The sequence below is a fragment of the Lynx canadensis genome, chromosome D2, assembly GCF_007474595.2.
Source record: "Lynx canadensis isolate LIC74 chromosome D2, mLynCan4.pri.v2, whole genome shotgun sequence".
Taxonomy (NCBI): Eukaryota; Metazoa; Chordata; class Mammalia; order Carnivora; family Felidae; genus Lynx; species Lynx canadensis.
Window position 1 is genome coordinate 13,667,765 of NC_044313.2, and position 142,732 is coordinate 13,810,496.

The 142,732-nt window shown below is 45.5% G+C and overlaps 2 protein-coding genes across 2 annotated transcripts; one reads left to right on the forward strand and one right to left on the reverse strand.

Annotated features, from left to right (window-relative positions):
* Positions 1–5,763: 5,763 nt before the first annotated feature.
* On the forward strand, positions 5,764–78,591 carry PDZD8 (PDZ domain containing 8). Its single transcript, XM_030333995.1, has 5 exons — positions 5,764–6,849; positions 30,539–30,664; positions 44,487–44,589; positions 70,020–70,182; positions 74,022–78,591. Exons 1-5 carry the CDS (start codon positions 5,981–5,983, stop codon positions 76,214–76,216), a joined length of 3,456 nt encoding a protein of 1,151 aa, XP_030189855.1. The 5' UTR covers positions 5,764–5,980; the 3' UTR covers positions 76,217–78,591.
* Positions 78,592–79,196: 605 nt separating this feature from the next.
* Positions 79,197–118,497, reverse strand: SLC18A2 (solute carrier family 18 member A2). The gene is given in 17 exon segments (XM_032595290.1): positions 79,197–81,476; positions 87,903–88,036; positions 88,178–88,297; positions 90,020–90,083; positions 91,010–91,061; positions 91,303–91,381; positions 101,963–102,026; positions 102,028–102,068; positions 104,641–104,701; positions 104,774–104,817; positions 104,935–105,024; positions 105,820–105,912; positions 106,240–106,323; positions 106,612–106,670; positions 115,903–116,254; positions 117,893–118,028; positions 118,454–118,497. Coding segments are annotated over 16 exon segments (1,563 nt in total). The 5' UTR covers positions 118,014–118,028; positions 118,454–118,497; the 3' UTR covers positions 79,197–81,371.
* Between the last annotated feature and the right edge of the window lie 24,235 nt (positions 118,498–142,732).

Here is a 142,732-nt window from a genome sequence, read left to right on the forward strand (position 1 = left end):
AAGGCTTCCCGTTTACAATGCTCTTGATGTATGAGAGACATTATTATAAATATGGCTATGGGGAGCCATTGAAGAAATTTTAGCAATGAAGTGACAGGATCGGATTTGCACCGGAAAAGATCACTCTAGCAACAGTGTGAAGAATGGATATAGGAGGCAAGACAGGCAAAGTGACTAGGGAGGAGGTAACTGAAGAAGTAAAGTCATTTCAAGTGCAAGAGGGTCTGAAATAGACTCTGGTGATAGGGAGAGAGAAGTGGGGACACATTCGAGATACAGCAAGGAGTACAAAGAATGTGGGGGAGCGAGGGGGGCGAGCAAAGTTTGGATAGGTGGGTAGGGAACACAAAGGAAGAGCTGGCTTGAGAAGACTGGTTGTAAGGTGAAACAATTAGGATCAGACTCAACTAAATATAACAGAAAATCCAGGCTGCTATGGTAGCTCCAAGAAGCCATCAAGGACGCAGGCATGTATCTGCTTTGTCATCTTTAGCATATGGCTTCCATCATCAAGGTTACCTCAAGGTCCAAAATAACTGCTGGAGCTCCAAAAACTCTTGACAGCTGGAAGAAGGAACAAGAGGGGAGAGCAAAATAGTGTAGCTTACAGCTGAATCAATTCCCTTTGAGAGACTTTGGGAAGGTCCTACACAATCGTTCATACAGATCAGACACCAGTCATGTGGACGCATCTAATTCAAGGGAGATAAGAGTCTTTTATTTAGGTGCATTGCCATTTGTGATAAAATGGGAGTTCTTTTGTTGAGGAAGAAGGGGAGAATGGACAGTGGACAGGCCACCAGCAGTGTCTACCAGAAGGGGGACGTTCAGTTTTGGTCAAGCTTAGTTGAAGATGTCTTGAGACATCTTGAGAATAGGCAGGAGAGAAGTGTAGCTACAGAGGTGTGAGTTGAAGGCTTTGGATCAAGGTCATCATCCAAGTAAAGGATGTGGAATAAAAAAAGAAGAGGGCCAACTAGAGAATTGTGGAATCAGAATTGTATGGGCGAGTGGAGGAGCCATAAAAACCAAATCCGAACAAACAGAGAAAGGGATACACAAGAAGTCATTTTAGTACTGTTGAGTTACTTGGGGTCCAGCATGATGTAGAGATTTTTAGAGGTCAACCAGTAACACTCCTCTTCCCTACCTGAGTTCTGAATCGACAAAGAATGAGCATTGGTAACAAGTAGATACCGGCGAGGGTGATGGAGAAAAATGCCCAGTTGCTTTGAGGGCCCAAACGAGAACAAAGACCATGAATTTATAGACGCGGAGGGGAGGAAGTAGATAGCTGAACTGGCTTGGGTTTTGCAGGTAGAGATAATGGAAGGAAAGGGGAAGTGGTCTTGGCTTAAAAACCTTTGGAGACTTTACACACTGCAAAACAGAATCTAAACTTGCCTTGACATTCAAACCCTCCCTAATTCAGCTCAAGCCCACTTTACCATCTTATCTCCATTTCTCCTCCGGCCTCCTCGAGCCAAAGCTATTTATATCACCCTCCAGCCATCCTGGTCTCAACTTCCCTAAATGGTTGGATTTCCAACTTCTGAGCTTTGGCCTCCTTCTCATTGAATGCCCTTCTAATCATCAAAATCCAACAAAAATTCCATTTTCCCCAAGAAGTTCCTCACCTTCCTCAGCCAACATTAAGTTTTCGTCCCCTATTGGATTAGAATCATCCATCTACGCTCATTCTCAACCCTTTCCCCCATCCTTGGCCAAGTTGCTCCATACATCAGCAACCAGAAGAAGCAAGCTCCTTGGGCATAAATGATTAGGTTAGTGGAGCCCATCCTTGGTTTCTCTCCCGGCAATTGAAATTGAAATCGTGGGTCACATTAGGCATCAGGAACATAGGACCCTCTGGACTTGTGTGCAGAGTTGGTGCCTTCCAAAGCTGCCCATGGCCTCAGCTGAACGTCTTGCAGCTGAGTCCCTGGAGATGACCCAGTATCTTTAACATGAATCTAATTTCGGTTCAGTTAGCTTGAAGCAGTTTCTGTTCCTTGTGATTTACCGTCCCTACCCCTGAGCCAGTAAAGCTCTCTTCCGATAGTACGTCGGGTACTATCTCGTAACACCAGTTATGTAGGTGTGTGTCTGCCTCGCCCGGGCCTGGCAGCCCTGAGGGCAGGAACTCTGTCCTATTCCTGCCTGCAACGCACTGGATGCTGAACAAGTCATTGAACTTGAATTCTGACAGTTCACAAAATCCTGTGATGTATTATCTGCTGGACGATCATTCTAAATTCCTTCATGCTTTCCCCCCTTTTGTGATCCTTGTGTCATTTTAGACCATTTTTATCAAACTGGTTTTCATGCCACTCACAACTCTCCATATTCGCATGCTTTGCTTTTCTCATCCCATTTAGTGGTCACCAGAAAGGATTCAGACTTTAACAGCAAAAGTGGCCCATGCCTCTCTCTAGTTGGGGAGAACGCTGGTCTTATCAGCACCCCACCTTGCCGCAATCCACTGCCTTTACCCACGAAATGGATACTTCCCTTAAAGGCTGTTGGGGCAGTTTAATTACAATGATGTCATTTGAAACTCATTAAAAGGTCAGCAGGCAGGCTAAATGCAACTTCTTCCTTTGAAAATCATAGGTTTTCAGAGCTGGGGCCAAAGGTTCTCAGACTTTTTGAGTTTCTATGAACTAGGATTGATTTTTTTTTTAAGGTTGCTGCATTTACATTCTTCTAAGGAATGCCATTACAAATAATAAGCTTCTATTAACACAACATCACCTCCTGCAAAGCAGGTACCTTAACATAGAACCTTCTAGCTTCAAATGGCAATAGTGCAGAGGTTAAGAAACCCTGTGTTGGCTGAATGACTTAGTGAAAGGAAAAAGGAACAAAGGTCCCAAGTTGGTGAACATTTGCAGGTTGCAACATGGAGTGGGGTGGCCAGGTGGGTTGTAATGGGGTCCACCAGTCAGGGGTTGGACACATTACCCCACAGGCCTGGATGGTATGGAGGGACAGAGCCTACACTTACAGACAGTTTGATTTTTTTTAACTAACAAATTGTTTTAGAGAGAAAGAGAGTGTGGGTGTGGGAGAGGGGCAAAGGGAGGGAGAATCTCAAGCAGGTTCCATGCTCAGTGTGGAGCTCTACCCGGGGCTTGATCCTACCACCCTGGGATCATGACCTAAGTCAAAATCAAAAGTCAGATGCTCAACCGACTGAGTCACCCAGGTGCCCCGGACATTTTTATTATTTTTTTTATATTAAATATAATTTATTGTCAAATTGGTTTCCATACAACACCCAGTGCTCATCCCAACAGGTGTCCTCCTCAATGCCCAGACATTTTGATTTTTAAATGGAATAAGGCACATAAGATGTTTAACACTGTGCCTGGCACAGTCAGTTGTCTAAAAATATTATTTATGATAATATAATGATGAAAAATTATTATGTGTTCAATAAATGTTAGCCATATTTATTCGTTTGTTTATTTTTGAGAGAGAGAGAGAGAGCACAAGGGCCAGAGAAAGGGAGAGAGAGAAAATCCCACAGGAGGCAGGGAGAGTGTGGAGCCTGAAGCGGTTCAAGCTCACCCTACGTGGGGCTCGAACTCATAAACCATGAGATCATGACCTGGGCCAAAGTCAGATGCTTCCCCCGCCGAGCCACCCAGGTGCCCCAAATGTTAGCCATTTTTAAAGGGGAAAAGCTTATCTCCCCAAAAGATGTGCTGAGCTCACTCCTTCGTGGGTTTGGAGCGTACCCCTCAGGGGACAAGTTTTGCTGGGGAACCCAGTGACTCTGTAATGGATTGAGAAGGTTCAGGATTCCCAGAGGTAATCTAAGGAGCGAGGAGGAGGTAGGAGGAGGGGAGAAGAGGGAGGAGCTGGTGCGATGGAGTGCGACACTGTGGACTAAGTCACTCCTAGAAGGATCACCAACTTTTCTTGGTGGGGGCGGCCAAGGAATACTTTAAGATGCAGAATGGGTCACGACACAGTTGGAGGATTCTGGATCTCAGTTAACGTATATGAGCTACTCCTTTGCTCCAACCCCACCGCCAGCTTCTGTGACATTCTTACAATAATAGGGCATGGGTTCTGAGTAAGGTTTTTAGTTGAAACTGAGGAAGGGCCCACGCTTGCCATTTGAGTTGAAACCATGTAGAACTGAGACGGCAGTGCAGAAGCAGAGGCCAGGAGTCAAAGGTGACCACGAGAAAAAAAGTCGCCCGAGTTCCCAGAAATCCTGGCAGGGCTTTGGACTTCCATAGGATGTGGAATACGGGGTTTAAGCCTGGCTTAAACCAGCAGCACCTGTCTTCCATTCTCCCAGTAAAAGAGCCCTGCTGGTCTCACACCTGGGCATGACTAAGTAAGCTAGGCCTGGAGTTCGGTAGCTGCTCCAGCTGGGTCAAGATGGGGTGGAACTCTGGTTTTGTTCTAGAATCACCCAGATCCAAGACAGTCACTAGGCTGGAGATCTTCCAGGGCTAGAGAGAGGCTGTGCCCTGGCCCTTAGGGCCACCCAGAGTCTTCCTGACTTTCAGGTATGGCATATCTGACCCCTGTAGGACTAGGGGGTAGAACTGTTGGGGTATCCATGTGGCTGGAGCCACATAAGCATTTAGGATGTAAGGACCAAGCAGCCAGAGGACATATGGAGTGATACTGTCCCGGGTAACCTGGCTTCATTAACTCTATGGCTTGGGTCAAGATGCTACCTTGTGCAAAATTCCAAGTCTTTCCTGCCCCTCCTCCCCACCTCCCCCTTTCTGTGCAGCAGGTAACCAGTAAACCCCCTTACAACTCTAGTAGCAATTTGGTGGTCACGGTGACCGGGGGGGGGTTAGGAATTAATTTTAGGCAAACCAGCCTCTACTGCGTGACCCTAGGCAACTTTCTTTGCCTCTCTGTGCCAGTGTTTGCGTCTGTAAAATGGATGGGGGCTAACAATAACTTCCTCTTGGAAGGGCTAAATGCGCTAAAACGCACTAGGGCTCAACACACTGCAAGAGTTTGACAGTGAGCCACTATTCGTCTTCCGATCATCCGGCAAACTCCTCTCACTCATCATCCCTGCTCGTCCCGGCTCTTTTACTTCGTTCTCATTTGAATCTCGAACGTCCACCTTGCCGGTAAAGTTAGTTTGCATCTTACGCCGTTTTTTCTCCGTCCCTCCTTCCCAGGCCCACCCTTCGCAGACGCAGAGCGTCCGCTGGTCGCATTGACGGTCAGCGACGGCGGGCTCTGAAGCAGTTCAGTCTTCTGCCCGGCTTGGGAGGTCTCCGAACGGCCAGCTCAGATCCTCTGCGGCGCTGCCCTGCAGGGAAAGCCGCCGCCAGCCCATCTCTCAGGGGCGCGAGTGGAAGAACCACACTGCAGCAGAGGTAACAGGCAGGGACCGCGGCCAAAGAGCGGGGGAGGGGCTCATCGGGAGGACGGAGATCAGGAACACGCCACGCCACCTACGCCCGGCCTCCTTATCCTTCAACGGGTGGCCCCAGGCATCCCCCCGGATCCGGTCCGCGGCTCCAGAAGTGACAGCCACGTGGCTCGAGGAGGAATGGAATGTTGGCCTGGGGGGCGGGGCTGGAAGGGCGCCCGGGAGGTGAAGAGGGACCCGAGCACGCGCGCCCGGGCGCCGGCTGCCAGGCGACACCGCCGGGAGCGAGCACGCTCCTGACGACACGCGCCGTTCGGCCAATGAGCGCGGGCCGGAGGGAGTGCCGCGCCGCCCCCTCCGTCCCGCCGCCGCCGCGGCCGCCGCCGCCGCCACAGCAGCTGCCTCCGGGAGCGTTTGAGGAGTCGCGGGCCGCCGCAGGCTCGGGCGCCGCACCGCGCCGACCGGAGCCGCCGGACGAGGCCCGGGGAGCCGCTCGCGCCGACCCCGCCGCCCGATGTCCTCAAGATGGAGGCAGCGGGGGCGGCGACGTGAAGAGAGCGGCGCTGTGGGCGCGGGAGCGGGGGCCCGGGCGGCCCGGGCGGAGGCGGTGCCGGGATGGGGCTGCTGCTCATGATTCTGGCGTCGGCCGTGCTGGGCTCCTTCCTCACGCTCCTCACCCAGTTCTTGCTGCTGTACCGCAAGCAGCCCGAGCCGCCGCCGGACGAGGCGGCCCGCGCGGGCGACGGCTTCCGCTACATCAAGCCGGTGCCGGGCCTGTCCCTGAGGGAGTACCTTTATGGCGGCGGCGGCGGGGCTGAGGAGCCCTCCGGCGGGCCCCCCGAGGGCGGCGCGACCCCGGCCCCCGAGACCCCCGCCCCGCCGACGCGGGAGACCTGCTACTTCCTCAACGCCACCATCCTGTTCCTGTTCCGGGAGCTGCGGGACACCGCGCTGGCCCGCCGCTGGGTCACCAAGAAGATCAAGGTGGAGTTCGAGGAGCTGCTGCAGACCAAGACGGCCGGGCGCCTGCTGGAGGGGCTGAGCCTGCGGGACGTGTTCCTGGGCGAGACCGTGCCCTTCATCAAGACCATCCGGCTCCTCCGGCCGGTGGTGCCCTCGGCCGGCGGAGAGCCGGACGGCCCCGAGGGGGAGGCGCTGCCCGCCACCTCCCCGGAGGAGCTGGCCTTCGAGGCGGAGGTGGAGTACAACGGCGGCTTCCACCTGGCCATCGACGTGGACTTGGTGTTCGGCAAGTCGGCCTACCTGTTCGTCAAGCTGTCCCGAGTGGTGGGGAGGCTGCGCTTCGTCTTCACTCGCGTGCCCTTCACCCACTGGTTCTTCTCCTTCGTGGAGGACCCGCTGATCGACTTCGAGGTGCGCTCCCAGTTTGAAGGGCGGCCTATGCCCCAGCTCACCTCCATCATCGTCAACCAGCTCAAGAAGATCATCAAGCGCAAGCACACTCTGCCGAGTTACAAGATCAGGTGAGAGGGAGGGGGTGGGGGAAGGACGCCCCGCAGCCACGTGGGGGGGGAGGGGGAGGGGGGATGCCTAGCTGCCGGGAATCCGGGCCTGGGCGAGAGGCTGCCGCCTGCGTGGGAAGGGCAAGGGCAAGGGCTTATCCCCAGCTCCTGCTTTTCCGGGGAGCTCCCCGAGCCTGGCAGGACGGGACCCTAGATGAAGGCGAGTAGGGTGCACATCGCTTGCTCCCAGAGTGCAGGAATGTGAGCCAGAACCCTTTCCGCGTGTCCGTGGGCACTCAGGGTGCTGACGGCGTGGGCAGAAGCAGCGTATTGAAAGTGGAAGGGCAGTCCCCCTGATCCCCAGGAGGCGGCTTTGGGACTGTGGAGAAGCTGTTCCTTTTGTGGCTGCTGCATCGAGGCAGTTTTGCAGCATCACCTTGGCCACGTTGAGAAATTGTTCCTGGACACAAAGTACCGGCAAGAGAAGCGTGCCGATAGCCGGAGGCTCTCACATTTGGCAACTGCAGGCCACTTTTGCAATGGCGCTTTGGCAACTTTCAGGGCAGAGGTGTGGTATCTGCTGTAAAGGATTACTTTCCCGCAGCAACTCGAAAGCCAGTTGGGACCCAGTCCGTAGCGTAATTCGCCGCAGATGTGGTGTTAATGTCTTCTGCCCCTTTGCGGTGGGTTCCCTAACGCAGACCTAGACCCTGCGCCTCTTAGGGCAATTCCGGGTGCAAGTTTCTCAAACGGTACCCGGATCACCCTGCAAAAGGAATTTTAGTGATAGTGATTTTAACTTTTTGAAACTCTCCTGGATCTGGTGGCTTAATTTTACGTAGTATCCTGTTCTGATTAAATGGGCAAGGCGTTTTGTAGGGATAGGGGATTCATCTACTTTGGTCTGGTTTGTTGGAGCGGAAAGGGTCATACATGGCAATTCTGCATCAGCTGAATTTTTTTTATCTCGCTTTCTGTCCTCTGCTTTTCTGTTCATTAAAATGTTTGACTCTTGGATTTTGTCCTTTCTTATAAAACTATGTCCATCTGGTACTTGCCTTACCTAGGGCCTTTTAGTGGAAGTTGCGTATTTCTGGTTCACTGATTTTCTTCCACGATGTCAAGTAACAGCGACCCAGGGAATCCAGAGATATTTTATGTTTCAGTTTGATATGGATTATTGACTTGTGTATGTGGCAGATATACCTCACTAATTATGTTTTGTTTATGCTTGTGGCACAGAGTGACAGCTTAAAACTGTTGACTGGCAGGAGAAATTTACTTTGTAATGGAAATATTTCCATAGATTTGCAGAGGGTGGCGAACTGGATGTTCACTGTGTTTGATTTCCTATTCTGTGAAGTAGAACATACTTTATGAAACCGACTCTTTAACTCTGGAATGTAAGTGACTAAATTATAAATGAGTTCTAGTGTTTAGCCAGTGAGATGTTTATTTATAGCAGTGTGTTGCTAAGAAAGTCTTAAAAAGTCACAGATTTTGGTATTCTGTCTCAACTTCAACTCTGATGGTTTTGGGGTAACTTTCAGATAATAAAATTTGGCTCAGTTATAATTTGGGGTTGTGTGCAGATTAGCCAGTGGCAATAAGGTTGGATATCATTTTGAGGTTTTGTTTTGTTTTGTTTTGTTAATGTAGACTTGGAATGCAGTTAAATCTCAAGGAAATTATGAATAGCATTATGGAGACATTAGTAGGGTTATTGCTTTGAAGACACTTTATCATCTGTATCATTGAATAGAATCACCATCTAAGGTAAACAGCAAAATTGCTTTCATTTACTGTATCTTACGGGATTTTTTAAAAATATGGCATGTGTTTGGTTATATATGACAGTTCCAGTTTTAAACCTTACATGTTAAATGATCACCTCTAGAAATGTACACGTTTGTGCTCTTTATATCAGAAGGCATTTCAGTGGTTAGTCAGTAAATACTGCACAGAACAAATCTCGCACTGCAAATATTCGTTGTACACCTACTATGTGCTTATTGTTTAGTGTCAGGGCTTCAATACTGAGCAGCCTCAACCCTGGTGGAGTTTAAAGTTTAATGAGAACTGAATTAGCCATACTTACTATGACTTAATTAGAATGTGATCGGTGGGGGCTGGGGTTTGAAGTAACAAGGCAGCTGATTTTAGTTTAGTAAAAGAAAATAATAGAAGTGTGAGGATGAAAAGGGCTGCTTCAGAAAGTGTTAAGTTCTCTTGTCTGTGTAGCTCTTCTGCCAGAAGTATTTTAAACTACTGAGGTTGTGGAACGGATTCAAATTTCAGTTAAGAGAATGAATTAAAATACATTTAAGATGTATCACAATTCTCATAACGAGAATTAAAGTAGCTCGTGTTTACCCTTTTATATGGTTGAGGGAGTGGTGCTCAAAGTAGTTAAACTTGCTTAAGGTCACACCGCTGTCCTGTAGGGAAATCCAGCCCTGATAAAGCCAGAGCTGCCTTTTTTCCTTCAACTCTGTCATCTTGTTCTTAAGGTTTTGTGTTTTGTGTTTCTTTTAAGTGTGCTATCAATATGACATGTGGAAGTACATTTACAAATTAACTGAGAACTCTGAGAAGAGTGTAACTACAGAGTTTTTTTCTTAAATTGGAATTTTTTTTTTAAGTTTAATTTTGAGAGAGAGAGAGAGACAGAGACAACGCGTGCACATGCTGGTGGGGCAAACAGAGGGACAGTGAGAATCCCAAGCAGGCTCCTGGTGATCATGATCTGGGCCGAAATCAAGAGTCAGATGCTGACTGAGCCACCCAGGCATCCCTCTTAAATTGGACATTTGAGAGCAGATCCTTGAAGGGTTAAATCTTTGGGTGCTACCATACATAGTATTTCTATTTTAATCCATTTAAATGTTTAATCTATTTTGTTTCCAAATAGAAGGTCTATTTTATCCTTTAGAGCCGTCTAATCTACTTAGAGCTAAAGCGGTAAAGAAAATTGTATGGGTCTTAGGGTCCGTTGGCACTTATATAATATTCATCCTTGACAATTAACATTAATGTCGCTTCTCCCCTCCTTTATTTGTTTTTCCATTTCATGTTGCTGAAGTGAAGGTGGCCCATCAGGAATGCCAGTTCCTGATGTCTCAATCTAGAGATTCAAAGTTCAAATGGTTGCTTTCTAAGGATTGCTACGATTAACACTTCATTTTACCCAACTAACACAGTTTGTAAAACATTATAACATTTTTTAAGAAATGAGTTGTAAGATGTATACAGTTTCTACATATTATAATTCTAGTTTTACTGATACAATTCTAAATTCATTTCCCTCAAATGTTCATTTTTTCCTAAAATGTACACTTTAAAATAGTAAATTAAAGTAGTACTTTTTAAAAAATTAGTCTTCAGGAGAGAAAGATTACCATTAATATTTTGGACTACATGGAGAATCCACCTTCAGCGTGCAATCTGAGTAATAGTCCGGGGGAGTTTAGAATTTGGGAGTCACATACTTGAGATTCTTCATGATGTTTTTGTTCCTGGAGTATTATTGCTGTGTCTTAGCACTAGTTGCATGTAGAAAGGCCAGATTGAGTTTGCAGGTACTTTTTATTCATCCTCACTGTATTTTTTTTGTTTCTTAATTGCCAGTATCTAAAAACGGGAGATCTTGGGGGCACCTGGGTGGCTCAGTTGGTTAAGCTTCCAACTTTGGCCCAAGTCATGAGTTCGAGCCCCATGTTGGGCTCTCTGCTGTCAGCACAGCCAGCTTCGGATCCTCTGTCCCCCTCTCTCTCCCTCTTTCTGTCCCTACCCCGCTCTCAAAAATAAATAAACATTGAATCACAATCAAAATAAAAATGGAATTCTGGGTTCTCTTAGGAAACATTGGAAGGAATGGCCTGCATTCCTTCTAGCAATAACAGGATGGAGAGGGAGGTCTAGTAGCAGCTGCAGGAAGTTCTTAGGCTTAGGTTTTAGTCCCCGCCTACTTGCTAATGGTACTTGTCTGGCCCCACATTGTATGAATTTGAGACCATCCCTAAAGGGAGCAGTACTGTCCATAATCAGTGAAAATGGGAAGAGTTAATAGCTGGATAGTAAAAGGTGATTATTTTTACCCTTCTTTAAGCATTATTATCTTTCAAGGGACTTTCATTAAGCAATTTTATTTTACAAAAAGTATTGATATGTTGAATTAAAAAAATCATTCTACCAGAAATTTGTAAAAAATCTCATGAAACATTTTCCGTTTCTGCAGTACAGTGATAGTAAGTACATAGTGGCTGCTTTTCACTTAAGTTTGGTGGCTTTTTGCTTTAGTGTGAAATAAGTCATTAACTATGTAAGCATATACTTCTCTGATTGACAAATAAGGGGATCTCTACTTAATGAGATTTGAATTTAACGAATGCATATGGAACAGTTATTTGGGAGAAAACTTCACTCTTCAAGTTCATAGAATATCTTCTGAACGTGACTGTTTTTGTCCTAACTGTTCTGTTCTTTTACTCCTGAAAAGCATTCTGCTCTGTATTTGTGGAAATTTTTCAAATATTCCTATAGACTAGGGACCAAAAGACCGGGTGTGTTTAGCTAGGTAGAGCTTTTTAGCATGTTGGTGTTTACCTATATCTTCTCTAAATATACCATTAATTTCAGAGGACTAAATTAGGCTTGGTCTGAAAAACCTCATACTGTGTAATGTGGTTTGTAATTGAATTCCTTTCTCTTTTGTCTTCTGAGATGATGAAGAAAAACATTTACTCTGATTGTTAATTATAGCATTTTCATTTTACTGATTATTTGAAGTAAACATGGCTTTGAGTTATGTCTTAAAATTTTTCAAAGTAAATTCACTGAAAGCTGTCAAAATCATTTGTAAGGTGTAATGTCCTATATTTACTCACTTTCTCTTTCATACTCTTTGTATATATGGACAACTTTTAAAAGGTGTCTTAGGCTAGAAAATACTTGAAAATAGCCTCTAAAATCCTTAGTGATTATAGGAATCATAGTTTTACTTAATAACAATTAGTAGAAATACAGTCTTTGATTCTTGGGGAAAGTACAGACAAGGACATTATTGTATCACTCTAGCTGTTCTGGAATAATGATGTAGTAGCTAATTTTTTAATTGTGCTTTTTCTTTTATTGCTGCTCAGATGAATATTTTTATATAAATAGAATTGAAGGACTATTGTCTTAGATAAATAAAATCATTTCTAAAATACTTATTTTCAGGGATGCCTGGGTGGCTCAGTCGGTTAAGTGTGTGACTTCAGCTCGGGTCATGATCTCGTGGTCCATGAGTTCGAGCCCTGCATGGTGCTCTGTGCTGACAGCTCAGAGCCTGGAGTCAGCTTTGGATTCTGTGTCTCCCTCCCTCCCCCCCCTCAAAAATAAATAAACATTGGGGCGCCCGGGTGGCTCAGTTGGTTAAGCATCCGACTTTGGCTCAGGTCATGATCTCACGGTTCGTGGGTTCAAGCCCCACGTCAGGCTCTGTGCTGACAGCTTGGAGCCTGCTCTGGATTCTGTCTCCCTCTCTCTCTCTGCCCCACCCCCACTTGTGCTCTCTCAAAAATGAATAAACATTAAAAATTTTTTTTAACTATATAAACATTAAAAAAATTAAAATACTTATTTTCAATAACTGTTTCCTAAAGACTGTCATACCTAGCTAGTGTTGTGATAGGTATGGTGAAGGATAAAAATGGTTATAACATAGTTAGCTGGTTAGTCTTTCTGGAGAAAACAAAGAACAATGGAAGCTCAACATAATGGCATTTTGGATGTATTTGAAACCTTCAGTTTTGTGAGGAATAGGAAGAGGAGATCAGTATCTCTGCTGATGACTTTGGGCTGTGTAGTATTTTGTAACCTTAGGGCCCCTGGTACATGTAAGTATACTTCAGCTGATGCTGGTTTTACTTCTTGCAAGTTGGGTTTTCTTAAGCTTCTTTGAATTATTATGATCTGGGCACTTACAACTATTTAGATGGAAAATAATGTATTGATAAATCTTTGCTCTAGAAATTTGATTCACACATTGAAGGGAGAAGAGTAATGACGAGGAGACTGTAGATTCTCATCAGTAACGTGCAGGTTTGCTGGTTGTCCAGGAAAACTCCAGTTTGTTCCTGGAAATAGCCAAAACAGATCATTATAAAGTAGATTGTATGGGAGGAGCATGCCTGCTGATCAGCACTTCATATTGACTTACAAGTACTACTAATGATTATCATATGAGGCAGGGGCAAGAATCATAAAATCAGTTTCCTAAACTATATGCCAGGCATTGTGTGGGCGGTTCAGCATACTTGCTGCCTCACTTAATATTTAAAACTACTTTACGGGAGAGTTGAGTATCTCATTTTTAAAGATGTGGAAACTTGAGACTTAAGAGGGGGTTAGTGACTTTCTTGAAATCCTCAGGAAAAAGAAGAAAAAAGAAAAAAGTCTGGACTCCCAAAGCCCGTGCTGTGTTGTTTCGGCAGAGATCTCTAAAACAAGCTGGTATTAGGCCCATGAGTTAAGAATGGTTTTTACATTCTAAACTTTACATTTAAAGTTGTTCAGAGAACAATATGAAACAGACCATATGCACCCACAGATTCTAGAATATAAACTATCTGGCTCTTTATAAAAAAAAGTTTGCTCTAAACTCTTAAAAAAAGAAGAAACTAAAAAACAGGACAAAAGCTATGCTTTAAATGTCTACAGAAAAGGAGCAGATGTACATATATGTTGAAAGTACTTTTAAGCCTTTTTTTGAGGGTTTTATCTTTTTGGAAAGCTAATAAGAACTGTGGCTCTCTGCAGAAAAATGTATACACAGATTTTTGTTTAATTTCATGAAATTTATAGTCCCCTCCAAACCTGCCTGGAGTCCTTAGACTCCAGGTTGAGTAGTAAGTACAGACAGACAGGTACAACTTTGTTGCTGTAAGTATAACAAAACTAATGTGCTTAAATATTAAGCACTTTAATAATTGTGTTGGCCTTCTTAGAAGGTATACAGGATTCATATGCCTCAGACATTCCTAAAAAACCTCTATTCAAGAAAGTGTGACCAGTATCTTTTTTTTTTTCTCCTCTTAGTAAAATTCCATACAGCAGGCTGAGCCTTTTTGAATCAGTTGTTCAGTAAGAATATCTGACATTTCAAGTTAGAGTTTCTACCACTCAATACCATGTTTAGAAGTTAAATATTGCCCTTACATTTCTTCCTATCATATTCTCCATTTTCTCAGAACAATGTCACCAGGAAACAAGTGCAGTTAAATCCCTTTGTTCTGTTTCTGGAGTCCTAGGACCTACCAGCACTTTTGGCATGGCATCAGAGCACATCATACTTCACTGGAGAGTCATAAAGCAACTACCTAGTTATTAGTAGAAGTTTTACAGAAGTTTAGTTTGAAAATGTTCCTTGCCAAATTGCTAAGACTCGGATAAAACCACATACTTATTGTAGTTGTAGTAGGGAAGAAGGAGGTATAGGTGTTAATTACTTACCTTCAGATGAGTAGAAATGCAGGTGCTAAGTAGAGACTGCCACTACTATGGAATTATTTTATTCTTTTGGGTTGAGGCCAGAGAGAAGTACTTAGTTGTCTGTCTCAGTGCATAGAGCTTTGGGGATAATATGTACCTGACTTCACTCTCCCAAGCAAGAACTCTTGAACAAAGGGCTTTCTCTTCCCTAGTTTCAGTTTTCATATCTGTAAAATGGAAACAAATAGTATCTATCTAATTGGAGATATTAAATGTCACATATAGGACACCTACTGAATAAACTTCTGTATCTGGTTTAATAACTAAGTGAATACACGTTTGTTGATTATCCTATATCTGTCAGACATTTTACTAGAGATATGTCAGATATTTGCTAGGTGACACATTAAACTTGTTTCCCCTTTCAAAGGTATGTGTGGGTCTAACTCATTCACCACTTTACTTCACTCCTGGCCATGTCTCCAGTTCTGACCTTATCTTCTATAACTCTTCTTTCACTTAGTCTGTTCTGGCCTCCTAGCTGTCCTCACACTCCAAGCATGCGCCCATCACAAGGGCCTTCCTGGTTTTTCTTCAGGAATGTTTTTCCCACAGACAGCCGAAGAGCTCACAACATCATTTTTCTTGTCCCTGCCTAAATAGCGTCTTTTCACCATCCTATAGAAAAAAGCACGTTAGCCCTTTAAATGCAGAACTTTTTTGTGTGTGTACGAATTTACTGACGTGAGTGTGTGTGTGTGTGTGTGTGTGTGTGTGTAGATAGAAATTGCCCAGATCCTGAGAGTATGCTTGATAGATTTTCACAAAGTGACCTCAGCTATGTAACTGAAGTGCTGGAATTTTGAGTTCAGTCTAAAGAATTCTGGGGGCGCCTGGGTGGCGCAGTCGGTTAAGCGTCCGACTTCAGCCAGGTCACAATCTCGCGGTCCGGGAGTTCGAGCCCCGCGTCAGGCTCTGGGCTGATGGCTCAGAGCCTGGAGCCTGTTTCCGATTCTGTGTCTCCCTCTCTCTCTGCCCCTCCCCCGTTCATGCTCTGTCTCTCTCTGTCCCAAAAATAAATAAACGTTGAAAAAAAAAAATTTAAAGAATTCTGTATCCTTTGAATTTCATAAACAGATGTACAAAACATTTTAACCTTTTTTTAAAAAATGGTGTAAGGTTGTCATTGTAAACACAGGCTGCTAGTTTGTGACCTAAATTCTGATTGTAAAGTCAGTATCGAAGAGGAGCGCCTCCTCCCTTTGCGCGTGCGCGCGCGCGCACACACACACACACGCACACACGCGCACACACACACACACACACACACACACACACCCATACTACATCACACCACACATAACACAAATAATGCTGATGAAAATCTCCAGCAGTTCACAGCTCTGAGTTAAGGTCTGTTGGGCACCTTATGGGCACCAGCTCTATTTCCACACGCAAACAAAAACAAAACCTGCATGTGTTTGCAACTTTCTCTGACCCTCCAGAAGCTGTGGCTTTCAATTTCGTATTCTTAGGAAAGGTCAGTATAGATAAACTGTAGATGATCCTTTCCTTGGACTGATAAAGAAAAACAGAACTGATTTTCGCTGGTCTGGTGCATAATTTTTTCATGAAACCAGCAGACTGCTTTAGAACATGTATTTCTTTCTTCTTTAATCAGTACATTGGGTATTTATGCCCATGAATTCTTCATGTATTGTCTGGAGAATGGAGGTGATGATATGGTGAGTAGAGTATTGAGATGTCTATGCTTTGGTTTGCATATCTTTGAGAAAAGAGCTAGAGAATGGCCCACTGCCCAGCATAATTAGTTCTTGTTGGCATGCCCTTAAAAACAAGAATGCTATGATTAGCACAATAAAAATGTTTTGATTGAGTATTTTCCTTTGTATTAAGTACCTGTATGCGTACTTGGTTCACTGGCAAGGTACATGCCAGTGAAACAGGTATTTGTGACCTCAGATGTTTAGAAGCCATTTCTCATAGGATCAGCTCCCACATCCTTCCTAATTGTAATCTGCAATTGTAAGCGATTTTTGCTGTAAAATCTTAGTGATAATGACATATTTTTATTTAGTAGCTGGCTGTAAGAATCTATATTTGAAAAAATAACTGTGCTCTGTTCTTAGATACAACTATTTCATTTAGGCATCAATATCTGCCAAATAATGCCTCTGGTGTTTGTGTTATGTGCTTACTCTCCTTTTCACACGATAGTCTTTCGTGTGTACTGGATTATGCTCATACTCATCACTAAGGATGATTGCGGTTGCTGACTACGCAGTCTCTGCTACCTTAGTTATTTGGTCAAGCAAGTGAATAATTCAGAGCTTTTAGTTCTGTGAAACTTGCTGTGGCTGAAGTAAGAGCCATTCTATTATAGCCAATTTTCACTGTATGATAATCATTTTTATAATGCACTAAAAGCCTTATTTTGTTCTTACCATTAAGTATAATCTGTAAGATTTAGGACAGGTGATGTTTGGTCTATTCTAATATTTGGAAAGGTTATTAGTTCTCAGTATTTAACTTTGGGTTTTAGTCAGGACTCCATTGCAAACTTTTGACATAGGAAGAATTGAAATGTTTGTAGCAAACTGTGTGTCCTTCTTTTACTAATACTGGAGTGGCAGATAGTACAGATTGAATTTAGTTCAGGTATTCTGAAATTAGTGACGTATAAGGAGAAAATTCCTGACAGCCTTAGTCTGTAATAAAGCCCATGAATACAATCTACCTAAATTTTAAGCCATTTTTTAGTAAACTATTTTTTTTAAATATTTGAGTAAGTTACTCAAAATGTTTGGAATTCCTAATGCTATCAATTTAGGATTTGGACTCCATTATTCTGAGAATCATGGTAGTCAACAGCATTTACTAGACCACAGTCTGTGCTGTTAACTGTTGGGGTGTCTTGGGGATGCTCTGTGCTCTTACGGTTTCTCTGGAAAGTAGCTTAGCCTCTTTGCCCTGAAACTGTAGGATTAGATGACTGGGAATTACTTTTGTATTTCTGAAATTACTGTTGATTTGTTGATTTAGTGTATCCTTGGGTAAGTCTTGCAACTTGTTATTTTTAAGACTGAATGAAAATTAAAGTTTTTAAAATTTTTAGAAAAAATTATGTAATTATGAGGTGGCATTATTATTCACTTATCTGTTATTTCTACAGAGGTCTCATGTTTGGATTTCTCTCAAATATACAGGTACAATTCTTCTTAAAAATGTTTACTAAGTTAAAGAAATATTTAATAAGTTCCAACTTGAGGTAAGAGAAGCAGAGATACAGATAATATTAAAACCATTTATACTTCAGAATATGCTTTGCTACTTTTATTTGGATAGAGAAAACTTAGGAGAAAGCTGGACAGTTATAACCTTAAAGCATTAACTTTCTCCTCATTTCTCGTTTAGATCTTTTCCTCCATGTCTTGAATGGAGTTTTTGTCTGTTTGATGCATCTAACTGGCTTAAGAAGATCTGACCTCTGTATTATATACTTCATTTTTCATGTCTTTATCATAGTAGGGAGGTGATAATTTTGCTTTAAGATGTTTTCTCTTCCTCTATCCACTAGAGTTTAGAAGAGATTCAATTTACCCCATAAATGTGTGGTACCGTCTTTGTCCAGGGCACTATACATTGCAAAGAGAATTAGTGGTAGGAGGGAATAAATAAAACACTCCTTCCTTAAGTTTTTTTTTAATCCAGTAGTGAGAAACAGTGTACTTAAAGTAAGATAACAGGTTAGAACTTAGAATTGAAGAAGAATTGCCATGATAGCTGTTAACTTTTTCTGTTAACTTTTTAACTCTGTAGTTTTCTTTTTTCTTTTCTTAAGTGTATTTCTTTATTTGAGAGAGAGATGAGAGCATGAGCTGGTGAGGGGCAGAAAGAAAGGGAGAGAGAGTGAATCCCAAGCAAGCTCTGAGCTGACAGTGAAGGAGCCCAACATGGGTTTGAGCTCACGAACCGTGAGATCATGAGCTGAGCTGAAACCAAGAGTTGGACTCATAACTGACTGAGCCACCCAGGCGCCCCACTCAATGAGTGGTTTTCAAAGTGTGGTTTGAGGACCGCTTTGGATCTCCACGACCCTTACAGGAGGAGTCTACCATGTCAAAACGATTCTCATGGTAATACAGAAATGCTATTTGCCTTTTTCAGTGCCATTCTCTTACAAGGTACAGTGGTGTTTTCCAAGAGTTACATGATGTGTGAGGACATCATCACCCAGACAGTTGATGGAATGTGAGCTTGTGGATTCTTATGTTTAAAAGTGTTATTTTTAATTTCTAATGTGGTAGATGTCTATATAACCCATAAACAATGGGTCTTTGGAGTCCTTAATAATTTTTAAGATGTGTAGGGGTCTTGTGAACCAGGTGTTTGAGAACTGCTGATATAATCTCAAATGTGTTTATTTTTACCGTTTATAAAGGAGGAACCTTATTGCCTCGTTTCCTGAGTCAGCTTTAATGAACATTTCAAACATACATTTTCATTTGATTTATAGTATTTACATCTTGGTGTTGTAAGGAGCACAGATTTGAGTGGATCTGTTGCAGTTATGATTGTACCATTGTGATCACCGACCGATCACAGAAAGCCACTTGAACTTCCTCATCCTTAATTTCTTCATCTATAAACAAAGACTTACAATGCCGTATGTTGTTATGAATCATGAGAATCACAGATGTATGTGAAGGTATTATATAATTTATAGACATGCTAGAAACCAATAAAATAGTAGTTTTTATATTCTCTTACTCTAAAGTGTGTGTTGGGGGAGCTGGCAGAGAGGAGTGGGGATTTGAATTTGAGGACAGCTCTTCTCATGGTTCTGCTTTTTTTTTCCCCCCAGCTTTGTGAAAGCTGAGGATTTCAATTTTATTCATCACAGGCTATGGTAAGGGACCCTCACTTTGTGAGTTGCGATGAACACAAAAACATACGAGATTTATCAGACGTGGTCAAGAGGATTACTTTGGTTCGCTGAGCGACTCCTCTCATTTGATACTTTGTCTCTCTGGTGCATAGGATATCGGTTAACATTGACTCACCTTTGAGTCACCACCTATTGAGTTCTCTTGTGAGGGACCTGTGGCCTCTGTTACCACTCTTTTTGTTCAGTGTATATGTAAAACTACATCAGAGAGTTGTGAAGCATTTTAGATCTTGATTCTTCTATGCAGAATTAGGAGTTTGGGATAAAAGTGAACATTTTGTATGAAGTTGAGGGTATATAGATCATCGGGGAAGTTTTGATAACTGGGTTTGTTGTCCTTGTTAGTTTCATAACTGTTCACCACTACTTTTTTCTCCTTGGGAGTACAGGAATTGCAGTCCTTTTCCAAAGTGTAGATTTGTCAGCGTGGTGCACATGCAGGTATTCCATAAATGGAACAGTTCTCCATAGGTTTCCTTAAGTCGGTGTCTGACTATATTCAGTTTTCATATATGCTTTAGTTATATAAGTTATGAAGTTTAATGATGCAGAGGTAGAAAGGGAACACCTAGGGTAGGGAGGCCTACTGGCTATGGTTAATTTGTTTCCCTGCACTTGCAAGTTGATATCCTCTCAAAGAGCACAATTTTTAAAAAACCAACTGGTATCACGACTGAAGTCATGGCCATGTGGAATCTAAAATCCAAGGAAGACAACAGCTGTGACTTTGAACATCAGACTTGGTGAACGCAGACTCCCGAAATGGTTCTTTGTGGAAGGGAAGGAGTTGGCCCTGTGTTAAGTCTCTAGGAGATCAGCCTTAAAATAGATAAATAGAAAATTTGATAGGTAGTATTTCTAGAGCCCCTCACTGTGCCTACTGCTTTATGTGAACTTTCTCATCTCATCCTTAAAATAACCTTATTAAGATAGGTAATAATTATTATCTTACTTTTACAGATGAAGAAACTGAGGCTTTGAGAGTTGAAGTAGCTTGTCCAAGGTCTTAAAGCTAGTAAATGTAAGAACCAAAATTCAAAACCAAGCACCGGCTCTAAAACCTGTGTGCCTAACACTGCTTTAAACTGCCTCGTCAAAAAGAAGCTGAGGAGTGAGGGATGAACAGTGCTTTTTATTATTTCACGTAGTCCTTGTAACAGCTCTGAGGTAGGTATAATTATTGTCCTTTCTCATATGAGGAAACTGAGGCTTAAAGTCACACTGTGCTCAAGGTTATATTACTGGGAAGTGGCAGAACAGAATCCCAAGCCAAGCTGTTCAAGCTCCAGAGTCTGCTCCTGACCCTGTTCTCCAATAGCTGTCGCGTATGTTTCTTTCCTTCAGGCAGCTGGCGATTTAGTTGGGAGGAGGAGGGGGTGTGAGGGAGAACCAGAGAAAAAACAGACATGTAAACAGGGTGGTTAGGGGCATAATAGAAGCCTGTAGAAAGTGCTTTTGGAACACAGGCGAGGAAGCAACAGCAGGTGGAGCCTGCCCTTTACGGAGAGGAGGTGAGTGGTGGAAAGGGGCTCACCACGCAGGACTACCTCGGGAATCACAGCGCTTGGCAGGCAGTCTCTCGGGAGAAACGATGTGGCAATCCTGACCTCGGTAAGCTCGGGGGAGCTCGGTGTGCGAATGGCCTTTGATGTAGTATCGATTGAATTGTCCAAGTAAAATTGGAACTTTGAAATGTAGGTATAGAAAAGTAAGAGTATTTTGAGCCACACGTGCTTTGTTTTCCCTCTGGCTTACATGGAGTTTTGTGTTAGTGTGCCATAGTTTGCACAATAATGCGCACCAGGGAAGTTACGGGCAGCTGAGGTTTTGTGATACTTAGTCATTTTTTAAAGGAATACTGTGCTACCTCTGAAGAAGGGTAAGTAGAGAAACGTTTTGAAGATGATCACCCCTGCTTTATCTAGTTTATATATTTGGTTTAGGAGAATTTAAAGCACACTTAGGTTTTCTAGTTCCTAATGCAAGAGAGCCAAGACTGTCAGACTGAAAGGCAAAAACCACACAATTCCCAGTTGCCTCTTGAGAACTGCTCGTTCTACTCTCTTCCTTAGGCAGGATGTAGTGTTGTTTATATTCCCAAGCCTGAAACAAGACTGTGGTCTTTTGAGTCTGTAAGCACATTGGTGGAAAGGGGTGAGATGACGTTTGGGCTGACCAGTAAAGGATAGTTTATCTTTAGACACGGGGTGATGGGATGGGGTATGGTTTGGTGGAAGAAATAGCAGAAGGAACTGAATCAGGACATTGGATGGTATCTTTAAGGATTCCCTGAGGAAGCCAGTTTGATGAGACTTGAGCGTGGAGAAGGAAGAAAACTAGGCTTTGTGTGCCTATTACATGTTGGGAGCCCCACTATTTCACGTGTGAACTCTCTATGTCTTTGTAATTGTCCTATGAAGTAGCTTTTTACTTAAAGAAGCAGAAGGCTTTTGTTTTGGATTTAGAAATACTTTTTTTAAAGAAGAGGAAACCTGACTTCAGAAATCCTAGCCTTGTAAGTCACTAGTGAAAACCCGAACCAGGCCAATGGGGAACACTGAACAAGAGTGGAAGAGACATCTCACCAGTACATAGAAGGGAATGGAGGTGGAACGGATGGGTTGCGAGAATGGAAAGAGTAAAAGGTAACATCAGGTTTCCAAGTGTCTATGAAGTCGGTGGTGCCAGTAAGAGAAAACAGGAGAGAAGGAGCCAGTTTCAAGAAAAGGTGTCTAATTTACTTTTAGGCATCAATATATAGAACTTATAGAAGCAGTGAGAACAAATGATGTTGCTAAAGAAACTATAGAAGAGAAAGGAGAAAGAAGAGAGAACTGAAATTGTTTTAGTATACTGAACAGACCTCTTCTAATTCTTCATTAGGGAAGATTTAAAACTTATTCAGAAGTTAAGAGAGTAAACCCCCATAGTTTGTAGCAGACAGTCATTAACTTACGGCCACTTTGAGGCATCACTGCTCTCCCCTGATTATTTTGAAAAAAATCTCTTGGAGTTGGCCTTGCATGATTCTTATTTTTGTGTTTCTTTTCATGACACCTTCCCTCCTTGACAAAGCCTCGTCCAACCTTTACCTGAGTATTTCTAGAGATAGAAGGTATGCAGTGCATTGAGATAGCTGTGCCTTTTTTTTTTTTTTTTTTTTTTTTTTTTTTTTTTTTTTACTAGCTCTCATTGTTAGGAAGTTTTCCCTTTTATTGAGTTGAAGACTTGAGCAGATTTATTACTTTGGCAAAGACACAGAGCCCATGCTGAAGTCAAGAGTAGATTTAGACCTCAGACTATTTTTATATTGGGTTTGTAGTAAACCCTTTTTCTCTAAAGATCACAGTGTTTGCAAACAGTTTTATTGCTGCCATGTGACAGAGATGTCACCAGCTGGCATTCAGGGTGCTTATAGAGCATTCTTGAAGAAACATCTTAGAGGAAAAACATATTTTAGACATTAAAAAAGATTCGGATCCACATATGAGAAGAAGGCTTGGCTTCTCTTGTAGGTGTAAAATTTAAATACTGTATATTTTTAAAATGTTACCAAAGTAATGTACATTTTTAAATTAAACATGTTTTTTTTAACTTTTACTAAAATACAACTCACCACTTAAAATGTGCACTATTATAAAATTCATTTCAATGCATTTTTACAAAGTGAACAGAACAGCATTCAGAACAAGCAATAGAATATTACCAGCAACCAGGAAGTCCCTTGAATGCCACCCAGTCACTACCCTCCCCTCTCTCAACGTAGCTCTCTTGACTTCTGTCACCATTGCTTTTGGGTTGGTTTTCTTTCTTTCTTTCTTTCTTTTTAAATCTGTTTTTGAACTTTATATAAATTGAGCCATGCTGGGTGCACTCATCGTTTTTCTAGCTTCTTTATTTAGCTCAACGGTATGTTTGTGAAATTAATCCATGTTACTGTGCATGGATGTAGTTTGTTCATTATATTTGCTGTGGAGTATTTCACTGTGTGATTGTACTCAGTTTATCCCTTCTACTCGTGAGGGACCATTGGATAGCCCTGTTATGAATATTCTTATACATGTCTTGTGGTGACCGTTTGTGCACATTTCTATTGGATGTATCTCGGAGTAGGTTTGCTGGGTCATGGGTTATGCATCTGTTCAGGTTTAGTAAATATTGCCACAGAGTTTTCAAAGTAGTTATGATAGTCTACACTAGCAGTTTCACATCTTCAACATTTGGTATTGTCTTTTCATTTTAGTTAAAGTACATAATTTATTAAAACAATTTTTTTTAATTTTTTATTTATTTTTGAGACACAGAGAGACAGAACATAAGCAGGGGAGAGGCAGAGAGAGAGGGAGACACAGAATCCGAAGCAGGCTCCAGGCTCTGAGCTGTCAGCACAGAGCCGGACGCGGGGCTTGAGCCCACAAACCAGGAGATCATCACCTGAGCCAAAGTCGGACGCTTAACCGACGGAGCCACCCAGGCGCCCCAAGTTAATGTACATAACTTGAAAATCAAATAAAAAAATCACATATGACAGGACTTAGTATGAAAGTCAGCAGTCACTTCCCTAAATCCTCTACTTTCCTAACAGAAGTCAGACTCTTCAGAATCAACCATTTGTAACTGTTTCTTTAACAAGTTTTAAGAGGTGCTGATTAAGAACACAGATTTGGGAGCCTGACTGCTTTGATTCTTATCTTGATTCTTACTGCTTACTAGCTGTATAACTTCTGTGTCTCCGTTTCCTCATCTACAAAATGAGAATTCATTACATCTCATAGAATTATTAAGAATTAATCATTGTAGTGCTTGTTATACAGTAAGCACTTGGTAAAGTTAGCTATGCTAATTAATCATGGCGTTACCTCTTTATTGCTCAGCAATGTCCCATTGCTGTTCTTGATTTAACAATGTCAGACACGTCTGTTGATTGACTTCCTTATGAGGTAGGTGAGGATTTAGCTAGGTGATGGCCTCTTGCGTCTTCCCTTCTGCCTTTTCCTGATTTAGCTATATCACTGTTTGCAGTTCATGCATTGAACTGCATCCTTATTTGTACATAATCAATAACATTTATGTTCTGTTCAGAGTTCTCTTCCTTGACCGGTCTATGTATTTACGTTGTTATTACGTCTGCATAATTTTTCTTTATTGTAGAGCTACCTAATATGCAGCTTTATGTTTCCTTCTCTGTATTCCAATTTCAAAATCTTTGTGCCATTCAAAACAATATGTCCCTACAGTCAAGTTTGAATTTTTTTTTTTTTTTTTTACCTAATTGCCTTAACCAAATTTTCAAGATTTAACTAAAAAATTAACCTCTCCCTTCTCGTTCCTTCTGCCTATCTTATTCATTCCCCTTATTTCCTAGAGATCTTCTCGGAGCCTTCATCACCCATTTCAAACCAGGCTTGTCTCTTGGCTCGCCACACACCTGTCATCTGGGTTTAGGAGATCGTTGCTTTCTGGACTTGGATCGACTCTTTTCTGGATCGCTTCTTTCTTGGTTTATGCCCTCATTTTGCTGGCATTTATTTTCATGTAACTTTTTAATAAAGGATGCAGTCTCCAGCAGTCTCTTTGTTTTCTTCTGTACCTGTTTCCTCATCTGTGTGAAATGCAGAAATGATTTGCAGACTGTGCTTCCCCGTGTTACTTTGTGGATCAAGCACAGTAATATACGTGAAACCGTGAGCGTCCTTGCCGGGTACCTTCAGGCCAGGTTTAGTGTGTTATTCCAGCAGAAAACTGGGTGGTAATCAGATCAACCTCAGGGACTACAGACCAGGCTCTGGAGTTAACATTTGCATTCTGTTGTGGACTGAATTGTTTCCCCCAGAATTGGTATGTTGAAGCCCTAACCCTCAGCGCAGCGGTATTTGAGGTGGGGCCCTTAAGGAGGTAATTAAGGTCCTTAAGTGAGGTCATAAGGATGGAACTCTAATCCAGTAGGACCAGTGTCTTTATAAGAAAAGGAATGAACGTCAGGAGTGGGTGTGCAGAGAGAAAAGCCATGAGAGATTACAGCAAGAAGGTGCCTGTCTGCAAGCCAAGGAGAGAGGCTCACTAGAAACCAAACCTCCTGTCGCCTTAGTGGTGGACTTCAGCCTCCAGAACTAGGAGAAAATACATTTCTGTTTGTAAGCCACCCAGCGTGTGGTATTCTGTTTGGGCAGCCCTAGCAGGCTAATGCCGGTTTTGCCCTCAGTGTGTAGGATGTATGAGGCCTCTACGACTGTTGCTTTATGTACAGTGTGCTAATGCCTTGTTTGGGGGCTGTTGTAAGTATTAGGTGAGCAAATAAATGCTTTGAGTCAGTACCTGATATAGTGACTATTCGATAAATCTTTGTTTTTCATAAGCCTTAAAAGTGGCTCTAAGTTTTTTTTAACAGAGGTGTGTCGTTTATGGTTTTATTTCTTATTTAAACACCAAACATTTACATATCAAAGCAATGACAAAAGAAATTATTTCTGGGTAAACTGGGTTGGGATTTTTCTTTTTCTTTTTTCTTTTTTTAATTTTTTTTTTATGTTTGTTCATTTTTGAAAGACAGAGACAGCACAAGCAGGGGTGGGGCGGAGAGAGAGGGGGACACAGAATCCAAAGCAGGCTCCAGGCTCCGAGCTGTCAGCACAAAGCCCAACACGGGGCTCGAACTCACAAACCACAAGATCATGACCTGAGCCAAAGTCGGACATTCAACCGACTGAGCCACCCAGGCGCCTCCTGGGTTGGGATTTTTCTTAACAGCTTTATTCAGATATAATTCATATTCCATAAACTTACGTTTTTAAAGCTTACATACCAGTGACTTTTAGTATATTCACAGATATGTACAACCATCACCACAGTCCATTTCAGAAGTTTTATCACCACAAAAAAGAAAACCCCGTACCCTTCAGCTATCCTTCTCCTAACCCCCCTACCACCCCAACCCTAAATATGAATGTACTTTCTGCCTCTATAGGTTTCCCTGTTCTGGATTTTTATATGAATGGAATCATATAATTTGTGGCTTTGGGGCTTACTGGCTGCCTCTGTTATTTCTTTGTTTTTTCCATTCCCCTCTTTCTTTCCTCCTCTCTTCTCTCTTTCCCTTCCTTTGGCACTCCCATTACGTGTGTCGGTGTGCTTAATGGTCTCCTAGATTTCTCTAAGACTCAGTTCATTGTTTGTTGTTATTTTTCCTGGCTGTTCTTTGGCTTGTGTAACTTCTGGTGCTCTATCTTCAAATTCATTAAGTCTTTTCTTCTATCAGTTCATATTTATGGTTGAGAACCCCTTTGGTGGTGAAATCTTTCTCTTTTTCTTTCTTTTTTTTCTTTTCCTTTTTTTTTCTTTTTTTTCTTTTAGTGAGAGAGCAAGAATCTCAAGCAGGCTCCATGCTGTAGGGTTCCATCCCACAGCCCTTGGTTGGGATCATGACCAGAGCCAAAATCAAGAGTCAGATGCTCGACCAACTAGGCCACCCGGGTTTAGTGTGTTATTGTTCCACCAACGAATCCAGTCACACTGTGGCTTCTTTCAAGGAATAATTTTTGAGGTCAGCGTTTGGTACTTGTTCTGACCTCAGGAGAGATCCTCCCCCCTGTCTTATTTCCTGTGACCAGGGCATCATTAAATCCGTGAATCTCCCAGCTGCCTTTCGTCACCACCTCCCTCGTTCTTGAGAGCACACGTAGGGTTTGAGCTTCTCCATATTCTTTGGTGTATGAAGTTAGCGCCTCGGGAAGAGGTTAGGAGCTTTTTTAAAGCCCACCTTTCCCTTTCCTACCCCTTAGCAAAATCTTTTGAGCCAGGGCACTGGCGCTGGGGCTGGGGACAACGGCCGGCTTCTCCCTGAGTGAGTGCCACTCTCACTCCAGAAGCTGGGTGCGAGGGGGCTCGGGGGTGGCAGCAGCCTGGCCCCTCTGGGCACAGAACCGTTGTGTCCTGGGGCAGAGCGAGGACGATGAGGGCTCCAGTGCGCTCCGTGCCCAGGGTGAAGTCTCCGGCCCACAGATCGGGGCCTTTCAAGGAAGGGAGCTCCCGTCTCTCGACTGGCCTGGCGCTTAGCCTCAGTGCTGGGCAGCGGGGGGCTGGATGAGAAACACTGCTGCCCTCCTCTCTCTCTCTCTCTCTCTCTCTCTCCCCCCCCCCCCCCCACCCCGGGAGAAAGGCCTCGGGAGTGGAGGTGAGACCGCCATGTGCCCAGCTGCAAGCGGTCTGGAGGTCTGGAGACGAATCTCTTCCTTGCTCAGCCTGCTGGGGGGAGGGGGGGGTGGCCCGTCTTGGTTTAGACACCACACACTCTCACTTTTCTTAACCAAATGTTCTAGTCAAGAAAATTGATGAATAGAAGTTCTTCCCTTTGCTGTTTACCATTAGGGCCATTTCCGAGGCTTGAAGTGTTTTGTTTCTGTGTCTGTGTTAATGACTTGCATCAGTTTTATTGCAGAGTGGGTCAGTGGATCTCCTTTGCTGTCATTTTATTTTTTTAAATTTAATTAATTTAATGTAATGTTTGAGAGAGAGCGTGTGTGTGCACACAAGCAGGGAAGGGGCAGAAGGAGAGGGAGAGAGAATCTTAAGCAGGCTCTGGTGGGGGCAGGGGGCGGGGGTTGGGGTGGGTGGTGGGCTTGATCTCATGACTGACGCTGAGTGAGATCACCATCTGACTCGAAATCTAGAGGCCAATGCTTAACCGACTGAGTCACCCAGGCACCCCCCCCCACCCGTGCTGTCATCTTAGAAGTTGATCTTTCTGGGTTGGTTTTTTAAGGCTTCTACAGGAGGAAGTACAGGTAGCTTGTTCAGGGAACTTGAGTGAGAAAACAGTGACATGTTTGATAGGCTAACAGAAGAAAGGCTAATGATGGGGCGCCTGGGTGGCGCAGTCGGTTAAGCGTCCGACTTCAGCCAGGTCACGATCTCGCGGTCCGTGAGTTCGAGCCCCGCGTCAGGCTCTGGGCTGATGGCTCAGAGCCTGGAGTCTGTTTCCAATTATGTGTCTCCCTCTCTCTCTGCCCCTCCCCTGTTCATGCTCTGTCTCTCTCTGTCTCAAAAATAAATAAACGAAAAAAAAAAAAAAAAAAAAGAAGAAAGGCTAATGAATCCTGAGGAAGGATAGTGCGGTTGGATGGGAAGATAAAACTAAGGGGTAGAAGTAGCCTGCTTTGCTGTTTGGATTTCTTTATTGGTTTGAGATACTTAAAGGCTTAGACTTCAAATTTTTGAAAACAGTGTCCTTAGAGAATGCAAATGTGTGGATTCTGTTTATTAGCTTGGTGAACAAATAGCTTTATCCCAGTGTTTAGTGTATTATTTTTAAATGGAATACATTTTTTCTGATTTTAATGTCCTTTTGTGCATAAACACTTTTAGCAAATGCTGCTAGAAGCATTAATAAACCAAATTAGATTTTATTCCATAGAACATTGAAGTCACACACCTGTGGGAAAATATTCTTGCTGAATTGTAAGTTTATACATGACAAGAAAAGTTGATTCGTAGAGCAGCTTTGATTTAGCTGCATTATTATATTCAAAGTTGGTTGTGTATATAGTATAGTGATCTTTGTAATGTTTCACAGAGTGACAGTCACATGTTCTACAGGAGCCATGAGGCTTGTGTGTTAAAAGCACTCAGCTACAACATTGTATTAGCATGATGAATTTAGTTCCTAATTTTTTTTTTCCTTTCAAAAATTTGGTGCAAGTTTGAACCAAATGACTTCAAATGCAAATTAAGGAGCTGAAGAGGACTTTCTGTTTCCCATCTAGTTCAGAAGCAGGAGAAAAGCTCAGGACATTGTTTGTGTATCTATCTGTCCCTAAAAAGATTTTCCTTTAATCCTTTTCACGGGGAAACCATAAAACCGTGTTTCTCCCCCTATGTCAATATCTTCCCGTATGAACTATAGTAGGCTATCATTTTCTAAATGTTTATTTCATTTTTAGCATTGGATTTTTATAAATAAGCTCAACACATACTTGAGTCCTGATGGTGTGCATGAAGGGTACAAACAGTCGTGAGCATGTCACATTTGAGATTTCAATGCGTAAATGCACAGCAATTTAAGTGACTGCAAAATAAAGAGTGAAACAGTGTGTGTGCTCTGCTGTGATCTAGGACCTAAAGCCGATTATGGAAAGTGTTTAGGATTTGTCTAGGCTTGCAGAAGTAGGGAAAACATCCAGTTGGTTCGAAAGACCTGAGAGCTGGAATATGCGTGGTATCTTCTGGGTACTTGAGGTGACTGCACTTCCTAGAAAGGAAGGTTTCTAATAGCGAAAAATGCCACTGGGAAAATAAATTGTGGTGGACCCTGAATGTGAGAAACCAAGGACTTTTGACTGTCTTTTTTGTGTGGGGTTAGTGAGAAGCGCTGAAGTTTGAAGCAGACAAATGCTGGGTCCAGTAACAGTATATAAGGGGAATTGAAAACTATAAGCTCCCGAGCCCAATTTTCTCTCATTTTCTTTGTCCTTTGCTGTAATGGAGGAGTATGAATTTGTGTTTCAAATTAAAGATTTTAAAGGCTACAGTTCATAACTCAGCACAAGCTTCTCCGTGAAAACCAAAGTGTTAAACAATAAGCACATGGGCCAAGCCTGAATTATTCATAGGTAACCGAAGTGTTATGTAATTTGGGCTTTGATGGAATCATGCTAGCTTGAATCCTGGTACTGCCACCCACCATGTGACATTGAACAAATCCTTTAACCTGTGAGGCTCGCTGTTCTCATCTGGGGAGGGAAGCTAGTCTATCAGCCCTCTCAGTATTGTGAGCCCTCTCAGTATTGTGAGTACTGTCTGGCAAATAGTAAACGATTCTGATGCTATCCTTGCCGTCACTGATTGTTGTTGATGTCATTGTGATGAGTAATCATTATCATGTGCTAATTACTATCAATTGTATTGTTTCCATGAAAAAATGCTTTCTGAATTTTGATCTTGTACTGTAGGGACACTCTTCCATCTAGTCCAGAAAGAATCGCTCTCCTGCCCCACCCAAGTTTTAGGGCTTAATGGGGATCTTCAGATTTTCTCGTTCTTTTTTCTAAGTGTCCTGCCTTGTCACCAAGAGCGTGCCAAAAGCCCAGGGGGGTCTGGGTGCCACAGAGAAGGTACCATCTGCTGCCAGTTGGGTGTGATAAGCTTTGGATTTATGGAGCACGTGCAGTTTAGGTTTTCGTTTTGTGTTGTTTTCCTACAGATAGGTTTTTTTATTATGCGTTAAGCTGTGGTGTTTCTTGTTCAAAAATTTAGACTTATCTTTACTTTTCTCAGGTTTAAGCCGTTTTTTCCATTCCAAACCTTGCAAGGATTTGAAGAAGATGAAGAAGAACATATCCATATACAACAGTGGGCACTTACCGAAGGCCGTCTCAAAGTTACATTGTTAGAATGTAGCAGGTATGTTCTTTGTTCCCTCATTGCTACATTATGGGAAAGTGCGGTGAAAATTTATGCAAGCACATTTGTGTTTGTTCCCCCATTGTGTTCATTTATGTATGAACTGTAATTCTTTGACCATGAATTTCATAAAACTAGTCCTTTCCGGCTTGCAAAAAATTTAAACCATATTTTAGAAAGTATTCTAATGGAGAGGATCATTTATTCTTCAGTAAACTTTAGATGCTTGATGCTCTGTTGGCATATTTCTAACTTCCTATTGGAGAGTTGTTATATGTATAACATATATAGTAAATGTTACATAGTATAACATTTTTGAGATTTGTTTGTGATCATTGGAAATACCCTGAAAAGTTGCAAAACCAGACTTAGAAACCCCTGTGATTCTTAAAATTTTAGAGCTGAAAGGCATCTCGGAAATAATCTTGCCCAGCCTCCTTTTTTTACTTTCCCAGCCCCATAAGTCTTAGCTATGTTCATATCCTGCTTAAACTACTTACTACGCTAACATCCTTACTTTTTTCCTCATGCTGGTTACCTGTGTAACCACCAGAATGAGCTTTTTAAAATGCAAATCTTCCTGTCACTTTTCTACTTCAAATTGTTTAAGGGCTTCCCTGTTACTCTTAGGATATAGACGCAAATCCTCGCTATGGCCCACGTGCCCCTCTTGCCTCTCTAGCTTCTTTTTCCTCCCAGCCCCTCACTCCTAGTGCCTCAGCCACATAGGCCTTTCTCAGGAAAGAGTTTGGCAAATGTTTTCTCTCAAGGGCCACATAGTAAATAGTTTAGGCTTTATGATTCAGGTGGTCTGTGTGGCATCTACTCAGCTCGCCCTTGTAATATGAAAGCAATCATAGAAAACAGGTAAACGGATGGGCGTGGTATGGCTGTGTCTCCATAAAGGTCTACATAGGAATTTCATAATTTTTGTGTATCATGACCTACTCCTCTTTTGATTTTTTTTTTCCAATCATTTAAAAATGTAAAAAACATTGGTAGTTTATAGGCAACACAAAAATAAGCAGGGGGCTGGATTTGGCCCATGGATCATAGTTCACTATTCCCTGCCATAGATATTTTAAAGAACCAAGCTTCTTGTGTTCACAGCCCACTCTATTCCAGGCCGATGGCCTTACCCCATGTTCTGCTCCCGGAAACCAGTCTTCCTTGCTGCATTTCTGTGACACTTGTTTGTACCACTTATTGGGTACTTATCACTTCTATTTTTATTTCCAGCCCATAATAAAAACAAGTGCCTGAGTACACAGTTCTGTTTTGTACCCAGTGTATTTGTGTCCTTGCTGATAGGTTAATTTTTAATATACTAGTAGTATGCTAAACTTTGTTTTTTTTTTACCTTGGAATGATTCAGTATTGTACGTCATTATGTCAGAAAGTCTGGTTGCAGAGGATTTTTTTTAATCATAGAAGGACTAAATATGCTGTAGATTTTATAAAAGGGACTGCATCGTGTGGTAAAATGACATGTACATAAAAACACAGCTCTGCACAAGTCTGAGTTTTAAGTGGTTAAACTAATATGGTATGGTAAGCGTGAATATTAAATACCTAATTAAGATTTGGGCTTCTTCTAACGTCTGGAAGGACATTTTTCAAGTGGTCTGTGTCTCAAGAAGTTTTGGCCTGATGTTCCTTTTTTTCTTTCAGTGAATTTTCTTGTGCATTTACATTTCTTATAGATTGAGAATCATAACATTGGATTACTTTTTCCAAAATAATCATAGCAACTTTCAAACATTTGAAGAGCAGTTTTGGACAAAATTTCGTGCTTCTCCTGTATCTACCTACTCATCTACCCATCCCCAGACCTGCAAAGATAGCCTCGAAGAAGATTTATTATTCGTTTATTCAACATACATTTGTTTAATATGATGTAGATGAGGTGTAATAGATACTGTGCTAGGAATTTTTATGTATATATTTATTTTTAAAGTTTGTTTTGAGAGAGACAGTGCAAGCCAAGGAGGGGCAGAGAGAGTCCTGTAAATTCTCTTTTTTAATGTTTTTATTGTTGAGAGAGAGAGAGGGCATGCGCCTGCGTGCGGGGGGTGGGCAGAAAGAAATGGAGAGAGAGAATCCCTGACACGGGATTCGAACTCACAAACCAGGAGATTAAGACCTGAGCTGAAGTCAGGAGCCTGATACTTAACTGACTGAGCCACCCCGGCACCCCTGAATTTTATTACTTTAAAAGTTTTAGGTCTCACACTGTAAAGGGAAGTTCTTTTCAAATTATCTGAAATATAGTTTTGAATTTCCCAGGTAAAACGTTGGGGGCAGAAACACAACTTTGTAAAAATTGGTTCTAACACTTTTTGTCAGAGTTTAAAAAAACAGTCATTCTGAATTTTTTTTGCACTAACGCCGACTTTCAAACCACAGATGAACTAAATTGCTGTGTTCATAGCACTATTAGAAGACTAAATTATTTCCAATTAGTGTTGCAGTCATATTACGATTTTTTTAGGTTTATAATTTATTTTATAAATTCCATCTTAAAGGATTTGAGATATTTTGCAAACAAAATATAGGCCCATGTGCATTTAAATAGAAGATAAATTATATCTAAAACAACTGTATAGAGAAGAAAAGCTCAGGTTTCCGGCAGCAAAGGAAACTTGATGGACTACTTAGCCCTTATTTCATGGTATACTGTGCGTGTTTTTCAGGGGAAAAGAAATTCTGGCACTCAAGTCTAGAGGGGTTTGTCATATACATCTTTGTGTTAAGACAATGATGTAATAGGGGCGCCTGGGTGGCGCAGTCGGTTAAGCGTCCGACTTCAGCCAGGTCACGATCTCGCGGTCCGTGAGTTCGAGCCCCGCGTCAGGCTCTGGGCTGATGGCTCGGAGCCTGGAGTCTGTTTCCGATTCTGTGTCTCCCTCTCTCTCTGCCCCTCCCCTGTTCATGCTCTGTCTCTCTCTGTCCCAAAAATAAATAAACGTTGAAAAAAAAAATTAAAAAAAAAAAAAAGACAATGATGTAATGGATACATTTTCTTTTCTTTGGCTGGTTTTATCAACCAGTTAGTCACATTTTAAACAAACTAAGATTATAGTTGGTGAAGGCAAAACTATGAAGTTTTGTTGTGTGAGAGCTCTGTACTCCAAAGTAGTATATTTAGGATAACCTGTCCCTAATTATACATCGAAGGAGATTCTAATTAAGGTCAGTTCTTCACTGAGTCACACTGTTCTAAAGTCTGTGTTTTGTCAGCAGCTTCTAAAGTGTTGTTTTGGTTTACTGGGTTCCAAAAATACATCATTTAAAATTTTTTCAAGTGTTAACACAAAGAAAACCACAGCAGTTGACATTCTGCTCTATACCAAGAGTCTTCCCTTATTTCCCAATTAACTATTACCAGCATGGATTCATGGATTCCTATTTCTTTCTTTACTGTCCTTCATTATTTTGGTGCTTAAATTGTCCTCTGTGGCCTCTAGGAGCCCCTCAGACTGACTGCTGTATGCCGCCTGTGACATAATCCTGTCTTTTTTCTTCTTCCTCTTCTTTTTTTTTTTAAGGCCTTTATCACTTTGTGGTATAACAGCTCTTCTAGGTTCATTTTGTTTCTTCTCTGTCACAGTCCTAGAATCAGCTGTTTTTCCAAAGAGCCCTAGTTTCCTTTAGTAGAAAATGATAACTAAAAAATCAAGATCTGGGTGTTGGATGTATTCATTGCTACTCATATATAACCAGAAGCCCCTTTAGCAGACAGTTAGGAAATACATATGTGTGTAGACACTTACACGTATATAATACATACAACACATACGTAATTTAGAAATCATGAATTCATCCAGTTCTAGTACTTCCAATTCCAGTTCATTCTCACAGGGCTTTCCTTGTATTAGTTCTTACCCCTTTCGTATTTTTGTCCCTTGAGCCCTGGCTCCCAATAACATCAACAATTTACCCATTTGCTTAATTCTTTAATACATCTCAGATAGTTTCAGAATTGCTTTGTCCGTACAAAAAGAGAAAACATACTTACGAAAAAGAATTCAGGATTTATTTGCAGTTCTCCCCTACTTTACCCAAGATTAAGGGCATCTGGTCAAGTACTGTATTCATAAATTAGGTTAGTTTTCCCCCTTCAATGTGTTATGTTATTCATTTGAAATATGGTTGGGCTTATTTTGTTGTTGTTGTTTGCTTTCGGTTTCAGTCTCCCTCCCTCACACCGCTGCCTTTCCATCCTTATTGATTCTTATTTTAATACGTATAGCATTCACATGCTTCCAAAATTCAAAACTATACAAAAACGTATACAGATAGTCCTTACTCAGCATGGAACTGTGTTAACCAAAACCTTGCATATCAGAACAGTGGAAAGTGGGGACACTGTTCTCACATGCAGTAACTCAAAGTAAGGGCTGCCTGTATGTATAGTCATTCAGATCTTCTGTATCTTTCCTGATTTTTTTGGTCTAGTTCTATCAATTACTGAGTGAAAAGTGTATTTAAATTTTCAACCATGACTATGAATTTCTCTTTTTTGTAGTTTCATTATTAGATGCATATGTCTTCTTGATATATTGACCCTTTTACCATTGTGAAGGGCCCCTTTTTGTCTCACAGTATTTCTTGTCTTGATACTTACTTTGTTTAATATTGATAAAGCTGCTACAGTTTTCTTATGTTTATTGTTTGCATGGTTTCTATGTTTTTTTCTATAATCTTTTACTTTAAGTCTTTTTGTGTCTTTATATTTAAATATATATTACAAACGGTTCTTTTATGTGTAGTCTGATCATCTCTGCCTTTTCTTTGGAGTATTTAGTTCATTTATGCTTAATGTAATAAGTTGTATTTCGGTCTGTCATTTTGTCCTTTAGTTTTTCTCTCATCTGTTGGTTTGGTTTGTTTCTTTTGGTTTTTTGTTTTTTGGCTTTCTTTGCTCCTCTGCCCCTTCTTTCTATTTTTCCTGTTTTATGAATCACATATTTTTAGAATTTAGACTTGACGTAGACCTTCAATTGTCAAAAAACACAGTATCTATAGAAAGCACAATAAAGTGAAGCATTATTATGAAAGGAGATATGCTTGTATTAGGGGAGGCAGCTTCAAGGTGACATTTTGATGTCCATGTTGTATAGTAAAATGTTTAGTTCTTCTGTAGAGAAGGCTGTTAACATTATGGAATTTGAAATTCAGTCTGTTTGAGAAGTTACAACCACAAAGTATTTCTAGCTTGCATTGATTGTCAATCTTTTCATTTAGGTTAGTATTGTTTGATTCTGTTCACTTGGTTATTTTTTACTCTAGTGTTAACTGGGTTTTGTTTGTTTTAATTTTTTAATATTTATTTATATTTGAGAGAGAAAGAGCATGTGAGTGGGGAAGGGGCAGAGAGACAGAGACAAAATCTGAAGTAGGCTCCAGGGTCTGAACTGCCAGCTGTCAGCACAGAGCCTGATGTGGGTCTCGAACTCCTGAGCAGTGAGATCATGACCTGAGCCACCCAGGTACGCCAAGTGTTAAAACTGTTTTTTGTTTTTTGGGTTTTTAAAATCTTTCTAGGGCGGCTGGGTGGCTTAGTCAGTTAAGCTTCCTACTTTGGCTCAGGTCATGATCTCATGGTTTGTGGATTCGAGCCTCGTGTCAGGCTCTGTGCTGACAGCTCAGAGTCTGGAGCCTGCTTTGGATTCTGTCTCTCTCTCTCTCTCTCTCTCTCTCTCTCTCTCTCTCTCTCTCTCTGCCTCTGCCCCGCTCATGCTCTCTCTTTCTCTCTCTCAAAATAAAGATTCTCTCTTAAAAAAAAATCTTTCTGAAACAAATAAGGCTAAGTATTAACTTTATTTCCTGAGTAGTTGATAAATGGGTGTTGTTATATTATCTGCATTTACTTGTTTGACATTTTATCTCTTTTAAAAAGGGAAAATGTGTAGCTAAATTTGAAGATACTTTTTGGAACGTGACTCTGCAAATACTTATGTTATTAATAGCATTTATTATCTGTAATATATATAGTAGGCACTTTGCATTCATTATTTCCAACTCTCGGATATCTTTACAGGAGTACTATTATTCTATCTACTTTCTAGATGATTAAGATCTATAGGTTACTTGCCCATCACATCCTGGCTAGAATTGGAATCTAAGTTTGTCTGACTCCAAAATCCCTCATTCTTTCTATTTTCTTCATAACTTAAAAAAAAAAAATCTTACCAAGGAAAACTGGTTCTGAAATTCTTCATGTTATGTTAGAAGTATACAAAGTTTGGATTTGAGGGCAAGTCATTATTTTTTAAATGTTACCTTTTCAAGAAGATGGTGGGACAGAATTGTGTACTAATAATGAAGTATCATTTAGACGAAGGCTGAAATCTTTTCCTTCATGGGAGGAGAGATCAGAAGAAATTAGCTCAAATATGAGAATTTAAATTTGTGTAAGTGGCTGTTGAAAAATGGAAAGAATTTCTTGGAACTGTTGCTGAATATGATTCCTAGAGGTCTTTAAAGCTGTATACGTCTGTAACTATAAAGGTCTGTGAATTTGACATAACCCCACCAAATGAATCCGATTCCTATAGAGATCTTGAGACTATCCCTGTATTTATTAGCTGCTAACGTTCCTCTAGGGAGAAAAGAAAAAAAATCTTAGTTTCTGTACATTTCTCTAGGGTAGAGTTAAATAATCCTCCCTATAATTAGGTTGCTTTTAACTAGAAGCAGACTTTCCAGAAGATTCCAGATTTGGAATTTATCTGTCCTGTGTTTCTTTTCTTCCCCCACCTCCTCTTCCCTAAGGTTATTGTGTCAGAAAATAGTACTGTTTCTTTTGTAACTGTATATATTTGCTGCTGTTTCATACAGCAAACATAGCTATTTTATTTCCTCTGATGTCTGAATTATAAAGGAATTTAAGAAAATTAAATAGGAACTAGCTGACCTAAAACCGAAACTCTGGTTTCAAAGGCCAAACTCCAGAATGTTTTAAATGTGATGTTGGGTATGCTCTTTACTTATATATGATACCGTCAACAAAACTGAAGTGAACTGTAAAATGAACTGTGGTCAGAAAACAGAATTCAAAAGAAGATCATGTCTTTGAATTTTCCCTCTCTTTGTACCATTATGCCATAACTGACAATCACTGCTTCTAATATTTTTTTATTTATAGAAAAATATTTTCCCCCTTTTTTCTGTCAAAATTTCTTGAATTCATTAATCTCACATTTATGTGGCCCAGACTTTCACTCGCTGTGTGATCTCGGGTAAATTACCCAACTTCTCTGTGCCTCAGTTTTTTAATCTGTAAATTAGGGTAATAATAGTGCCTGTTTCATAGAGTAATTGTGAAAACTGAGTGAAATAATAAATGTAGAAGCTTTTAGCCCTGCCCGGCAGTAATCGTTGGCTGCCACCACTGCCCCCAGTTCTTCTGTCGCTGCTGCCTTCACTTTGTGTCCACACTGCGGCAAATACAGAAAAGTGGGAAGTCCAGTGCCCGAACTCTTGAAACTTGAAATGTAGGTGGGGCTAGCAGACAAATACATAAACAAGCCAACTGCACAAGGCTGTCTTACTTGAAAGGAGGCTTAGCGAATAAGTACTATAGACATTTAGTGCAAGGAGAAAGTATTTTGGAGCTGAAAGTGCTGTGGAAAACTTCGTGGATAAGAGGTGTGTCTTCCAAGATGGGCAGACAGACCCGTGGTGGATTTGAGTAGCAGCTAATATGATAATGTAGGCAGTTAGAAAAAGAGCCAATGCGACAAAAGTGAGAATTTGTAAAGTATTTTCAGGACCTGTCTGAGTGAAATACAGATGTTTACGTGAAAAATCAGAGCCAGATTCGCTAGCAGAGTAAGTCCAAGGCAGTTATCCTTTAATCAGAGGGCAGTTACGGAAGGTGTCTGAAAGTGACATTAAGAAGTGCTGTGTTAAGAAGATTTCTGTTTATAAGGCAGATTGCAGAGAGAAAGAGGGAGGTTGAAGCCCCAGAGACTAAGTAGTGTTCTAGGTTAAAGGTGATGAGGTACACACTTGAAAGATCTGTATCTGTAGGGACAGAAAGAAAAGCACAAATAGAATAACTAGGACAGGGTTTCTTGAGTGGCTGAATATGTGGATTCAGGCGGGGGAGGCAAAGGACTGTTAAGGATTATGGTATTGACTTTGATTTGGTCATCAAGTATTGATTGTTTTTTGGACATCGGAGGTTATAAACAACAAGACATAGCTTCTGCCTTTCAGGACAAGTGGGAGTAATCGATGTGTTTGTTTCAGAGGGTGATGAATGCGACTTTATATATCTTTAGCAGTAGGGCATGGTTAGATTTCCCTGTAGAAAAGTGTCCTGTAAACTTGGGGTTGTAGAAGCAAAACAGGAGAAAAACAAGGACTGGACATTAGATTTGGAAGTCTTTGTCACAGTCAGGAGAGTTGAGTTCTAAGTAGGATGGTTTTGTGGGGAAGTGAGGAGGTAGTAAAGGCAGGTAAGCACATATAGGAGGAGGTCAGCTAAGTTTGATTCTTTTCACAACCTGTGAGGTGATATTTGACTCCCTATCAGTGCAAGACTCTTTTCAAATTAAGCTTAATCATTTAAAAAAAAATTGGGGGAGGGGGTGCCTGGGTGGCTCAGTCAGTTAAGCGTCTGACTTCAGCTCAGGTCATGATCTCATGGTTTATGAGTTCGAGCCCCACATCAGGCTCTGTGCTGACAGCTCAGGGCCTGGAGCCTGCTGCAGATCCTGTGTCTCCCTCGCTCTCTGCCCCTCCCCTGCTCACGCTCTGTCTCTCTCTCTGTCTCTCTCTCTCAAAACTGAATAAACGGTAAAAAAAAAAAAAAAAAAAAAATTAAAAAAAATTTTTGTTTGTTTTTCACTTTTGCTGTAAAAATGAGGTTCTTATAGAAGGGCGCATTAGGAATTACTTTTCTTTTGGTCTTGAGTGCTGTAAATTCTCTTTGTCGATAGGTGGTGTTTGTGTTTATATTTAACGTGAGGTTGCAGTATACCTTTGCCTTTAAAAAAAAATAAACATTTTGAACTTGGAAAGAGCTTTCATAGAGCTAATAATAGTTCTTTCAGGGGACAGAGGGGTCTAAAGGCAGTTTCCTTTGCCATTTTGTTCAGCAATATGGACTCTTCCTTCCCCCTTTCCAAGTAGTATAGTAAAAAGTTTTTGTACCATTTATTCCTTATTCAGCATCTATTGAGTGTTCATTTGACTCAAAATATGTATTAGCCAGTGATTGTTACTACTTATTTCTGGTGATTATATAATTTGAATGGAAAGCCTTTGTTTAACTCAAGATTGAATTGTATATGCATAGGGATGTAGAATGAAAATTGTTTTAGTGTTTTTTAAATGTTCTGCTTAAACGAAAGCAAATGCTTTCTACATTCACCTAACTTGGCTGGTACTTGTGTTTCCAGTAATTTCCAGGAAAATTTCCAGGATTTCTAGGAAATCCTTCCTGGCATTGCTCCAGAAATTTACAAGTTTTTCCAAATCTCAAGAGATACCAGTCAAGAAATCAGGAAAATGGGGGAAAACGTTAAGCTTAACATTCAACATAGAGTTATTACAGATTGAAAGAATCCAGATTACACATCACAAGCAGGCACAGGCAACACTGACGTAGGAACTGTGTCCTGGGGACCAGATACGGAGCTTTAGAGAGGAAGCATCGTGGTCTAAGCAGTCAGTCTCGGGTGTAGCTTTTGCCTTGTCTTGTAACCGGGAGTGTTCTTGCAAACAAATATTAATAAATTTGTGTACATACTATACTTTATACAAACTGTAAGAAATAATATCTTTTTTGTTTCAAGAAATAACAAGTTTTCTAAACAAAATAAATCCTTAAATTGACAGTGTGACGTGTGTTCTGTTAACTTTTCTGGGAGAAACTAAAGTTACTTTGTTAGAGTACTTATGTTTGCTGGTTTTTTCCAATATTTGAATATTGACCATAGGCTACAGTTCTTTGTAAAGTGCTTTAATGGAATAAGACGTGAATGTAGGATGCTCTGACACAGAATCAGAAATTGATCTAAAATCAGGATTAATAAAAGCTGTATCCATTTCAATGGCAAAACCAGATTCTGGGCAATCAAAATATTTCCATTATTAAAAAGAGAAAGTTATCTGAAGCAAAATGTACCCTAACATCCAACCTGAAAGTGTTTTTGGAAGTACTTTGAACAGTTGGACCAGTTGACAGCAATGCAAAATGAAAGTTTTCTGTGCCTGGAATATTTGTCACAAATCAAAGATCAAGGTTATCAGGGCAATTTGGGGTGCCTGAGTGGCTCAGTCAGTTAAGCATCCAGTTCTTGATCTCAGCTCAGGGTGTGATCTGGCAGTTTGTGAGTTCGAGCCTCACAGCAGGCTCTGCACTGACAGCATGGCTGGAGCCTGCCTCCTGCTTTCTCTTTCCTTCTCTCTCCCTCAAAATAAGTGAATGAGTTGAAAAAAAAAAATTTTTTTTTTTAAATAAATAAGTGAATGAATGAATGAATGAATACCTTAAAAAAAAAAAACATTGTCAGGCCAGTTAATGCTTTGTGTACCTTCAAATGTCATCGTTAAGAAAAACTATTAAATGTTAAATATTTGTGGTATTTCAGTATTTGGAACGATTTTCATTTGGAATATATTTTGTTTCAAGGTACCCTTTTAATATTTTCTGTTCTTGAATATCAGGTAAAAATCATGCTTACATTTTATTGAAATACGTAATCTTGTCACAACATATTGACTCATAGTAATGATAAACCAAGTATTTATTACATCTTTTTGAAACAAATGTGTAAAACTTTTAGTGTAACCCTACTGATTTACTGTCGTTATGATCACGCGTTATTCTTTTTCTCTTTAATCAGTTTTATTAAGACATAATTCACATACCATACGATCCATCCATGCAGGGTGTACGATTTGTTGTGTTCTAGTACATTCACAGGGTTGTGCAACCGTCCTCATGATCCATGATCCGATTTTAGAATATTTTTGTCCCTCCTACAGAAACCCCATACACAGTAGGAGCCAGTCCCCGTTCCCCACTAGTCCTCCTCCCCCAGCCCCAAGTAACCACTAATTTACTTTGTCTCTTCATTTGCCTACTCCAAACATTCCATATAAATGTGGAATCATACAGTATATGGTCTTTTGTGACTGGCTTCGTTCACGTAGCATCTTTTCAAGGTTCATGCATATCGGAGCATGTATCCTTACTTAATTTCCTCTTATTGCCAAATAATATTTCATTGTGTGTCTATGCCACGTTTTATTTACCTCTCCTTAGTTGATGGGCCTGAAGGGTTGTTTTCATGGTTTGATTATTATGAATGATGCTGCTGTGAACATACATGTTAAGTTTTTGTGTGAATGTCTGATTTCATTTCCCAGGAATGGAATTATTGGGTCATACGTTAACTTTTTGAGGAGCTGACGAACTTTTTCAAAGTGGCTGCACCATTTTACATTCCCTCCAGCAAAGTATAAAGATTCATTTCTCTACATCCTCACCAGTATTTGTTGTCTCCTTTTTTTATTAGCCATCTATGAGTGCGAAGTGGCATTTCTCCGTGGCTACGATTTGCATTTCCCTGGTGGCTAATGCGGTCGAGCCTATTTTCATGTGCTTATTGGCTCTTTGCATATCTTGTTTGGAGAAATGTCCAGTTTTAAATTGGGTTATACTAGACCCATACGAGATACACAGTTTGCAGATATTTTCTCCCATTCTGTGAACTGTCTTCTCACTTACTTGGTCATGTCCTTTGAAGTACAAAAATTTTAATTTCATTGAAGTCCCATTTATCTTTTTTTTTTTTTTTTTTGGTACTTGTGCTTTTGCTGTCCCATCTTAAGAAACCATTGTCCAAATCAAGGTCACAAAGATTTGTTTTTATGTTTTCTTCTCTTACGTTTAAGTCCGTAACTCATTTTGAATTAATACGTTTTGTGTTATTTTTTTTAAATGTTAAAAAGGTGTTATGAAAAACATAAAAATAGGAAAAAACTTCTGTGCTTTCAGGGATGGATTCTGAGAATTGCTTTATCATTCCCGAATCCTGAAGATTAGTATCTTTTGGGAATTTGGGAGCATTAGCTGGTGCATAAGCCTTCTCTGCGTGACCAGAAAGGCCCGTAGGTAGTTGACTCTTTTGAACAGATGGTGGCAGCAGAGCTGCTTTTTATAAACTCAGTATTTTATAATTATGAATCTTTGTGATGTTTTTGGCAGTAGGTTGTTAAGCACCATTAAATATCCTTTTAAGATTAAAAACTATTTGAGTGTAGAGATTTCTTTTCCCATGAGTATATTCGGACTTTTTAGTTTATGAAGCCGGTTTGTGAGGTATGGACATGATTTGCTCAAAGTCTCCAGCCTTAGGACACAATTTTCTCCTATTACTCTAATGTGGGTTTTTTGTAAGTTAATTGAAAAAAAATTTTTTAATCTTATTTTTGAGACACACACACACACACACACACACACACACACACACACACACAGAATCCGAATCAGGCTCCAGGCTCTGAGTTGTCAGCACAGAGCCCAACACGGGGCTCGAACTCACGAGCTGTGAGATCATGACCTGAACTGAAGTCGGACGCTTAACTCACTGAGCCACCCAGGTGCCCCTTTTTAAAGTTTATTTTAAGAGAGAGCACGTGCATGCACATGCACGCATAAGCAGGGCAGGGGTGGAGGTGGGGAGTGGGGGAGAGAGATAGAAAGATAGAGAGGGAGGGAGAGAGAATGAATCCCAAGCAGGCTCCGCACTGCCAGCTCAGAGCCCAATGCAGGGCTCGATCTCACGACTGTGAGATCATGACCTGAGCCGAAATCAAGAGTCAGACACTCAACCAACTGAGTGCCCATCTAATGTGTTTTATCTACTTTTAAAAATGATTATCTCACTTCTACCCCCATGATCTTTGTGTAGACATAAAGTAACAGAGTAGCAGTCAAATGTTGATTAATTCTAAAGCTATTCTGAAGCTTACTCCTGAAACACATTGGCAGACTTATGTTCTGCTTTAGAAGATAGGTAATATGGAAGCTAGACATCTGGGTAATATTTTTTTCCTTTAGTGGTAAAACTGCTTTATGTCATCTCAAGATTGGACCTGAGATTTCCTTTTTAGATATGAATATTAAACAGTAAAATCAGGCGATTCACTTATTCCTTGACAATTATTCTCAAGATAATAGAAATAGCAAACACTTCATTGAACACTTACTGTTTGCTAGGTGCTGTACTGAATGCTTTGGCATGCGTTGTCTTCTTTTGTTCTCACGACAGCTCTAAGTGGTATTATTTTTGCCCTGAATTTTTCAGAGAAAGCGACGGGTTTTGAGAAGGTAAATAATTTGCCTAAAGTCATGTTAGTAGACGGAGAAGTGTGTGGGTATGTTCATAAGCAACTATGTTGTACTATTTTATGTGTGTGTCATTTTTACAGAGGTGGTATCGTACTATGTGAGTCACTCTCTAACTTGTTTTTTAAATTCAACGGTCAGATTTGAAGGTCTGTAGCTTCTGCTACTATGTATAGATGTCTGGTCAGTTTGTTCACCTCGTGAATATCTGCGATTTTTCTATTTGATCTAGCTGCTGAGAAAAGCTTGTCCTGAATTTCACCTAGTTTTAGCTTTACTTCCCTTTTCCACTAGAGGGTGTGCTAAGTGTTTGACTTAATTTTTTTTTTTTTTGTTACCAAAATTATAAGTAGTAATGGAGTAACTTGCTACTTCTTGGTATAATCAGAAAGAAAATTTTATCTCCTAGAACTGGTGTAATAGTCTCCTTGTTTTATTTTTATCCTGCAGGTTACTCATTTTTGGATCCTATGACAGAGAGGCAAATATTCACTGTACGCTTGAGTTGAGCAGTGGTGTTTGGGAAGAAAAACAGAGGAGTTCGATTAAGACGGTAAAGTGAATTTGCATAGTTTTATATCTTCATAAAGTTTGTGTTTTCTAAGTATGCTTTTAATAATGTTTCTCTGTCCCTAGAGTTATTTTTGGTTATGTGCAAATAAGCATGAACAGCTCGTATTTGTCTTGTTGCAATACACATCGGCGATAAAATGAATCACATAAAACTGTAGTACTCAGATCACTTGCTCGCATAAGAAACCTAGGCTGATTTTACTTCTAGAACTTTCAAATTGTTTCACAGAGATGGAATTAGAATAATTCTAAGCCTCTTAGCAGTAAATTTAGAGCATTCTTTCATTCAATAGATGCTCTATGAATGCTTACTTTCTACTAGGCACTGTGTGCTGAGGAAACAGTTCAAATTAAGAAAAGACCTGTTTTGTGGTGCTAATATGGGGTGGAGGTTTGGCAGGATGGTTAGAAGAGGGGAGAGGTGAACTACGTGTTTAGGATGGAGGTAGAAATGACAATAAATGGGTAGACCGAAGACATGAACAAGGTAATTTCCAGAGATGGACAGATACTATGAAGAAAATGGGGTTGTGACAAAGGAGATTCTTTAGGGAAGACCTCTAAAAAGATGACACTGACACAGGATGTTCATCCATTCAGATAGAATTTCAGATAAACAGTGAATAATTTTTGTTGTTGTTAAAAGTATTCCCCCAGTTTTTATATGCTAAATCTGACAACCCGACACTGGAGATGGGGCCCGAATCATGAAGAGGAGCAAGCCACGTGGAGTTTGGGGGTTGAGGGAGTGGAAGGCATTTCCAGCAAAGGGAACAGCCAGTGTGTGAACGCAGGTGGGACACGCTTGGTGTGTGTGAGGACAGAAGCCAGTGTCTCTGGAGCGTGGTACGTGAGGTAAAGAGTCATGCGTCATCTTGTAAGGAGTTTGAATTTCGTTATTTGTGGTGGGAGAGTTTTCAGATGACAAGTGACGTGATGTTGTGTACATTTTGTACAAAATGTTCTGCTTGTGTAGACCAAGGATTGGAGGAGGATAAGAGTGCACCTAAAGAGAGATCCGTTAGGAGGTGTCTAGGGAAGTGGTGTTTACTTTAACCAGGTGGTAGCTGAGGAGATAGAAGAGAATGGATTTGATATACTTCTGGTGTATGAAGGACTTAGAGTTCTGGTTTGTTTTTTTTATTAAAAAAAAAAGTTACCTAAATTGCAAGACTGAAAAGGCTTTTAAAATATTTTAAATGTTAGAATTAAAGATAAACAAAAATAGTGCTTTACTCTCAACACGTTTTAATTGGACGTGTTAGATTCTTTGGGTTCTTAAATGAATAAAAATTGTCACTAGTTATTGGTTAATTTGTTTCTAAAATGAGTTGGTATTTTCTGATATTCTGAATAGCAGTTTTAATAGCAATTATTATGTGCTGCTTGCAATTTGCATAAATCTAGTCTATTAAAGATTTAGAGCATTTATCAAAATGTTGTCTACAGAATTTCTTTATTAAGCCCCTGAAGTTACACAATGGAAACAGAATTCCAGAATGTTACGGCTGTAATCGGGGCAGGGTTGTTGGGGCGGGCGAGTCTCTTCCCTAAGGGAACCACAGCCTTTATTTATTTATTTTTTTTAAGCAGTTTATTTAATTTACTAAGCATATATTGAAATATTATGGGCTTGGTAATAATAAAATTCCAAGAGTGCTGCTTGAAACCCCAAACCTCTCTGGAATTACTTTTAGTGTTTTGAAAGCCAAGATCCATTTAGCGCATCAATAGTTTTTTGCAGGAATAAATTATAGTTCTGTTCTTTAAAGGTGTGCTTATATATTTAGTTGTTTCTATTAAATTTAACTCTTGGTGGCAATATAGACAATCCTGTGATTATTTTTTGTAGCCAGTATTTGGGAAAACTATTTCTCTACTACGTCTTCATTATGGTGAAGAAATACTTTTGAACTATGCTACCTAACTTTTATAATAGTAGTAATGGGTTTTGGTTTTCCTAGAATAATGTTGTTCTTTGTAGCATTTTAAAAAATAGTCACAGTTCTCAATTTTTTAAATAGATCTATAAGCATATTTTCATGCTCTTGAAGAATGTGGCTTTTAGTGGTAATGTGATATTCTTTGGACGTTCTTTTGACCTTAAATTGTTTCTCATTTCTTTCTGTAATAACTCTTGTGAATGTCCTTACATAAAAATTGAGTAGTATGAAATCCTTTTGGAATAACTAGAGTGATTTTGGTCAGGGTGGGAAAATAGGGAGGAGTAAATCTGGAAGAGGAGGATGGGCCACAGAGTGTGAATTTATGAAAGTGGTAGGGAGCTATTGAAGATTCTGAGCCTGGGAATTACATGGTCCAAATAGTGGTTTTGAAGAAAGTCTCCCATGTCTTTGATGGTTGTTCATACCCTAGCTTTCTTCTAAGTTACATCTCAAACAATGTGAAGCAACTCCTCAGAGGAATAAAATAACCAGTTCTGAATTACATGAATACATGGAAAAGCATTATTGTTTTATACAGGTATGAAATGGTCATAATTTGCCATTGCTGTTGGCATTTTCAGTTTCCTTTATTCTATTTGCAAAGATATGAGATTAGACATCTTTAATATTTTACAGCAAAGGTTAGTGAGACTTTAATCTTGAGTTATAATTTTAGGTCTTTATATATGTCATAGGTAGTTTTGGAGAAAGAATTCCAGGTTACTAATTACATCTGGTGTTGAAAGTGTCAGCAGCAGTTAAGTGTCTCCAGGCATTAAATTACATATGTCTGAATTTAATAACTCTGGGGAGGAGAATTTATTGTGTTCTTCATAAAACATTGCAGAATAGGATTAGATAATTGGCAATATATTGCAAATTGGGATAGAAAAAAGAATATCAGTAAAAAATAAGTATGTGAAAGTATTTGATGAGTTTGGAAGCTATTTTTGTATAAATACAGTTTTCAGGTTTAAATTAGTTAAAAAAAAATTTTTTTAACATTTATTCATCATTTTTGAGAGACAGAGACAACGAGAGCAAGGGAAGGACAGAGAGAGAGGGAGACACAAAATCCCAAGCAGGCTCCAGGCTCCGAGCTGTCAGCACAGAGCCTGACGCGGAGCTTGAACTCAACAAACCGTGAGGTCATGACCTGAGCCGAAGTCAGACGGTTAACCAACTGAGCCACCCACGTACCCCTAAATTCATTTTTTAAATGTTGAAATGGGTTCAGTGAAGTGATCCACTAGTTTGAGTGAAAATGTAGAAAGAAAGAAAAACTAATTCTTTCCGTATTTTAAACGTGTCTGTGAGTCTTTAAAGCATTATATGTACCTTATCATGTTGCTGATAGTGGAAGATCATTAATAATAATGCTACACGAATTCTTTAGATTTGTAGTGTTTGCACAAGTGTTGGGAGGTACAGACGAACAGTTTTAATGTATTAGCTGCAAGTATTAGCGAAAGCAAGCGAATAGTGGCTTAAGCAAGAACAAGACTTGCCTCGTGTGCCAGGCTGTAAGAACAGAGCCCAGCTCTTACCTGGCTTCCTCCCCCATCAGGCTTAGCGTGGGATTTTTGTCCTCATGGCTGTAAGATGTCTAGTGCACCCCTAGGGATCCACCCTTCAAGGAAAAGGGTGAGGCCTAAAGCCTGCCGAAGGTACGTATCAGCCACGTTTTGTCCTTTTTAAATGCTTTCCTGGAAGCTCCTCCCAAGGACTTCCACTTAAATCTCATTGCTAGAACTGAGTCACGTGTTGTCCCCAGCAGCAGGGAAGTATGGCCAATCATTGTTTTTTAGCCTTTTAGAAGTAGAAGTCCAGGGCAAAGGGTTATGAATGTATTTTATGTGCCCAGTCCATAGTCTTACCATAAAAAAATATTCACATCTGTCTGAGGACTTTTTTTTTAAGGGAGTTTTTCTTATATTGGGATAGAAGTGCATAATTAAAAAGAATATGGGTCTCTTCCTGTTTTGATAGGGGCAGGGAATTAGAAAAGAACCTTCTGGGTCCCTGAAGGTACAATAGGATGGACAGAAGAGAGATATTGGAATGGTCACGTGTTCAGCATAAATAGAAGCACTTCATGTCTTCTATGGCGCAATATGCAGGTAACAGGGAACTGTGGTTGAAGGCATTAGGAGCTGTCATGATATTTTAGATCTTCCTGAAAAATAGGAAGTAATAAGTCCCTAAAGAGCATTCAGCTAACAGTTGGGGAGAATCCGTAAATGATCATTTGGAACTCTTAATCACAGTGAGTATGTTCCCTTCGGAGCAATGTGGTGTCAACGGGCAGCTTGTATTCGGTGGCTGCTGTGAGGAGGGCCTTAGACCGGGTCAGCCACACCCCAGGTTATGAAAGAGGATTTCGCCTCCTAGATTCTAGGCTTTATCTCTCTGTTTGACTTGGGTGGTACCTTTCCTCCTCTCCACTGCTACTTCCCAATCAAAACCTCATTTTTTTAAAGGATCTGATTTTGAAAGATCGGTCATATCAGGTCCCCTCAATTTTCTTTTTAAACACACCCTTATAATTAAAGAGACATTTGAGGAAATGATTCCTGCTTTCAAAAAACTGTCAGTGTAAGAAAGGAGGCATAGGAACCAAATATGTAACATGAGTCTATGAAATACTTTTCTCATACACAAAGAGCCAAAGCTTTTTGCCTGTAGGATCTATACTTGTTGCGTTAAATCCCACTGCCCCTAACAAGAACTGAACCGAGTGGTAGTCTAATAACTAGAAGATAGTTTGGGAGTGGCGGTAGTGGAATCAGTTTAGAACAGAGAAGGAGAGCTCTGAAACTGTAGAGAGATGGGATTTGAATGAAAGGACTTTCCTAATAAGATCAGCCATGCTTAGTTGCTGCCTAAGAACTGAACCTGACTCAGAGGCAATCTCTTTTAGAGCCCAGTGAGTCTCCTTATACTTCCAGAGTAAAGGTTAGGGCAACTGAATACAGGAAACACATGGTGGAAGGCAGGTAATCAGTCGGAAGAAAATGTGATAATATATAAGGAACTCATTCCCTAGAGATAGGGATTAGAGTCTAATATTATAATGCTAAACAAGCATATAGAAGAAATGGAAACAGTAAATGCATTTCAACTTTCAGAAATTATTTATTTATTTATTTATTTATTTATTTATTTATTTTGAGAGAGACAGCACAAGTGAGGGAGGGGTGGAGAGAGAGAAGAAGAAGGAGGAGGAGGAAGAAGAGGAGGAGAGAGAATCCCAAGCAGGGTCCATGCTGCCAGTGCAGAGCCCGATGTAGGGCTTGAACACAGGAACTGTGAGATCCTGACCTGAGCCAAAACCAAGAGTCGGATGTGTAACCAACCAACTGAGCCACCCAGGGGACCCTTCAGAATTTTTTTGATGAAGAGCCATACAGAAGGTTCCCATATAATTTTATTAGTAGGAGAATATTTTGTCACAGAGCTGCCTTATGAGTAAGGATAACCAGGTGTAATACCCTGAATGGTTGAGTCCAGAACTTTGGTCAGTTTTCACCAATGATCTGAAACCGCGCTATCCAATAGAAATGTACACCATTTAGGTGATTTTAAATTTTCTTATAGCCACATTTTAAGAAGTAAATATAGGGGCACGTGGGTGGCTCAGTTGGTTAAGTGTCCAACTTCAACTCAGGTCATGATTTCATGGTTTGTGAGTTCAAGCCCTGCATTGGGCCCTACGCTGACAGTGCAGAGCCTACTTGGGATTCTCTCTCTCTCTCTCTCTCTCTCTCTCTCTCTCTCTCTCTCTCCCCCTCTCTCCCTCTCTCCCTCTCTCCCTCTCTCCCTCTCTCCCTCTCTCTCCCCCTCCCTCCCTCTCTCCCCTGTCTCTCTCTGCCCCTCCCCCATTTGCATGCATGCTTTGTCTCTAAATAAATAAATAAACGTGAACTTAATTTTAGTAATGTTTTATTTGATCCCATGTCCCCAAAATATTATTTCAACATATGATCAACATAAAAAAAAATGAGGGTTTTTTTGTTTTAATTTAAAAGTATTTGAAATCTGGTGCATATTTTATAATTACAGCACATCACAATTCAGCCTAACCACACTTCAAGTGCCCAGTAGCCACGGATAGCTAGTGGCTACCACATTGGACAGCACAGACCAAGAAGAAGGACGTACGATGTAATACTGAGATTTGCATATGGCACTAGACTTTTCTAAGATGCTCCAAGCTAAGAGGAACAAAGTGAAGAAAAAGCTCTTAGGACAATTACATAAGAAAGAATTCCAAACTATGCCTAAAATATATGAGATCTAGGATCCTTAAAGAAATACGTATGTCTTTGTGCCTCCAAAACAAATTCAGCCTTTCATAAAACTGGGTGTCATGAAATCAGGACACTTACTTAAAAACCATGAAATTCTCATAGAATTAATTATTTGCACATTTCTTCTTTCTATAATATAAGAAATCTATGAGAGCTAGATAATGTGGGGCGAAAGAAGCAAAATTAATATGGCAGAGCCATAGATAAATGAATGGGAAAAAGTGTTCTTCAGCTGAAAATACAAAGGTGGGTAAACAATTAATAGAAGCATGTAAATACAAACAGTAAGCAGTAGGATGATTGACAGATATACTGAGTAAGGAACTAGGTCTGTGGGGCAGTGAAGATAAATCTGTGTCCCTGATGATGATCAGGTGATATAAATGCTAAAAGAAAGATACTTAAAAGGTCTTTGACAGTTCTGCACACCACACTTGCCGGTAGACTTCACAGGGACACAAAGATGCTGTATTCTTTTTATGCTATGTGTACTGCACGTAGTAGAATCCCTGGTCTGTTCCGGTTGTTCAGTGTCCTAGGAGGGCAAGGGTAGGGTGAGTGACCATTCTGAAATACAAATCTGATCCTTCAGTTGCCTCCTTGATGTGCCCCCGAAAATACTCTCTGGTCTGGCCTCTATCTCCAGTCTTCCCTTCTCTCCATCCAGCTCTAGCCGTGCTGCCCACCTTTCACTCCTTCACACTTGCCATTCTCCGTCTACCGCACAGCCTTTGAACATGTGCGCGCTTCTGCCAACACCTTTTCCACGTGTACACCTGTGCCTGTCCCCATTCTTCAGATCTCTGTGGCAGCCCTTAGCTTATTGGGGCCTTTCCCTACACCGCATCTTGACAGGGCTGACCGCTGCTGGTAGTATTTCGAAGGCCTTAGTGTCCATTGACTCTCAGCTGGGTTTGACCAATGGGAAGCTCTGATGGGAGATGGGAGTAGACTGGGGAAGCCACGATATTCTTCCTCTTCCCGTCTGCCTTGGACAACAGACATGTTTGGCAAGCTGCTGTCTCTCCTCCAGGGCTCCGTGCTTCTCCTAGGACAGCACTGTTATGTTTCCTGCTTATGTGGGGGGTCCTAGCTGCTGGCGTCTACTAATACCACTTCCTCCCTCTGTCCTTCCAGCCAAAGGTTGGTAGTGACTTGTGACTTTTGCTAGTATCGGAGTCCCTTGACTGTCTCCTGTTTGGCTTTTGGTTCTGTCACTGAGTAGCCATTGCCCTGTTGTGAAGTCCCTCTGTTTCAAATACTTAGGTGTTTTCTGTTTCCTTATCAGACCCTGACTGATCTATCAGTCAGTCGTCATTCCTCGGGAAAGAAACGTAGCCTAATGAGCCTGAAAGTCCTTGGGAATGTTTCTCATAGTTGGGAACTGATACTTATATTGTATGATAATTTGATTGGTGTTATCTCTGCCAGGATCTTTCTTTACAGCAGACAGCATGATTGTTTTTGCTTACAGCATTGGCATTCAGTGGGGTATTCAGTAAATGTTTCTGCGAATACTGAAGATGACTGACTAGCCATGAGAGCCTCCATTTACCCTCAACCCTTTCTCTTCTAGATTCTAGGTTTCAGCATGACTTAGTCACAAAGTCATTGTGTTGAGTTTACTGCTCAACATTCCTTCTGGGAAAAGCCTGGTTTTTACAGTGAGGGTTTTAGTTTACAAATATGGCACATAATGGTATAACGGTATTATTTAAAACATTAAAAGAACCTCTTACTCTATGTATACAGTTCAGTGTAGCATAGATAAAATGACTGTGTGATCTAAAATTTTACTTGCCTTACTTCCCTTTTGGTTTTGGAGAGCTTCAGAAGTCTTGCTGAATGATAGCTATCCAGATCTATCCACAATTTGTTGAATATATATAGAAAAAGTAAAAAATGAGTTCCGTAAAGAAGTGATTTCAAGTAAGAATATCTGAGACAGACAAATTTGTAAACACATTAGGCTAGAAGCTTCAGAGTTGGCATTTTGGTGTGTTTGCTTAAGGCCAGATGCCTTGCAGATAGCAATTTGGTGTTCCTATTTAACCATTTGCCATTTACAATCTTAATCTTATCAAAAGGAAGAAAAAGATTAAAGCAAATAAAGCTTTTTTGAAAATGCCAGTTTTTATGAAAACTCTGGTTTAGTTCAGTTTGATAGCATTTATGAATACAGTAGGGACTCCGTGGAATTTTAACCATATGTAATGTTCTATAATTTGGCTTCTTAAGTAAACTACCGGCCTTTTAAGCTTTAGTAGTAAATCCTATGTGGCATTTCCACTCTTAAAGTTCATCTCGGTTAAAAATGAGGGATGCGGTTCCCTGTCTCATATTTTCTTAGTGTGTTTAATATGATTGTGAAATGGTGTGAAAAGAGTAGGAACTTGGGTTGCAATATAGAAATATCAACTCTCCAAATGAATGCAAGGCACTGTGTGAATATGAAAAAGAAGCTGAATATGAGGTGTAAGCAGTGAGAGTATGGTCTTTTCCTTCAAGGAAGATAAGCAGTGAGGAAATGAGACAACAGTTTGGTGAGCATGAGTATTACTATTAGCATTTGAACGCTCTAAGGGCGTTTCAGAGCGAAATACTAGGAGGTTCCACTGGAGGGGAGATAGCGTTCTTCTAGGAAAACCAAGAAAGAATTGGAGGTGACATTTGAGCCAAGCCTCCCAGGTACATGTAGTATTTCAAGATGGTAGGGAGGGCATTTCAAGGTGGAGGACATGGGGTAAACCCAGACAAAGAATACGTGTTGCCCAGGTTGACCAAAGAATATGGTAGTGTAGGTAGACTATACAAGACAGTAAAAGGGTTGGACTGTATTATAGAAGTGCTTTAAATACCAGACTAAGAAGTTTGGTTCTTACTGTGTAAGACAGTAGGAGTTACGGAAGCTTTTCGAACGAAAGTGGTCTCATCGGAATCTTGCTTTAAGGCAGTCTTGGCTCTGAATTTGAGTCTTGGTTGGGTCACTTATTGGCAGCATGATCTTAGTCAAAGTCCCGAAGCCCATCTCATCCACAAGTACTTTTTTCCTCTATAAAAGGGACTGAGAGTGCTTCACACGGTTGTAGGAGGGGTAAAGGAAATTCTCTGTAGTGAGATGTCTAGTTTAGTACCTGGCATATAGTATACAGTAAATAATTGCTTTACTAAATCTGGCAGCAAATGGGTAAGTCCAGGATGATCTGACAAAGAAAGATGAGAAATAGTAGAGAGGAGGGGTGATGAAAGTCTGGCCAGAATAGTGGCAATAAAAATGGAAAAGAGAATCAATGTGGCTTGGATACCACTGGAAGTAAGGGGTTTTTGGAGAGGGAGGGAGGAAGCCATAAAGACTGGAGCCTTGAGGAGGAGGAGAGAGAAGATCTCATTGAAGTCCAGAGTTTATCAAAGGTCAGTCTAGAGATGGAATTTTTGTCATGTGCCACTTTGATCTACCGTTTGTTCTTTTTATATTTTCAGTGCTGTCACTTAAGGTTTTAACATCTAGTAAGTTGAACACTTTATTTGGAATTGTTTTTAGAGGTCTCTCTTTTTCTTTTTCTTTCTCTTTCTTTTCTTTGTTTTTTTTTTTGTTTTTTTGTGTTTTTGGTTTTTTTTTTTTTTTTTGAGAGAGTGAGTGTGAGCAGGGGAGGGGCAAAGGGAGAGGGAGAGAGAGAATCTTAAGCAGGCTTCATGGCCAGCACAGAGCCCGACGCAGGGCTTGATCTCACAACTATAAGATCTTGACCTGAGCTGAAATCGAGAGTTGGACACTTAACGGACTAAACCACCCAGGCGCCCCTGGATCTCTTTTTCAAATAGGATAAAGAGAACCAGAATCATTTCACACAAAAAATAGTATGAATCTAAATATTTTTTGGAATAGCTTTTGAGAACAAGTTAATAAAATAATGAAACTGAAACATTGTTTTTGAAGTCTATTCCTAGGGACCCTCCAGTTTACTGTGATCCAAATAAAACTGATTGATTCGGTCCATACCTTGTCATGAACTAAAGCATCCTGTTCAAGGCACAGTAGCACCTCCCCATAGAAACCCACTTAGCCAACTAGCTCATTTCCTGAGTCATATACCCAGATACGGGATGCAGAACAAAGAAATAAACAATTAGGAAAGTGTTGGGTGTTACCAGAGATCCTGCATAGTATACATTTCCCTGCCCATTTCCCACACATGTTCAGTCTGGTGGTAGTTAAGAGCAGTAACAAGAGCTGAGCCATTTCTTGTGTCAGTCATTTTAAGACCCTATATGCAGAACCATTTAATTCTCATAGCCACTCCATGAGAATAGGCACCATCATCTCCATTTCATATACGAGGAAACACAGAGAAAGTAGCTTACTGAGATCCCCCAGTTTGCAAGTGGTAAAGGTAGTGTGCAGACCCAGGCACTGTGACCCCAGAACTGCTACTCTTAATTACTGCATCATCCCCGCCGGTGGTGGGTGCAGATCGGAGTTCTTTTCACTCTAGTTCTGTGCCTGTGGAACAAGTTCATTCATCTCTAAAAGAGGTAATAGTAACAGTATAAGGGTAAAATACCCGTAAAACACTTGGCACATAATAACTATAATAGCAACTGTTATTGAATTTGACCTAAATGCCACCTGCTTTGCTGCTATAATTTTAGTGCTGATATTTTATATATCCTTTTAAATCCTTCATGTAATAAGATGACGACATAGCTCATGAGGGATGAGGGAATAGCTTCTTCACTCATGGCGTAGCGTCTGTTTGTTTAAGACTTAAGGGCCCAGTAGTGATTTTTTAAGAATATCAGCCAGTTGAGGGCGACGGGGTGGCTCAGTGGGTTAAGCTTCTGATTCTTGGTTTCAGCTCGGGTCTTGATCTCGAGGTGTGTGAGTTTGAGCCCCATATTGGGCTCTGGCTGACGGCACAGAGCCTGCTTGGGATTCTCTCTCTTGCCCTCCACTGCTTGTGTTCTGTCTCTCTCTGTCTCTCAAAAATAAACAAACATCAGGGGCACCTGGGTGGCCCAGTCGGTTAAGCATCCAACTTCAACTCAGGTCACGATCTTGCAGTTTGTGGGTTTGAGCCCCGTATCAGGCTCTGCCGACAGCTCAGAGCCTAGAGCCTGCTTCGGATTCTGTCTCCCTCTCTCTCTGCCCCTTCCCCACTCGTGTTCTCTCTCCCTCTCCCTCCCTCCCCCTCTCTCTCTCTCTCTCTCTCTCTCTCTCTCTCTCTCAAAAATAAATAAATGTTTAAAAAAAAGTTTTTTAGGGGGCGTCTGGGTGGCTCAGTCAGTTAAGCATCTGACTTTGGCTCAGGTCATGATCTCACAGTTTGTGAGTTCAATCCCTGTGTCGGGCTCTGTGCTGACAGCTCAGATCCTGGAGTCTGCTTTGGATTCTGTGTCTCCCTCTCTCTCTGCCCCTCCCCCACTGTGCTCTGTCTCTATCAAAAATAAATGTAAAAAAAATTAAAAACGTTTTTTAATAAAAATATTTAAAAAAAAAAAAGAACTTCTTAGGACTAAAGAGTGTGAATGTCATAGCATAGAAAAAAGCCTAGATGGTCTGTAATTAATAATATAGTTTTAGAACATTTAAGGAGTAGTAGTGTAGGGGACTAAACTGAGATCTCTAGCACTCACTTTTGTATTTTACTATAAATGTGAAGTTCTGTCATTTACTAATTGAAGATACTTTAAAAATGTATAGGCTGAAAGTGAAACTAGGTTGAAGTTTTTATCTTACACGGGCCCAGGGGAAAGGACAGCAATGACCACACTTAACTCCTGTGTCCTATGAAGTCAGTCTTTTTAATATTTCCATAAGGTGCTGTGTATTTCTCCACATAAATACTGAGCATGACTGGTTCAAAGTGGCTTTGGGACAGCTGTGTTTCTCATTTGTAAGCATGTTAATTTACACTGATATTGAATCATACTAGACAAATAGGTGGTTATATTTGAAAGTTGCTTATATATAAACAGTATGCTCTATACTAGAAGAGATAAGAATGTTTTATTAATCATTGTAAATAAGACTACTTCTGGGTAATTCATTATATTTCTCTAAAGGTTATCAAGTGACTCGTAGCATATGGACAGATGGCTCATTTTCTAAATGAATGATGTGTGAATGATCTTTCATTCATGTATAGTATAAACTGATCAACACTGAGAATGTCACATAAGCCTAAGTGGGAAACTGTGGAGCATAAGGAAGTGTAGGTGTCATGAAGTAGAATTTTAGTTTCTGTGTGATACACTCATTTGTGAAATTTGAGGAAATGCATATTTAACAATAAAGTCAGCAGTTTCCATAAGATAAAAGTGGTATGTTTGGAAATTGGTAGGAGCTATATATTTTTGCCCCTATAAGAAGACATTCAGAAAGCTATAAAGAAAACTGCAAAAATCAACCATAATCCCACTACCTAGGGAGACTGCTGTTAACTTTTTAGGAGAACTTTATCGAGGCGCATGGGTGGCTCAGCCGGTTGAGTGGCCAGTTTTGGCTCAGGTCATGATCTCCCATTTCGTGAGTTTGAGCCCCACATGGGGCTCACCGCTGTCAGCACAGAGCCCGCTTCCACATCCTCTGTCCCCCTCTCTGCCCCTCCCTCTAGCTCTCTCTCTCAAAAATAAGTAAACATTAAGGAAAAAAAAAAAAACCTTTATAAACACAAACACACACTGTATTCACAGGTTATGCCTGTGGTTTTTCTTTTTTAAGAATAAAAGGAGATCATGTGTTTTATAACCTGCCTTCTTTTCTACTTAACAGTATACTGAGAGCCAATTTTTATTTCCATATACGTGTGTTACTGTTTTTATTTCTGCATGATACTGCACTGTGTGCCAAAATTTATGTAACCAATTGCTTATTGATGAACATGTAGACTTTTCCAGTTTTTTTATGTTGTAAAGAAGTCTGTAATGTCTCTGCAAGTATATTCACACACACCCATTCTTTTAAGTTTATTTATTTTTGAGAGAGAGAAAGTATAGGCCGGAAGGGGGCAGGGAGAGAGAGAGACAGAATCCCGAGTAGGCTCCATGCTATCAGAACAGAGCCCAACATGGGGCTCCAGCTCAAACCCTGAGATCGTGACCTGAACCAAGATCAAGAGTTATACCCTTAACCAACTGAGCCACCCAGCACCCCTCCAGTAAAACCTCTTTAAAAACAGTCCACAGAACTGGAGAGTGTGATGCTAAGTGAAATAAGCCATACAGAGAAAGACAGATACCATATGTTTTCACTCTTATGTGGATCCTGAGAAACTTAACAGAAACCCGTGGGGGAGGGGAAGGGAAAAAAAAAAAAAAAAGGTTAGAGTAGGAGAGAGCCAAAGCATAAGAGATTCTTAAAAACTGAGAACAGGGGCGCCTGGGTGGCGCAGTCGGTTAAGCATCCGACTTCAGCCAGGTCACGATCTCGCGGTCCGTGAGTTCGAGCCCCACGTCAGGCTCTGGGCTGATGGCTCAGAGCCTGGAGCCTGTTTCCGATTCTGTGTCTCCCTCTCTCTCTGCCCCTCCCCCGTTCATGCTCTGTCTCTCTCTGTCCCAAAAATAAATAAACATTGAAAAAAAATTTTTTTTTTAAATAAAAAAAAAAAACTGAGAACAAACTGAGGGTTGATGGGGGGTGGGAGGGAGGGGAGGGTGGGTGATGGGTATTGAGGAGGGCACCTTTTGGGATGAGCACTGGGTGTTGTATGGAAACCAATTTGACAATAAATTTCATATATTGAAAAAACAAAACAAAACAGTCCACAGGTTGCAGTTTGCTGAACCCTAATCTAAATAATTCTTTGGTCAGAGACTGCAAAAATAAAAGGCTAGTGGCACATATTTCAAAAATTGCATTCCAGCTAGAATAAAGTCCTTAGATTAGATAATAGTATTTTATCAATGTTAATTTTCTGACTTTGGTAATCATGCTGTGGTTTCAATAAAATGTGCTTATTAGGAAATACACACATTTAGGGAGTAGGGAGTAAAGGAGGCACTATGTGTGCAACTTACTTTCAGATGGTTCAAAAAAAATATGCAGAGAGAGGGAGAACCAAATGTGGCAAAATGTTAACAGTTGGGAAGTTTGGATTCAGGATAAAATGGAAACCCTTTGTCCTATTTTTGCATCTTTACCATAAGTTTGAAATTTCAAGATAAAAGGGTAAAAAAACAAATGTCTCTGAGACTCTAATAGTCCCTTCGTAAGATGTAAATTCCACCCCCACCCCCCACCCCCCTTGCAGAAGTACAGTGATAGCTTATGAAGCTGAGGGTTGACTTGGTGATTCAGAATCAGAGCTATTTGGCAAAGAAAGTTAAAAGGGCAACAGTGTTCCATTCTGTTGCTTCCATAATAACCTCAGACTTTTCAGAGGTTTTTATTTTACTGGAGTGGTTGTATAAAATTTAAATTAGTTTTGAATCAAAACATTCATTAATGGAGACTTCAGTCAGATTTAAAAGAGAAAAGAAACCTAAGTGTTTTGCAAGGTAGTCATTTGGATGTTATTACTTTCCTAACAGCCTTTGAACGTAGGCAGAAGATCATTTTTCATTTTTGTTCCTTAGATCTCTTTGGTCAGTTGTATTTGTATGATGGACTTTTTCAGCCTATTTCTAGATCTTTGTTGTCTTTTAGATGAGATGACCAAAGGATGCCGTCCTGATTTATCGTCTCGTTGCTTTAGAGACCAGGTGATCAGAGAGGTGGCCAAGCTGGCTTTCTGTTTTGAAGATTGAGGGGCCTCACTTACAGTTTTGCTCCAGAAAAGAGTCTTCCTCTTCCACCTGAGGAGAGATCATGGAAGTGCCTGGATTGTGCTAGTCCTTTATTCCTGCAGTTTCATTTAATTTTGACCACAACCGGTGTGGTAGATACTGGTATCCCCTTTATGCACTTAAGACCCACCGAGGCTAAATCCGTTGTCTGAGCTCACAGAACTAGTAAACGTTAGAGCCGAAGTTCAAACCCGATGCTGAATACAAGCCATCCAGACACTGCAGCTTTTCTTGGAGGAAGAATTTCGCCTCGGTCCCAGCGCTGAGGCGGCGCTGACTCCAATGCTGTTTTGTTTTGTTTTGTTTTGTTAACGCCCATTACGGGCTGGTTACTGAGAGTTGAGGCATTCTACTGATCGACTGTTTATGTGTAAAAATCCAAGCGAGAGAATTTAGGATTTATTTGCCGTACTATTCAAATATGCCCCTTTAAGAACTTTTTAAAAAAAATAATCGTTGTCATCATCTGGGACAGGGAGCATGAAAACTTCTGCACCAGTACTTGTCTTTACCTGACAGATTCTTGTTCATTTATCTGGCTGATGAGTTTAAAAACTGTTCTAATTTAAACATTTATGAAGTAGTTAAACTTTAACAACAGGTCTTGGTAAAGTTCTGTGGGGGAGGATTGTAATTTTAATGCCAAAAGATAAAAAGCAAGGTATTTGCCATTATTTCTGTCTCCTCCTTACACCTTCTGTGAAAAAGACAGTACGATTATGTACAAATTGTGAATCCTCTTTGCTCAGACAAGACAGTTTCAGAAAAGACAGCTTATAAATATGGTATCTCCTCGTTTCTGTTAGATGGTGGTAGACCCGAGTAGAAGGTGACTAAGAATTTAGTTGGGTCTTTGGAAGCATCAAACACAGTTATCCAGTAGTTGAGGGTCCCCTGGAATATTTCAGTTTGCATCTTCTGTGTTGTCAAAACTGCCTGTCCTTAAAAGTAGGTTGGGTTGGGGCACCTGGGTGGCTCAGTTAAGCATCTGACTTCAGCTCAGGTCACCATCTCGCAGTCCGTGAGGTCGAGCCCCGCGTCGGGCTCTGGGCTGACGGCTCAGAGCCTGGAGCCTGTTTCAGATTCTGTGTCTCCCTCTCTCTGCCCCGCCCCCGCTCATGTTCTGTCTCTCTCTCATTCAAAAATAAACATTAAAAAAAAATAAATTAAAAAAAAAGTACGTTGGATGGATACAGAATGACCCTTCAGAGAGTCAGTATTGTCTCCTCTTTTCCCCATGTTTCCGTTTTCATTCTAGAACCTGGAAGTTGTTTTATTAACTTCTCAGAATTCTAACTTACCGAAATGTGCTTAATAAGTAGAAATTGAGTAATAGTACTCTAGCTCTAACTCAGTCACTTCAGAATTGAGCCAGATGTTACTTGTGTTACTTTACGCTCAGGTGTGTTTGTGTGTTGAGGGAAGAGAAGGGAAAGGAAGAGAGGCGGAGGAGGAGGGAGAATGCCTGTGACGTGAGCAGATGCTTCTCCATGTGATAGGATCGTCAGCTATGTCGGCGGTGTTTTAAAGTCACGGATGGTGAAAATACAAAATCCGGCCCTCAATCTTCAATAGCGTTGTTGCTGCTTCCGGTTGAGACAGATGGCTGAGCTGTTGGTCCCCAGCCGTGTGAGTCATTCGTGCCCTGTAACCGTGAGCGAACCAGCCTGGCCTCTGGTGTTCAGGGAACCGACCAGACTGTCACAGCTCTGCCACATTCTGTGCTGAGCATGTTATACAGAAGTTGCCCGCGCAAACAGCTCAGTGACTTAATATAAAAGTTGTTCTGGTTTTAAAAATCTTGACCTTTCGATTGTAATTCAGAGTTTAGGGATAAATCTTCAATAATCTTAACCGTCTGGGTCCCTGAAACACAGAATTCAATTGCCAAGCCCCCAGAGCAAGCCACATAAAAGTGATCTATACAATGGCCCGTCAAAAATGGGGATTTTTAGTCACCCTCTGAGAATCTTAGCATGGAGAGTTGGGGCTACTCTGACCAAAGCATCTGTAGTATAGTCTCAAACACGGTGACTTTAAATTTTGTAAACTCCAGTGGCTTTCTGACAGAAATTATTGCTGCATTAGTAGAAGAGTTTCTGACGACAATTTTTAAAATTTAAATAATCCCAGAATATCCAGGGTATTCAGTTGGCGTAAACAATTCTACTTTCAGGCATGTAATTTCAAAAACTTCAGTGTATAAGCTAATTGTCTTTAGCATCTCTGTACTTGTTATTCTAATTCTATCCCTGCTTAGGATGTGTACCCAAGAGGGTACACGAGGGCCCCTCAAGAAGAATCGTGCACTTTCTGGGGTAATAGGAATGAGGAAGCCAGGCCAAACCATACGCGGTGGCAGGAGAAAGCAGGTCAAATCTCCGTAACCTGTGAGGAAGCGGGGGAAGCCAGAGAGCTGGCCTGGTGCAGAAAAGGTGTAGACAGAGGAAGACAGGGTAGGGGTGTTGACAGAAATGTGGAGTATCCCACATAAGCTGTGCTGTGGAGGCCCTGAGCCAGTCTGCGGAAACTCACAGTCAAAAGAGTGTATGTCTTCCATTTTTAAAAAATGTGGGCAGCAAAACCACTGCAGATCAACGCAGCAGCAGTAGAGTGCGGCAGTGAGTAGAAAATGCCCTTCCAAAGAGCGTTTCATGATGGGAACTGCACTGTGTAGACGGCTCCTTCTTCAAAGGCTTCCTCTTGTAGAGTCAGATGCCCTTTGTCCCCTAGCTGTCTCCCATCGCCATGCTTCTCAAAAAAGCAGGCTCCCGTAGGAAGCTCTTCTGTTGTTTCAGACCATCACCGCCCGAAGCGGGCCACTTCTGCTCTGGCCACCCGAACGGAGCCGTATTGAGTCGAGTGTCCCTTCGTTGTTAAACCCTGTGGTCCTGGGTCCTCGGTGGACCTTACCCACTGCACGGGAAGGGGAAGGAAGGGAGACGCGGGCAGTAAGTTTCAGTCTGCCCCGATAGGTGGGGAGGAAGTAGTCCACGGAGCTTTCCCGCCGGGTCGTGGCCCTGCAGCCGGGCGAGCAGCACCGCGAGGCTGAGCCAGCCTGGAGACTTGCAGCTAACACTTGTGTTGCCCACCTCAGACCTGTTTCTGTCCTTCTCACCACGTTGTCCATCATACGTAGGCATCGCCTTTCACAGTCACCCGTTACGGCGCCAGTTGCTCACCTCCACGGCACATTTCTCTGAGAAAAGCAAGAACTGTACGATCTTATTTTTAGAGCCTCAGTCTTCATTTAGCAACTTACGAAGTGCATCTTTCTCCGCATTCACATTTTGGTTAGGTAAATAAAACGTATCCATGGGAGAATTCTATTTTCAGACTCCTTCAGACTCCGTCGGCCATTTTATGGCCTTGGGTTTTAGGTTTAGAGTACTTGAGCTTTGGAGATTTGGATCATCTACATCAGTGACCTATAAAAAGGCAGAGCACTTACTGAATGGTTTACAAATATATGATCTTTATGAAACTTTTTTTGTGAATGGTCTGTTTTACAGCAAATAAACGTTGAAGCAATTTGAAACATTTTTAAACATTTGACTGTTTAGATTTTTTTTTTTTTTACGGGAAAAAACCTTCCTCTTTGGGCTGGTATTCGTGAAACTGGGTGTTTTTTTAAGAGGTTTGAATGGATCAGTGTGGATTAAATATTATTCATATTCAAGACTGCAGTCACATTATAGTATTAAGTAGTTCATCCAAATGCTCCTTAAACCATAGTTTCCGTTTGTTAACTTTGAGCATCTTGGGCATAAAATTGGTGGTCGAATTGATATTATGCCTCTTTCTTTTGAAAGGTCTTTTAGTTGAATGAACCAAGATTCCTTCCCTCTTTACATAGACTGAACTTGTCAAAGAACTGGAATACTAAACTTTCGTTTCTTCAGACATGCTTGCTAGCTTGCACCTGCTCCCTTCAGACCCGCTGCTCTCCTTGTTAGATACATTCATTGCCTCCAGTCCTGACCCAGCCTGATTAACTATTAATCCTGCAAGTGTCAAATTAAATTTTTTAGGAGTGCCTTCCTTGCTCTCTAAATGTCAGTTAAGTGATTCCTCTTAAATCACACATGTATGATGGTAATTATTTGTTCATACCTACCTATTCTGTTTCCTTGAGGCCAGGGAAGCTCATTTGTGTTGTTCAGGGCTGTACGTCTAGGCCAGGTGCCTAAGCATTTGAATGAGTAAGTGAATCAGTTGGTACGTTTCTTCCCATTACCTTTCTTTCTCAGTAGCTTTGCTATAGGTTTTGTTAAATGTGGTTTTTTTTTTAGGTCAACATCGATTTTTCTGGAAATGTTACTTGCATTTCATCTCGCAAAGAGGAGTTACAGAATACACCAATGTGAAGACCATTAGCATCTTTTAAAATTGTAATATGAGAAGAATTCTGATAGGAAAGGTATTGGTTACATTATGGACCAGGAAGACTGAGAATGGTCATTTGCATTTAAAAGCCTGCTGACAGAAGTTTCATTACGTACTGGCATTGTGTCCATATGTGTGCACATTGTTGTGTCATTTCTCCCATCCCTGCCCCGCTTGCTACTCTACTAAAAAAGCTGGGAAATAGTTCCTACAACGTCTTTTTCGGAAATTTATTTGCTGAAAGAATACCCAAAAGTATACCTGGTCACAGTAAATTAGGGTCTTTCACTTAGAGATCCTTTCTTGTGCTTCTGTTTTTGGGGGGTTTTTTTGTTTTATTTTTTTGGGGGGTTTTTTTGCTCAATGTTGAAAGCTTGTGTAGGAGAGAACAGTTTGTAAACGAGCTATATTGATATGTTATTAAAATGTATCTTCTTCTTAGCTATTGTATGAAATTATGTGCATGTTAGGAAGGGATTAAAAAATCAATATGTTGTTTTCCCCTCAGGTGAAAATACACCATCCCAGTTGGGTCCAAGAAAGGCTAGAAGGATGTCAGAGTATGAGAGCTCTTAAAGGCTATCTTGGTGTTTTTACTAAATTGCTCTCCACAAGATAGATGCACATACAGCTAGCATTTTTTAACCTGTGTCTTGACATTATTGGTAAAGTTAAATGCAGGCTCTCTGCAATCTTGTGTGTATTGACTTGTGATTCAGCTCATGTAATTGCTCTTTGGTTAGTATGCATCAGCAGTTCTTGACAGTTGATACACTTATTTTTGTATATAATTCAAAAAATGTGAGAAATAATATCTCTACTCCAGATGAAATCTACTTTTTTGGTTTTAACAAAATTCAGGCCGATTGACACAGGCTAAGCCACAGAGAAAACACTGTTTCCTACTTTTATGATGTATTTGTAGCTTTCCAGGTTAATAGATACAGCACTTTGAGTTTAATGAGATACTGTCTATGATAGTCTCTAACACAGTGCCTGGGAAGCTAGAACTGGTTTGGAACCGATGCCTACTACAACTAGCTGAAGCAAAAAAGAGGTACTTGTTCTGGGGATACCGTGGTGTTGCATGGGTGCCACAGGCAGGTGTGAGGGCCACTGTTCGTGGTTTTGTGGGTTAAGCCCTGCTTAGATTTTAGCAGGAGAGCAGTTCTGCCTTAGAGACAAATTGGAACCAGGAACTAAACCACTGTCAGACTTCTCTCTCCCTCTCCCTCTCCTTCCCTCCCTCCCTCCTTCCCTCTCTCTCTCCCTCTCCCTCCCCCTCTCTCTCTCCCTCCTCCTCTCTCTCTCCCTCCCCCTCTCTCTCTCTCAAAATAAATAAACATTAAAAAATCTTAAAAAAAGAAAAACTTCCCTTCAACTGAGCATTAAATAATTTGTAAACAAATGGATAGATGAATTTAAGAGCTAATCATAGAAGCCATACTTAACATAAATTCTACATTTAAAGTGAAAGCTGTGTTGTTGAAAGAAAAAAAAAAAAACCCAGGTAAAAAGTCTATACAAGACAGAAAATGGGATAATGCTCAGCTTTACAATAAACAATATCTATATTGTTATAATAATTGTAAATACCACTAATTTTTAGCTTTTACAATCAAACTTGATAGCTTAATTACAGTTTGAAAATTAATATAATAGCTATTCAATTTTGATGGTAGAGTTTTAGAAGGTAGAAGGTGTAAAGAGGAGAGGTGAGGAGAAAGATAGAAGTCTTAGTATCAGAAAGATGAAATAAATAGAAGTATACTGATTAAAATTGTAAAGAGGTTACATAGAACTAAAAATGATGTAACACTACTATAATTTGGGGAAAGGAATATGGGGCTGCATCCTTGTCTGTTACAGGAGGAAGTCAGCAGATTGTCTAAAATTTGATACATTCGGAAATAATGATGTGTTATCTAGAGAACAAAAAGTAATCCCTAAACAACTAAAAGAGTTGGAAGGTGGTTGCTGTGGTGTGGGAGTGAGGGGCTTGGAAAGAGAGGACTGTTGCATTTTGGTAGAAGTTATTTTGTGTATTTGATTTTTTTAACCATATGCATGTATTTGATAAAAATTAAAAGTTTATTCATATTCTTTTTTGATATAACAGTACATAAAACTAAAACTTGGGTTACTTTTTTTTTTAATGTTTATTTTTGAGAGCGAGAGAGAGAGAGAGCGAGAGAGAGAGAGACCATGAGTGGGGAAGGGGCAGAGAGAGAGAGAGAGAGGGAGACACAGAATCTGAAGCAGGCTCCAGGCTCTGAGCTGTCAGCACAGAACCTGACTCAGGGCTCGAACTCATCATGACCTGAGCCGAAGTTGGACGCTTAACCAACTGAGCCACCCAGGCGCCCCGAGTTACATTTTTAAGTGTTTTTTTTCCAGACACATTTTGTTCTTGCTTCTTACATTTATGTCTGGTTTAATCTTGTATCTAGAATGTAGTATTTCCAGCTATCTGTACTTAAGAGTCAGTATTCATTTGATTGACGTAAGTTAAATGGAAAAACTATCTAAATGTTGCTCTCCTTCCTGATTGACTTTAGGACCATCTATATTCATCCCAAGTTGTTCCTATTAAATTAAGTAAATTGGAAAACTAAGGGCTATCCAAATGAATTACCAGTAATCTAATAATATCTTTAAAAAGACATAAGTATCTTAAGACAAAAATGGTATATTGGTTTTATTCATTTTTGCTTTAATAGCTTTATTAAGGTGTACTTTAAATGCAGTAAATTCACCAGGTATACAGTTGGTGAATTTTGGTCATTGTATGCAGTCATATAACCTCCACCCTAATCAAGATGTAGAATATCCCCATTACCTTGAAAATTTTATTTGTGCTACTGTAGGCCCTCAGTCTGCAGTCTCCAGTCCCCAGTCCTTGACAAGTACTAATCTGCTTTCTGTCACTATACTTTTGCCTTCCCTAGAATTTCATACAAATTGAATCATAAGAGCATACGGTTTTTTGGGGTTTGGCTCCTTTCACTCCACATCTTTGAGATTTATCTATGTCATGTGTGCTGTATGTAGTAAGCCTTGAAATCAGAGAGTGTACAACCTGCATCCTTGTTCAATTTAAGGACGGGTTTGGTTAATTTAGGTCCTTTACCTCTCTTTGACTTTGCCTTTCCAAAGGCCTGTAGACATTTCCATTTGAATCTGTAGATAAATTTGGGAAGAATTGGCATCTTAACAGTAATGAGTTTTCCAGTTTGTGAATGTGGTATCTTTCTCCATTTATTTTGGTCTTCTTTAATTTTCCTTTGCAATGTTTTATAGTTTTTAGTATACAAGTCCTGCACACCTTTCATTAAATTTAACCCTAAATATTTTTTATGCTATTGTAAACAAATTTGGCCTATTTTTTTTTATTCTCTAATTGTTTGTTACCAATAGACACTCATTTGTCTTTTCTATATTGACATTGTAGTCTGTGACCTAATTTCACTTATTAGTTCTAATAGTTTTTTGTAGATTTCTTGGGATTACTCATGTATAAGATCATGTTATCTGCAAATAAAGACCATTTCTTTCTTCTTTCCAATCTTTATGCCTTTCCTTATGTTATCACCTTGCCTGTATCCTCTGGTATAATACGAGCAGAAATCCTTCTTTGTTCCTGATCTTAGGTAGAAAACCTTCAGTATTATGTTACTTGCAGATTTTTGTAGGTACCCACAATCAGGTTTAAGAGTTCCCTTGCTTTTCTAGTTCAGGACTTTTATCATGAGTGGATGTTGGGGGGTTTTTTTTGGTTGTTTTTTTTTTTTGTTTGTTTTATTATTTATAAATAATCCTGTTGAATTATTTACATGATTTTCTCCTTTGTTTTCTTAATATGTTAAATTATATTGGTTGATTCCTGGCTGTTTAAATCAACCTTAAGTTCCATGTTAAGAACAAAGAGTAAATCACAAAAAAAAAAAAAAAAAAGTACACATTCCCAGTGATAGTTTTTAAAATTTACAGTTCTCAGACTCATACAATTTAGTTTCTTGCCCATTTGGTACTGTTAACTTTCTGATATTAGAAAAAAAAATCACATTGTAAGCTTTAGCTTTGGCACTCTGTATATTAAAAATATATTTATGTTTGTGGATTTGAAAGAATGCATTCTTAAGGGCTTAAGTGAAAAAACACTATTAACATTATAAGGTAATTATTTATTATATCATAAGGCAAAAATTGGGCAAATGTTTTTTGGAGATTCTAATACATACGTTTTTTGGAAGGGTTGTTTTTTGTTTGTAAACCTTTAGATAATCAAAAACTTGACTTCATTTCCCAGTTCTTTTATTTTTAAAAAAATTTTTTTTTTCAACGTTCATTTATTTTTGGGACAGAGAGAGACAGAGCATGAACGGGGGAGGGGCAGAGAGAGAGGGAGACACAGAATCGGAAACAGGCTCCAGGCTCTGAGCCATCAGCCCAGAGCCTGACGCGGGGCTCGAACTCACGGACCGCGAGATCGTGACCTGGCTGAAGTCGGACGCTTAACCGACTGCGCCACCCAGGCGCCCATTTATTTTTGGGACAGAGAGAGACAGAGCATGAACGGGGGAGGGGCAGAGAGAGAGGGAGACACAGAATCGGAAACAGGCTTCATTTCCCAGTTCTTGAGGATAATGTGATTAAGATTCTCCTTAATCTAAAAGCAACTCTGCAAAATCTGTTAACATCCATATTAAAAAACAATTTCCAGGGACTCCTGGGTGGCTCAATTGGTTAAGTGTCCAGCTTCGGCTCAGGTCAGGATCTCGCGGTTCATGAGTTTCAGGAGTTCAAGCCGTGCAGAGGGCTGTCCACTGTTAGCACAGAGCCTGCCCCGGATCCTCTATCCTCCTCTGTCTCTGCCCCTCCCCTGCTTGCACTCACTCTCTCAAAAATAAACAAACCAAAAAACCCAAACAGTTCCAGTAAGGTCTCTCTTATTGGCCAACACCATTAGGTAGGAGAATTAAATTTCTAGCTTTTAAGTGGAATTTATTTATTAAAGCAATACAGACAGTGTTATATTTGGATATCAGCAGGTTATTTGGCAAAGACCCTCATGAGATATCTTGAAGACCAGAACTGAGAAACACAGGCTAAATGACAATACAATTAGACTGATCTGTAATTTATTTAATAAACACAGATTGAATTCTTGTCATCTTGAAAGGATGCGGCATTCAGTTTTTTTTTTTAATCAGTAATTTGAATGAGGATAGATAACATGTGGTGTTGTCTTTTTAGTTCACAGATAATGTGAATCTGGGACACATTGATAAATTGGGTGACATTTGTTTAGAAAACAAAATGATCTTGATGAGTTAGAAAAGGATATCTCATTAATAAGATACCTCTTAAAAAATTTTTTTTTTCAACGTTTATTTATTTTTGGGACAGAGAGAGACAGAGCATGAACGGGGGAGGGGCAGAGAGAGAGGGAGACACAGAATCGGAAACAGGCTCCAGGCTCCGAGCCATCAGCCCAGAGCCTGACGCGGGGCTCGAACTCACAGACCGCGAGATCGTGACCTGGCTGAAGTTGGACGCTTAACCGACTGCACCACCCAGGCGCCCCAATAAGATACCTCTTAATAAAACAAATGTAAACTCTTTTCTTTTGCCCTCCCAAAGATAATTTAACAATACATCATAAAAACATCTAATGACACAGAAGATATTTCCCATTATGTTTCACAACAAGATTTAGAGGCGCCTGGCTGGCTCAGTTGGTGGAGCATATGACTCTTGATCTCAGGGTCATCAGTTCGAGCCCCACACTGGGTATGGAGCCTACTTTAAAAAATTTTTTAAAAACACAAGATGTAGAGTTACATTCACAACGGGATCTCAATTTTTTATTAAGTACAACATAGGTAGCAGTTCTGGATGGTATCGTTAGGTGTGGGTTAATGTTTTCTCACTCCCCTTCCGTGAGCTCATTGACTGTTTTCATTTTTTTCTCTTTATCAAAGGTTGAATTAATAAAGGGGAATTTACAGAGTGTTGGACTTACGCTTCGTCTTGTCCAGTCAACTGACGGGTATGCTGGGCATGTCATAATTGAGACTGTGGCCCCAAACTCACCTGCTGCACTCGCAGACCTTCAACGGGGAGACCGACTCATTGCTATTGGAGGTAACTGTGCTGATATGCAACACACTTTACATTCATAGAGAAATTAGGAAATGTGGGAGTTTTCCCTATCTTCATTCTATGAGCCTGTTACTTTTATATTGGAAAGAGAAGGACTTTATTCATAAAAATCTGAAGGGAGCACATATGACATTTTAGTCCTAATTATACATTTTAGTCCTAGTGTATAAATCTTTAAAAGACTTCATCTTTAGACCACTCATCTGTAAACTTCTCTAATTTTCCTTTCTTTCCCACCTTCTATTCCTCTAACGTTTATTGAATATGAAAGAAAGGGCGGGTCAACAATTACTTCTGTATCATCTCCACCTTAACTACTGTAGGGCTAAGACTGACAGTATTAGCACTATGACCCTCATCACTTAGGACTAGATAATGAACAGGAGAGAGATTAATAGTCCTTGTCCAAGAGGGCACACTTGAACTATCCTATGGCCCCATATTGATGGCTCTATATTGTCCCTGATGGGCCAGCCATGGCCAGCCATTTGTTAATGTGCTGTCATTAGAGTACAGCCTAAATCACTATTGCTGGTGGAAGAATGTGTCACCTGCATGCCTTCCTGTCAGTTGAACTGGTCACTGCATAAACTTTGTTGATAGGCAGATTATTTGGGTATTTATATAATACATATATAATACACATTTATGAATAAGTAGTAGGACTCACTGTACAGACCAACGGGGAAAAAGTCCAAACCTTTTCCGACCTTTGTAGTACCTCTCCCCTACCGCCGCCCCATTCTAGGCTTGTCAAGAGATTTCTTAAACGCGTGGTTGGTCACAGCTGAGCTTCTAAAGACAATGTGGTATCTTTCTCTGACAGCTAAGATAATAAACAAGGTAGATCGGTTCCTAAAGCAAGTTTTTTAGTTACATGTCAACGAAACTCTGCCTTCGATTCAAATCCATCATGACAGTAAAATAATGAAAATCATTTAGTTGCACACCTAGAAGCCCAACTAAGTCAGTGTTTTCACATGGAGATCCTCTGATCACGTCATAAACAGCACTTCTCAACCTTCTTGTGTATTCCAGTCACCGAGACATGGTGTTAAAATATGGATTCTGCTTCAGTGGACCTCGAGGGGGCCCCAAGATTCTGCATTTATAACAAGTCCCCAGATGCCACTGCTGGGTCATCGGCACTTAGGATATCAAAGCCATAAAACAGACCTCCTCTGTTAAAATAGTTGTTTAACAGAAACATAGCAGCTTATTCTCCCTCAGCTAAAAACTGTAATTCAGTATAATTTTTTTATATCCACACATACTTGTTCTGGTTTCACCTACAGGATATATATTTTTTTCCTCTGTGTCCTTTTATGAAAGGTTTTCAGTTACATATGTAGTAAATATTATCAAAAATAAATAAATCCAAGCAATATAAATGTATACAGAGTGAAAAACAGAGGTCACCCTTTATAGCTAACATTTGTAAAAACAAAATATTTACTGAGGTAAGGGGCAGGTATAATACACATTTATGGTTTATAGTGATACTTTGCTTATATGGGTATATAATTTTTTTAAATATTTAGTAATGGGATTGGCGTAGTTGAAATAAGATTGGCAAAATGCTTATTATATTTGAAGTATGATGATGGAGTTCATTTTTCTTGTTTCTGTTTTTCTTTTTTCTCTGCTTTTGTGTATATTTGAAACATAGCAAAAGAAAAGGAATCCAGATTTGGCCAATTAGTCCTGGAGGAACAGTGGTTGTCTCCACAAAGGTCCCGGTGGTTGGGGCAGAGATGAGGGCAGGTGTTAAGTCACAAAGAACAAGTTTAGATTGAAGTTTTCCCTACTGCAGCTCACCAGGTGGACCTGTGTTTCATTTCCGACTACGATTTTGCTGGAACTTAGTGTGGTTAGAGGGAAAGAGCAGCCTGGATGAATCATGAAGAGCCACATTAGAAAGCTTTGCGTTTCAGTGGATGAGTTCATATGCTAAAGATTTTTGAGCCAAAGCTTTAGGAAAAGTGGGGAGCACTATGTGTGGTGATTAAGACAGGGAAGGTCTGTGGGGTGCAAATTGGGTTAATGGGGAAGCTGGCAGGTTGATTCCCATAAGACAGGAGAATGAGAAGGTCATAGAGGGCTTTTAACTATGCTGCAGTTGTCGTGTCAATCAACATCCAGGTGCTGATCTCCAGAAGTAGTGAGGGATGTAGGACTAGAGTGAAGAAGAGGGGAGAGCAACCCGAGAAACCACTGCGGTGAACGTGATTCAGGAAGACAGCGAGAAGGAAGGGAACTGTGTCAGACGAAACCATGAGGACGTTTGCGTACAAGGAGCAGATACAGGTGGAGAAAAAGAAAGCAGAGATGGTCAGAACCGAATTGGGAAAATCAAGAAAAAGGTTTTATTTTTTTAATGTTTATTTTTGAGGGAGAGTCAGAACACGAGTTGGGGGAGGAGCAGAGAGGGAGGGAGACACAGAACCCGAAGCAGGCTCCGGGCTCAGAGCTGTCAGCACAGAGCCCGATGCGGGGCTCAAACCCACAAGCCTTGAGATCATGACCTGAGCCACCCAGGCGCCCCAAAAAAAGTTTTAAAGGAGAAGGAAAAGAAAACTACGAGCCAGGATAGCTGCTGGAGCAAAGTTCTGAAGGAGATGGGGAGTAGGGTCCAGAGTGCAAGTCTGATCCGTCCTCACAGATGGGTTCTTAGTAAAAATGGGAGCGAGAAAACATGGCTGCTTGTTGATCTCTTCAGGAAATAAGGAGAGGTCACCTACCAAATAAAAGATCTTGGCGGGGGGCGGGGGGGGGGGGCTGGCTGGTGCTAGGGAGATGGAGCTGGCAAGCTGGCTCAGAACACCAGGTGACAGAAGAGGAAAGGGGCAGGGCAAAAGAATCCGAAATCTTGATGTGAACCTCAGTGAACTCTTGAGACTAGTACTGGGGAGAAAAGCAAGTGGTGTCAGGAGACCAGCTGAATCAGGAGAGCAAAGGAGAAATGACTGGGCCTGGAAATCACCTCAGAACATTCAGTTAGCAGACAGGATCGTAAGAGGTGGGAAATAGGAGATTGTGGGTAGGGATTAACTGCAAGTGAAAGACTGCTGTGTGGAAAATTCCAAGTGATAACCAGGTCTAAAGCATGGTCTTGCCTGGGCAGCTGATGTAGGAGAGGATCTAGGTTGAGGAACTCTGTGGTCAGGTTGTTAGATGGGGTGATGTTACTCTGATGTATTTAGGGTGGCCCTAAGACCTTTGGAAAGCAAAGACCCCTTCTCCCCTTTTCTAAGTCCTACAGAAAGGGGTAGCTTGGATAAGTACCGTTTGGGGCAGGATGGGAAGAGGGCGGGAAACAGAGAGCCTTAAAGATAACCTAGATGAGAAGACTAGAGAAGCTACTAGCTTTGATTGTCTCAGGGATGGGACAGTATGGTTGCAAAATAGAGGCAAAAGGGAGATTTTTCACTCTAAGTCTTTCTATACCTTTTGAATTCCAAACTGTTAATGCGGCACCTGTTAGAACATAATAAAAGGAAAATTTAAGCTCATACTATTGATGCAGATAGTAACCAGCTTGTTTAACTTTAAAGCAATTTGTGCCTTCCCTGTTCTTTCTGATCCTGACAAAAAGCTTAGTTTGATGGGTAGGGTTAATAAAAATATGTGAAAGGGCCCGCTGTTCATGATAAAGTATTTTTGCTAAATTTACTTCAAGCATTGGTCTCAGAATTTGATCGTGCGGCACAATTACGTATTGCTTTTCCATAATCCTGAAATGATGGCAGTTCGATTCAGCAGAGTTAGGTGATTTTCATTGCAGTAATTTACATATTTTCCCTTTTAAAATCTTTCAACAGGTGTGAAAATCACCTCTACCCTGCAAGTGTTGAAGCTGATCAAGCAGGCCGGCGACCGGGTCCTGGTGTATTACGAAAGGCCCGTCGGCCAGGGCGCGGCCCTGCAGGATCATTTCGGACAGCTGGAGGAACACTTCCTGTCGGCCTCATGCCCACCGAACTATGAGGAGGAGACACCTGCCTTGGCAGCGGATGCTGAGAACAGAGATTTGGACTCTGAATTTGAAGACCTGGCAGGTGATGTCCGAGCACAAACTGAGCTCAAAGATGAGGCACCGTCATTAAGTCACAGTCCCAAACGTACTCCAACAACACTTTCTGTTAAACCCCTTGGAACGATATCACCGGTTTTAAACCGTAAATTAGCTGTAGGAAGTCACCCACCCCCACCAAAACCTCCGTGCAAAGAAGGAAATAAACCCTCAGCCCTAAAAGCTTCTGAGGTAACAGACCCAACGCAAGTGTCAAAACCCACCCAAGGATCCACTTTCAAACCACCCGTCCCACCACGACCACAGGTGAAAGTCCCTTTGCCTTCTGCCGACGCCCCGAGTCAGACAGAACCAGATGTGCCCGCAGAAAAGCCAGAAAAGGTGCTGCCTCCTCCTCCTGCAGATAAACCTGCTGAGAAGCAAGCAAAAACTACAGATCACACGGAAGACGCGGCTGCATCGAAGCAGTTTTTAGCAAAGCAAGACGTGGTGAGAGATTTTCCATCAGAAAGTTCCTGCCCTCCCAAGGACAGTTCAGATGACCCCCAGACATGGGAATCGTCAGAAATCCCTTACCGAAATAAGCTAGGAAAATGGACCAGAAGCAGAGCAACCTGTCTCTTTGACATAGAAGCCTGCCACAGGTACTTAAACGTTGCCCTGTGGTGCAGGGATCCCTTCAAGTTAGGGGGTCTTATCTGTCTGGGGCACGTTAGCTTGAAACTTGAAGACGTGGCTCTAGGATGTCTGGCGACATCAAACATGGAATACTTTTCAAAGTTCCGACTGGAAGCCCCCTCACCTAAGGCGATGGTCACGAGAACCGCCCTGCGCAGTCTGAGTGTGCAGAAGGGATTCAATGACAAATTTTGCTTTGGTGACATTACTATTCACTTCAAATACTTGAAAGAAGGAGAGCCAGACCACCCTGTAGTCCCTAACTTAGAGAAAGAGAAAGACCTCCATTTGATCGAAGAGGTTCCTGCCCTACCCAAAGAGGAGCATCTCGTTGGACAGATGGGCTTGACAGAAAACAAACATAGTTTCCAGGATACTCAGTTCCAGAACCCAACTTGGTGTGATTACTGTAAGAAAAAAGTGTGGACTAAAGCTGCCTCCCAGTGTATGTTCTGTGCTTACGTCTGCCATAAAAAATGTCAGGAAAAGTGTCTAGCCGAGACTCCTCTCTGCGGAGCAGCTGATAGGCGGATAGACCGGACCCTGAAAAACCTCAGGCTGGAAGGACAGGAAAGCTTCTTAGGCCTGCCTCCTCGTGTCGATGCTGAAGCTAGCAAGTCAGTCAACAGAACAACAGGTTTGACAAGACATATTATCAATACGAGCTCCCGTTTGCTAAATCTGCGCCAGGTCTCTAAAACTCGCCTTTCCGAACCAGGAACTGAGCTGGTGGAGCCTTCACCAAAACACACACCCAACACATCCGACAACGAAGGCAGCGACACAGAGGTGTGTGGTCCGAACAGTCCTTCTAAACGGGGAAACAACACAGGAATAAAGTTGGTGAGAAAGGAGGGTGGTCTGGACGACAGCGTTTTCATTGCAGTTAAAGAAATCGGCCGCGATCTGTACAGGGGTTTGCCTACGGAGGAGAGGATCCAGAAACTTGAGTTCATGCTGGATAAACTGCAGAATGAAATTGACCAGGAGCTGGAACACAATAATTCCCTTGTTAGAGAAGAAAAGGAAACAACCGATACAAGGAAAAAATCACTTCTTTCTGCCGCTCTGGCGAAATCAGGTGAAAGACTACAAGCCCTGACACTTCTCATGATCCACTACAGAGCAGGCATTGAAGATCTGGAATCTTTAGAAAGTCTGTCTTTAGACCAGCCCTCCAAAAAAATAAGCAAGTACACAGATGATACAGAAGAAGATCTTGATAATGAAATAACCCAGCTGATCGACTCCCAGCCATTCAGCAGCATATCAGAGGGCTTGTTTGGCCCATCCGAGTCTGTTTAACAGACAGCCCGCTTAAATACTCTCAAGTGATTGGGGAAAAGTCGCATCTAAAGTACCACAGATAAACCACGTTTTAAACCCTCTTACAAAGCACTTCGGCCCACTGCTCCACAGTCATTTGCTTGCGTAGGAACCAGAGTGAAAAAGGTGGTTTTCCAGCGAAAACATGACCAGCTCACTAAAATGGTTGTTTCGGATTACATTTATAGCTATGCTTTTTTGGGTTTATACTGGGAATTTATTTTTACTAATTTATTTTTAACTTTTTCTAATTATGTAATTATGTAAGCTAACTTTTCATGTTTATGTATGTGTGATGTCTCGTGTTATTTTTCTTCATCTTAGTTTCTGAATTAGTGTTATGTAGGATACTGTCCAAATTCTTGAACTGTTTTCATTTCCATCACGGTTCTAACGAGTTTGCTGCCCAGATTGACAACGGCAATCACTGAGGGAACAGGTTTTGAATCTTTGTGTTAGGAAGTTTATCATCTCCACTTGCTCGAGATTTTTGTTGTTTTGGGGCTTGGGGGGGGGGGGGGGGGTTGTTTTTGCCAAATGTAACAAAAGCCGATGCTGTGGCTTTAGTCAGTTACACTGATTTAGTATTAAAAAAAGAAAAAAAGAAAAAACAGTTACATATATTGCTTGCTTTCTATCCTGTGAATTTTTTTCTAGTTTTTGTGCAGTTTTAGTGAGAATATAGTTATTAATTTGAAGAGGTTGCATTGCAAAACAAAATGTAATAGGGAATAAAGAATGCAGTTGGGCAAGAATTTTTTAGACAAGATCACTAAACAGTAACTGGTAGGATTTTGAAATCTAATCTTTTAAAAGGTTGATTGATGCTTTCTCCTTTTAAATGGAAGTTCTGAACATTTATGATTTTTTTTTTTCCATCTTTAGTTCTCCCATGGGAAATAAAGCATGTCAAGGATGAAGTTTCAGAGGCCTGTTCTTAAAATGACCGTGTTGATAACTGACTTTGGCTGTTTTGTTTTAGAAACCTTTTCTTGCGGGAGGATGTTGTGAAGGAGAGGAATCACGCAAGATAGATTTATTTATCGCTTCTCTGACCTGCTGCAGGTTAAAGGAGTAGTGATTCCTCCAGGTGCTTCTGCAGTGCTGTCTTCGTTTAAAAAATGAAAACAAAAATTAACAGTACAGTACATAGGACTTGGGGTCAGTTCTCTGATGACAAGGATCTATTTGGATACTCGGTCCATCGTGTAGACCCCAGTAACGCATGGCCACTATCAGTTATACCATAGAAGTTCTGGCCTTTTATAGGTCTATTTTCCTTCTGTAGGGAACTACTCTGATAATTGATCCATAGTAGAAACTGGCATGATAATTTTGAATCTAGATGGGACAGTTTTGATGGCATAGTAAATTAGTAAGGGTTCTGGTCCAGGTCTCCAGCCTAGGACTCCAGATGAAAGTTTAAGTTCAAACTCTTCCAGTGGCCACGAGTGAACTAAGCACAAGAGTGTTCTGTGCCAGTCTCCCCCGCTCCGAAGTAGGAACAGACAATACTAACTACCTCACAGGATCATCGTGAGGAGAACAGAATGGCAAAAGTGCTCCGAACAGTAAAAAGCTATTCAAAAAGAGTACGACTCTTACGGAGCACAGAAACATGTTTGAGGGTAGAAAAGTTATTCCACTTTTAGAATCAATGGCCAGTTCTCATTCTTGCTGTTTTTTATGAAGTGAAATATTAGGAAATATGTTTATTGGCCAAGTTTATAGAACAAAAGTCTGTGTATCCCGTTTTGTTTAGTTAAGCATGCTTGCATTTTAAATGAACGCTGCTGTAGAAGTCTTTATACACCAACTTCTCTGAAAGCTAAAAATGGTTCTGTAACATGCTTGAAACAGTGTGCCCAACGTAATTACCAACTTTTATCTTATAAAGAAATAACTTACCAGTGATAACCTGGAAGGTCAGTGTCTGTAAGTGGCTGGTGTTGATGGACGGATGACACCACAGAAGCTTTAGTGACAGCCAGGCATGCTGCTGAAGCTGGTGCGTTTGAAAAGAGCTGCAGGAATAACGCAAAATCTTGGTTTCCTAAAAATCTCCTGTTTCAAAAGTATTTAACTCTGTAGAACCACAATTATGAAAAGCTCGGTAATGCTGCTGATTATATTTGTAAAATCTACCTTTAATGTAGTGCAATATTTTTATATCTACTGAGGTAGTGGCATCACGGCTGTACTTGAGTGCAGGGGAGGGGGGGTCACTACAAGCAGCCTAGGGGTAGTGAGGGGTAAGGCTTCTGAAATAATTGTATTCTATTACATTCCTGATGTAATCTTGCTGCCATGCTATGTTATCAATAGCTAAAAATAAAAAGAACTACCACAGAAAACAAGAATATCTTCATTTGCTAACCTCTGAACGAGGGGGTTGGCTACATCTCTCTGGAATCATCGCCGGGTAGAATTCGGCCACGCAAACAAGGTCTTCACAAAGTCCTCTCTTGCTGAACAAAATTGCTAGTTTGAAATCAGCCTAAAAGCATTAAGTTCCGGTGTTGTTTTTTTTTTTTTCTTAACCCTATTAGGAATTAGACTGTTTTCTGCATTTCTGATATTTAGATGGAGGATTAGGTTAGACAAGCTGAACAACGTGTTAGCATTATTTGGGAATCAGAATTATGCTGTGAATTATAGTTACTTTCATCAGATGTACTTGTTCACAGCAGTTATGAAAACAATCTAACCTTAGAAATGCAGGGATAACTTACTGGGCTTTTCCACAAGGATATTACGTGACTACAGATTTCAGTTGAAAGCAAATTTTGTTTCCAAAGCCAAAAAGTAGGGTTTCAGACTAACCTGGAGTGAAATTTACCTGATGCCTGTAAGCAGAGAAGAATAGTTCCTAATTAGGTATTCAGTCAAGACAATACCTTAAAGTGTATTTTATTCCAGCGATAATGTCTGGTTTATAAAGAAATACAAACAGGCACAGTAGTGTTCAGAAGATTTATTAAGGAAACGAGCTAAAACAGGCACATACACTTAGCAGTCGAGAGAACTGAATATTCTTTGCTACCTCATTAGTGGTTTTGTATCTGTTTGCCAGGTACAAACATGACCCACCTCTGCTCAAAAAAATAAAACGTTCAGGGAGCTGTATGTTCTTTGTTCTGATACACACGTTAAAAGAAGAAAAAAAAAGCATCACTTCATAGTCTTGCTAACCCCAAGATATCAGTCCTATAAAAGACCTTGCAATTTTACCCCCTCAGATATAATGGATACCTTTGCTGCTAAAACAGTTTTGAAAAACTCCCGTCTCTTTTGTCTTCTCTCTGGAGATCAACAGTGGGCATGCCTCTGCCAGTCATTCTTGAAGAGACTGAAGCCTTAGAGGCAAGAATAAAATTGGAATAAAGCATTGTGGTCAGGGAGAGCCACAAACCCGTAGCACGTTCCCCAAGGGGGTCTCCCCTGTGGGAGAAAACAATCCCGCGGTTTTAGGTTAGCCATAGGACAGCACTTTTCCATCCATCTTTACAGAGTCACAGATTTGTTTTAAGTTGCCCAAGGCAAGTATGTGAAGTTCATTTGCTTCCATCGCTGCCCTTGAAAACCAGATTTCAAATCATTCAAAACCCCACAGAAAAGCTTCCTAAAGCAAATGGAAACCGGATTAGCTACTTCTAGAGAATTACAAGGTTGAGGTTGAGGAGTCCTCGTTCTCAAGTTCTTGGCTCCTTGTCCAAGTTAACAGAAACACAGTATTAGCTTAACAAAGAACAGACATTAGGTAATTTCTGATTACAGAGCTACAGAGTTCACAAGTATTTGCGACATTCTACACTATCTGCGCACTCCAATCACATCTCCTACAAAACCTGATGTCAACTGACGTAAACTGACGATACTATTAACACAGTTATTTGCTGTTGAAAAGGCACATCAATGTCGTCATGCTTAGAAAAACCATGTTGCACAACACTAGACACGAGAATACATACGCCTTTCTAGATGTTTGGGGTTTTTCTGTCTTTGAAAGGGGATGTGTCCTGACCACTTTTTTTTTTTTTAACCTGTTTTCCCTAATGTGATTCAAGATTTCTTTCCTCCATCTTCCTTTAAAATTTGTCGACTTGAACAACTTTCAGAAGTCTAAAAAATAATAGTTACAGTTGAAAATTTAACAGATACCTAGAAAACACTTGGATGGCCTCTTAACAGGTCAAAGGTACGTGGTCTGATTTTTTCACATCATAGCAGCGATTAGCCTTTTAAATGTCTAAAACTTGAACGAGACGTTAATATAGCGATCCTGCTTAATCTTGTCTGTATAAGGGATCTCTACCCTCACTTTTCTTTCATCCAGTAAGACAATCCAGTATATATCTTAAAGGGAAAGCTAGTTCTACAACTATACTTTGGGTGCTTTTCTCCACTTTTGGACTATTTTCTAGTTTTCTCCTTCTGGCTCTAGTGCCAAATTACCAAATTACGTGACTTGTAAACGTGTAATTTGAAACCATCTGGTTCCAGGTAGATGGTTACACAGAAAACTAATGCCAGCTACGATTTATGAGTAAGTCCATAAGATGACGGACCCAAGTTCCTGTCCTCTGCATTTGAGGTAACTAGCTTTTAACTCATAAATATGTTGATAGTAACTACAAGTTCACCACACGCAGCGTCACTACATAATATGCTGTCTTACTTGATTCTGTTTTTCAGACTTCCTTCTGGTTTCTCAGTGTTGGAAGTGTCTCGGAGATAATGTGTGCTTTAATTTTAAACACCCATTACCAATATTCAGAAAAAATATACGATTCTTTTGCCCAAGTGTTTATGAATGTAAGTTTTTTAAAAATTATATTTGATTTGGATTCAAATATTTATAGATTTACACTATATTTCGTCAAAATATATTGTATAATATTGAATAAAATCAAATACATAAAATAAAGTTTTCAACACTATTTATACAAACCCCTAGAAAAGCTGCTTTTTCTTTATAAGGCTGTTGGCAATCGATCACAACCACGGAGAAGAACGAATAACCTTTGGTTGTTTGGCTTTCGCCAGGGACGATGGTGCGACTAAGTTCTGGAGGAGTCATTTCACTGGTAACACTGTTTTGTACAAATAAATACTTTGACGACTTTTGAGGATCTCAGTCACTTTCAGATTCTTCATCCTCACCTATCGGATACGACTGGATGTTATTCTGGGTGTACATCTTTGTCTTAATGGGGCAGTTGTGATCCATGAGAATAGCCTGAAAGACAGCAGAGTGCACATACGGTGATCTTGTTTCACAAAGATGGTTTCAACCTACCATTTTTGAGGATCACTAGTTTGAAGGCTGTAGATGGCACCACCCCGTGGGAACCAGTCCTTAGGTGCAACTGCCAGGTTGCCTGGCCCGGAAGCTGCGGGGTTGGACGCTCCAGCTCCAGGAGGACCCCAGGCAACAGGAGAGACTGCAGAAGTGGTTTCCGCCTGGGCCACGGGCACCCTAAAGCCATGCAGCAAGGGCTTATGCGGGTTACGTTTAGGAAGAGTTCTTTCTTTTTTTTTTTTTAATGTTTCTTTTTCAGAGAAAGAGACAGCATGAGTGGGGGAGGGGCTGAGAGAGAGGGAGACTCGGAATCCAAAGCAGGTTCCAGGCCCTCAGCTGTCAGCACTGAGCCCGAGGCGGGGCTCGAACTCCTAGACCGCGAGATCATGACCTGAGCCAAAGCTCTACGCTTAACCGACTGAGCCACCCGGGCGCCCCCGTTTAGGAATTCTATTTGGAATCTCGGAATTGGGGGGATGCTGGAGTCACACGGCGCCAGCTGTTCACTGTGGCAACACCCTTAATCGGCACGCTCTGTCCTTAACGAGGCAAACTCCCACGCTGGAAATGTACCTCCACCGTGTATGTATGTGGATCTGGTTCTGATCGCAGCCATCTTCGCAGGCTGCCCTTCCGGTATTTTCAGACCACAGCCACGGTCCCTTAGATTTCCCTGCACTAGACATCACAGGGCCCATACGTTTTCATAAATGGCATTTCCAGAGCACCTCTCCTCCAAATCCTAGAGGTCTTCCTCTTGTCCAAATGTAGGATTAAAAAAAAAAAAAAAATTCCTCTGATGCCCATAAAAATCTTATGCCTTCTCACTGTCACTAAAAATGTAAAAACAGTCCACTGATCCTCAATCGATAAACCCATGCAGTCATTATTCTCTTGAAAGTGTGCAGACCAAGCATGTAGTCTGAGAAGACAGCCGTCCCTTATCGGACCGGGACCACGCTAAGCATTCCTGCCACAACACTGCAGCTCCACGAGAGCCCCACCTGGTAGGCGGGTAACCCTGTGCGGGCACAGAGATCAAAGAACGTGACCAGGGATGCACCGATGGGAGGGGACAGATGCGTGCCAGGCAGCCTTATGCCGAGGTCTACTCTCGCAGGGCTCCGGGGCGGAGGCAGAAAAGGGCCAGAGCACAGCAAGGGACGCTGCGTGCAACTGAAGGAGATGGTCCCCCATCAGGTGTGTTTTCTGGACTTTTCTTCCAAGTAAATAATTCCCCCAAGACCTTGTTGTGCGGTGTGCAAATCTACATGGAAACATTTCTCTGTTGATATGAGCCCACTGAAACCTATCTTTGTGTTTGTCCACTACTCCCCACCCCCCACCCCCCAGGTCCCGCTCCACACATTTGAGACCTTCTGTAACTCCCCTCAGTGCTAACCCATGTATCATTTCCTGAGAGAATCTACAGTGATCTGCCTGGGTGACATGTTAAGATAAAGGACTTCCGTGACCCTATAAGTCAGGCCGCCAGCTCAAACTGTCAGCTGCAAAATTTAACACTGTTTTTATACTTTTTGCCAAGTGAACTGATACATGTATTTAATAAGGAGCTCAAAGTCTAAAACTAAGTAACTGAGGCAACAGACATGGTACCCCAGGACCATTCTCCCAGCGTTTAACCCCCAAAGAGCACATCTCATCTCCCCAGGTTAGCGATCCTCAAAGAAATATCGAGAATCACCAGGGGGCGAGGGGAAGGGAGAGTTAAACATGAAATTCCAGTCGGGTCCCTAACCCTTCATGACAATGGTGTCGACACGCTAGGAGAAGCACTGTCTCAGTGACGTGGCATCATCTAGAACTACAGAGGGCCCTACGGCTGACAACAGCTCGCTGGGCACCTGCTTGCATGCCCCCAAGGTCCTATACCAGCAGGTCAGTGACCTTACTGCATAGGAAGGGCAAGTCCCACAGCGCTCACAGGGGAAACGCTTGCTGTGGATGAAGTGCTCAGGGAAAGCTGTACAAGAGACAGGATACCAGCTGAACCTCGAAGGGCGGAAAGGGTGTGCACAGCAAAGGAGCTGGACGTGAGCACAGCATAGATCATCTACTAAAGGAGACACTATGGGGGCGCCTGGGTGGCGCAGTCGGTTAAGCGTCCGACTTCAGCCAGGTCACGATCTCGCGGTCCGTGAGTTCGAGCCCCGCGTCGGGCTCTGTGCTGACTGCTCAGAGCCTGGAGCCTGTTTCCGATTCTGTGTCTCCCTCTCTCTCTGACCCTCCCCCGTTCATGCTCTGTCTCTCTCTGTCCCAAAAATAAATAAACGTTGAAAAAAAAAATTAAAAAAAAATAAATAAATAAAGGAGACACTATGTAAAACAGGGACGCTAAGGAAGCCGGCCTGGCCACCACAGAGGTCTGATGATGAGGTACACACAGCGAGATGTTAATTAGAAGGCCCACCCGGCACCAGACTGCAGGGCCTTGAATGCCAGGCAAGGGACCTTGACCTCTGGCCCACAGGCAGTAAGACAGCCTTGGGACGGATGGCCATCGTTCGACCCTCTTCATAACCACCTTCTCTCTCTTGGTTCAACCATCATTAGACCTGACTCTGCATATATGCAGACTTAAGGACCCCCGAAACCTAACGCTGGGCACGACTGTATGGCAGTTCTATTTTTATAATAACGTCTACATGACCAAAGAAGCCAGGCAGCATACGCAGTATTCCCAAAGGGCCAGGAAGAGAGAGGCGTGAACAGGATGCAGCTGGTAAATCAAGTGCATGGGGGGCCACGGGGGCCGCCAGGTAATTTAAGCCAGCTCTCCGTGCCACTGCTGGGCAACAGAGGCGTGTCTGACTCCGGACTGAAAAGACAAAGGAGGAAGTTCTTTGAACTCAGAGCAGAGCCCAGTCACTGAGAGCTGAACCCCAGCCCCTGCCAGATGCCCGGTTTCTTATCAGACACAGAGTGAGGATCTCCAAAGTGGTAAAAGCCTTGTTGGACTAAATGAAGTATATAAATGAAGCAAATACACAGCTGGAATATTGAGACAATAAAAGCGCTGAACAGTAAGCCCTCCAGGCTTCGAGATTTTGAGAGCTACCAGGCCTGAATGCTAGAAAGTTTTATTTACTGTATCTTAAAAAAAAAAAAAAAAAAAAAAAATGGTGAGGGTTTTGCACATCAACTACATAAATGCCCCACAGAGGGACCCATTTCTATAAATAGATGATAATATTCAGGTCCTCGCCTGGCCCCTGCATTCAGAAAACAGGGTGGCTGGAAGGACCCTGGAACAATGAGGAGAAAGCCCAGAGCCACCCAGGAAAAGCAAGCTGCAATCCCAAACCCCTACTTTCCTGTCTGGGCCACCACTAGAAACTTCAAGAGTAAGTTGTAAGAAATGTGCCCTATCTTTAAAAATAATTCTTGGGGCGCCTGGGTGGCGCAGTCGGTTAAGCGTCCGACTTCAGCCAGGTCACGATCTCGCGGTCCGTGAGTTCGAGCCCCGCGTCGGGCTCTGGGCTGATGGCTCAGAGCCTGGAGCCTGTTTCCGGTTCTGTGTCTCCCTCTCTCTCTGCCCCTCCCCCATTCGTGCTCTGTCTCTCTCTGTCCCAAAAATAAATAAACGTTGAAAAAAAAAAAAATTTTTTTAAAATAAAAAAAATAAATAAATAATTCTTTAACCTGGAAAAAATATCCATTCCAGCACACAGCCATCCTCAACTGGGTATTCTGAGAATCACGGGCTGCATGTCACTGTCGTAGAACTAGAACACAGTTGTCCTCAAACGGCAGAGTGGAATTTCTTATACTTGCAGAGGAACAACAACAAAAAACAAAAAACAAAAAACAAAACAAAAAAAGCCAGAAGTCGAGGATACCAAACGGAAGAAAAACTCAAGCGCTCTCACGCTAGTTCACGATTGTGTGATTTGGGACCCGGGGAAACAGCTTTAGATCTTTCAATATAAAATAGCTGAAGGCTATTCAGAAGGCCGCCTAATGAAAGAATGATGTGCTCAGGCTTATATGCCTTATTCTGACTGCCCGTCTGCCTTTGGTAAGTGCTGATCCTGAACGCCCGCACTCGTCGGTATTGGATTCTCTCAAGTGAGCAACAATCAATTCTGTCTCCTCCCTGGCACAATGCTGTCCCGGCCTCACTCCCCCTTATCATTAGGTGTCTTCCTGCCCCGCTTGCTCAGGGAATAGGCAGCTGCTGTTGGCCACCCTCAAATGTTACCATTACGCGAGTCAAATGGAATCCAATGTGATGCCTTCAATTATGGGCATCAGTGACGGGCCGCGAGATGTACATTTTCTCAGGTTTTTAATGATTCATCTTGCTAGGCACTTATTACGGATTTTTGACATTTGGCAGCGAAAGTGCCTTTCGGGAAGCCTACAATTTTTGCTGCCTTGCCTTTCAAGATTGTCTCTTCCGCTCCCTTCGGCATTTCGCTTTTTAAATGAACGAAAGCGCTGATTTAACACGAGGGAAGAGAAGGGGTGCTGAGGTCGGCCTTCTGCCAGTCATCACGTGGACTCCAGGGCAGCAGCTGGCCCAGGGGGGTTGTCCCCCTCTACCCCCCATCCCCTGACCTCACTTATTTCTTCCAACACCTCAGATAAGCCACCACGCTGACGCCGACACACGGCACAGGGGCCACTAACGTCTGCTGCTTGGCTAAGGAAGCCCATTCAGCAGTTCAGAGGTCTCAGGAGCAAAAGGAAGCTCTCGCCTCACAGGAGGGAGAAAGGGGGGACACCAGGGGGCCTCTGGGCGGACAGTAAATCAGGGCGTTAGGCAGAAGCAGGAAAGCAGCATGAGGTGGTGCTGGAAATAGTAACTCACTTATTGAGCATCCACTGTGTACTAAGCACAGGGCTAAGCACTCTGGGATTCTTGGCTGAATCCTTACGACAACCCAGTAAGGGAGATGCTATCCTGTCCCCACATGACAGTGTGGCTCCAAGGCCGCCACTAGCCCTTCATTACTTCCCAAGAATCTTATTAAACAGTCTCCTGGGTGAAAGAACTTGTAGGCGATTTTGTCTTTGTGTTTTTTGGTCCAAAAAGGGTTGGGAGTAACCCCCTTTTCTGACCCCGATTTGGGCAAGCTACCATGCGGGGCTCAGGTGAGGAGACAAGTAGGATGAACAGTAAAGTGCTACGGTTGCTCAGAAGTGGGGCCATGTAAGCAAGAGGAAGGAAAGAAGAGGTGATTTCCGTCGGAATATTTCCACACCTTCCACTCCTCTTCTTTCAAAAGGGTCATGAGTAATACCAAATTATCCAGTTAAATCCTATATAATAAAGGGCACACGATAGAGTGATCAGTGCTGAATATACTCTTTTTCTGAAAATATTTTCAAAATATATTGAACAAATTAATGAATACAAAGAACACCCTAGACAAATAAAGGCTGCACGTAACCTAACTTTAGAGTCTGTGTCTGTTTTTAGACCCACTCTTTGGGGAAAATCGTAACAGGGAAGTTTAAGAAATGCCAAAGCGTCAGACCCATTTCCGTTCAACCGTCAGAGAGAACTTCTGATGTGCCCCCAAGAGAACATCACAAGTGAACCTCATATCCACTCATCACAAAAACACCATCTCCCCTCGCCTCCGTTATCTCCTTCATTCTTAACTTAACCTGCCACTCTCATCCTGCTAGACGAGGGTCTGTCACCACGGGAGGTTTTAAAACCCAGCAACACCACCACCAGGGATGAACGCTCATCAGGTTAAAACGACTAATGCATTCTGAAATTCAAGTTTAGAACCAGTAAGTTCTAAACACTTTATCCTCGATACCATATCATTTAGTGATGATTCTGGTTATGAAACTGTGAATTTAAAGGTTACACATGCTCACGTGTGCCCAAAGGTACATGTACGATAGTTTCCCAAAACACTCTGTTACCTACACCAAAACCATCTCCAGAATCCTACGCAGTAAGAACGAAAACACTATTACTGAAAGCCGTAAGGCTTAGGAGAAAAGCAAACAGCACCCAAAATGGCTCATCTCAGGACTCGGTGCAGGAAGCAAAAAAAGTTATATTCAAGATTTTCAAGAACTAAAGGCAATTACATTTAACTACTCCATGTCTGGTTGACAAAAGAGCTATACAGACTGCTAATCTATGTACCAAAACATCACCTCATTCTTCACATTTATAAACATAATGTTTGATACAGTAAAAGAAGCATGGCCTATGCGGTACAAACGCCAAACGAACTCTGACCCTTTATGTTTGGGGAGTTCTGCCCCAAAGGAGCAGAAACATACTTTCTAACTGAGCCATGAAGGAACCATCCAGAAGACCATGCCAACATGATCAAGAAACTCTAGAGTTGCGTCCTAAAATTCTCTTACCATTTTTTCTTCCTTGGCAGGTGGACTTCGAAGGAAAAAGCAGAGAGGAGCAAAAAGAATATCAATTATTCCAATAATCGTCATGAGCCACGGAAATCCGATCGCCTTTGCGATAGCCCCACCAGCCGAAGGACCTTTCAGGAAACAGAGAAGGAGATAAAGCTCTCTCCAAATGCCTCCCAGACAGAAAGACACCAAAGTTTAAACAGTTTCCGGTCGGCATTATCATGCATCAAGATAAAAGCTTGTTTTGAAAGGTCAGGGTCCTTCCTTACCTATAGCATACCCCATACAGAAGGCCACGTCCGCAATGGCATACACGCTCCCGTAGACAGACACGTGCCGCAGGTCTACCAGGTAGCCCATGATGGGCATCATTGAGGAGTCCACCATTCCTGTGGACGGGCAGGGAACACGGTCTATAGAAAACCGACGTAGCCCGAAAATGCGGGGAGTATCAGTGTCCTGACCCCCCCACCCCGCCAGCGGCTCCCCTTCTGTCATCACCACCTGTGAATCTCAAAGGCAGGCTCCCCAAGGCATACCCTTCACTGAAGACAGGCTGCAGGTCACTGGGTCTGGGACTGGAACCCAGGCCACCTGTGCCTGTTCTCCTGCTGGCCCCACCTGGCCCCCACCGTCTGAAGGGCCCACCTTCCTTCCAGCAGAGGGCACCCCGTCCTCTGGTGACTCACAGACCAGGCTTCACATCCAGTGGGGTGCTGGCTACTGACTGTGTGGCCCCTCGCCTTCCTCCAGCTGGTGCTTTCCAGATTAACTCTCTCCGGGTTCCACAGCCCCTCACCTTCCCCCAGGGGGCACACTTACAAGCCTCACACACTCCCCTCCCCATCTACACCTCAGCCTCACACTCAGACTATGAGAATAAGTTGGAAAGTATCAGGGAAGATGGGAAGGAATCAGAACACGAGGGCGTCTGAGGGGTCACCGTGCCCTGCTCAGAGAACAGACTGAAAGAGGTCTGCCAACCCGGGGGCTTAAACAAACAATCACCACCACTAAGGCCAGGATCAGAATCTCCTAGCTCGTGAACAGTCAGGGACAGGCAGAATAAAGAAAGAGTAAAGGAAAAGCATGTGTGTTCAGAGTCCTGGGCTCACGTCCCTGGCGGGATGGGCACGGCCATTCCTCATCTAGCTGAACACTGGTTTCCCCATCCATAAAATGGGGCTGATAACAACCAGCTAAAATGAGACCCCATCTGTGGGCACCACCAGCAGACCAGTCAAACGTCCATTCCCTCACCTCCACCTACTACTAGAGGCTGGAAGAGGAGGGACGTTCCTTCATTCAATCGGTATTTGTTGATCACCTAATATGTGCCGTGTGCTGGGGACGGGGACGGGGTGAACAAACTGGACAGAAGAGGTGGACGGGCCCCCAAGAGCTCAAAAATGAATTCCAGTTTTCACTGAAGCCATGAGGTGCTGTGGGAGGGCAAACCTAACCCGCCCGGGGGGTCCCCAAAGGCTCCCTTCTGTCTTTTCCACTGCACCACTCAAAGCTTCAGTTCTTGCCTTTGGCAATTGTGACAGATTTAGCCCTTACTTTTATGACGACCAATCTGTATATTATAAATGAGAAACAAAGGTATCCTATTCGTGCAAAATATTAACAAGATTGTTTCCAGCATACATGGTTCTTCACATCCAAAGACTCCGTCCCCTTTGCCGGTGAAAATTGCCACAGCACGGGTGGCCGTCGATACACCAGGCCACCTTTTCTGTACCAGACCTTATCAAAAATATACGTGAAGTCTCTGTCCCCCGGGTTCTCATCTGTGCACAGATCTGAGCCCAAACAAAGGTGCTCCGAGTGAGGGGGTTCTCTTGTTTGCCCAAGGGCAGCAACAGAGTATCCGTTTGCTTCTGTAAATAGCAGGGTTTCTACAAATACTGGCTTTCAGAAAATAAATGACTAGTATGTGAAAGCAGGTATCTATCCGTAGACAACTGACAGGCAGTACTTGAGTTTGGCAGCCCACAGCTTCCTCCCGAGCTCTAGAAATTTTAGGTTGAGGAACGATAGATAGTCTGCCCCAATAAGAGGAAATCTTTCTGACTAATGGGGAAAAGAAAGTTCTACAGGTGACTTACCAATTGCAAAACCAACTCCAAAGTTAGGAGCTATGAGTCCGTAAATGTTTTTTGCGAAAGGAATCTGTAAGAGGAAATACCCGTCACACTAAAATCATGACATCCAACGTACAGCTTCTGGGAAAAGCCTAAAGATGGGTCTTCTCTGGCCTGGTTTGCGTGTTCCCTTCTGAAGTAGGAACTAGGGGGAAGGAGGAGGATGGGGTCTGGGGAGAACCGGGTCCTCCAAGATCTCAGAAGTCGAACCTGAAATGGGTTTTGTGACCACCAAGAACAGCCTCGTCAACTGCTGTAGTTAAGACCAGCCCGGACCACGCTCCATTCCCGACAAGGGCCAGAAGGCCTCACTTGGGGGTAGATACCTGCTGTTGGTAGAAGATGTGTTGTTCTAGAAAAAAAAAAATCTTGCTACCGTTTCAGGCTAGTCGGCTCAAAGTGTTTAAAGACACTGTAATATTGACAATGATGGGGGGTTGGGGAAGTGAAATATAACTATGCAACCAACCGTCCTAAATAACCTGCAGCTGACCTCGAATGTAAATGTATCCCTTGGAGAACCTTGTCCAATATGTTTAAGAGGATAAAAAATTGGAGGAAAATTGAAAATGTAATAAAACCAAATATTGGGCGCCCGGGTGGCTCAGTCAGTTACGCGTCCGGCTCTGCATTTCGGCTCAGGTCATGATGTCCCCGGTTTGTGGGTTCGAGCTCCACGTCAGGCTCTGTGCTGACAGTGTGGAGCCTGCTTGGGATTCTCTCTTCCTCTCTCTCTCTCTCTCTCTCTCTCTCTCTCTCTCTCTCTCTCCACCCCTCCCCCTGCTTAGGTGCACTTTCTCTCTGAAAACAAAAAACATTGAAAACATAAAAATAAAAATAAAAAACAGACAACAAACTTCACTCTGCTCTAAAATGCTTCCTGGTGATTCTTGCCCAAAGCAAAAGTTTTCTTTCGAGACCACTACCACTTGTCAAGGAAGGTCTTTTACTCACACATAAAATGCTGATTCCAACAATTATCATTCCCAGAAGAGCACAAAGCCACCTATCAAAAGAACAAAAAAGCACCTTCCATAAACGACCGCTCCCATTCCCACCACCCCCCACCCCTGCCAAATTTTCAACAGAAATCAGGACAATTACTGATGAAAACTCAGGCAGCAACACCCAGAACTGGCTTAAAAGAACGACATTATACTTATGAAAACTCAGGTCGAAACACCCAGAACTGGCTTAACAGAACGACATTATTCCGACAGACTGAGAGCATGCGGTACTCATCTTACCTCCCCATTTTGTGTGCGAGCATCCCAAAAATATTGGTTCCAAGGAGATAAGAGATACTAGCCGGCAAGAAAGCAATGCCTGTAAATTTATGGAAAGGACACCTTATCAGTACTGATAATCAGTCAAGTGTTAGAAAAAGTAATAATTGTCAGACATCACAATGGCGATTAGAGCGGATGAAAGAAGGCCTCAGGCCTGCACCCAGGCAGCTAATATCCGGCGGCTGACGGAGCCAGACGGGACCCCACGCGGCTTCTCCGTCCTCACAAAGCTGCCAGACGCTCCAGAAAGGAGATGCGTCCCTCTATCGACGGCTTCATCTTGCCTCCGTGTCTGCCTGGTGGCGGCTTCACCCACGGACGCACACGGGCAGCTTCCGCCGCGGGAGCCCGGCCACTGTGCTGCCACACGTGCGGTGAGCCGCCGTGGCACCGCCCCCGTCCTCCCCCCTTCGTCACTTTGCCACAGGAGACACGGGCATTGAGAAAGACCAGGGAATGTGAAGAGGAGGACAAAGAAAAAGTTAAAGTCACCCCAAAGTCCATCGCTCGGGTACTGAGCACGGTGATTCCCGCTCCGTAATCTTACACACACGCGTTTACTGGCACACAGATACACGGGTGCGTGCAGGATTCGGGTTTTTTAAGAACAAAACAAGACGTGGGATTATACTCTTGTGCTGCAGTTCTACATCCTTTTTTTTTTTTTTTAATGTTTATTTATGCATTTTGAGAGAGCGCGAGCACGAGCAGAGGAGGGGCAGAGAGAGAGAATCCCTAGCAGGCTCTGCACTGTCAGCACAGAGCCCAAGGTGGGGCTCGAACTCACGAACCAAGAGATCGTGACCTGAGCAGAAACCAAGAGTCGGATGCTTAACCGATCGAGCTACCCAGGCGCCCCTCCATCCTGCTTCTTTCAATTAGCTTTATGAACATCTTGCCAGGCCTAAAAAAAAATGAACGTCTACACGGTCATTTTTTGTGTGTGTGGCCAAGTCACGCGACTGACGTTTTCATGTCTAAGGTTCAATGCTCTCCCGGGGACTTGGCGTCCCCGGCCAAGCCTGTGCCAATATCCGGCTGCTGGTGGCAGTGGTTGCTTTGGAAGTAGTCTCTGTGTTGAACAGAAAGCCCGACGCGAGTCAGACCAGCCTGGCCGCTAGGGATCTGTCCATACCAGCTCCGTGTGGTCCCCATCTGTTATCAGGACAACAGGATGGTCTCCTCCCAAAAGATGGGGTTTCAAACTACTACTGCTTTCAGCGTTTTTCCTGAACTCAGTTACACCAGATTTGATTCTAAGCCTCGCCCACAAATGGCGAACGCCGCTTCGTTCTCAGTCACACAGCCACACACGAGCTAGACGTGCCCAGAAGGTTAAACGCCACCAGCTGGGATGCACTGTGCTCAAAATGCACGGGGCCCAGGGCCTTTCTCGGCCCCACAGCTCAGCAGCACACGCACGTGCGCGCACGCACGCACACGTGTGACCTTGCCTCTTCAGGGATGCAGTGGCCCTTCCCTGCACCTCCATAAGCACTAATGCAAGCCACCAAACTCTCCAGAGAGGCTGAGCCTTCCAGCACAGTAGCGACTTCAAAATGATTAGGTCCAGGAGCTAAATCCAAAACCAAGCCACTCCAGGCTTGGTGATCTGGGAAACAGTAACAAAGAGCAATCTCATTTCATGTTCCAGGAAACCATTTCTGTCACGCTTGGCAATATCGGCGGCCAAATAATCGCGGGATGTAATTGGATTCAGCGAATGTTACTGATAGCGCGGGTCTGGCTCAGGGCGAAGACACTGACCACAGTGTGGCTCTGGCCACCACGAGAGCTTCAAAGGAAGGAGCCAGACGATGTCTGAGCTGGAACGCGGCTACGCTGGGGACGGAACAAAGGTACATATGCCGTGCTCTGGGGACCCAGAAGCTCCCCAAAGCAGCTGGCGATTAAGCCTAACCTTGCACGCCAGGTAGTAGGCTTAGTGTGGAGACGTTAAGAAGTCACGAGGGCCTTTGTGTCAAGATGAGTATGTATGGGGTTCAGGGTCGGGCAAACGAACGAAGAAAGCAAAGGAAAAGGTAAATAACAGCACGGGCACCATGATAAAGAGACACCAACGTCGGGCCTCAGTGTCGGGGAAACAGAAGGGAAATGGCGGGGGAGGGCCCAGACCCCGTCTAAAGAGGCGACTGCTGCTCTGGAAGATTGAGGTCCCAGACTGGAAGAGCCAATTTTTCCAGGAGAGACTGAACTCTAGATTCTTACAGGAAGTCTCTTGAGCTTTCCAAATGCTGGCAACTAATTTTTACGAACATAAAGCGCTAGCAGGTTGACACCATACTATTCAACCAAAACCTACCTACGCGCGGAACTCAGTCCACGGACTGAGGGCCACCTGCTGTAAACCGGGGCCCAAGGAAGTGGACTGTGAACAACCCAGCCAGGGGCCCCATTTCGGGTCAATCCTGACACCGGGAGCAAGGCACGGGATGATGCCTCTCTGAAGGCACAGCTTCAAAGCAGGGTCGCCAACATGCTCCCGGTGGGGGTGGGGGTGGGGGTGGGGGGCCACAGATGAGCTCCATCGTCCTGACCCACGAGGGGGGTGCTGAGCTCACGCTTGAGATCTGGGAGTGGGTGCACCCCCCACCCCCGTTTTCCATAGATGGCAAAACAGCCTCAGGCCGCAAACCCCAGTTTCAAGATCCTCAAGCAAAAAGCACTGGGGGTAAGCCATGAAACAAGAGGTTCGTTTCAGCTCGAACACACCGGCTGAGGCTCCAGGGGGTCCCCATGACCTCACGGGGCCCAAAATGCAGCGCAATCTCATAGGAAGGCTCTGAGGAGCAGACGGCAAATGGCCCTCCCTGTCCGATCCCTCTGCCCTGTCCTCCGCGAGAGCTCCACCTTCCTTGTACCTGTCCTGGCTGGCTGGCCTTCCCCACATCGGTGAGCTCCTGGTGGCAGGGACCCCCTTCATCTGTTTCCACAGCCCAGCTCCGTGGCGGCACAGGGGAGGCGCTCAGAACACAGCCGACCGCTTAGAGGAGAAGGTCCCGTGCGAGGACATTCGCTTCCTACAACTGACAGGCTGCCCCGTACCTTGAAGGCAGGCACCGTGTGTCCAGCCGCGGGCCTCCCGGGGGTAAAAGCCTGCACTGTGGTCTGGAGCCGGAGTCCTCCTCCTTTCTGGAGCTTCCAAACTGGGGGCAGGGCCACGTGCTCTTTGGACCTCCGGCTCTAAGCTCCCGATCGCCGTTGCGACACGGCTTCAGCATCCCCCGCGCCGCCGGGGCCCCCCGTTGCATACACGCAACCCACAGAACCAGCTCTGGGAACTCGGCCCTCGGTGCGCCCCTCACGGCACCCCGCCTGGCGACTCAACAGGAGACCGTCTAGCTGTGCTCAGGGACCCAGTGCCCTCCCAGACAGCTCTTTAAAGATGGCTCCAACTAGGGGCGAGTGTCCTAACGCCAGGCCCTGAGCTTCCCATCACTTCCACCCACTGGTCCTGGGGTGCATCCTGGAGCCAAGAGAAACTGCCTTCGACCCCCGCCCCTAGCCGGCCACCACAGCAAGAAAATGCAGCCGACCCTCTCCTTGGCTTCCCCAGTGAAACCCCACCGGGGCTCCGGTGGCTCCCAGGGACTGGCCATCTCCTGCCACTCCTCCGTCCAAGTTCAAGCCACTTCTCCACCTTGAAACACGGTGCGCAGAATCGCCCCGGCCCAGCTCCGTGCCGGTGCCCAGCACCTGAGCGCTCGCGGCTCCAGGAAGGGAAGAGGGACCGAGTGCATCACGGGGCCGGCCCCTGCTCTGCACCCCGAGAGCCCCAGCTCACGCAGCCCTCACAGGGCTCGTGGTGCACCGACCTGTTGCCCCCCACCAGGGCCCTGCCTCGTCTCCACAGATGTCTTCCACCTTACGGCCCGACCCCACATTCTCACCGGAGGGATTCCTTCATGTCCATTCAGACTTCGTTGGTACCTGTGGGGGGATCTTTTTGAACCGTCATCAACTGGGCAACTTTGTCCCTCCAAAGCATGTATCACCTGCAAAGGCACAAGAGGTCTGTGCGGCCCTTTCCTGACTCAAAGAGAGAAGTGTGGACGGGCCGGGCCGCACACAGTGCCTGTGGGGCCACACGTGTGAGTGAGCCTGTCCTTCTGCTGGGCCGCTGCTCTCCCTGCGGGGTGCCTGCACCCCCCTCAGTCACCTCTGCGCGTACCACAAAGTTCACCCACGGGGATCGTCTGGCCCACCCCCCATGCTTTCATGGTAACGCTGGCTTTGACCACAGGCTCGACGGGCTCGAGAGGGAGAGGCTCAAACCACAACGGAGCCTGCAAGGAGCCAATGCTGGACCAGGAGTCCCTGGTACTTCTCCCGAGCCCTCCCTGATGTCCCCAAGGGCTCCGTCTGGAACAGGATGGGGCAAACAGTCCCAGTTGCCCTATGCCAAGGGAGGCTCAGGAGGCTGAAGTCCTCACATCCTGGAGCCACAGCACGCTGGCAATCATCCCGTCCTTGGGTTACCCAGCCAGGCCGGCACAGACGTGCCCCAAGGTCATGGCTGCCTGGGAGCAGAGCGAGTGCACCCCGAGAGCCCCAGCTCACACAGCCCTCACAGGTGCTCGTAGTGCAACCGACCTGTGCCCCCACCAGGGCCCTGCCTCGTCTCCACGGGCATCTTCAACCCTACGGCCCGAGCACGAGAGTATCCTACCCTCCATCCCACACTGCACCACCACGTCTCCTTAAAGAGCCAGAAGAAAGAGTTTGGCTCCACTCTTCTCTGGGGCCCATTCCTTAGAGCTTAAGTTTCCCCTTGGGGCCTGTAGGCGTCACCAGGGACAGGGTCACTAAGCCTCCGGGTGCTGGGGCAGGGTGCGGGGGGCAGGGGGTGTCATTTGACCCAGACTTGATGTAAAGGGAGACGCCACGAAATGATTCTCTTTCCACCAACCCAAACTCAGGCCACCCCCAAATGGCGAACAAGGGGCCGGGGATGGCTCACACGGCCACCCTCTGGAACACGGGTGGCTCCCATCTACCTCCTCTAAAAATCATGGCCAGACACGCAGCGTTCAACAGAGCAATACGGGCCGCACCGCGCTGCTTAAGCTGTTTGCCTGGCTTCAAATCTTACGGTCTTTCTCCAGAAATGACAAGGGAAGCAGAATGGCGGGAGGGAGCCCACACAGGACCCTGTAGCACAGCAGGGGCCCGAGCTGCCCCGGGGCCTCCTCGGAGGACGGCCGTGCCCCGTGCTGGCGCTGGGTCCTCATTTCCACCCTCGGTCCTCGCACCCCGTCGCCCACCGGCGCCCTCCTCACGAGGCTCAGGGGGGGCCCGCGGGGCTCCCGGGGAGGTGTGCCCCCAAGCTGCAGAGCCCACACGGGAGCGGTGCTCCCCTCACACGTGCTGTGCTCCCCTCACACTGGGGGCGATACGGCAAAGCAGTATCTCTGAGACCGGAAGGAAATGACCTCACGGTGGACAGGTGCAGCGAGCCGAGGGGCTGGTGACCATCTGGCCTGGGAGATAAGCCCCACAGAGGATCCTGACGAAATCTAGAAGGCCCCCCCGCAGCCTGCTATCTAACCCGGAAGGCCCAGGCCGCTGAGGGCCTTTCAGGACTTTATAAAGAAAGCCTCAGGCTGTGTCTGGAGAGGGAGCGGGCAGCTGAGCGGAGGTGCCCTGCACAAGGCCAAGGACCATTCAGTCGGGAAGATAAGTCAGTCGGGCGGGAACGAGCACTTGTAAAGGGACGCAGGAGCTCCACGGACATCGGTGCCCCAGGGCCACGGGCCCTCCCGAAGGACACACGGGAGGCCCAAAGCACCGCAGAGGAAGGCATCATGATGCCAACAGCAGCAGCAAGACCTGAGAAGCGTCTCCCCATCTTTTGCAAAACTGCGATTACTCAGGGTCAGGAGAGGCCTTCCCTCTGCGAAGTGGGGTGCCCGCTCTGGGAGTTTGGAGTCCTTGCGTTGTCCTCCACCGCCAGGAGGTTCAGAGCCGAGTTTCTGCTTCACGACTAGCCTTTCAGTTTTGCGCCCACGCTTTTTCCTCCTTCACCGAAGGACTCTTGTTGCTTGGGGCTTGGTTTTGGTTTGGTGACGTCATTTATGTACCATAACGTCCCCCCTTTTGAAGCACACGGTTCAGTGGCTTATACTAGAGTCACAGGGTGGCACAACCGTGGGCATTAGCGGATTCCAAAACACTTTCTTCACCCCAGAGAGAAACCCCACACCCACTATCAGTCCCTCCCCATCCTGCCCGCCCCAAGCCATTTGGGACTTTTACTGAAGGATCATTTGATGAAAGAACACGGATCAGTGACAAATCCGTGCAGGAGCCCATAAGGACTGGGTAGGGACAAGTCTGAACCAGGAAGCAGCACGGTGACAGGACCCCCCCCCCCCCCCCCCCCCCCCCCCCCCCCCGCTGCAGAGGGAAGAGAAGGTTGCCTAAGGGAAGGTTTTAGGCACTAAAAAAACGGCAGCTTCATTCAGAACGGAGAGTCTCCACCCAAAGTGGCAATTTGTAAGCTGAAAGAACTCTGCAAAGAAATAAATCCCCAGGAAGGATAATCAATAAACTCTTTAAGAGGTGTGCGTGCAGGGGACTAGCCTTGCAGATATTAAAATGTTCTAAAGCTCCAGTAATCAAATAGGAGGGTATCGGCGCGGGAATGCGTGCCGACAAGGGGAACAGAAGGAAGAATCCAGAAACAGACTCAAGAACACACAGCTGTTCCAAGTATGACAAAGGTGGGAAAATTCAGGCGGACTCCTAGGGGCAACTGGCCGGTCATACGGCAAACAGTAACACCAGACCTGTATCACACACCATATACCTAAACTAAGTCTGTGTAAATCCAAGTTTCATGTGAAAAACAAATCATAAGTTAAGGGGAAACATGCATGAAAAAATAATAGCATGGGAAAGGTCTCATCTGAGCTTCAGATGAAATGACAAGGACACGAAGGGGTCAAGGGGCTAACCCTGACTAGTGACATCTTAAATGATCTGAGTGGCGAAGAGAAGAGAAAGAAAAGAAGGAAAGAAAGAGAAAGAAAGAAAAGAAAAACAAAAGTCCACCTATAAAGTCAAAAGACAATACAACAAAGGCAATATTTGTGAAACATCTGATAAAGGAATAATGTCAATATACAAAGAACAATTAAAATCAATTAGAAGACAAACATCCTCCACGTAAAAATGGGCAAAGTATGTTATTCATTGACTTCATAAGAAATCCACGTAAAGGAAATAGACATGGCTAATGTATGAAAAGATGCTCAACTGCGTTCAAAAAACTTGTAAAAATAAATCAAAATCAGAGTCCCCCGCCCACCCCTTTCTCACATATGCAGCTGGGGAAAGACTGAGAATACTGATATTAGTGCAAGGTTACCAAACATCAAACACCCACTGGACTTTCAGGAATTTTCCCTACAGATACATTTCCGAACATGAACAGGAATACAGGTAAGAATACGCTGCCGCACTATGGTTTCTAATTGGCAAAAACTGGAACTAACCCAAATGCCCAACCAAAGGAACCGGTTGAAAATTTATGGCCTAACTTTACAATAGAAAAATCCAACCATTAAAATGAACAATGGGCTTCCAGTTAACAGGGCAGAGCAAATCGATAGGTTTTCTTGTCCCATTTTCTATCCCATTTGCCGTTCCCATCCCAAAGTCCGTTCAAATTTTAGTAAAGGAAGCCCCATGCTCTCTCCTCTATGCCCAAGGCCAGACAAAATGAGATAGGAGAAAATGCAGTCAGAGAGGGAAGCAGCAGCAGAGGGACAGTAGTGATGGACACGACAGAGAACACTGGAATCTTCCATCTGCACACAGAGCAGCCAAAAAGAAGCAACAACCTTTTGTGCCTCAAAACACAGGACACTCCGGAACTGAAGGCTCCGAGTACTGTGAATGTAAGGCTGAGGCGGTCACTGGAAAGAGGGTTGAAAGGTTGTTTTAAGAGCAGTTGGACCCCCCCTAGGGCACCTGGGCGGCTCAGTCGGTTAAGCGTCATCGGCTCAGGCCTCGATCTCAAGGTTCCTGACATCTCACAGTTTGTGAATTCCAGTCCCACATCAGGTTCTCTGCTGTCAGTGCGGAGCCAGCTTCAGATCCTCTGCCCCCCTCTCTCTGCCCCTCGCCTGCTTGTGCTCTTTCAAGAATAAACAAACATTTAAAAAAAAAAAAGACCAGTTGGACCCCCCGCCCTCTCTCTCTCTCACACACTCACCCTCTCAGGAGACAGTTTCTTTAGAGAAAGAAGACGAAAATGGCCCAGGGACCCCAGGCAACATGGAGATCAGGGATTACATAAGACGATGAAATGGGGAGTGAGTGGAAGTCTTCCTACTAAGTGGTAAGAGGTTGTAATTTCAACAACCTTTCCACACACACACAAAACCACTCAGAGTGAATATGAAAGGGCTCTTGAAATTTAAAATATGATGACACCGATTATAACAATTCAATAGACAGTTTAGACAATGAAGTTGAAGAAATCAATGGGAAGAAGAAAAGGCAAAGTAAGAAATTACAAGCATGAAACACCAAGGGTCCAATACCGAACCAATAAAAGTAACAGTAAAACAGATAAAATGGAGTAGGGGAGAGGATTAATTAAAGAAATAATACAAAATGGTTTCCCAGAAGTAAAAGAAACAGCTTCCCAGATGAACAGACTAACCAAGAAAGTTCCCAGTACAGAAGAAAACAGACCCCACTGCAAAAAACGTCACGGACACTCATAACCAGAGAGGAAGAGATCCTTCTAGCTCCTACAGAGGACGGGGAATGAGAAGGACACTGGCCTCCTCAATAGCAACCCTGGAGGCTAGAGCACAATGGGATAGTTGTCTCAAAACCGAAGAAGAAAGGGGAACCTGGGTGGCCCCAGTCAGTTAAGTGTCCAACTTTGGTTCAGGGTTCATGGGTTCGAGCCCCACGCTGTCCTCTGTGCTGACAGCTTGGAGCATGGAGACTGCTTTGGATTCTGTGTCTCCCTCTCTCTGCTCCTCCCCCACTCGTGCTCGCTCTCTCAAAAATAAGCACAAAAAACTGAAGGAAAATAATTTCCAACCAAGAATTATATACCCAAGTAGACTAAGTCAACCAAACATGAGAATAAAGATGTCTGCAGATATGTAGGATCTCAGAGAACTTTATCTGCCATGCACCAACTCTCAGGAAGAAGCTAGAGGATGTGTTCCATCATAATGATAGAGTAAACCAAGAGAAAGGAATATAGAAGGGAAGGATACAAGAAACAGTAGAGAAGCAAAGACGCCCAGATATTGGAAGAGGAAAGTCCTAGGATGACCTAGTGAACAAATCTAGACTGGAGCAAGACAGAAGTTAATGTAGGACAAATACCCATAACAAGCAAAAACACAAATAGGTTAGGTTGCTGATGTACTTGGCCGTATTTACAGGGCCTCTCACTTTTGCCAGAGAGTTTGAGAATACAGTCAGAAAATGCTACATGGAAAGCTAAGAAAATGGAAAGAGATGGCAATGATTAACTCCAGGAAAACAAAAGTTTGTAAGAATAATCATAAAGCCCTATATAGTTCATCTCTGAACAATTTTTACATAGTCACAATAAAGCCAACACTGAGTGCCAAACTGACCAACAAATATAACTGTTCTAGAAAACAGAAATTGAGAAAACAAATAAGTTGGTTGTTGATATTTTCAGGTGTAATAACAGCATTAAATCTTCATCTACTGCGTTAGGGAGCTGGTAGTATCAGAAAATGGGGGGAATTTAAAAAACAGAGTTACACATATTATTAGAGACAAAAATTAGCAGAAGAAAAACAACTAAAGAGTTGCAGTGATTAAATCTGAGAAAGGGGGTTAGAGATGGGGAGGCATGGGGCAAAGACTTCTGGCTTTTTCATTATAATTCTAATAATGCTATTTAACTTAAACATTAAGTACATGTGTAACTCTGAAAAAATCTAATTAATTTTGAAAATTAAATCTACCCATTCTGACATGGAAACATGGCCCAACCAGAGTTCACACAATGATATAAATGGCAATGTTCCATTCGGGTTGGGTTTTTAAGCATCTCACACATGGTGATAAATGTAGAACCATCTGGAAAGAGACACAAAACTGTTAACAATGACTATTACAGGGGACTGGCCTGGAAGGAAAAAGATGAACATGAGATTTTAAAATTTACTTCTTTGATCTGTGTACTTTGGTTTTTTTAAAATAATCAAGTATGTATTGCTTTCTAAGTCAAAAATATTTTTAAAAGAGTAATCCTCTTACGTACTGTTTGTTGTCAGCCTGCTTCACATAAATCTTACTGCTACCCACGTACGTTTAATATAACTACTAACGTCTAGTTCAGAAACACGGGCAGACACTGAATGTATTTTGCGTCTTGTTTCTGCCCAGGTCTCATGCCTCTTTGCTAATTCGGATTTAAAAACCTGGAGCTGAAAAAGGCCCCAAAGCTCACTGCTACCCTAAGCACGGACCCCATTAAGTATCAAACAGAAACAATCACTTTATCATCCTGGTACCTGCAGCTTGTCAGGGCTACAATGACAGGACCCACCCCGAGGACAAAGTTCTAGAATCAGAAGCCCCACACCAGTCCTCACCAGCTGCCACTTGCGGGAACACATGGTCTCCATCATCCAGATGGGCAGGGCTGGGCTCCAGCATGGCAATCCCCATGTTTGCAAAGCAGATGGACCCTTTAAGGGAGGAAGAGGGTTAGTGGGCTTCTGTTTTGGGTCTTGAGTGTCCCCTACGTACTATTTCCAAACACAGTTAAACGCCACATGCCCACAGCCAGAACAATGCACTGAGATACCCAGAACATCTACTTCTGTAAGGAAAAGATAATTAAAAATAAATAAAAGATAAATAAGGAAAAGATAAAAAAGGAATAGTGAGGAGGCTGGATTTATTACTACTGTCATCATCATTTTTATCATGAAAGAATATTAAATAGATTAAATACTAATTAAAATTAAACATTAAGTTTAAACAAAGTATTAATTTTTTTTTTCAAAATAGCACCCCAGAGTCATAAAGGAATTGGAGGGAGACTCGGAGGTCATTAGGTTAACCGTCCCAACTTATCAATGAAGAAGGACTTCTAATTTATTAACGAAGGAACTTGCCTGAGGCCACCCAGCCACGTGGGCCACTTCCAGACCACACACAGACTCCAGCAACTGGAGGTTTCTGCACCTAAGTTTTACTATGCGAGGAATACAGACATTTCTAAAGATGCCCTGGGATGCCCCCAAATCTGGTGCGTTCGGCACAGACGTGCCGTTGAGGGATTTTTTTTAATCAACTATACACATATGCTATCTTTGCAAATATCCACTATCTGTTAACCAGAACCCTTTGTAGATGTAGAACCATGGGGGAAAAGATGCACAGAGCGGTTCCCCACCGTGCTGGGAGCTTCCTGTGCTGTGTCCCCATGAACCTCTAATTTGCTAGAATCCTGATTCAAAGAACACTGCGTAGTGTAATTAAGGTGCTCACGTAATGCAGAAAGGTTTTTTTTTTCATGCTTGGGACGTGACAGGTGGAACAGAGAGAGGATACTGAAATGGTCCCCTCACCCTCCCGCTGTTTTCCTGGATTCACGGTTTCTCTCTTTCCCATCTATTAATTAGGGCCAAATTGGCGCGGTCGTTCTGTCTCCCCTACAACCCAGGGCCCATAACTCTGAACCCCTCCTTGTCTACCTCTCACACAGCAAACTGATACCCCTGCTGTAAATCCCAGCAAGCAGGGACAGCCTCCAGGCTTCAAAGCCCACAGACCCTAAGCTGTTTCCCCAGCCCTGCCTTCACTTTCCCATGCAAACCCCAATAAAGGCTCTGGCCTAGGCCTTCCCCTGGCCCTTTTCTCCCCCACACCCCCACAAAACTGGCGCTTCCCTACGTGGCCCTGATTGGCACGGTATGCCTCCTTTCCTCAGGAAAACGTAAGAAATACAATCTTCTTTCAACATCCCAGACCTCTGTCACCACTCGGTCATCCTCATAGGTTAAAATCCTGCCAGAAAAAATAAGACGCCGCCCGGCCCCCGGCTCCCCGAGTCGAGGCTGCTGGAAGTATGGTCGCCTGTCATTCAATGCTGGGTATCTTTCCTCCCTGAGTCGGGGTGGGACAGTGAGGGTCAAAGAAAGCCTGAGGCAGGGGGCAGGGGGTGGCGGGAGGCAGAGAGCCCCGCTCTCCCCACACACCTCCTCACCCCACCCCGGACAGCCCGGGCTCCATGGGCATCTGGGCTCTGGAACCATCCCTGCATCTTAATGGGGGCACAGAGAGGTGCCCTGCATTAGGAGGGGTGCAGAGCCACGAGGTTTACCAGCAGGCATGATGATGGGGGTCTAGACCAGGGTTATACAGGCACCCCCCACCCCAATCCAGCAGCAGAAGGTTTAAACAAAGCCAGCCTGGCGTTTGAAAAAGGCTAACCTGGAATGCTCTTAGATAGGGCATGCATCCTGTTCACCCAGACTCCCCCAGCCCTACCAGTGTCCATGACCACCGCTTAGACAAATAAACCCTAACTGGGTCTGATGCCACACTTCAGGGCTGCCGTCTCCTGGCCTGTCCCCAAGGGCCTCTGCTGACCGGTGTCCGGGCCCAGGCAATGTAAGGTCGGTCCCCTGTGAGGCAGCCCAAGGCCTGTGCCCCTGAGACAGACGGTCCTGGGTGAACAGTCTCTTGCATCATTGAGGCCCACTACCCTCCCGACTAGTCACAGGACCCAGGGCTTCCTTTGAGCCCATCGAGGCCAAGAACCCAAACACAGGACCTTCTGTAGCCAAAGGGGGTTTCCCGACTGGCCTCCCTGCTGCACCGCGTGCCCTCTCCGCAAGAAGGGACTTGTCCCCTGGGCCCTCTGGGGCTCCACTGTCAGCCTCTATTCATATCTGCCTGGTGAATCAGACTGCCCACCGACGATGCCCACAGTGAGGCCAGAGACTCCTTCCGGAGGTTCAAGGCCAAACAGTGATGGCCGCTGACACAAACAAACCTCTGTGACAGGGCATCTCCGTGACCCAGACATCTTTGCCCCAAATGAAAACCAGCAAAGGAACTTGGCTGAGGGTCAGAAATTAACGATGGAAGAAAGCTATTCCTTGTGACGTGGATGTAACCTCTTTGCCTTTCACGTTTCACGTCGCGACGTTTCCAGCAGCCAAGTGAACCCTGGTTCTCGCCATCCACCCCTCCCCACCACCCTTTGGCTGAGAAGAACCAGGGAGACTGGGGGGGGGGAAGCCCCACCTGCGGCAATGAGGATGTAGGGGTCCTTCAGCAGGGTGGTCAGAGGCGTCCCCTTCTGGCTCTGTGAACAAAAATCAGGGGTTAATGAAGTTGATGTGACCATCGCAGCGCCCTCCTTCCCCGGGGGGCTTACCTCTGGCTGCACCCGGGACGGCTGGAGCACAAAAAGCTGAATAGCTACGACAGAGGGAGAAAAAAGATAAAAACGTGTGGCTCCAAGCACCTACTGACATGGGTCACCCGACACGGGTCACGACCAGCGAGATCACGCCAGAGGTGCCCGCGTGGACTCACCTCCATCCAAGAGCACCAAGGCGGCCAGCACCAGGAACGGAGCCGTCTTCCCCACAAACTCGTAGAGCACGCTCCCGAAGGGGGGGCCCACTGCAAGGAAGAGAAAGAGGGGCTGGTGCCAGGCCCCGCGACTGATGTCCCCCCCCCCCCCCCGCTCCACCGTAACCATCTGTTTGTTTCTCGAGTTTGTACTTTGTTCCAACACCTACTTGGGGTGACCGCCCTACATTCTTTTCAGTAGTTTCAAGTTGTCCTGGGGACTTCCTCCAAGCTGGTTTACACCCAAGACACGGGCAAGAGTGTAGAAGGGTCACCCCCAAAGTAAAGACCAGAGAGAAGCCAGACCCAGGCCACACACGGCTGTGCTGCTTACGGAGCAAAGGAACATGGGTCCGCGGGGACTCGGCTCCTTATAAACCAGCACAGCGGAACTTTGGGCTCCCAAATGAAGGCCGGAAATGTGACCGAGAAGGGAGAGGACCCAAAGCTCCTCTCAGGGAGGATAGGTGTCCCCTGGCCGGGGGTGTCAGCCAGGGCAGGTGAGGAAAGCGGACTTGGAAGGTGGGAAGTCCTCAGGTGGGATGGTAACTCAGAGGATGTGAGAGAGGAAGGATCTTGGCAGACCATCCCATTCCTTCGTTTTACATCTGGACCCAGGGTCACCCAGCAGGTTGAGAGGCAGATGCAGAGGCAGGGAAACCCACGTCCTCCTGGGTCAGGAAGGTCCCACCAGTTTTCCAAGGCTCCATGAAAGTAGGGAATGAAAACGGGGACAGATGAGGGAGTCTGTCAGCACGAGCAGACCCAGAGTGCTCAGGGAGCACTGTCGCCCTCCGATGCCCACCAGCCCCTCCCACAGGCTGCCTCCAGGTGCCCCCTGCCCACCTAGGACCCCCATGGCCAGGCCTCCCAGGGCGATGCCCATGGCGTTGCCTCTCTCTTCGTCATCCGTGTACACGCTGGCCAGCATGCCCATCCCTAAACAGGAAAAGAAACGTTCAATAGCGAAGCTCTCAAGGGAGCACAAAAAAAGAATAACCTGTGACTCGCCTGCCCTCTCTGGCCCAGACTTGTGATCTCCCAAACCCGTCAGATTCACAAAAAGGTAAGACCAAGCAGAACCCAAAGGAAAAAAGCAGTGCCCTTCCTAAGAACCCCTCCCCAGGCACCACGACTGACACCTCGATTCCCCACATTATTCCAGCTAATTCTACAAGGGGCTGGCCAGCCAGGGCAAGGCTGGCGGCCTCCTCAACGGACTGACACCCCCCAGGGAACGGCTGCCTCAGGTATTTGCACACCTACCAGCTACAGACGAGCAGGAGGACCCGATGCCCTGCAGCGACCTGGCGATCAGCAGGAAGGCGTAGCTGCTGGAGAAGGCGAACACTGCCGAGGGAGGGGCCCGGCCACGCATCAGTGCCAGCCTGGTGCCGTGGCCGCCCTGCTCGTGTGGGCCCTCGGAAGCCATCCCTTACCCCGACGGCACATCTCCACGCTAACCATACCGTGCTTCTGTACCACCAACAGCTCTATCGCTACCCCCCCCCACCGCCTTCTGCAACCTTCACCAACGCACAAACCCCCCACCCCGGGGCTGTGTCCTCAATTCCCCGTGTGTGGTCCTCAGAGCCCATCCCATGACCCCCAGGCCGAAGGCAAACATCAGACACTTACTAATGGTGGACACGAACATGATGCAGAATCCCGCAAACATTGGAATTGGGTAGCCAATTCTGCAAAAACAGAACCACGGGGAGCATTTGGTGACGGCTTTGTATTTTTTTAAGGCTTTAGGCGGAGCCTCTCCTGCCTACCCTTTGGGGTCAGGCGGATAAGGGCTTGGTAGACTTTTCTAAAAATTCATGTACTCAGGGCTTCCTGTGTGACCTTTTTGTGTTTGACTGTCTTGGAGCAACGTGAATCCATTCAAGCACTGCCACTCTGCACAGAGGTTTCTCTGGGATAAATGTTAACACAGTATTGGCAAGTAATCCAGAACACGTCTAAAATACACAGTCCCCGTTTCCATCTTTTTTTTTTTAAATCTTTCATTACGGTCTTTGCTAGTGCTTCTCCAAAGGGACAAAGGCAATCAAATGATTCTGGTAAAAGGTCATCAAATGATTCAAATGGCAGCAGGGATGATGACACTATATCAGAGAGCATTAGGGTGCAAGGAAGTCTTCAAGTCTGTCTTCACTCTGACCCCAACGAGGCCAGCCTAGAAAAATGGGCCTTGCGGCCAGCGCAAAAATTCAACATCGCAACCGCTCTGAAAAAGCCGCTGTGTGTACAGGGCTCGGCCATCAGGTGGACGGGGTTGGTGGGGAGACCCTGGCCTTCTGGGCGTTGTACCCCTGGCCGGACACATAAGCCAAGCAAGCCTCCCTCAGCCCCATGGAGAGACCACTGGCCACCTCCCAGCACCGGAGTGAGGGAACAAGGACATGTGGATGATAAACTGCTACCGGGCACCTGGGACACAGAAGGTGCTTCAGAAACTGTTTCCTCCCTTCCCTCTGCTCTTCCTTCTTTCCTCTCTGTTCCCGCACAATAAGCGGGCTGCTTGGCTCCTGACGTACAGATGGGACAGGAGAGCGAAGGCGGCCTCCTGGCCCCTAAGACCCTGGGAGGGAGGGGGCTGACACCGGCTGAGTTACTGCCTTCCAGCTGGTGCGTGTCAACCCAGAGCAGCCCAGAGCCTCTCCAGGCTTCATTTTCCTCCAGCCCTAGACCCTGTGGGTCACGGAAGGAACCAAATGAGGACCAAGGAAGTCTTGAGTCCCAGTCACTCAGCCTGGAAGGGCTCTTGCATTCAGGCTCAACTGAAAAATCACGGACAATACCTTCTTTTAAAATCACACTGGGGGCGCCTGGGCCGCTCAGTTGGTTAAGCGTCCGACTCTTGCTTTCAGCTCAGGTCGTGATCTCAAGGTTCATGAGATCAAGCCCCACATCAGGCTCTACACTGACAGCATGGAGCCTGCTTGGGATTCTCTCTCTTCCCTTCCCCTGCTCAGGCACTCACACGCTCTCTCTCTCAAATAAACTTTAAAAAATGTTTTTCAAAAAATAAAGTTACATTCAATTCTCCAAGTACTTACACCCTTCAGCTCAATGATTTTGGTAAGGGCAGATGACCACCTCCCCGCTTTACAGATGAGAAAACTGAGGCACAAAAAAGGGACTTGTCAAATGTCCTAGGGCTAATTTCACTTGCGGTCATCCTGTACAGTCCAGGGCTCTTTCCTACACACTTCACCACCCCTCCCCAGAAGGACAAATACGGCTTTAAATAGAACCTTTCTAAAAGATCCTAGTCCTACTCCCCACCCCTTTTTTAAACTGCTCCTTGCACTTCAGAAACTAAGTAGCAAAAATACAAGTAGCAAATGGAAATCATGCCAGATTCCCAGACAGCTCTCCCTTCACAATCCCATGCATAAATTCCCCCACAATGACCTGAGGTGAACTTGTAATTCACCAGTCCGGGCTCAGAGCCCGTCAGGCAAACCAGGAAAGATACCAGGGTTGAACTGCAGTTCAGATCGCCTTCAAACGGTAGCTTCTCTAATCCGGACTAACCTGTAGCCGGCTGGTCTGTGCTCTTTATTCAGTCGGGCAAAAGAATCCCATTCACAACACCACATCCTCCACAGCACTACCGGAGGCTGAACAAAGAAACTTCCAGGCGACTCAGCGAGGAGAACCCACGAGCAGTTTATTCTTCTCCACAGCTCCTGCACATCTTGGGGGTGCGGGTGGGGGACTGGAATATGGCAATATTTGTAGCGGCCCTGGAATAAAAGGCGTCTCACCCCCTTTCAACATACTACTTGGAAAACAGTATTTTGTCAAAGCTGTTGGAATACCAGTGAAACTATGCTCAGTCTGCAGCCTGATCAACTGGCCAAGGTCACCTGGCAGGCAGGACACATCTGGAGTAGCTTCCTCTTACCAGGAGACTCTGGCATTCCCCAAGACCGTAAGTAGGGGGCTAGCGAGCGGGTCACTTGTGATTCCCACCGCAGCTCCGTGAGGTCGTGGCATTATCCCCATATTTTGGATGGCTACAATGAGGGCTAGGAAACTTATGTAACGTGCCCCCGATTCAGGGTAATGGGCATATCTTGAGTGCCTAGGGTGTGCCGGCTCCTGCCAGCACACGCTTTGGTGGGGATGCCCGTTACAGGAGCACAGGCTCCCCACCCAGTGAGAATGGATGGTCCACGTTTCATTTAACACCAGCTGGCTCTGTACCCACAGAGACATGTGCTTACGTAGGATTCTTTCTACCAAGCCTAGGTGCTGTGTTTTCTTTAAAAACACCGCAGCTGGGGCGCCTGGGTGGCTCAGTCGGTGAAGCGTCCGACTTCGGCTCAGGTCATGATCTCGCGGTTCAGGAGTTCAAGCCCCACGTCAGGCTCTGTGCTGACCGCTCAGAGCCTGGAGCCTGTTTCAGATTCTGTGTCTCCCTCTCTCTCTGACCCTCCCCTGCTCATGCTCTGTCTCTCTCTGTCTCAAAAATAAATAAACGTTAAAAAAAAAATTTTAATAAAATAAAAATAAAAAATAAATAAAAACACCACAGCTACTGTTGGGGGGGGGGGGATTTTAATAAAACATGTATGGAATAACCAAATGGCAAACTCAAAGGCTGGCCAGTCCAAACCCTCATGCTGGATGAGAAAGCAGAGGTTCAGAGATCCAGTGGTTCAGCCACGGTCGCAGCGCAAGCTGACCGCTGTGCATACCGCTGGAAGCACCTTTCCCCGGGGCTCAGCCTCGAGGCAAGAGGGTGCAACGGACAGATCCCGGACTCCCCCACCCTCAAATTCTTCTGGCTCCCTGAACACCCACCTCTGAAGGAAAGTCGTCTAATGCCCCAGGGTCCCTGAGAGATGGGCAGATCACCAGCGCCCTTTCTCTTTCCCCACGATGTCTCCTAAATGGACAGAGACTCAGCTGACATTAGTCATAAACATCTGAGTCAGCCTCTCATCCCCGTGCTAAGCAGAGCTAGATCTGAGGCAGCGAACCTTTAACGAAATATCCCGTTACTATCCCCTTATGTGTCATCCCAGCCCACGGTCATCCTCGATAGAGCATCAGGGAGCAGTTAATCTAATTGGAATAAGACAAAAAGTCAGGTATCGAATCCCTAGACAAAAGTGCCAAGCGATAAAAGTTACGATCTTTATATATACCTACACACCAGTGGAGAAACTCCATATTCCCTAAATCGTCACCGAAAACCAATACTTTTGTCTTTAATAATTAGTTTATCTTTGCCATAGAGCCTACTGCAAAGCTCCATTCTCAGGCCTGTTAAAACCCAGGCTCCCTCTGCCCTGGGAAAGGACAACAGCAAGGACACAAAGTGGGGGATCCAGAAGGGACGAGAGGAGGCATCTCCCTTCTTGATTACCTTCTAAAAGGCGGTACAGGGGCGCCTGGGTGGCTCAGTCGGTTAAGCGTCCGACTTAGGCTCAGGTCACGATCTCGCGGTATTTGAGTTCGAGCCCCGCATCGCGCTCTGTGCTGACTGCTCAGAGCCTGGAGCCTGTTTCAGATTCTGTGTCTCCCTCTCTCTCTGACCCTCCCCCGTTCATGCTCTGTTTCTCTCTGTCTCAAAAATAAATACACGTTAAATAAAAATAAATAAATAAATAAAAGGCGGTACAGCAGGTGAACGTTAGTAAATGGAATGATTCATGTGCTAAGACGTACCAGGAAGCTGACTGTCGTTCGTAAGTAAAACAACATTCTTAGGTTTAGTCCTTAGGTCTGTCTTTTTCAGCTATTAGGCGCAGGCAGGGAGTTACGTGAGCCACGGACTTCTTACTTCCGTGGGTAGGACCCCTGTTCCCTGACACAGGGAACAAGTTTGGGGGGGGGGGGGCGGCTCTGCTCCCGTTAGAAACACCTGATTCCACTGGCTGCTTCTCTGAGCTGGAGAAGCCAAGATATCCTAACACCACCATCCTAACAACATCTAGGATGGGAGAGCCCTTTCCAGAAGGGCTGGTTTCCCCGTCCACGGAGAAACTGAAAAGGTCACTGCTCATTCCCACAAAGCTCACTTCAGACCAACTGGCTGAGGCTAAAGAAAAAAAAAACAAAAAACCATTACACCGAACGTTCTGTAGAGACTTCATGCCCTGTGGCTTCCTTCTTGTCATTCAGATGTTAGCTAAGATTTGTGACGAGAAATAACGGGCTCTCAAATATACTAGGTAACTATGGAAATAAATTAAGCCACTGATGCTGGCTTGATAAAAAGCAGACCACTGAGACAATGACAAGCTAAGGAGGAAGCCGAGGGAGCTGTCCCCCAGCACCCGCGGTTAACTCTTTCCCCAGCCCTGGGGCCAGCGCGTCCGGAATAGCTTTTGGTTCTCAAAAGGCAACTACTGTAGAAGCCCCATGTTAAACAAGTGAAGACCACAGGGCCACATTCTTAGGCAGGTTTACGGAGAGATACGTAAAGGTGCTTTTAATGTCGTTGACCTGCCTGAATCCCCGCCTAGGTCTGCATACCCCTGAAATCCACTCACGGGGCAGACGGTAAGAGATCTCTTAACACACAGCGGCAATCGTGAAATGAGTAGACCGGAACTATAAAATAAGTCACACGAGCCTCTAAATTAATTAATTAATTAAATAACAATCAAGTCAACCAAGGCACCTGCAGGCTTTGCAAAGTGTGTTGTTGGATATGGGATCACTACACTTGCCAAAATCAAGTTGGCTCCGTCTCTGGTCACGTGTTTTAGAGTAAAACCACGGTACCTGAGACCAAGTGAAATCAAGAATTGCCTGTGTCCATATGGGCAGCCCAATGAACACCCAAAACATTTCTCACGGATTGTCATTTCTTACTTGCAGGGTTTGGAACGAGAGCTCTTACCCAGTATGTCAAACAACAGACCGGCAGCTTGCTTCTCCCATCACCCACCCATAAAAGCCACTCATGCAACAGCCTCTTGACCACGAATAGGAGGGTCCGGGCTGGGACGCATGTGATGAGGGGGTCCCGCTTGCAGCACGAGGCTCTAGAGAGGAGTGGCCTTCAGCCGAGCCTCTCGGTAGCTCCTCCAGTCTTTGGGGATGTCTTTTCCCCTCTGTCAGAAGCGCTGCAGAGGGTGGCAAGCTGGGCCAGAATATACCAGGGGCTGGAAAAAGATATTTTTCTGGGGCTGGAGACATGAGGGAGGGTCCCCGTCCAAAAAACCAGGCTGGTCTGTTTCTAAACTCCCTGCCTGCTGATTCAAAGTAGCAATCAACAACTATTTGGGCTTTCACTAGCTCGGCCTGGTACAATCAGAGAGAGCCCAGATACAAGAAGAACAGATTTCTGACTTGCACTGTTGATTCTGAGTAGCTCTATGTCAAAACTACAACACTTAAGCAGGTGGAAAGAATAGGAAGGAAGGAAGTCACCCAGACAGAGTCTGGACACTGGCTTTAGTCCTGCTGTCTGTCGCCAGGGGCAGTCCCTTTCTCTTCCCATGAGGCAAACTCCTCTGCCTAGAAGGTGGCAGGACTGGCCCCAAAGCCCTCACTCAGCCTCCTCTTCAGGCTCTGATGCCCCGTCTTTTTAACGCCTCCTTCTTTAATCAGAAACACATTAACCAACTGTAAAGTGCTATTTTAAAAACACTTGTTTGCAACGCCGAAAACGTGCGTCACACACATCTCGTTCGTCACTGAAGATGCGATTGGCACAAATTACATCAAAAGACTATTTGCGGCGGCTCAGAAGGGCAAGTTCTGTAAAGGAAAGTGGGATGTATCGCTCCCCTGAGCAGAGCTGCCGAGAGCCCAGACTGCTGCAAGTCCCCTAAATCCATGTCTACTGGGCTTGGAAAATACACAAATCATGATCATTGTGAAGGAACAACAGAGTTCATGCTACAACACCAATGTGACAATTCGTCTGCATTTCCACATTACAAGGCAGTGCTACAGGAGGGATTTTAAATCTGCCGGGTAGCGGCGGGAACCAGATAGGGATTAAAATTTTGCTCTAGCTCAATTGCAAAGGGGACTACCCATCATAAGAATAGAATTGGGGCGCCTGGGTGGCTCAGTCAGTTGACGGTCTGACTCTTGATTTTGGCTCGGGTCATGATCCCAGGGTCATGAGACAGAGCCCCACACTTGGGCTCCGCACTGAGCGTGGAACCTGCTTAAAATTCTCTCTCTCTCGGTCTCCCTCTGCTCCTCTCCCCATCTCATGCTCTGGGGCACCTGGGAGGCTCAGTCAGTTGAGTGTCCAACTCTGGCTTTCCTCTCAGGTCGGGATCTCACAGTCGTGTGATCAAGCTCCACATCGGGCTCCACACTGGGTCTGGCGCCTGCTTCAGATTCTGTCTCTCCATCTGCCCTCCCCTGCTCACAACATGCACATTCTCTCTCCCCCCTGCTCTCCAAAATAAAATATGGGGCGCCTGGGTGGCTCAGTCGGTTGAGCATCCAACTTCGGCTCGGGTCATGATCTCACGATTCCTGGGTTCGAGCCCCGCGTCGGGCTCTGTGCTGACAGCTCAGAGCTTGGAGCCTGCTTCGGATTCTGTGTCTCCTGCTCCCTCTGCCCCTCCCCCGCTCACACTTTGTCTCGCTGTTTCTTAAAAATAAATAAATGTAAAAAAAAAATTTTTTTAAAGATTAAAAAAATAAAATAAAAAACAAGCATAAACTGAATTTCACAGATCACAAAACAAAATTAGGTTTCTCTTGGAATTCTTTTTTTTTTGTTTTTAAGCCCGAAACAGGAGTCTTGGGTAGCTACAACATCAAAGCATTTGGAATATTTAATAGGCAAACAGTCTCACCGGCTTTAAACAAGCTTCTTCCCCACGGCATAAGCAAAGCATTAAGAACAAGAATAGGGTTTTTAAAAAAGCTTTTCACATTTGCATTTGGAAGACTGGAACACACCATTTCGGCTGAGTTTCTAAGTACTGCATTACACCGTACAGCTAAGAATATTCGTGCCCAAGTGATTGGCAAGACATTATGACAGTCATGTCCTCAATTTTCCTCATATAGGATTTGAGCTGTTTGCTCTCTCGGAATACAAAACCCGGAGACATTTTCTGTAATTACACAGGATGCGTGTTAAAGAAGCACTCTTAAGGGCTGAGGAAAGAAAGAAAAACAACCCCACGACTACCGAGGTCTGTTTGGTTTTCCTGCCGAAGAACAGAGGGAAACGGCACCTGGCGGACAGTGTTTCTGGGTGGCCTCGCAGAGCACCTGTCCTTGCGGGGCGGATTTGCCTAGTGTATTTTACGTGGCAAATTCATACTATTGCTGGACACAGGAGGGCTGGACACAGCTTGGGACTGTTCAAATTTATTCAATGGCATTACCCAGTCCAGAGAAACAAACTGTGGAAGCTTAAAACGTGCTTCCCTCCAAATGGCCGTGGGTATGTGACCAGCACCCTGTGTGTGTGTCCGAGGGCGGCGGCAGGTGGGGCGGGGGTGGGGGCGGGGGAGGTCAGAGCTGTCTAAGCCTCTGCACCACCGCAGACCTCCTCTGCCCCGCCCCAGAGCTGGCCCCTGCTCTCCCAAGGGCCCCATGCTTGCTTTAACGCTCTGTCGTTACAATCTCGAAACGCTCTGTATCTGAACAAAGAGCCCCGCAGATTGCGGAGCTGGGCCCGCACGCCCTAATCCAGGCCAAAGAAACGTAAGGATGGCCCTGATCCCAGCTTGCACAGGTTGACCTACTGAAAACTGTGCTTGGTTCACGGACTCCAACGTGGCTTTGGAACCTCTAGTGGCTCTCAAGTGCACCCCCCCACCCCACACACACACCAACAAAACCCCCTCCTCTCTCTGCTTGGCACTCAGGGCCTCTTATAGCCTTGCCCTGCCCCGTCCCCACTTGCCCCGCCTTCCTTATTCAGCCCACCCTTCTACGTTCTCTTTTCCGGCTGTCATCTTGGTCTCTGCTCATGCGTCTGGGCCTGGTTCACAAGTAGGATTCCAGGCACTCCCCTCTCTACTGTTTTTTGGTTTGTTTGCATTTCTGCCTTTCAGGCTGCAACGTTTATATGGCAGTCTGCCCCCACCACTCATACCGTACCAGCTCTTCGCAGCTGACACCTTCAGGGATTGCCCTCTCCCTTTCTCTGCAAGTGCCCTGCCCTGTGCTTTCCAGCCCCTGCCGTACCAGGCAGAGCTAGGCCAGCTGGGCTGCAAAGGCTACTTGCTGGATGGCCACCGACAGTGGAGGCGGGAACAATTATTCAAGAGGAGGCGGGTCCCCCCCAAAACATCCAAAGCATCCAGATTAAAATAAAGCTAGTTTGGGCGTTATCTGGGGGCATTAGCGGTGGGTTTGATCCAGAAAACAGGCTCGATACGCTCCTCTTTGTGCGTGTGGACACAGCTGAGTAACCGGCAAGGGGGCTCATTACATGCTGTGGCCTCGGCGTGAGCTTAGGGGTCCATCTTTGCAGCAGGATTACTGGTCTTCCCCACTCTCTCCCTGGCCGTCTTCACCCTTCCCCACACCGGCACTAAAGCAAACCACCTTGGCTTTCGAGAAGGAAGCGGACGGCCAGAGGAAGAAGAAAACACGAAGGCGGGTGACACACGGAGCCCAACGATGATGCCACGGCGGCTGCCGCCCAAGGGCAAGTCTGACAAATGTACTAACGCGACACAGCATTTGGACGGAATCAACGTGCTGCCACCCGGGGAGGGCCTCTTTATTCTGTTTTAGTATTTCCTTACTTTGTGAGCAAGAGAGGGGGCAACAAAAAAGGCTGAACACGTGGGAAATCACGATGAAGGAAAGAAACCCCAAAGAAGGAGATCGGGTTTCCCCCAGCTCACCCACCACTGGTTTTCCGCACTCTGATAAATGAAGGAGAAACAGAATCCCAAAGAGCAATGACCTGGGAAGGACATGAATAGAAGTCTCCTTGGCCAAAATAACGGAACCTACCTGTTGGTCAACAGTCCTATGAAGGGGTTGGTGAGGAGCTGGATGGTGGCTTTAGAGGCAAACAGCAGGCCAACTTGAACGTTTTCATTCAGGAGGTCTTTGTTTTCGCTGGGACAGTCAGAAGGCACGGCGGACGTGTTCGTCACCGTGTGCTGGGTGCTGGCCGCAGGCGGTGGCCCCCACTGTAGCTCTCCGGTGCTATTCCCGGTGACCATGGTGGTGTTGTCGTAATAAGAGAAGATGTTCTGGAAGCGGCCCGAGGTAGACGCCGTGAGCACTGGCTTGGCGGTCTGGACTTCTGAGGCATTTTTCTCGTGATTAATGCTGTACAAGTAACTCGGGATGATAGGGACTGGGGACAAAAGCAGAACAAGAAGGTCAGGGCTGCACGGAAACCACCTGTCATCAGGACAAACGACAGCAAAACTACAGTCGCGTCAAATGCCAAACGAGGCCCAGGGAGGTCTGCCCCTGCGACGACACCCCTGCCTGGACCCCGGGATAATCTCACAGCGCTGAGCTCTGGCCAGAGAGAGCAGAGCCCCGGGAGGCTGGGAGCGCTCCGTCTGCCCTCAGGGCCGGTGACTGTGCAGAAGTGACCTGCCCCGGATTCTTGTCCTTTGTGGGGTTTCTCATTACAGGGCTCCCTTACAGGAATATTTTAGGAAAGGAAAATGTGGTCTGAATTCTGCTCAGGGCCGACCTGGGATCAACGAGAGCTCCTCAGGGAGGGACTCAGACCTTCAAATGAATGAATCGAGGAAACAGAAACCTAAATTTCATTATGTGTCTTAGGGAAAAATAAACCCACAGGAGAAGGAACGATTTGGAGATTCTGCCACAGGCCCACTTCATCTTTCTGTTACCTGAGTGGGAGTCTGCGATTTTTCGGCCAACCCGGAAGATGTAGAAATTCCGGAGACTTCCACCCAGGCAAAGAAAAACGGATGTTAAAGCGCCTGTGGGCACCTGCTGACAGAGCACTCAACACAAAGGAGAAGCAAGGCTGTTCTGAAGTCAGATGAGCCCTATCGCTCTGATAATCCCGATAATCTTGCAGGTGGGAATCCATGAGAGGAGAGAAGGCAAATAACCCACCCGGAGAATACAAACTAAAAAAAAGAATTACTCATTAAAACTGCGGGTATTTAATTTTTTTTTAACATTTATTCATTTATGAGAGACAGAGAGCACAAGCAGGGTAGGGGCAGAGAGAGAGGGAGACACAGAATTCCAAGCAGGCTCCAGGCTCGAGCTGTCAGCACAGAGCCTGATGTGGGGGCTTGAACTCATAAACCATGAGATCATGACCTGAGCTGAAGTCAGATGTTTAACCGACCGAGCCACCCAGGCACCCCTAAAACTGTGGGCATTTTTAAGGAAAAGCATACCAAATGCTTTGCTGTTAAGAGGGCTAATTAAGAGACCTGGATTTTAATTCGCCTCTCAAAAATCCATTACAGGAAAAAGACTAAAACCAACACCCTTCAAACTGTTCTGGTAAAGGTCCTACAATGTTTCCATCTCAAGCCATGCACCGATACAATATATTTAAATGTCACTTCCTTTTTTCCGGGGAGAGAGGTTGACTTGCTCCTTTAAATGTTAAGCCAAACTGTCAGCCCACCTTGCTGGTTAGCGTAGTAACTATCGTAACGTGATCTGGAACCCTGGGAATTGCCAGTTCGTAGTAGAAATCTTTTTCATCGCGGTCAAAGCAGGCGGGGGGCGGGAAGCAGGAAATTATCAGGAGGAAACACAAGTTCTGGGTCTTAACAGATGTCACATTTTTTGACCTGACCACCAGGAAAACGAAGCCACAAAACGCGGCTGCGAGTCGCCCAGCGCGGCAGACTCGGGGGTGGAAGGGGGGGATGCGTTTTTTTTTTTGCAAAGCGTGTTCTGCAACTTTCGCCGGGGGCGCGCTCGGGTAGGTGGAGCCCCCACGGAAGGGGCACCCGGGGAGCGGGACCGGCCGGTGCGAACGTACCCACGACCGTGAGCAGCATGTTGTCCAGCAGCAGCGCGAGGAACACGATGAACAGGATGAGCTTCCGTGAGTGGCGGCTCTCCAGCAGCCGGCGGAGCAGCGCCAGCTCGCTCAGGGCCATGGCTCCGAGGCCGGGCTGCGGGCGCGGCGCGCGGTGAGGGGCCGCGGCGGGTGTCGGGGGCTCCCGGCGCCCGCAACGCCCCGACCTCACCGGGGCGGAAGGAACGGTCCCGGGGCCGCGCGAACGGGCGTCCCAGCCTCGGTTCACCTGCGGCGGGCGCGTTCTCGGGGGCACCTGCGCTCCGGATCCTTGCCGCCCGCGAGCGGCGTCGGGGCCCCCCCAACCCGGGGCCGGCGGGGGGCGGTCCCGCTCTCCGCCGCCCTCGAGGTCCCACTCCTGCCACCGAGCGCTCCCAAAGCGCCGCGGGCCCCCGCGCCCCGTGCGTCCTGCGCCCCGGCGCCCCCCCCCCGGCCGCCCCGGAGACGGAGACCCTCCCGCCCCTGGGGTTCTTCCCCGCCCTCCGCCGGGCCCCGCTGTCCCCGCGCCGGGTCCCGCGTTACCTCGGGGTCGCCTGCCCTGCGCCGTGGGCTCCGTCCGTCCGCGCGGCTCCGGGTAGCGGTCTCCACCCCAGCGCCCCGCGCCGCCGCCGCCCGCTTTAGCCGGTCCGGCTCTGACGTCACGGCCGACGGGGGCGGGAGGGCGTCACCTTCCAGCCCCGGCCTCAGCCCCCCGCCCGGACCAGCGCTGGCCTACCCGGCTCTCCGCCCCCGACCGACGGCGCCCCATCCGGCTCCACCGACGGTGCCCCATCCGGAGCCGCCCGGGGGTGGGGGGGGGGGGGAGGGAAGGGGGGGGCGTCAAGGGAAGAAGTCAGGGCCCCCACAGCGGACGTCAAGAGTCCTGGGGTTAAGGTCAGGGGCCAAGATGAGGAGTCGGGGATGAGTGCTTTCACCTGGTCCCAGGTAGGGGCTGGCTGCAGCTGCTCTTTGAGCCTCGTGCCCCTGAGCTTGGCCGTGAGGACCCGAAGGCTGATGGATGAGAGTGCCAGGGAAGGGGCTCAGAGGGTGTTGGGAGCCAGGGACAGATCTCTGGGAGGGAAGCCACTCAGCACCCCGCGGCTCCCGTGCTCGCCCACCCCTAGAGCAGGATGCAGGGTGTCACTGTGAGCCTTTGGGTACCCTCGAGTAGGAGATGCGGAAACAGGGAGAAAGGGGACACCTCTCAGTGTCACCGCTCCCCACCCCGCTCCCCACTGGGAGGATGTGAAGACCCCAGGCCCTGGAGCCTAGGACTCAGGAAGTAGGAGCAGCAGGCCTGGGCCTCTGGGGCCACCAGGAGTATGTCACCCTGGACAGAGGACACTAGAGGCCAGGAAAGTGCGAGGCCTCTCAGTAAAAGGACTGAGGAGGCAGCCGGCCCAGACCCTGTGCGCTGCAGTCCTCTGCTGTGCACGGTGCCCGCGGAGTCTGGTCAAGACAGGCACGGTGCCTGCTGGGGGGTGATGGGCAGCTGTAATCCTCACTTGCCAGGGGTAAGAACCCACCTTTGAGAAACAAACAGATGTCCCCCTGACGTAGCTGGACCTTTGGAGGTCCTTCTAGGCGGTGGGAGGGACCGGAGCCGTTTCCCTGGAAAGCCACTTCGAATCGATGTTACCCTGCTGCGGCCTCCCAGCAGCGGAGCCCGGCCTTGTTTTATTAATCTTGGCTTCTTGTCAGGTGGAGGCTGCTCACAGCAGAGGGTGATGAGTGGTGCTCCCCGCCCTCTCCCCTCCTCCCTTCCGCGCACCCCCCATGCTCCCCACCGCTGCCCCTGATGTGTGAGAAAGATGGCTGGATAAGTAAGTAGGTCAGTAACATGGGGACTCCGGGATGTCCCAGGATGTGTCACCTTAAATATTAAACAGAGAGAGAAGGAAAACCACTTAGGAGGAGAGAGCAGATGGCAGGGAGCCGCGGAGATGGCTGTGGAGGGTATCACACTCAGGAAAGCGCCTGGAGTTTCAGAGCCCAGAGAATCTGAGGTGTCACGGTTAAGGGCTCTTACAAGGATGCCCGGCTCCCATTCTGCTACTTCCTTGATAGGTGACCTTGGGCAAGTTATTTATCTTCTCTGTGCCTTGGTTTCCCCATCTTTAAAATGGGGACACTAACTGGGCCGGGTGCAGGGGTGTGGTGAAGATTAAATGGGAATCCCTGAACACAGGGCCTCGCACAAAGGGAGAGCTTGGTGCGTCTGCCGTTCATGCATCCGATAAGTATTTATTGAGCACTTACTACGTGCCAGGCACTATGGTTGATGCTGGGGAGACAGTAATGGTGTAAGCGAGGAAAATCGCTGTTCTGGGGGTGCCTGTACCTTCCGCTGGCAGTGTCGTCCACACAGGCGAACACAGGAGGGCACACCGACTCCCGCCCGGCTGCCTGGAGGCATCTGGTACCGGAGAAAATGCTACTGTCTGTGTTTCCTCCCTTCGATCTCGGCCACCACACCTGCAACACCAAGGCCCACAACAGGGTCTCCAAACTTTTTGTGGATACCCACGAAAGAATCCTCTAAAAATATGTATGCCCCACCACATATCTGAGTTGGAATCTAAAATGTTTTTTTTAATAAATGTAAATGGCTTGGGTTATATTGTATATATTGACCTTATAAATCGTCGTAACTCTCATTTAAATGTACCAGATGGAAGGGGCGCCTGGGTGGTTCGGTCGGTCTAGCGTCCGACTTCGGCTCAGGTCACGATCTCACGCACAGTTCGTGGGTTTGAGCCCCACCTCGGGCCCTGGGCTGACAGCTCAGAGCCTGGAGCCTGCTCGGATTCTGCTTCAGATTTTGTGTCTCCCTCTCTCTCTGCCCCTCCCCTGCTCGTGCTCTCTTTGTCTCTCAAAAATAAACAAACATTAAACAAAATTAAATGTACCCGATAAAGCATAAATGGTACACGGATGCAAAAACCACGTTTTATACTTAAAAATACACGGGGCGCCTGGGTGGCGCAGTCGGTTAAGCGTCCGACTTCAGCCAGGTCGCGATCTCGCGGTCCGCGAGTTCGAGCCCCGCGTCAGGCTCTGGGCTGATGGCTCAGAGCCTGGAGCCTGTTTCCGATGCTGTGTCTCCCTCTCTCTCTGCCCCTCCCCCGTTCATGCTCTGTCTCTCTCTGTCCCAAAAGTAAATAAACATTGAAAAAAAAAAATTAAAAATACAATGAAGTTTCCTTCAACAGTCAAAAAATTTACATTATATTCTTTATGCCTTCAAATATTTCATTCCATTTCAACAGAATTTTATCCAGCTGTAATGATTTTATCACTTAACGTCTTAATTCACTACCTTGTGTATTAAATGAACTGTAACAAATTATGAATATGCATTAGCTTTAAAAAATTTGTGGGGGGGCGCCGGGGTCGCTCAGTCAGTTGAGTGTCAGACTCTTGATTTCAGCTCAGATCATGATCCCAGGGTCGTGGGATCGAGCCCTGCTGCTTAAGATTCGCCTTCTCTCTCTCCCTCTCTCTCTCTCCCCTTCTGCCTCTCTCCCCTGCTCGCATGCACTCTCAAATTTAAAAAAGTTTAAAAATATTTTTATGGCCATAAGTTTCTAATTTTTCAAATCGCCTTTAATATCATGTTATTATAACAATCATTATTAGTATATAAATGATGAAGGCATCATGCACATATGAATTTTGGTAATTATTAAACATAATAAGGAAAAATGTAATCAAAATGCATGACTGAGTGAGATGGTTGGGTGGGGGTTTTTGGAGCCTTTGATAAAACAGACACTAACATTGCTTCCGGACGGACATTCTTACGCCGCAGGACAATGTAATACAGTAAGGTGGTAAGAATCAGGTGGGGTGAGAGGTGAGCCAGCGGGAGACAGGAGACGGTTGAAAGAGGAGGTGATAAAGGAGTACCCTCCTGCCTCCACCTGGGTCCATCTCAGCCTGATCGTGTAAATTGAGGGTCTCCCATGACTCAGGCAGCCTTCATATATACCCAGTGTCCTGGCATGCCAGGTCGAAGATCCAGCCTTGGAAGTGCAGTCTGGTCTGGGTCTTTGGGACTCCACAACCTTCTCCTAAATCACTTAGCACCTGGCTTCCCCTTCAGCCACACTGGTTCCTCTCAGTGCTTCTCTGCCTCAGGGCCTTTGCACTGTTCCCTGTGCCTGAGAAGTTCTTCCTCTTCTTCCCCTAGTTATCTCCTCAAACTTCATTATCGGCCCTAATGTCACTTCCTAGGAAAAGCTCTCCTTTCGTGGACCCCACCTCCACCAACAGACAGTTCCCTCTCCGTTAAGCCCTCACGGAACTGTTACTTCCTCCAGAACTTGTCTATCCATGAGGAACAATATTCCCATAAGTACGATCAATGATCTCTGTCTCTCCAAGTATCCGGACAAGGGACATTCGTTGCTCATCACTGAGATTCCCAAATCTCATTAAATACCTGTAAAGAGGATGTGCACGGAGCAGGCAGGGTTCCCTTCCGATGCAGAGCCATGGGAACCAGAGAGAAATCACCTTTGCCAGAAGGGGAAGGTTCTGTTCCCCCACCCCAACCTCTCCCCTCCGCCCCCCACCGGCTACTCCTTGAGGAGCGGGCTCTGAGAAAGCCTCCTAGTAACACATTTGTTCTCCCCGGGAACTCAGACTGGTGTGTTCGGTCACAGAGCCTCCTGCCTCCACCTGCTCCCACCCTTTTCAAACATAGGGGGTAGGAAGGTACAAAGGTTGACTTTTTTTCAGCGAATTTCAATATTTAGGAATGATAAGGCATGAATGATAGGGAGCTGCTAGGAACATAGCAGCTATTTGAAAGAGGCATCATTTGAGATAAACTAGCCTGAATCTAAGCTATCGATGGCATCCTGGCTGGGTCACTTTTACAAGTTCTGTGACTCTGGGTATACACTAAATCCCTTGTGCCTTATTTCTCATCTGTCCCTCAAGCATGATAAAAGGTCCCCCTCCCAGAATTGTTGTGGGGACTCAGGGAGATGATGCTTGCATCGTGCTGCTTGCACAGCAGACGTTCACGCTCATTAAATGTTCTCTGGTATGGGACGCAGACCCGTGAAAAGATGCCCAACGTCACTCATCATCAGGGAATGCAAATCAAAACCACAATGAGATGTCACCTCACACCTGTCAGGACGGCTAAACTCAAAACCACGAGAAACAACAGGTGCTGGCGAGGAGGTGGAGGAAAAGGACCCTCTTGAACTTTGGGTGGGAAAGCAAGCTGGTGCAGCCAATGTAGAAGACAGGATGGAGGTGCCTCAAAAAGTTAAAAATAGAACCACCCCATGATCCAGGAATTGCACTACCGGGTAATAACCCCCAAATTCAAAAATAATACTTCAAGGGGACACATGCACCCCTATGTTTCTGGCAGCATAATTTATAATAGCCAAATTATGGAAGCAGCCCAAGTGTCAACTGACTGGTGAATAGATAAAGAAGGGTGGTGTGTGTGTATATATGCGTATATGTGTGTGTGTGTGTGTGTGTGTGTGTGTGTGTAGGAATATTACTCAGCCATAAAAAAGAACGAGATCTGGCCATTTTGCAATGACATGGATGGAGCTAGAGAGCATAATGCCAAGCAAAATAAGTCCGAGAAAAACAAATACCATGTGATTTCACTTATATGCGGAATTTAAGGAGTAAAACAAATGAGCAAAGGGAAAAAAAGAGAAGGAAGGAGAGAAGCAAACGAAGAAACAAACTCTTTACTATAGAGAACAAACTGATGGTTACAGCTCGAAGGGGGGTGGATAAATAGCATATGGGGACTAAGGAGCGCACTTGTGATGAGGACTGGGTAATGTATAGAAGTGTTGAATATTGTACACCTGAAACTAAATATAACACTGTTAACTATACTGAAATTAAAACAAAATGAAATGAAATTTTTAAAAGGTGTTCTCTGGCATAGGAAAAGTGCCCGTGCTGAATAAAGACATGGAAGGGATAGGTGGTCCGTGGGGAAAGTTCTCAGGTACTCCCACAATGAGAGAACTTGGAATTAAGGAAAACAAACATCTCCTGGGCATTAAACTGTGAAATGCAAATACTGGTCAGAGCAGAAATGAACAAAGGCACCCTGAAGAGACACAATGGTCCCGAAGCTAGCCAAACCTGATGTCCTCGTTAACACACAGGTAGAGGTAGGAGATGGTGTACCCAGCGGAGAGCCAGGCACAGGGTGGAACAGGCAGTTCATAGAAGGGGAAGCCCAAATGGCTACCACACTCATGAGGAGACACTCAGGCACAGCGGTGATCAGAGGAATGCCGATCAATCAAACAGCACAGTGAGAAACAGCCCAACACCCATCAACCTGGCAGCAATTAGGAAGGTGGTAACTGCCATTTGTGGGTGAAGATGTGAGGAAATGGAGATTCTTACCTTGGGGGTAGGGTGGGGACCGTACAGCCTTTCTGGAGGACGATCAGGACCGCTTGGTGGAATTAAGTCAGCGTGCACCCTCTGATCCAACAACGTCTCTCCCTGTCTGTGTCTCGGGGAAATCCCTGAAGGGGCAAGATCAGGGCTACTCATTGTAGTGTCGTCTGCAGCAATGCGCAGCTGGAGGCAATCCTGGTTTCTATCGCTAGGGACTAAATAAATAAGTGAAATGGGGAGAAGTACCACGTAGCCATCAGAGGCGGCATACAGGATGACCAGCATGTCTGCACCGAAGTCACAAAGGCTTGAGTCCTGAAGGAGGAGAGGGCAGAGAAGAGCAAGTTTGTTGGCATGACTCCGTGCTGGCTCATCAAAAGTGCAGGAACATCACTGCATATTTTGGGGCTTCGTTCCCATTCAAGGCTATGCAGGGGGCGTGGGTGCCTTTGGGGGGGGGGGGGGGCCGGCGTGGGGATCAGGGATGAGGTGGGAAAGTGGAAAGAAGTAGAAATAAACCCAGAAAGGGGCCTGGCAAGGACCAATGACCACAGTGTGCACAGAACTGAGACAGATGGTCAGTCCTCTGTGCACAAGTTTCCTTTCCGTGGATGCCTGGAAAAGACAAAGGCTTTCAGTGCAGGGATGGCTGTCCTGAGAACATGGGCCACGTGTGGACCACATGTGGACCAGGCCTCCCAGGGACGGGCAGGGCTGTGCTCTGTCTCAAGCCCGACTGAAGGGACACCCAGATCTTCTGGAAAGAATGAAGAGCTTTGGGAAAGGTAAATTAAAATAGCTGGCTAAATGCAAACGACTCACCTTTTCCCTTTATAAACATTTAACTGTTTAAAAGTAGAACAGTGTCAAGAAAGAAAGGTATAACACGGTCTTGAGGGATTTCGGACATGTTTAGACGTGTTACTTATAATGACTGCCACTTAAAGGGTGAGGGTGGTTATGAGGCTATAAAGTAGCTAGACTTCTATACGTCACATGCAGTGGTGTGTCATTAACTGTTAATGGACTGTTAAAAGTTAAGGATGTATATTGTCATCTCTAGAGCCATCACCGTAAAAAATAAATATACAGGAGAAGAGCTAAACAGCTACCAGGAAATTAAAATTAAATGGAGTTCTAGAAAGTATTCACGTAATTTTAAAAGGCAGGAAAGGAGGGACACAAAGGAGTCGAGTAGAAAACGATAAATAAAATGATAGATGACATCCAGCCATACCCAAAATTACATTAAGTGTTAATGGACACTACAATTAAAAGACGGAAATTGTCAGAATAGATTTAAAAAAAAATTATGTTTATATATTTCTGAGACAGAGAGAGAGAGGCAGAGCATGAGCGGGGGAGGGGCAGAGAGAGGGGGAGACACAGAATCCGAAGCAGGCTCCAGGCTCCCAGCTGTCAGCACAGAGCCCGACGCGGGGCTCGAACCCACAGACCACGAGATCATGACCTGAGACAAAGTCAGTCGCTCAACCCACTTGCGCCACCCAGGCGCCCCATGGATTTTAAAAAATAGTCTGAACTCTATGTTGCCTGTAAGAGATACTCTTTAAATATAAAGACACAGACGGATTCAAAGTAAATAGATGGAAAAATATACCATGCAAACTGTAAGCACAGACACCTGGGGTAACCGAACTAATGTCAGATCATGTAGATTCCCAAACAAAACTTTAAACCGAGGTAGGAAGAAGGAGCTCTTGTGATGGTAAAAGCGATCAATGCAGGAGGGAGACATAACAATCATACGTGTACGTAGCCAATAATAGTTTCCAAACATAGGAAACAAAGCCAGACAGAATTAAAGGGAGAAAAAAAGACAACTTCGCAATCATAATTGAGGGATTCAACACCTTTTTCTCAGCAGCCAGTAGAACATCTAGACAAAAAACAAAAAACAAAACCAAAACAAAAAAACCCCAGCAGACATACAAGATCAAAACAATACCATCCACCGCCTTGGCTTAATTGATATTTATTTACCCTAAACAATAGCAAGCTTTATTCTTTTCAAGTGCTCACGGAGAGCTCTCAGCCAGGATCCATCCCATTCAGTTAAGACAGTTAAGAGTCTTGTGTGTGTGTGTGTGTGTGTGTGTGTGTGCGCGCGCGCACGGATTCTTCAAGCCAACTCTATCAGTTGCTGAGCATACATATAAATAATGAGGCTACAACGGGGAACCAATGCATTTCATTTCCATTTGTTTCCGCGTCCTTCTGCATACTGCAAAAGAACATTTTCTGTTTAAAATTTAACCAAACCTATTGTGGCCGAGGAGGGGATGGCCAAGTAAACGTCAATTTACTTGAAGGATGCCTTGCCGACTGCCGATCGAATTAAGTCATAGATGCTCTAACTTAATAATTCAATCACCGAATTAACTGGCTTCATGCAGCATTATCTGTAAAATGCAGGTCTCCAGGTTTGGCCACTTTAATAGAATCACCAACCTGTCTGAGGACATTCGCTGTAATTGAAGTCTGCAGAGGGGCCAGCCAGCTGCAAAGAGCAGTGTTTCATTAGCTTTAGGCTTTGATTTCCCACGCTCACTTGGACCACAGCGGGTGGCCACCCCCACGGCCACCCAGGCCTCCCACAGTCCACTCCCCTCACCACCAGCTGGGGAGAGCCCCAAAACACCAGGGCGGTCATGCCACTTCCTGGTCTAAACCTCTTCAGTGGCCTTGCACTTGGGACAGCGTCAAACATCTTCAATGTGGCCCAAGGGGACCCACCTGTCCAGTCTCAGCCACTCCCTCCATTTTCACCTGCCACGCTGCCCTTGCCTCTGATCCGAAATCAAAATCCCTCGTACTCGCCTAGGCTTTCACATGGATTCAGGTGCCTTTGTGAGTCCCGAGGGCCCCGGCGTGGCAGCTTGAGGACACCTGGCCTGAAAGGCCCTCTCCACTCTGGGCCATGCAGCCTCCATACCACTGAGGCCACCCTGCCCTGCCTTCCCTCTCTAGCCACAATGGGCTCTCCTCAAGGTGGGTTCTCTGCCTCAGGGCCTTTGCACACTCCCCTCCTTCTGCCTGAGAAGCTCTTCCTCTTCCTCTTTGTCTGGTTATCTTTCTCATTCCTAGTCTCCCATCTGTCCATACACCCTGTGCTCCTTCTCACCCCAGAGCCTTTGCTCAGGCCATTTCTGCGGCCTAGAGGGTCCTACTTAATTCCCCCTTAGCCTTTATGTGTCAGGTCAAGACACAAGTAAGTTAAAAGTACACGGATGGACTTTTAACATAAGCCAAACCTCCCATTTTAAAGGATTCCATAGAAATTTAGTTATTTTCTCTTTTAGCCACACGCTAGTTTTTATTTTTCTGCTTGCCAACAACACGCGTAAAAGGGAGAGCCAAATACAAGTGCGAATAATGTGCTATTCTTCTGTAACTAAAGTCTTGAAATGTTCTGTAGTGTTAAAGTCTCCTCTTGCTGGATCCTAAATAAACTTTTGAAAGAAGAAAAGGCAAATGGATGGAAAAGTATTTCCTCTCGGGGAAGTCCTCGCGGACCCTCGCACGTATGACCCCCAGCGATGCTGATAGGTCCCTACGTCCATCATTCCTGGCACTTTACTATAACTGCAGTTTCAATGAGGCTGTGATTCATGTCTGACTTTTGCATCCTCCTCCGTGCAAGCTGAGGTCAGGGCCTCTGGTGTCTTGCTCGCCACATCACCCCCCCTCCCCGCCCCAGAGCCTCTCTGCCTGGCACAGAATAAGTATTCAGTGAAGGCGGTGGCTGACTCATGGTCCCGGATCATCTGAGGGTAACTAACTGAACTGCCCCTTTCTCTGACAGGTGTCTCCTCTCCCGCCCAGTGCGTGCTACTTCCAGGCTGGCCCCTTGCCTCCCTCCCCTTACCACGGTCACCTTCTTCTACCTGTCGAAGCCCTGTCTCCTCCTGCCTGGTTTGACTTGAAAGCCCTTTTTCTCGCCATGCCACTGATTCACCAACAAGCCCAGTTTACGATGCCACGAGGAATGGCTGTCTCTGCTTACTCAAGCCCCGTGTAATTGACTCATTCAGGCCCCCTCCCCTGCAGCCATCCCGGCCCCCTGATCCCCCGACCTCTGTTGTTCTTGACTCCGAGACTTTGCTTAGGCAAATCCATCCACCTAGAACGACCTTCCTGCCCTTGGGTAAGGGAGCCCAGCAAGAAGTAAAATGCCCAACATGTCATCATGCCGGACACATCTTCCCCATCAAAGCAACGGCCGCGGCACAGGCTTCCTCCAATTCCACGGGATGGCTCTTCTTCCCACTTAGCCCCCAATCCCCATCACCAACCCCTGCTCCAGCAGCCCCCTGACCGGCTTCCCTGGCGCTGGGTGCTGCCTCCAATCCTTCAGGAACCCAGCGGATCTCCATGAGCCACAGCTTCCAACGAGCCCTGCCCCAGCTCAAGAGCCTAAGCCCTGATACTTGTCTAAACCCTTGTGCCGGGGCGCCTGGGTGGCGCAGTCGGTTAAGCGTCCGACTTCAGCCAGGTCACGATCTCGCGGTCTGTGAGTTCGAGCCCCGCGTAGGGCTCTGGGCTGATGGCTCAGAGCCTGGAGCCTGTTTCTGATTCTGTGTCTCCCTCTCTCTCTGCCCCTCGCCCGTTCATGCTCTGTCTCTCTCTGTCCCAAAAATAAATAAACGTTGAAAAAAAAAATTAAAAAAAAAAAATAATATAAACCCTTGTGCCTAGCGCTTATGGGTCTGCAATTTCCCCACCTCACCCTCCAGCCCCCACCCTCTGCTCCGATCGGACCGGCCCCTCCCAAGCCCCGGCCACAGACATTATTCACATTTTCCTCATCCCTCATTCCAAATATTCTCGGCCCCAGAGCCCAGCTCAAGTCCTCTCTCCACCCTCCCTGGGTTTCTACTTCTAGGAACACATGAAGCCCTGTGAGCCTGCTCCCCACTAAAGCATTGCCAGGGTGCAGTGAGCCAATAGGTTCATCTGGGCTCATTCTTCCCCCCACCCGCCCGGATCATTAACTCCTTGAGAGCAAAGAAAGTGATCTTTTCCTCCTCTGTCTCTCCAAGGAAACTTGCACAGAGCTACGCAGAGAGTGGGGCCACAGGACTAGCGTCGGATGCCCGGTGAGGAGCGTTGGGGCCAGAGCCGACTCTGCCCCAGCCAGCTGAGCCTCGGTTTCCTCATCTGCTGGGCAGCAGATGAACCAGCTGGACGTGGCCTTGGGGTGCTTGAACGCGACCAGGCTTGAGACGTGCTGTCAGTACTTACATTGTATTTGTTTTTAAATACGAAATGTATCGTCAAACTGGTTTCCATACGACACCCAGTGCTCATCCCAACAGGTGCCCTCCTCAATGCCCATCGCCCACTTTCCCCTCCCTCCCACTCCCGTCAACCCTCAGTTTGTTCTCAGTTTTTAAGAGTCTCTTATGGTTTGCCTCCCTCCCTCTCTAACCTCCTTCTTATATTGTATTTTAAGACACTGAATTGTGAAGGCTTAGTACAAAAACTGTAAAGTGTTTCATAATAACTTCTGTATTATTTCCATGCTGAAGCAATACTATTCTAGATACCCTGGGTTAGATAAAATATATTATTAAAACTGATTTCGCCTGTTGCTTCTTCTTTGGATGTGGCTGCCAGAAAGTTTTAAATTACTCACACGGTTCAAGTGTGTGGGCCTCATTCCATTTCTTCTTGGCAGTGCTGGGACGGAACGTCAGGGCTGGAGGGGCCTTGGAGGTGACCGGGCCTCCGAGGGCTGCCCTTTCCACACAAGGAAACACCCAGAGAGGGACACCGCCTTGCCCGATGTCACACAGGTGTGAAGCCAGCGCAGTGGAGACTGGAACTCTGCTCCCTGGAACTTTATGGTTTGGGGCAGCTGGTGTCTGATCCTGGGGGTGCCCACAGGTGGTCCTCAGCAGCAGAGGACTCGGTGGGGGTGGGGGGGAGCACAGATTGGGGACGCAGCTCTGTGGAGGCTCACCCCCACCTGCCCCCACCCCGCCCAGAGCTGTCTTTGCCCGCTCGCCATTCTGACTGTGCACCCAGACATCCTCAGGGCGGGAGGTTTTAGCGTATAATCAATAGTCCAATAGGGCAGGCTGCAAAGACCCAAACCTAATTATTCTGTTCAGAAACTTGTCTGTAACTAAAAGGCGTCTGAGAAATCACTGTCACCATCTCGGTGGGGGGAGAGAAATTCAGTCATTATGTCCAATTGGATTTATATTGACTGTTGTCTTCTTGTAGAAGATGTTGTCTCCCTGTAAAACCAGCGCCGGGTGCTGCAGGGAAACACGCACGTGTGCACACACACACACACACACACACACAGACGAGCGAGAGTTTTCCCTTTTCCAGGAGCCTTTGGGGAAGGTTCTGGCCCACCCTTCTTTTTTTTAATTTTTTTTTCTTTTTTTAATGTTTATTTCGGAAACAGAGAGAGACAGAGCACGAGCAGGGGAGGGGTAGAGAGACAGGGAGACACAGAATCCAAAGCAGGCTCCAGGCTCCGAGCTGTCAGCACAGAGCCCGACGCAGGGCTCGAACCCATGAACGGTGAGACCATGACCTGAGCCGAAGTCAGACGCCCAACCGACTGAGCCACCCAGGCCCCCCATCTGGTCTACCCTGTCTGCCCAGGTGGCCCCAGGCTGCTGCTACCTGCGTGACTTTCTGGGTCTCATTTTTCACCTTCCAGATTTCGCAGCCCTAATTCCTCCGAGAGCAGAAAATGAATCCCTCTGAGACGGCAGCATGGACGAGGTCTCCTCGGCCAGCCCAAACATTCACCAAACCCCCTAAGTGGGAGGGAATGCCTCTGGCCGAGAAATCTTCGGAAAGTTAGTTAAGCCATTTGTATGTCAAGTCTCTTGTGGGATTTCAGAAGCGCAATAGAAAATCTGGAAACCTCCCTCGTGTCGGAACATCGTGGCCTCCGAAACAGGTGGTGATCACCCGTACGGTGAAATCCAAGTGGCCACTTAAGAAAACTAGGTAGTGCAGCGCTTACCATGGAAAAATATCCAAGAGCTATCATTCTTCAGTGCAATCAGAGCTCACAGGACAGCACGCCTGCTACAATCCAATTTAGGAAAACACACACATTTATTAAAAAGGCTCTACGTGCACGTGGTGGTGTAAAATGCCCCCAGATCAGTTCTGGATGGCTGTTGCTCAACCCCTGAGGGTGCTGATAGCAATCAGTTCCAGGGACTAAAAGGTGGGGGGGTGGGGGGGTGGGGGGGTGGGGGCGGGAACCTGTAGGAGGGTGAAGGGTTTTATTTTCCACTTGTGATTTTATGCCCTTCTATATTTTGGGAAGTGTTATTTACCACAAGCTTCCATTGCTTCTCTCTCATATTTTTTTTTAAAGTTTATTTATTTATTTTGAGAGAGAGAGAGAGGGAGGGAGAGAGAAGCCCAAGCAGGCTATGCACTGTCAGCACAGAGCCCGAAGCGGGGCTCGAACTCACAAACCATGAGATCGTGACCTGGGCCGAAATCAAGAGCCGGACGCTTCACCGACGGAGCCACCCAGGCACCCCTCTCGTATTTTTTTATTACGACAGGTACATACAGAAGAGAGCACAAAACATATTTACGGTGAAAAGAACCGCGGTTCCATGAAGCCCCAGGTCAAGATATAAAAGCCCCAGGGGTGCCTCTCCTCCCTCTCAATCACCTCCCTTCCCCTGAAAGTAACCACTCTCCCGGCCTATTCGATTACGTTTTCCTTGTCCTTCTTCTGGCTCCTGTTGTGCACCATTGCTGGTGAGATCAGCCACATCACGTATAACTGAAGTTCATCCGTGTTCGTTGCTGGGTGGTATTCCCTCACGTGACCATATCACATTTGCTTTGTTCATTCGGCGAGTGGACACCGGGGCATCCCCCGTTTGGGGCTACCAGTGGCAATGCTGCGGTGGAGACGTGTGTCCCACACCCTGGTGCACTGTTCCCTGGTGCACGCGTTCCTCCAGGGTCTGTACGTGGAGGAAGCCGCTGGACTATGGGGTAAGCACAGCTTCACTATTCCCTGGCAATACCAAATGCTTTCCCAGATAGTTGCATGAACACATAATGCTAATTTTGAAGGGTTTTGAAGGCCTTCGTGCAAATGAAAAGAAAGGGGGAGGGAGGGGAAAGTAAGAAGCCTTCCTCGAAATAACCTCACCCCTGCCGCCGACCCGCCCCTGCTTGCACGCCTGTATCCCGGCACCTAGGAGGCCGCGTGCCCTTTATTTGCACCTGGCTCTCCACCACCTGAGAACTTGACCCCAAGTCTACCTGAAGCTTTGCCCTTCCCCGTCAGGCTTCGCTGCCTCTCCTCCGCTGCCCCATGGCCTGACCCAGTCAGCAACCTATCGGAGCCTGCCCACCCACCTCTCTCTGTGAACCCCCAGGGGACAAGGCTGTGTGTCACTCAAGTCATGACTCCGCACAGAGCTTCGCACAAGGCTTCGCACACTTGGGTATTGCCCAGTGAGTTTAACTTTAGCAACGAGGTCCTTTTGTGGCAGCCGTCCCAATGATTTTTTTCTAAGATTTTTATTGTGCTTTTGCCTTACTCCAGAAGTCATGTATTGATTGCAAAAAGTTTCACTTTTAGGGGCGCCTGGGTGGCTCAGTCGGTTAAGCGCCAGACTTTGGCTCAGGTTGTGACCTCACGGTTCGTGGGTTCGAGCCCCGTGTCGGGCTCTGTGCTGACAGCTCAGAACCTGGAGCCTGCTTCAGATTCTGTGTCTCCCTCTCTCTCTCTGCCCCTTCGTGGCTCACGTTCTGTCTCTCTCTCTCTCTCTCTCTCTCTCTCTCAAAAATAAATAAACATTTGAAAAAATTAGAAAAAAAAGTTTCACTTTTAGCGGTTCAAGGGAGTCCAGTGCATGAATACGCAAGGATTCGCCTAATTGCTCTCTTTTGGTGGACACGCGCATTGTCGGTCAGGGATGGATAATGCCACGGCGAACAATCCCTGTGATCGTGCCTTTTCATATCCGTGCAGTTATCACCTTCAGGAAAACCCCTAGGAGTGGCATATGCGGCGGGATATGGGGTCAAAGATCAGGAAATTTCCCAGCATGGGTAAAGCTCATTTCAACCTTCCACGGCTGGTTTTTGCAGAGCACAGTTGTTAGGAGGGTTTAAGGGAGGCACTGGCTGGCATCCTCCCTTCCCTTTAATTTGTTCCCTCTAAGACCATAGTCACCTCCCCTCATCTCCTGAGCGTCTGTGTTTCCTCCTCTCAAAAGGAGACGATTGGGGCACCTGGGTGGGGCATGATCGACTTCAGCTCAGGTCATGATCGCTCGGTTTCTGGGTTCGAGTCCTGCATCAGTCTCTCTGCCGTCAGCGCAGAGCCCTCTTTGGATCCTCTGTCCCCTTCTCTCCCTGCCCCTCCCCAGCTCTCTCTCTCAAAATAAATACACTTAAAAAAAATAAAAATAAACAAAGGGAGACAATAATTACCACTGTCCTGCCCCAAGTAGCACAACGTCCAGAAGGGGCCGGAAGCCTCACAACTCCGGTAGGGATGGTTCCCATCTAGGGTGTGTCCGGGCCAGCTGTCCATGTCACAGAGCCTTGGTCAGGATAGCCAGAAGGCTCTAGAAGGATACTGGGTAAGGAAAAACCATAGACGTGTAATCACCTATGGTTCTGCAGTGCCCACACCAGCCCTCCTGCCTCTGATCCACACTGCCAGCGCCGTGCCTCACAGACACCAGCTCCTGGTCCTGAACACCCCCGTCTCCCTGGAAAATAACTCTCGTTCCTTTTAAGACTCCAAGGTCTCGGGGTGCCTGGGTGGCGCAGTCGGTTAAGCGTCCGACTTCAGCCAGGTCACGATCTCGCGGTCCGGGAGTTCGAGCCCCGCGTCGGGCTCTGGGCTGATGGCTCAGAGCCTGGAGCCTGTTTCCGATTCTGTGTCTCCCTCTCTCTCTGCCCCTCCCCCGTTCACGCTCTGTCTCTCTCTGTCCCAAAAATAAAAAAATAAACGTTGAAAAAAAAAATTAAAAAAAAAAATAAATAAATAAAACTCCAAAGTCTCTTTGTTTTCTCAAGGAGAAATCTGCGTTTTTATTTTCTGTTGTCTATTGAACACCGCTCCAATTAAGCAGTTGCCAATGTTGCGCCAGAATATTCTCTGCGAGAGACCAACGGAAGAAAACCTTCGAAGAAATGAAACAAGGATGAGGCTGTTGAAAATGGTGGCATTCACCATCGGTCCGAGTGTCAGTGCCTCTCCCCGACCAGACCTTAGACAGGCTCCTCTGAGCCCTCTTTCCGGCGAGGGCCCTGCCCTGGGACCTGTCTTCACCCAATCTGATCCAGCTGTAGCAAGAATCTTCTCCATCAGTTTAGCAAGAACCGCCCCCACCATCCTCGATATCTGATCACCCTCAATATGGGAAAATTCCACACCCCTCACTCTTGATGTCCAATTGGCCTGGTCTGTCTTCATCTAAAATCGTGTTAAGCAGGGTCAGCAAGAACCCCCTCGACCCTTGCTGTCTGCTCGCCGAGATTTTCCCGTTCCCTGCCTTTGCTCCTTGGCTACCCAGCCCCAGCTGACTCTGCAGGATTTGGAAATGAGCCAGTCCGGGAGATCGACGTCCAGCCACGAGGAGGGAAGGAGCCCCCGTCCTTGCAGAGAGCCCTGCCCTGGGAGCCCGGCTGTGGGTGGACATCACCGTCCGCAGGCCCCACCCCCACTCTAGGAGGATGGTAATCACCCCGTCTGGAGTCACGGAGTTCCAGAAAGCTTCAAGGAAATGACACTAGAAAGGGACGTGCGGGCGTGTGAGCACAGAAGCTTCCCCCTGGTGCTGGCTGTATGAATGCTTCTCCGGGGCCAGTGTGGCCTAGACGAAACCATCTGTGTTGAGATTCACAAGCGAAAGTGTCATTTCCTCCAAATGTGTCGCCAGCTGTTCCCGCCTCCGGGGCTCATCCTCAGGCTGCGGCAGCCACGTGAGAAGGTGAAACAGGTTGTAAAATACGCGCCCACCGGCCAGCTTCAGGTCTTACACGGCCCTTGCCCTCTGCTCCCCTGGAATGCTGGTGACCTCAGTTCCACACATTCCCCAGAACAAGGGGTCGCTGAACTTACGTGCCCAGCAGCAGAGGTACTGTCTCGGCTCCAGGCCCACGGTGCACCCGGGACCCTGCAGTGCAAAGAAGGGATGTGGCCTCCGCTCCCTGGGAGCCGCTCATCTCTGGATGCGGCCCGTGCTGATAAGGCAAGAGAGCAAAATTTCAACAGCCCCACATAGTGGGGTGACTTTGCCAAGTTCAGGGTGTTTTGAACACGAGCTGTTCTCTAATCCAGAATCTCTTTGTTTTTTGCATCCCTTTGGCCTTCAGGGGAAAAGGTAATGTACATTCCAGAGAAATAAATACAAGGCGACTCAGCCCAGGGGTAAAAATATCAGCTTGGACTTCCAGTGGGCCCAGGCGGCGCGTGACCCTAAGTGAGATTGTTTGGTTTTGCTGTATTCACAAAGCTTTCCTGCGGCTCCTCAAGACAAGAGACAGTCAATAAAACACCCTGTCCTCGACCTACTTCCCACTTCCTGCCCAGACAGTGTAAATGGCTTTTGGGAAACACTCAGGTCACCTTTGTAATGGGGGCCTGGCGTCCTGCCGTCGCCTGTCGGGGAGGGAAGGAAGGCGGCACAAGGCTTGCTCTGCCCGCTGCCCACTGGGCTCTCCTGCATTTCAGGAGAACACCCAGGAAGGGCCCGGATGAGGGGCGGGACCCCGAAAATAAACAGCACAAACAGGGCTTCAAGCACCTCCTCCAGGGGGTTCTGAGACTGTGCAGTCCAGCCGGGCGGAGAGGGCAGACCCCAGACCGCCGCAGGGCAGGTGCGCAGAGGGCGGGGCGGGCAGGGGGAGCTCCGAGGAAGGCGTGTCCCGGAAGGCTGCCGGCTCAGGCCAAGTTCCACGGGAAGGCTGGGATCCCAAGTCTGAGAAGGGCAGGTGCTTAAAGCCCTGGGTCTGCTCTCTTTCCAACACCAAACAAGGTTCCTCATCTTATTTCAGCGTTTATTTATTTTTGAGACAGACAGAGAGAGACAGAGCATGAACGGGGGAGGGGCAGAGAGAGGGAGACACAGAATCCGAAGCAGGCTCCAGGCTCTGAGCCATCAGCCCAGAGCCTGACGCGGGGCTCGAACTCACGGACCGCGACGAGATCGTGACCTGGCTGAAGTCGGACGCTTAACCGACTGCGCCACCCAGGCGCCCCCCTCATCTTATTTCAAATGAAGGCAGGATGTCAGTCATCCCGGTGAGTAAGCACCTAAAGGCAACCTCGCTGCTTCTGTGCATCCGTCTCTATGTGTCCTATCATCCTGAGAAATCTGCAGTCTCCTTAGCTGTCAACATCACAGAACATCCCATCTGGAAAAAGCCGTAGGGAGTCCTTGGCCAGTGGTTTTCATTCCTGGCCCACCATCCTTTTTTTATTATTATTATCGTTGTTGTTTTCAGTTATAGACTTCTTTCTTTAAACAGAATGTTCTAGGGAAATAGAGGATGTAGAACAGAGCAAAGCAAACCTACTCGGGCCACAAGCTACCGCGGTCACAGTACGTGACTGGGATCCTCGCCCAGGTTTCAGAAAGCACCATATGAAAACCCCTGGGCCGAGTCAGCCCCCCTGGGGAAACTGAGGCACGGAGCACAGCTCTGGTCAGTGTGGTACCACACTGAATCCCCAGCACCTCCCTGGGCTCTGGCACGTACTAGGTGCTCAGTGAGTATTGGCCGGATAGTAACACACGGGAGATACTGACCGCCTCTGCTTGGTCATCTGTTTTACTACGCAGGCGATTGCTTTTTAAAGAGACTACAGCGGGGCTGCAACCACAGAGAGGCCCCCTAATTGCCTGTGTTTTGAACTTGTAGCATTTGAAAGGGTTTTATTCTCTGATCTAAATGGCAAGAACAAAAGCAGAGCATAAAAGGGCCGAAGAGGATGAAAAGAAACCACAAATGGTATCCAAGATGGCGGTGCCCTTTGTTGTCAGGCACCCAAGCTACTCCAGAGTTCTCGGCCCCACAGATGCACATCCATCACCATGGCAACAACCAAGCGACCCAGGACATCCCAGGGCTGGCCACACTGCCTGGCTTCCAGGGAGCTGGATCAGGGTCATAGGGTCTACGGCAGGTGGGGAGCCGGTGGGCCCGCTCAGTCTGGTCCCTCTCGCATCCGTCTGTCCCGCTGGTTCTTCGTTGAGAGGAGGGGAGTGGTTCTGGGCCAGCACCTCGATCAGACATATCTTTACCTACCGTGTGCCTGTACATCAGAAACGCTCTTCTCGTTTCGAAAATTTTTTAATGTTTATTTATTTTTGAGAGAGAGAGAGAGAGCACAAGTGGGGAAGAGGCAGAGAGAGAGGAGGAGACAGAGAATCCAAAGCAGGCTCTGTGCTGACCGCAGAGAGCCTGACGCGGGGCTCGAACTCGCGAACCGTGAGATCATGACCTGAGCCTAAGTTGGACGCTCAACCGACTGAGCCACCAGGCGCCCCAGGAATGTTCTCTGTAAGGGCTAGGCCTCTAGTGTCCAGCCCACAGTGGTCACTGAACAAGGGCTTGTGAACAAGCAGATGGATGTGCAGGTAAAGCAGAGTCAGCGGAGTTTCTAAAACATAGAAATGAGGAGCCTTGCCTGCAACTGGCTGCATCCGAATCTCTGGGAGGTATGTTCAAGATGGTGTGTGGGGGGGGGCTGCTTCTCAAAAGCTGCACACGTGCCTCTCAAGTCAGAGCAGAGAAGAGGAAGGCCAGGTGAAGACAGCCTCCCAGGCTTCTGTCTTGAGCAACTGGAAGGCTGGGGCTGCCCCTCCCTGGACGGGGAAGAGGGGGACCCGAGGGCAGGCTGGCTTCCGTCTGGGACGTGGCAAGTTAAGCTGCTGGGGAAGCAGACATGAATCTGGGGTTCTGGGGTGAAGCCAGGCCCGGAGATGGTGTTCATATCCACGAGAGGGGATGAGACCAAAGGGAGGGAGTGGAGCCAGGGAGAAATGAAGTGAAGGGTCTCAGGGGTGAGCTCTGGAGCACAGGGGACAGCGAAGGCCACGTGGTGCAGCGGAAGCCAAGAGAAAGTGACACGCACGGGCTGGAAAGTGCACAGTTGAGCGCAGGGACCCCAGAGCACAAACAGGGGAGCTGGGAAAGAAAGCCTCCCACCCCTGGTGCACTGGGGTTTTAGCTGCAGGATGTGCCCGACCTGCGTGGGGACATACTGCCTGAGCCCCCAGGATCCCAACCACCCCCGAATCAGCAGGTAGGGGGCTCATTGAGAACGTCCTGCAAACTGATGCTAAATTCACCCTTTCCCCCAATCACAGGCAGCGAGGGGGTGCTGGAGAAGACTGAAATGTGCCATTTTTTGCCTCCTACTCATAGAAATGGGGACCATTCGGATTTTTTTTCCTTTTTTTTAAATGTTTACTTATTATTATTGAGAGACAGAGAGAGACAGAGCATGAGCAGGGGAGGGGCAGAGAGAGGGGGAGACACAGAATCTGAAGCAGGTTCCAGGCTCTGAACCGCCAGCACAGAGCCCGACACGGGGCTCGAACTCACAAACCGCGAGATCATGACCTGAGCCGAAGTCGGACGCTTAACTGACTGAGCCATCCAGGTGCCCCAGTTCTGATTTTTTTCTTAATGCTTGCAAGACTGGACACTGGGCTACGACACTTGCCGTGGATTATCTCGTTTTCTTGTTTGACCCTCCTGACAACGCTTTAAGGTAGGTCCTACTTTTATGTCGAACTGACAGGTGATGAAAACTACCACGATTCAAGGCTGGCCAAGCAGCCTGTCGCACAAAGGTCTTAACCGCGAAGCCACTGCCGCTTCCTGGCCAGCATGACACGGAGGGGCCCTACTACCTGGCAGAAACCAGGGCACGGATTTTGTTAGTTTGCGACCCCCACCCGAAAGTTATTTTACTGTGTGCACAGGCTGATGCGCTGGGAGGGGACCTGATGCCCAGTGGAGACGGGACTGGACCTCTGTCTGGAGAAGATGTTGGAAAAGTCAGCAGGTTTGGACATCACTTTCTTCTGTTTAGTACCTCCCGGCTCGGGTGAGGGGGAGTCAGGTTTTCCGGGTGCTTATTCAGCCTAAGGGACCCTCTTAAAAAGAATAGAAAATTACCCATTCAAAACTAAGTGTGAACTTGAATATTTGTTGAGAATGAGAAAAAAATAACAAATTACGATGCTGACAAATACGGCAATGTGCACCTGTGCAAGCCCATTGTCAGAGCTTCTCCCGGCCACGGCAGGTCCCAAGTAAGCCAGGGACCCTGTTCCCTTAGCTGCCGCACGAATCACCTCTACCCTTCATACGCTGACCTTGATCAGAGTCGGGGGAAGGCTCTGATCCTTTTTTCCAAGCACTACCTTCTGGGACGTGGTGCAGGCCCACCCCAACTGGGGAAGGAGCAGTGTTAGGGAACGTTCCAGTAGTTCTGAGCTGGGCCCACCCCAGTGGTTTGGTACAAGCATTCAGGGGCAAAGGCTCTGTCCCAAACACCGAGTTTTATCTTCTCTGTAGACTACTCACAGGGATTTATCCACACAACAGATGTTTGCTGAGTACCTACCATGAGCCAGCCTTGTACTCGAGCCCGGGGTATATCGCCATGATGAACCACACGGATAGAGCTAAAAAGGCTTAGATGTGTAACGTGGGCAGAGAGCCTGGTACATATTAGTTGCTCATTAAATGTCGGTTTCCTTCCCTTCTTCCCATCTGCCGAGCACCCTCAGAAGCTGCGGCCCAGGTCAGAGCAATGCATCCAGCAGCCCACAGACTAGTGTCGTAGGAGTCACTCCTCCTGCCCACGCCCCCATCCAAGCAGGTCACTCCTCCTGCCCCCCCCCCCATCCAAGCAGCAGCTACTCTTTCGGTGACAAGGCAGGACACTCAAACCCCAGAGGTAAGCAGGACCACCGGGGCTGTCCTGACCAATCCTCTCCTCCAAGGGACCCAGAAGGAGGCTTCCAGTTGTCTGAGTCACTGAGCAGAGCAGGGTAACAGCCAGAACTAGCATTCAGCGAGGTCTCATGACTCCCAGACCTCTGTCCCCAGTGGCCCATCCGGAGACCCTCCCCAAGCCTCTTCCTGTCCCAGGTGGCCTAGCCCTGGCCCTCCCCGCTTGGGACAATAGTTCTCAACCCCACCAGATGAGAATTACCTGAATGTGGTGTGAGAAACACAAAGCAAACCACAGCTGGGCAACACAGCTGTTCCTGGGCACCACTCACAGAGCCTCCGACCTAGTGGAGACAGGACATCTGCGCATCGTAGAAGCTTCCAGGTGTCTTTCTCGCAAGCTTCAGACAGTCTGCAGGAAGACCCTGTTTTCTGGAGTGAGGCTGGTAGATCGGGAAAGAAGTGTCCAAGGTGAAGGGGCACTCATGGTGGAATTATTAACACCTGTTAAGTGGCCAGGACTCAAGTGCTAACATTTCAGGCCCTGACATCAGCTTGGCAGGACGTGTGCTTTGAGGAGCTGGGGACAGCGGTCCTTGGTGGCCCCCACTCTGGGGGTCATGGCCAGGACAGGAGTCCAAAGCGCCCTCTCTAGACAGCTGCTCCGAGGATGAAGATCCAAGGTGCTCCCTCTCCAGACGTCCGCGGCGGGGGGACAGAGGTCTGAGGAGCCTCCGTCTTGGGAACCGCGGTGAGGACGGAAGTCCGAGGCACCCGATCTCAGAGGGCCACGGCGGAAGACAGGGGTCCAGGCTCCCCTTCGTGGGGGACCACCCCTGCAGACAATCCCTCCCGGAGGCCTCTTCCTCCCAGGCATGGAGCGGCGGGCGCGCCACCTGCTGGCCTCCGAGCGCGGGGCCCGCGCGGTCTGGTGGCGCCACCTGCTGGCCACTCTGGGGAGCGCGGGCTGGCTGGCCGGCCGACCCCGGGGCAGCCTCGCAGGCAGACGCCGCGCTAATGTTTGGGAGAGAACTTCATTTTCTTCTGTTTAAAATAAAAATTGGTGGGGGCAGGGGAGAGCAGGGCTAACGCCACCCTGTGCTGGGCTGGGGGACAACTGGACGGGACCACCTCCCGGCTGCAGGGTCAGCGCCTCCCACCAAAGGCTTTGGTCCAGGTGCCCGGAGGTGGGAGACAGGCTGTGAGCTGGGCCAGAGAGGTTCTGCCCCCTGAGTGCGAGACGCAGGAGGTGATCACCGAAGTACCCCCTTCTGCCTCCTGTCCAGAAGCTTCGAGGCACCTTCCAGGCCCTCTAATTCCCCAGGCAGACTCTAGCCCAGCTGAGACCCCGCAGCCCTCTCTGGAGCCCCGTGCTGCCGGGGAGTTTGATCACGATTCCCCAGGTGAGGCCCCTCCATGCGGGAAGCAGCCGCCTCTGATCACAACAGACACCCTGCGCGTGGAGAAGACAGAGTGTTAGCTCTTCGGGGGACAAGGTCCCTTCCAGTCTGCAGGAGGCCTTCCTGACCAGGGGGCTACCCCTTCAGTACCCTTTCCCCTTTCCAGGAGACTTTATGTCTTCCCCCAGGTGGCTGTCCCCACAGACTATCAGGGAGGCTGTGAATACAGTAGTTAGAGGCGTGGTTTCCCACCTTGAGAATCAAACACTCTGAGTCAAACATCAGAAGCATCTGGAGGCCTTGTTAAAACACCGCTGAGCTCACTGCCCAGGCTTTTGATCCAGTAGGTCTCGGATGGAGTCGGAGAACGTGCATGTCTGACAAGCCCCCCGGGGATGCTGATGCAAGCGGTCCACTGAGAACCGAGAATCGGACTAGACCTGGGTGTCATTCCTGGCTTCGCCACTTACTAGCGGGGGGTCCCGGAGCTAATTCCTTGACCTCAGCCTCCTCACTTGTAACATGGGGACAGTTCTCTCAGCGCTGCGGGGAGCGTCAGATACGATGGCGCACGTGAGGACTCAGCGCGGGGGCCCGGATGTGGTGGGTGTGCGGGAAGGGGTGGCCGCCCTCCGTGGCATTTGTGTGCACCTAAGACCTGCCGCAGTTCCCCGATATGGGGCCGGCGCTGCGGAGGGGGGCTGGGGGATTACAGGGAGTAAGAACGATAATGATGGACAAGGCACGATCGTTTAGACCCGGGTTTGGAGAGCGTCCAGCTGCAGTACTCTAACAGAGGAAGGGATCACAGTGGGTGCAGTGCGAGCCCGGGGGAGACCACGGTGACCACTCCCGGGAGTCAGGTGTCACTACCCGGAGGAGGTGCCATGGGGGCTGCACCTCGAAGGTAAGCCTCCATCCATCCTGGAAGAGAGAAGGGCATGCAGGCCAAGAACGCGGCTAGTGCCGTGATTCTCCACTCTGACCACACACTGGGGTCACCCCAAACCCACCGGCACCCCAGATCAATGACTGAATCTCTTGGAGAGTG

Coding starts and splice junctions, on each gene's coding strand:
- PDZD8 (XM_030333995.1), top strand. CDS start 5,981: ATGGGGCTGCTGCTCATGATTCTGGCGTCGGCCGTGCTGGGCTCCTTC. Junction 30,665..44,486: donor ACATTGTTAGAATGTAGCAG/GTATGTTCTTTG, acceptor TTTATCCTGCAG/GTTACTCATTTTTGGATCCT. Junction 44,590..70,019: donor AGAGGAGTTCGATTAAGACG/GTAAAGTGAATT, acceptor TCTTTATCAAAG/GTTGAATTAATAAAGGGGAA.